Source organism: Grampus griseus (assembly GCF_964374135.1).
Source record: "Grampus griseus genome assembly, chromosome: 20".
Lineage (NCBI taxonomy): Eukaryota > Metazoa > Chordata > Mammalia > Artiodactyla > Delphinidae > Grampus > Grampus griseus.
The window spans coordinates 46,674,127-46,809,186 of NC_139014.1; the positions used below are offsets into that span (position 1 = coordinate 46,674,127).

The 135,060-nt window shown below is 51.4% G+C and overlaps 10 protein-coding genes and 1 pseudogene across 26 annotated transcripts in view; 8 read left to right on the forward strand and 3 right to left on the reverse strand.

Moving 5' to 3' along the window:
- Window positions 1–601: 601 nt before the first annotated feature.
- Window positions 602–4,721, forward strand: CLDN7 (claudin 7). 2 transcript variants are annotated; one of them, XM_082679787.1, is made up of 5 exons: window positions 602–614; window positions 2,571–3,011; window positions 3,896–4,060; window positions 4,183–4,267; window positions 4,352–4,721. In XM_082679787.1, exons 2-5 carry the CDS (start codon window positions 2,789–2,791, stop codon window positions 4,512–4,514), a joined length of 636 nt encoding a protein of 211 aa, XP_082535913.1. In that variant the 5' UTR covers window positions 602–614; window positions 2,571–2,788; the 3' UTR covers window positions 4,515–4,721. The 2 variants fall into 2 exon arrangements, with proteins under 2 accessions (XP_082535913.1, XP_082535912.1); XM_082679786.1 differs by lacking the exon at window positions 602–614 and having other exon boundaries at window positions 2,450–3,011.
- Window positions 4,722–5,000: 279 nt separating this feature from the next.
- On the reverse strand, window positions 5,001–10,305 carry ELP5 (elongator acetyltransferase complex subunit 5). Its single transcript, XM_082679717.1, has 8 exons — window positions 10,172–10,305; window positions 9,959–10,019; window positions 9,792–9,872; window positions 8,001–8,221; window positions 6,707–6,888; window positions 6,257–6,352; window positions 6,011–6,111; window positions 5,001–5,365 (listed from the first exon to the last, which is right to left on the reverse strand). Exons 1-8 carry the CDS (start codon window positions 10,215–10,217, stop codon window positions 5,251–5,253), a joined length of 903 nt encoding a protein of 300 aa, XP_082535843.1. The 5' UTR covers window positions 10,218–10,305; the 3' UTR covers window positions 5,001–5,250.
- A 459-nt stretch (window positions 10,306–10,764) lies between these two features.
- Window positions 10,765–18,225, forward strand: CTDNEP1 (CTD nuclear envelope phosphatase 1). The gene is made up of 8 exons (XM_082679718.1): window positions 10,765–11,569; window positions 14,198–14,264; window positions 14,359–14,477; window positions 14,678–14,749; window positions 15,378–15,494; window positions 15,723–15,834; window positions 16,254–16,338; window positions 16,633–18,225. The coding sequence occupies exons 1-8, from the start codon at window positions 11,468–11,470 to the stop codon at window positions 16,691–16,693; spliced, it is 735 nt and encodes a 244-aa protein (XP_082535844.1). The 5' UTR covers window positions 10,765–11,467; the 3' UTR covers window positions 16,694–18,225.
- Window positions 18,226–18,358: 133 nt separating this feature from the next.
- On the forward strand, window positions 18,359–20,393 carry GABARAP (GABA type A receptor-associated protein). Its single transcript, XM_082679719.1, has 4 exons — window positions 18,359–18,571; window positions 19,118–19,196; window positions 19,334–19,452; window positions 19,898–20,393. Exons 1-4 carry the CDS (start codon window positions 18,482–18,484, stop codon window positions 19,961–19,963), a joined length of 354 nt encoding a protein of 117 aa, XP_082535845.1. The 5' UTR covers window positions 18,359–18,481; the 3' UTR covers window positions 19,964–20,393.
- Window positions 20,394–21,279: 886 nt separating this feature from the next.
- PHF23 (PHD finger protein 23) lies at window positions 21,280–25,687 on the forward strand. Of its 2 annotated transcripts, none has more exons than XM_082678849.1 (5): window positions 21,280–21,523; window positions 23,115–23,146; window positions 23,301–23,393; window positions 23,936–24,773; window positions 24,878–25,687. In XM_082678849.1, exons 1-5 carry the CDS (start codon window positions 21,490–21,492, stop codon window positions 25,090–25,092), a joined length of 1,212 nt encoding a protein of 403 aa, XP_082534975.1. In that variant the 5' UTR covers window positions 21,280–21,489; the 3' UTR covers window positions 25,093–25,687. The 2 variants fall into 2 exon arrangements, with proteins under 2 accessions (XP_082534975.1, XP_082534976.1); XM_082678850.1 differs by lacking the exon at window positions 21,280–21,523 and adding an exon at window positions 22,506–22,551.
- A 756-nt stretch (window positions 25,688–26,443) lies between these two features.
- DVL2 (dishevelled segment polarity protein 2) lies at window positions 26,444–34,207 on the forward strand (the record flags this gene model as incomplete). Of its 3 annotated transcripts, none has more annotated exons than XM_082679835.1 (15): window positions 26,444–26,643; window positions 28,810–28,879; window positions 29,326–29,471; window positions 29,602–29,711; window positions 29,836–29,971; window positions 30,078–30,168; window positions 30,319–30,388; window positions 30,494–30,633; window positions 30,720–30,796; window positions 31,538–31,605; window positions 31,793–31,921; window positions 32,011–32,142; window positions 32,268–32,447; window positions 32,886–33,104; window positions 33,251–34,207. In XM_082679835.1, 15 exons carry the CDS (start codon window positions 26,450–26,452, stop codon window positions 33,697–33,699), a joined length of 2,211 nt encoding a protein of 736 aa, XP_082535961.1. In that variant the 3' UTR covers window positions 33,700–34,207. The 3 variants fall into 3 exon arrangements, with proteins under 3 accessions (XP_082535961.1, XP_082535960.1, XP_082535959.1); XM_082679834.1 differs by having other exon boundaries at window positions 26,450–26,643; window positions 29,602–29,699; XM_082679833.1 differs by having other exon boundaries at window positions 26,450–26,643; window positions 30,078–30,388.
- Window positions 34,208–34,380: 173 nt separating this feature from the next.
- ACADVL (acyl-CoA dehydrogenase very long chain) lies at window positions 34,381–39,706 on the reverse strand. Its single transcript, XM_082679842.1, has 20 exons — window positions 39,557–39,706; window positions 39,407–39,482; window positions 39,069–39,134; window positions 38,912–38,984; window positions 38,743–38,807; window positions 38,503–38,637; window positions 37,966–38,110; window positions 37,573–37,702; window positions 37,358–37,483; window positions 36,826–37,024; window positions 36,450–36,554; window positions 35,929–36,015; window positions 35,781–35,843; window positions 35,582–35,683; window positions 35,406–35,503; window positions 35,251–35,323; window positions 35,083–35,155; window positions 34,924–34,996; window positions 34,750–34,825; window positions 34,381–34,667 (listed from the first exon to the last, which is right to left on the reverse strand). The coding sequence occupies exons 1-20, from the start codon at window positions 39,616–39,618 to the stop codon at window positions 34,527–34,529; spliced, it is 1,968 nt and encodes a 655-aa protein (XP_082535968.1). The 5' UTR covers window positions 39,619–39,706; the 3' UTR covers window positions 34,381–34,526.
- Window positions 39,707–43,193: 3,487 nt separating this feature from the next.
- Window positions 43,194–70,579, forward strand: DLG4 (discs large MAGUK scaffold protein 4). 6 transcript variants are annotated; one of them, XM_082679838.1, is made up of 20 exons: window positions 43,194–43,284; window positions 50,753–50,917; window positions 54,090–54,143; window positions 54,281–54,340; window positions 54,544–54,668; window positions 54,767–54,936; window positions 55,038–55,174; window positions 55,323–55,467; window positions 58,775–59,070; window positions 59,182–59,284; window positions 59,416–59,530; window positions 60,880–61,056; window positions 61,341–61,377; window positions 61,471–61,498; window positions 61,610–61,657; window positions 61,739–61,840; window positions 62,155–62,327; window positions 63,219–63,328; window positions 64,076–64,167; window positions 70,486–70,579. In XM_082679838.1, exons 1-20 carry the CDS (start codon window positions 43,255–43,257, stop codon window positions 70,515–70,517), a joined length of 2,199 nt encoding a protein of 732 aa, XP_082535964.1. In that variant the 5' UTR covers window positions 43,194–43,254; the 3' UTR covers window positions 70,518–70,579. The 6 variants fall into 6 exon arrangements, with proteins under 6 accessions (XP_082535964.1, XP_082535962.1, XP_082535963.1 ...); XM_082679836.1 differs by lacking the exon at window positions 70,486–70,579 and adding an exon at window positions 64,342–65,241; XM_082679837.1 differs by lacking the exon at window positions 70,486–70,579 and adding an exon at window positions 64,342–65,241 and having other exon boundaries at window positions 54,290–54,340.
- A 105-nt stretch (window positions 70,580–70,684) lies between these two features.
- On the reverse strand, window positions 70,685–74,598 carry LOC309838398 (cytochrome c oxidase assembly factor 8-like; annotated as a pseudogene). Its single transcript has 6 exons — window positions 74,581–74,598; window positions 73,899–73,953; window positions 73,051–73,103; window positions 71,322–71,519; window positions 71,100–71,195; window positions 70,685–70,876 (listed from the first exon to the last, which is right to left on the reverse strand). The product of its transcript is annotated as a cytochrome c oxidase assembly factor 8-like (transcript).
- Window positions 74,520–78,142, forward strand: LOC309838323 (asialoglycoprotein receptor 1). Of its 4 annotated transcripts, none has more exons than XM_082679398.1 (9): window positions 74,520–74,733; window positions 74,950–75,074; window positions 76,369–76,485; window positions 76,613–76,708; window positions 76,780–76,851; window positions 77,038–77,124; window positions 77,227–77,378; window positions 77,454–77,560; window positions 77,708–78,136. In XM_082679398.1, exons 2-9 carry the CDS (start codon window positions 75,008–75,010, stop codon window positions 77,868–77,870), a joined length of 861 nt encoding a protein of 286 aa, XP_082535524.1. In that variant the 5' UTR covers window positions 74,520–74,733; window positions 74,950–75,007; the 3' UTR covers window positions 77,871–78,136. The 4 variants fall into 4 exon arrangements, with proteins under 4 accessions (XP_082535524.1, XP_082535523.1, XP_082535522.1 ...); XM_082679397.1 differs by having other exon boundaries at window positions 74,520–74,729; window positions 74,991–75,074; window positions 77,708–78,135; XM_082679396.1 differs by having other exon boundaries at window positions 74,525–74,733; window positions 74,991–75,074; window positions 77,708–78,126.
- Window positions 78,143–124,669: 46,527 nt separating this feature from the next.
- The window catches only part of ASGR2 (asialoglycoprotein receptor 2), a 15,013-nt gene continuing 4,622 nt past the window's right edge, over window positions 124,670–135,060 (forward strand). Inside the window, exons 1-7 of one of the 4 annotated variants that reach the window (XM_082679846.1) lie at window positions 124,670–124,839; window positions 125,045–125,292; window positions 130,077–130,196; window positions 130,396–130,491; window positions 131,162–131,233; window positions 131,388–131,474; window positions 131,569–131,714. In XM_082679846.1, coding sequence (XP_082535972.1) covers window positions 125,169–125,292; window positions 130,077–130,196; window positions 130,396–130,491; window positions 131,162–131,233; window positions 131,388–131,474; window positions 131,569–131,714 — 645 coding nt within the window. In that variant the 5' untranslated portion in view covers window positions 124,670–124,839; window positions 125,045–125,168. The remainder of the gene's footprint in view (window positions 124,840–125,044; window positions 125,293–130,076; window positions 130,197–130,395; window positions 130,492–131,161; window positions 131,234–131,387; window positions 131,475–131,568; window positions 131,715–135,060) is intronic. The other 3 variants (XM_082679845.1, XM_082679848.1, XM_082679847.1) reach the window with 3 other exon arrangements.

The window sequence follows — 135,060 nt, forward strand, 5'->3', positions numbered from 1 at the left end:
TAAGAGCTTTGAAAGTAAAGTACGTGTAGCGGTGAGAGCATTCAGCAGGTGATCTGACTCAGCCTGGGATGGGGTAGTCAGGCCAGGCTTCCCAGGAGAAGTAATATTTGAGCTGAGAGCTGAAGGATGAGTCGGTTAGCAAGGTAGAGGGAGGTTGGGTGGGGTAGATGGAGACGAGCACCCAGGCATAGAGAACAGAGTGCAAAGGCACTGTTGTGGGAAGGCACATAGCACAGTTCAGGAAGTGTGGCTGACGCACAGTCTGGTAAGCCACAGTGTGGCATTTATTTGCCAAATCCAGTGCAGCAATAGGAGCAAAAGTGTGCCATTGGAAGTTTTAAGGATTTTAAACAGGAAGTGACAAGATTTAAGTTTATTTGGGGAAAAAAAAGTCACTTCCGGAGAACAGATTTTAGAAGGACCAGGAGGGAAGCAGGGAGATTGGTTTGGAGGCAGTTGCAGTGTCCAGGCAAGAGGTGATGGTGGCTTGGCCTGAGATGCTCTTAACTTGGAGGGGAGCTGGCTATACTTACGTAATGAGAAACATGGAATTTCTGAGCTGGAAAGCACCTGAAAAAAAAAAAAAAAAAAAGAACCTCACCATTAATCAAAAGGTAGAAAAATTAAAATGAATAATAAAGAGTTCATTAGGGCTTCCCTGGTGGAGCAGTGGTTGAGAGTCCGCCTGCCGAGGCAGGGGACACGGGTTCGTGCCTCGGTCCGGGAAGATCCCACATGCCGCGGAGCGGCTGGGCCCGTGAGCCATGGCCGCTGAGCCTGCGTGTCCGGAGCCTGTGCTCCGCAACGGGAGAGGCCACGGCAGTGAGAGGCCCGCGTACCGCAAAAAAAAAAAAAAAAAAAAAGAGTTCATTAAAGTCTGCATTTTATAGAAAAGCAGGTTAATTAGCTGAGCATGAAGGACGCTTTAATATTTTTATTGAATAAAAGAAGGAAAGACTTACAGAGAAATGTTTGAGAGGGAGGAGCAAAGACGGGAAATGTGAGAGAGTTGAGGTGAAAAAAGGAGAGAGAAAAATTAAATGAGAGAGACAGAGTAAGAAAGGTGTGTGAGCCTGAGCGGTGTCAGGAGGTTGGAGAGGAAGATTGGGAGGAAACTGGACAAGGCGGTGGCAGCGATGTGCACTCAGGAAGATGCAAAGAAAGGCTACTTGGTGATGCTGGGCTCCAAGGGGGCTGGGAATAGGGCACAAAGGTAGACCAAAAGAGTAGGAAGTAAAATAGGAAGCGGAAAAGACAGGAAGGGGAGATGATAACAGATGAGGGAGGAATGAATAAATGGGGGGTGCTTGGAGGAGATGTGTGGAGAAAGGATGGGGCCATACATAGCTCGGGGAGAGTGAGAGAAGAAACCTGAGGGCGAGGTGGCAATCTGAGGGCTGAATCAAAGGCTACATTAGAGCCAGGTGTTCTGGAGGACAGAATGGTGAAAGGGTGGGGCACATAAAGGGTCAGGTCCAGGCTCAGAATGAGGGAGAGAAATGTGTGCAGGGCTGGGGGAGGAGGAAGAAGGAAAGGTGGAGGACAAGTTGGAAAGACTCCAAGGGAGGGGAATGATGGGTGTGGCCAAGACTGTGACCCTGGCTTTACCTTGCTCCCACCCTCTGCTGCCTTCTGGCCTCAGCGGTTTCTTCCTTATGCTACAAGGACCCTTGAGGCGGGATGGGATAGTGAACGCTGGGAGGTGAGGTGCCAACGGCCCCGCCATTAAGTCATGTCAAGCAGGGATCGGAATAGGGGGCCAAGGAGATGGGGGGTGTTGGGGCACCATGCCTGGAAGCTGGGTGTCTGTTGGAGGGCGACAGCGGCGAGGGGTGGGTGGGTGCTAGGAGGTAGGTGGCTTTGGCGGTGGAGACTCCAATAAGGCAGCTGAAATGGGGAGTTCTGCGGGATTGGAGCCAGAGCCCTTGAAGGTGGGATCGGCTAGGAAAAGAGAAAAAGAGCAGAGGGTTGGGGCGAAAGTAGGGCGGGACAAAGAGCGCCCAGAGTAGAACCCGAGAGTCCCTGCGTGGGGGAAAGGTGGAGCCAAGGCAGGTCTGGGGCATCCCCCCCGCTCCGGCTCCGGCGCGCTCTTAGAGCACCTGTCGGGGAGAGGGGAAGGGACATCCTGGTGCCCGAGGGACCTCCGGTCCAGAGGGGCTTACTCGGAGCTTGGGACTCCCGAGAAGACTCCGCCTCCTCCCCTCCGGCGGTCCAAGCCCGGCAAGTGAAGGGGCGTGACCCTGGTGCTCAGGTTTCTTCCTCCTCACCTGGGCCAGGAGGGGTGGGGGCCAGAACTTCCGGCTCAGGTGAGTGTCCCTTCGGTGACGTCAGGTCATCCTCGGCCGCCCCTCCGGTCCCTCCCCGCCTCGCGCTCCCGGTGCCCGCGGGGGCGCGCCCCCGACGACCTACATATACTCAGGTGCGCCGCACCTGTCCGCCCGCACCTGCCCGCTCACCGCTGAGCGGCCTCACATCGCACAGCAGCCTTGGGCCGACAGCCCAGGATACTCTGGGGACTTCCAGCACCCGGGACCGCGCCCACACGGCCCCTCCACCTTTTGTTTGGGAAGGGTCGCCGAGCGCCGAAGGGAACTGCCGGGTCTTCGCGGATTGCTTTTGTCGGCCACCAGTCCTGTTCCCTCTGCTGTGAGATCCTCGCCCCGCCGGAGGGGTAGATTTGTGTTTACTTCGGTGACAAGATTTGCAAGCACTCGGCCAAAAACTTTTTTGCCTCTTTGGGGGACAAAACTTGCCAGCCCGGCGCCTCCCGTCTTTTCTGAGGGAGGAAATGGCCAATTCGGGCCTGCAGCTGCTGGGCTTTTCCATGGCTCTACTGGGCTGGGTGGGCCTGGTGGCGTGCACCGCCATCCCGCAGTGGCAGGTGAGCTCGTACGCCGGCGACAACATCATCACCGCCCAGGCCATGTACAAGGGGCTGTGGATGGACTGCGTCACGCAGAGCACGGGCATGATGAGCTGCAAAATGTACGACTCGGTGCTCGCCCTGCCTGGTAAGGCCGCGGGACCGACGGGGCGGACGCGTCCAGGGCCGAGGTCGCGGGGTGGGCGCGGGCCCCCGCCCCAGGCCACACGGCCCGACGCCCTGAGTTGCCGGCGAGGGCGGGCGGAGAGGAGGAAGCGGAAGCGGTCGGGCTGGGGACGCCGCGGGCCGAGATTCTGGGGCTGCACGTGCGCGCCTCCGGGGCCGGCTGCGCCCCTCTTCGCCTGCGGACCGGCCTAGTCTTCGGGCTTGGCGGCCGGCGGCCCAAGCACCTCCCGGGAAGCCGAGTCCTGGGGCCGGGGCGGGGCCTTCCCCTCCCCCCACCCCGAGGAGGCCACGGCCTCCGCCATCTCCCGCCCTTTTCTCTGACAAAAGGCGGCGCGGGCTGGAGGCCTCGGAGTTGGGTTGGGGCCCGCGGGGTCGGACCGAGGGCCGAGGAGTCGTGCACCCTGTCAGTACTGGGGCGCCGCCTGCGGCTTCTAATCTTATCGGCAGATTAGCCGAAGCCACAAACCGTGGCCTCGATAGTGGGGTCAGAGCTGGGACGAGGGCCGGGATCTGAGGGCGGCGTCGGGGCTCCGACCACCGCTTCCGGGGCTCAGGCCACCACCTCGGTTCCTCTTCGATGTACCCTTTCACCCTTTCCCCTCCCCGGGGCAGTTTCGTCGAAACCCTGGCGCCCCGGGCGGATCCTAGAGCCGAGAGGGCGGGGCGGAGCGGGAAGGCCCGCGGAGTCGGGAGGGGGCGGGATCCAGCCGCTCTGGCCCGGGACTTGGGCGTCGAGGGGGCCCCAGGCCTGCGGCGAGTGGGTGCAGCCGGCGACTCAGAGGCTGGAGCCATCCGAGGGCCGCTGGCATTTCCATCAAGGACAGCATCCTTCCCCCTTTCCTGCAGCGGCCTTGCAGGCCACCCGAGCCCTAATGGTGGTCTCCCTGGTGCTGGGCTTCCTGGCCACGTTTGTGGCCACGATGGGCATGAAGTGTACAAACTGTGGGGGGGACGACAAAGTGAAGAAGGCCCGTACAGCCATGGCCGGAGGCATCATTTTCATCTTGGCAGGTGAGCAACAAGTCCAAGGTGGGCCCAAGGACTCTCTTCTTGCCCATCCTGGAGGGGTAAGGGTGGGCACGGTGTTGGTTTGCAGGGAGCTCACAATATCTCAATCCTCATTCTTTCTCCAGGTCTTGCTGCCTTGATAGCTTGCTCCTGGTATGGCCACCAGATTGTCACAGACTTTTACAACCCGTTGGTCCCCATGAATGTTAAGTAAGTAAGGGAGCCCTGCCTCCTAAGGGGTCTGGGGTCGGAAGAGGCAGGCCAGGGTTTCTGACCCCAATTCTCTCTCCACAGGTATGAGTTTGGTCCTGCCATCTTCATTGGTTGGGCAGGGTCCGCTCTGGTCCTCCTGGGAGGTGCACTGCTCTCTTGCTCCTGTCCTGGGAGTGAGAGCAAAGTTGGGTACCGTGCACCCCGCTCCTACCCTAAGCCCAACTCTGCCAAGGAGTACGTGTAAGCTGGGAATGCCCTTACCCCAGCCTGGCAGCCTAGAGGTGCCCCCAGACATCTGAAAGGACCTGGGGCAGAGAGCTCAACCCGTGGGCAGGGTGCCGAGCAGAAGCCTGCGGTCACTCTAGCCCAGCACACCATGTACAGTTCCCTGGGGTGTTGGGTGGCAGGGAGACAAAAAGGGGGAGGGTGTGCTTTTTGTACAGTAATAAAAATGTTTTGGAAAGTAGACTTTTTTCCCTTGGGGCATCTGCTTTCTTCCAACCCAGATCCTTGCAGAACCTAAAGTGTACCTACTTCAGTTAAAAAAACATTTATTGACCACCAATGGTGTGCAAGGGTGTCCCAGTTCCACCATTTCAGTCATGCAGTCCCCGACACTTTTGACTACTGACTCTAAACAACTCATGTTCTTGGCTTCCCTCATCCCCGCCCAGCCTCCAATCCTATCCACTCGCAACTCTTGCTTAAATAGCAACCAAAGAGCTTTTGTTTTTAATTAAAAAATTAAGATTTTATTAGGCTTGGGGGGGGTGTCACCTTCCCTTATGCCCCCATTCCACTTTCTCTCCTCACTGGAAGCTGCTCCCTGGCTCATGGGTCACAGGGCACGGCCTCCACAGACACAGGGAACAAAGATGGGGCAGAGACAGGCTAAGGCCAATGCAAACAATGGAAGGATGGTTATGGGTCCAAGGTCTCCCTCTTCCTCCAGTTACAGTCTAGTCACATCTCCTGGCCAGTTAAACATCTAGGTCATCATCTGGGTCTTCTTGGTCCAGGTCATCGTAAGCATCTGGCTCATAGAAAATGTGGCTGGTAGCCTGGCCCAGCCCAGGGCACAGTAGCGCCTGCTGTCTGAGAAGACATAAAGGGAGATTGGTGCTGGTGAGGGTGGGTAATGGGTCATGTCTGGATACCCTCTTTCCTTGACAGTGACTCCCTCTTTGGCCTCCATGTTTTCTTGGTCTAAGTCCCTTTGTGTGACCTCGTTTAGTTAGCACGGAAGCACCACCTGGTACAGGGTAGATACTCCTATACCGCTCTCATAATAGCCTAAGTTCTTAGCAGCTTGAGGGCAAGGATCCTGCCGAAGTCTTGCTTCACCTGCCCACACACTGGGCACAGGACAACAGGCATCTACTAAGCCTTTATTAACCTGCCTCTACCATACCCATCTAGCTTCCTATCGTCTTAGCACCACTGCCTGGAGACAGGGCCGCTTCCCCAGGGTCTGGTCTGGCTCAACCCAGCCCAGATTACTCTAGGGATATCTGTGGAGCTGGGACCCAAGGCTCTAACGGAGAGAAAAAAGACATAAAGGACCTTTGCCATTGCTGGGGTTTGGGTGGGTAGAGAACTCCTCCCCAGACATGCCTCTGGAAGTGGACTTCAGCCCCTATAAAGTCTAAGAGGTTAATCAACAACCTGCTGTTGCCCCACCTCTTAGGCCCAGATGCTGGGCTCAGCTCAGGGACCCGGGCACTGAGGCCCCAACCTTACTTTTCTGAGCTGAACTGGAAGGGCAGGGTCAGGCTATCTTTGGCTTCTCTCTCTTTCTTGGACAGGCGAAGGTTAAAAGTCAAATGAGTCGTGGGGTCCATCTGTAGAGACAAAGGATGCTGCCACTCTGCCCCATCACTGAAATCCCCGACCCCACCCCCAATCTCTGCAGTCTTTATCCCCCTCTCTCCTTTTTCCAGACTCCAAACTGCATCCCCTTGTTCCGGCCCTGGCTCTCTTAGATACCGAGGGAACACGAGGATCTGGGTAAGGCTGGGGCTCTAGGGGCGGCCCCCCTTGGAGCTCCAGGCTGAAGTCAGGAAGGATGGAGAACCACTGAGTCTGGGGAGAAGAAAGAAGAGTATTAAGAAGGTTTTTTTCGTCTTACTGAGCAAACCAGAGAACCAGGACCTGCCGCCCCAGCTCCCAGCCACTTATGTAACTGGCTACTTCCAGCTCTTGTTCTCGTTTTTCATCTCCTGGAAGGCAGTGTCTTTCATTGGTTAAGCTCACAGGATCCAAGCTTTCCAGGCTACAGAATGGGGATAATAAAACAATCTACCTCACAGGGCAGCTGTGGAGATACAACGAGGGCAATGCTCAAACCACGAGAGCCTAGGGAAGTGCTCCATCGCATCAGCCGTTTTATTGCTCTTCCTCTCTGACCCCAACCTCCAGTTCTCCTGTGCTTCTGACCTGGTGGGTCGGGCGCTGTTGGGGCCTCCGATAGAGGATGTGGGCTGAGGCCTGGCCCATCGCACCGCTCAGGGTCACCTCGGTCTGAGCAAGGCTGCTCAGCACTCCCAAGGGGCCTGGGCCGTGAAGCTCTTCATGCAGCAGGCCCAGCACATGCACCTGCTCTCCTGGGGAGCTGTCACCTGGAGAGGGACAAGAAAGGTGGTGCACGAAGGGCAGTAGGGAGCATTCAGGGGAGGCCTGGGATCAAATAGTGAAGAGGAAAAAAGGAAGGAGAGGGCCACGTTCCCTCAGAGCTCTGCCAGGATCCTGACTGACCTCGGCCAGTGTCACTGCCCTGCTCTGACCTCTTTCAGCCCTCACCTTTGAAACACTTTCTTATTCCAATGCACATCGAATCAAGGCACTGCTCTGACATCATTCCACAGGAGCGCCTCAAGGCTTTCAGGATGGAATCCACACTTTCAGCATCTGTTCTCCGCTTGTTTTCCAGCCTCATCTCTTACACACTGAACCATCTGCAGTGTCAGGAACTTGCCAAGATCCCAGTCAGTGCCTTAGATCCCCTCTTTCCTTCCCTCCCTTTTAGCAGCATTTACAAAGCGTCACACCGCACTAAATACTTGCATTTTTAGGTTGGACTGTATGAAATTGCTGATATTTGATCATATCTGATCTACAAAAAAAGCAATTCCAAGTGGTTCATCTTCATACTATAAACTCCCTCCTTCCTTGGCTTTTACTGAGGAAACAGAAGCACTGTGAGACCAAGCACCTGCATACCGAGCTGGGTATCTGACTCTAAAGCCCATTCTAGTACCCACTGTACTTTAGGGCTAGTCCCAGTGCCCCCAGCTGGACAAAATGGCCCTTGCTCTTCAAGACATTCCTTCCTTAAGGTACTCTGTGCATGTTCCTTTATCATCATGGTCCTTATCAGACTGTCTAGTAATTGCTGGTTTACTTGTCTATACCTTTACGGAATTTTGAGCTCCTGGAAGGCAAGGACCTGACTACAGTTAGCCTTTATTTTTCCATTATCTAGAACTCTACCTGATACAGTGTATGTATGCGTATGTTTGTTGAATGAATGAATGAGGGAAAAAAAAACTTGGAAAAGAAAAAAAAGAGTAATTAGATAGCATTATGAAGAAACCAAGAACTAGAATAAAGGCTAAAGAGATGGAAGAAAGTCCAGTTGGAGATCCCTTATATGTTTCCTGTTAGGGTGGAAAGGGGCACATCCCTTGGCAGGGGGAATTTATGGTGGGAAGAAATGAAGAACGAGTCTCACCATGGCAGGAGTCCTGATGGCTCAGAGTGTGCAGAGTCTGGCAGAGTGTGGTGCAGGGAAGGTGAAGCAGCAGCCAGCTGAGGGAATCGAGAGCAATAGTGACAGGGCCAGGATCTGTCCTCCTGCACAGGGCCCTCAAGGCTTCCAGGGGACCCCCAGGAAGGGTTTCCCCAGTCTCTGACCAGTTGAGAGGGTCTCTAAAGAGGTCATGGTAAACCAGCCTGCAAAGGGAAACGGAAAGGCATGATCCTACTGCCCTTCCCCCTAATCTCCAAATTCAGCTTCTGATCTTTGTGGCTTGTTTCTCAATTTTCACTAATATCCTAAACATTAGTGAAAAGTTCTTACTGAGAAGTAGAAAACAGTAATTGAGAGCACAGACTTTGGCATCAGGCAGCCCTGAGCTGCAAGCTTGGTTCTACCTGTCCAAGGTCACCTAACTGATATGTTACTTCACCTCTGTTAAGACTCGGTTTCTTCATATATAAAATAGGAATACCAACCTCCTGACAGCACAGTACTAAGTGATGCCTAAAGTGTATCATTCTCGAATGGATAAAGAGAAAAGAGAGGACCTGAGACATGGTTCCTGCCTGTAGGACAGCTTAGAGAAGGTCAAGAATCAAGTCCTGAGGTACTAACTACAGATTACATAGCGATTCAGGAAAACAGACTGGCATGGACTAGAAATCCTGGGAAAGCTTCACAGTGGTAGAACTTGTTCCCAGACATCTCCTTTCTATCTTCTGCTTCTCTTGTGAATGCCATCTTTACAGCATCACCTCTACTATAACAGCTGATACAAAATTAGGGCTCAACAGACAGGTGTAAACTGTTATTATCCACTTAGCTAACCAGACCAGGAAGTAATCTTTCTTAACCACCAACATAGGTGGATTCAGGTACCTCCTGATCTGGCTGCTTTCCTCTACCCCACATCAGTCTGTTAAGCCCTGGAAATTCTACCTGCTAAAGTCCTTTTACATTTGTCCTAAACTCTCCATCCCTACTGCCACTGTCTTTAGCCAGGCCTCTGTCGCCTCCTACCGCTATTCTCTAAGATTCACTGGAACAGGAATCATGTCGGCTTCATTCACTGCTCTAGCCTAGCTCAGCTCCTGGTTCACAACTAGTTCTTAACCGGTACTTATACATCTGAGTGAACCTGCATTACTGCAACAGCCTTCCCACCTGGTATCCCTATCTCCTGGCTGCCCCCTCCTAACCCATTCTCCACACTGTGGTCACTGGACGAGTCTTTCTAACAAGTATGATGTTATCACTCTCCTCCCAAATTTTCCTTTTCGTGCTCTGTTAAGACCTTTTACTACCAGGTACCTCTCTCTGTCTGACCTCAGGAAGCTCTTCCATCTCCCATGAACAGGTATGCCTTCCATACCTCTCTAATTTTGCATAAACTGTTCCTTCTGCCTGTAGGACAAGTCCTGTGTACCCTGCAGTTAGTGCTGATGCATGTTGATCACCAGATTCTGAATAACTCAAAAGGCAGCACACGTTTATTCTTGTTCTCCAGTCCAGCCTCTAGTGCTAACCTGTACTGTCGGCCTTTTATTACTCTGTTCCTCTCATCTTCTATGGTCCCTGCTTTGGATTCTCCAGATACTACTCTTCATCATTCCTCTTACTAATTTCTACCTCTTGAAAAACCCATATCCGTTCGATGAATAAGTAGCTGCTACTACGTATCAGGTTTGCCTCTGTTGCTGGAAGGGGAGTTCCTCAGCAACAGAGGTCCCAAATTCAATTAAATCTCTTCCAATTTGTACTTACCGGCTGTTGATATTGGAGTCAAAACCTTCACGAAACTCTTCTTCGCTCACTTCACAGCCCAGGATGTGGACTTCCTCCCCACTGAGGCAGAGATGAGGGGGAGTGTCAAAGAGTGGGGCCCAGGCTCCCTTCTCGGGTAGGACAGCGAGACACTGCGGGATACTCACCACAGTGCAGATTTCTTGATAAGCGCCTTCAAGAGGCTGCGCCCCTCCCACTCCACGGAGTCTGGGGAGAGCGAGGGACGGAAAAACAGCCTGAGAACACTGAGGTTTTCGCATTCGCGAACCGGTAACGGCCTCCACCCCTGGCCTCTTACCCACGGCCCTTCCTCTCCACTTCCGCCCCTTGGGCCCTGCTCCTGTGTCTGTGACCCTCACCCCGCAGCAGCACCAGGCCACCAAGAGCCAAGAGCGACTCCAGCATCTCCAAAATGCGTCGCGTCCCTCTTCGGACGCCCTCTGATGGCGTCACTACCCATTGCCCCGCCCCTCCACATGGAAGGGGCGGGGCATCCACGATCTCTCCCACTACTAAGACCTGGCGTAACCTGGCGTGAGTGGTGCTGAGGTTCACTATCCCAGGAAGGCTCACGCGGATCGACCCCTCCTGAGCCCTGGTGCACAGATGCAGGGACGACGCCCCTCTCTACACTTTTACCGTGACTAGGGCGGGAAGAGGCGTTGGGGCAGTTGTCTGTGGGAGGGGCAAGTGGCCGCGCAAGCCCGCCCGACTGTCGGAGCCTCTGGCGCAAGTGACGTCACTCCGCCCCGCCCATGCAATTCGAGGCGGGCCTGCTTTGCCCTAGGCCCCGCCCCAGCACCACCCTCCGCGCATGCGCGATACTGGGGCCTTGTTCGGAGCACGCTCCACTTTCCTTATCCCCACCCCCGAAGACAGAGTAGGGGGAACTTCAGCCCCGGTGAAGCGAATACACGTCACCACCGGAAGTAGTGTCAGAGGGGAAGAGGAGGGGGGAAGAAAGAAGGAGGGAGGCCTTTGGGCGGTAAAATGGCGCCTGTCAGAGTGGGAAATCCAGCTGCAGAGGCTGCAACCCCGCTTCCTAGCGGCTGAGGCACCCCCGACCTCGGGGAGGGGGAGGCCGCTCCAGTCCAGCCATCCGCGCCCTTCGGCTCCCCCTCCCCTCCTTCCCGACTCCTTGGCTCAGCCGGTCCGTTCGCCGCCACCGCGGCCCTGCGCCCGCCGCTGCCCCCGCCCGCCCCTTTCCCGCGGGCAGCCCCCTAGCGCGCCTGCGCAGCGGGCCACCCTCCGCTTCCCCCTTCCCCTCCCCCTTCCTTCTCCCTCCCTCCCTTCTCCCTAGCCCCCTCTCCCACAGCCCCCTCCCCCAATTCTCCATCCCCTTCCCTCCTGGTCTCGGAGGACCCCATCGTAGCCCGACCTGTCTCGGCCCGCAACCTCCGCGAATTCGTCGGTGCCACTTCCCGCCCATGTGGGCCCCCGCGGGCTGCCCACGCCTGTCCCCCAGCTCCCCGTTCCGCTGGGCTTTCCCCTCGTCGTGGGTGGCTTTCTGAGCCGCCCGCTCCGTGCCCCTCTCTGCAGCCTCTCCTGCCACTCGGGGCCCCCGTTCCCCCTCCCGGTGGCGGGGGGCTGCCCCCGGGGGGCTGGCGGAGCTGGGCCGCGGGGGCCCCGGGGCCGGCGGTGCCGGGGTCATCGGGATGATGCGGACGCAGTGTCTGCTGGGGCTGCGCACGTTCGTGGCCTTCGCCGCCAAGCTCTGGAGCTTCTTCATTTACCTTTTGCGGAGGCAGATCCGCACGGTGAGCCTGGGTGGGCGCTGGTGGTGGTGGGGACCTCTGTCAGCGGTGCTCGAGGGTTTTTGGAAAGTCTCGGGCCTCTGTTTGGGCCTAGAGACTGAGCCCCGGCGGCAGCTTTTATCGCTAGAGAATTAGAGCACCCGTCGCTGGGCATGGGGTGGGACGGGGAAGAGGAAGACCCTTGTAGTAGAACCGAGATGGTGGAGGGGGGCTAGATGGGAAAAGGATTTGGCAACTCTTGGGGGCTAGGGTAATGGGTGGGGTGCTCTTTAAGAAAGCTGGAGTTGTTGCTAAAGAAGCCGGGGGGCGGGGAACACCTGTTTGATGGCAGCAGGTCTGTTGATGTGGCCTTGTGAAAGACCCTCCTATTATTTGGAACCTCCGTGTGTGTTTGGTCTCATAACAAGGGAGAGACAGGCTCATGTGCCAGGGGTGGGGGTGGGTGGGGGGCGTATGTCACCAACAAGGATGGGAACGTGGGAAAAGCCCTGGGTGTGAAGGAGAAACCCCTGCAGTTCAAATTAAGGGAACTCTTCCAAAAAGGTCCTGAAAACTCATTTCATAGTGTGAGTGTGAATATTTGGGTTTATTAAGACTTTGAGATTAAAAAAGATGCATTTATCATTGGCATCTTTAGTTGTGGAAGGGAGCACATTAAAGTTTGGGTGTCCCTATCAGAAGACGGTGCTTGTCAGTTTAAGGTTTGAATGTGAGGGCACGCTTCTCAGATTGTTTCTCCAGGAGACCCCAGCATTGTGAGGGATACTGTGGGGAGTGTATCTCTGGGTTTCCTCCCCCATAGCTTTTCTCCAAGGTCAAACCTCCTTAGGCTAACATCATTTAATGTGCTCTGTGTTCTCACCATCACGGGGGAGAATCCTCTGAAGGAGTCTGGGGAGGATTCAGTGAGCTGGGGTGCAGAGGGTCTCCAGTCTGTACTCTGGCATACCTCAATAAAACATGAAGGAATAAAACCAGGTAGGGGCTGCCTAGGTCAAGGAACTTCCAGAAGGCCCTGAGTGGTAGTGGTGGTTGACTTACTGATTTGGGGAATGGCCTTGGATTCAGTGTCTCCTTTACTACTCCACTCCTTCCACTTCCTGATTTAGGGTTTAGGGTGAGGATTGTTTCAGGGTGGTTATGGTTGTAGGCAGGGCTGTTTCCCTGAGATAAGGGTTAGGAGCCAAGAAGAATCGGGTCAGAGATACGGAGATGTGTGGGGGACTAGCTCCTGGGATTTTCCTTACGTGTTAGCTGCTGTCCTCTCTTCCTGGCCTTGCTCCGAGCATCTCCCCTTCTTCCCCTAACATAGCAGTTTTCTGTTCTGGGTGCAGGGATGGGCTCCAGCCCATGCAGAGACTGGTTCCTTGCAAAATTGTTCTCCTCTGGGCAGCACTGACCCCACAGCCTTTTGTCTTCCCTTCCTTCCTTTCCAATCTGGTTTCTCCCCCCACCCCCTTTCTGGCAGATGCTTAGAGCATTCCCTACATGCCCCGCATGTGCAACCCGAGATAGCAGGGCAGGACACCCGAGCTGTTGCAGCCCTCATCGCAGCCCCGAGAGAAAAGAAGGGCACATGCCTTGGGATTAGGGGGAGAGAGCCCTTTGGTTTGCACGTGGAGAGCCTGGTTCGTGAGGCTTGGGGCCTAGGGACGGACTGTGCTTAGAAGAAAAGAGCAGAGGAGGGAATTGCCAAGCTTTGCATGGGAGAGATTTGAGTGCTGGAAACAGGAGCCTCTAGAGAAGGCTTGGAGAAGCTGGAAGGCCGAAATGGTGATGTCCTTGTCCCTTCCTCACCTCCCACTCACAGCCCTTACTTCACTCTGGCCTTCTTGATACTCTATCGGTCTGCCTGGTGAGTGGGGCTTTCCAGTGTTCTCTGCCTTGCCCTGGGTACCAGGATAAGGAGGCTGTTCAGAGGGCTGAGGTTCTCTACAACTTGTGACTTGGCTAGTAGAGACAGAAATGGACAGGTGGCTGGTTAAAATAGGCCTGGTGGCCCCCAGCCAGAGGAACTTAGCTGACCTGACAACCCCTGGATTCCCTCATTCTCTGTTCCCCTTAGTGACCCAAGGACCTCCCCTCCTGACTCCTACGCCCTGTCCACTAAGGAATCTGAGGCCCTCAGCTCCCAACAGGAGGTGATGAGAGGTGTCACAGAGAATTCTTGAGGTGGAGGTGGGGAGGGCCACGCATTTCTTTGTTCCATGTAGCAGGATAACATCATGGTTAAGAGGGCACGTTCTTGGATCAGACTGCACAGGTACAATCCTGCCTCCACCATTTCATTGATTTTAATGTAAGTGACCACCCCTGCTATAGTGTTCTAGGAATACAGCCACGATTGAGACAAAATCCTTGCTTTCATTCTAACTGGAGGGGCAAACTGCTACATAAGACAATTCCTAGCTGTGGGGTGTTAGGCAAAGTATTTAACTTCTCCAAGCCTTGGTTTCTTTGTCCTTAAGATGTAGATGATACTGTTATTATTAGGGTTGTTCTGAGGATTAAAGAAACAACCCTAAATTACACTATGCCCAGTGTATGGTAAACGTTCAACACGTGCTTCCTATTACTAGTGGGGAAGATTTCCTTGTCAAGGGTTCTAAACCTCTCTCTTCCTATTCCTAGGTAATTCAGTACCAAACTGTTCGATATGACATCCTTCCCTTATCTCCTGTGTCCCGGAATCGGCTAAGTGAGTATGCTGACTGGGAGGAACCCTAGCTGAGGTAGGGTTCAAGGTCTTGGCTGGAGGTTGGTTGGTGTTACCCCTTCCCGTTGTGGTTCAGGCCAGGTGAAGAGGAAGATCCTGGTGCTGGATCTGGATGAGACACTTATTCACTCCCATCACGATGGGGTCCTGAGGCCTACAGTCCGGCCTGGAACGCCTCCTGACTTCATTCTCAAGGTGTGTGGGGCTGGGAAGTGATGGAATGGTTACGTCTGTTATTCTGCTCAATTCTTTGCCAGTCCCAGAGCATCTCATCCCTGGCTGTGTCCTCTGGCAGCCTGAAGGAGGGAAGCAGGCAGTGGGAGGGTGGGGGGTATCCTTTAGGCCTGTGTTGTGGTGCTCAGGACTTCTCCCAGCCCTGCTGTGTTCCTCTACAGGTGGTAATAGACAAACATCCCGTCCGGTTTTTTGTACATAAGAGGCCCCATGTGGATTTCTTCTTGGAAGTGGTGAGTTTGCAGAAGCTGAAGGCAGCTCTGTGATGAAGCAATGGTTTTAGGGCTCAGGGAATTTAGAGGATTTGGAGGAAGTAAGGGATCAGGAGAAATGGGTAAGGGCAGTTTTGGAGAGGGGAGGTTGTAGGATGCTCAGAATGGCTTTCGATAGTTTGGGTTCATTTGTTTTGCTGATGCAATTCTATTCTTCCACAGCCTTCCCGCTCTTTTTTTTTTTGCGGTACGCGGGCCTCTCACTGCTGCGGCCTCTCTTGTTGCGGAGCACAGGCTCCGGACGCGCAGGCCCAGCGGCCATGGCTCACGGGCCCAGCCGCTCCGCGGCATGTGGGATCCTCCCGGACCGGGGCACGAACCCGCGTCCCCTGCATCAGCAGGCGGACTCTCAACCACTGCGCCACCAGGGAAGCCCCTTCCCACTCTTTTGTTCTTGCATCTGTGAATCTTAAGGGTGTATGGTGCCTAAGACTCTTGAGTTTGAGGACAGTTTCAGAATTTTGTGTCCTCAGAGACATTCAGTGTTGTTGGAAGTCCTGAAGGACTCTGCTAGAGTCTTAGTAAAAGGGATCTATATGTCTGAATGATCATCTCTTCTGACACCTTCTTCTCCTCCAATCTCTTTCAGGTGAGCCAGTGGTACGAGCTGGTGGTGTTCACAGCAAGCATGGAAATTTACGGCTCTGCTGTGGCAGATAAACTGGATAATAGCAGAAGCATTCTCAAGAGGAGATACTACAGACAGGTAAGGGGCTAGCGTCCAGGTCTAAGAGTGAGGCTTGGGAGGCAGGCCATCAGGGAGGGACCTGAGTTTAAGGCAACTGCCCTGGAATGGAACCTTCTGAGGGTGTGGGGGAGGCATACTGTATAATCCCTTTTGTGAGAACTGGCTGCCTGTGGGCATTGTTGGGATTGGGGGAGCAATCACAGAGGGCGAGTCTCCTTTTGATGACCAGCTCACCCTGCCTTCCAGCACTGCACTTTGGAATTGGGCAGCTACATCAAGGACCTCTCTGTGGTCCACAGTGACCTCTCCAGCATTGTGATCCTGGATAACTCCCCAGGGGCTTACAGGAGCCATCCAGGTACAGGGGACGGTGGTGAGTCTGGCAGGACTAGGAAGTGGTTCTGAGTAGGTATTTTGAATGCATGGAGCTGGGATTCCCTGGTTTACAGTAGGTCAGGATGCAAGTTGTTTCTCTTTTAAATGAGATGTTCCCCGCCCCGCCATATCCATTTCTTAAATCAGATTTCTCATATCAAATTGCTTCAGGTACACACAAGGCAGTAAGTTTGACTAGAAGCCTCGCCCTAGTATGAAATACGGTGATTAAAATTTTATTTTATTTTGAAGAATAAATCAAGGAGGTTTTACTTAGGTCATTCAGTTTGCGGGGGGGATATATATTTTAAAGTAATGAAACCCACCCCCAAATAAAAGGAAAAACACCCTATCTCTCTTGAATCCTTTGTTTCTTCTCATGTGCCTTTTCACCCACTCTAGACAATGCCATCCCCATCAAATCCTGGTTCAGTGACCCCAGCGATACCGCCCTTCTCAACCTGCTTCCGATGCTGGATGCCCTCAGGTAAGGGAAGCTAGACACTTAGATTTCTGAGGAGAGAAGCGGGTGGGGGATCCCAAGAAGGAATAAAAGTTTGTCCTGTTTTACTTTACTTATCTCTTTTCCCTTAAGAATATTACTTTTGAACAAGGTCTTTTTAAAACTCATCACTTTTAGCCTTTGGGTTTTGGGCAAACTGAACCTGTCTCATGTGAAAACGGTGATCCTTTCCACCCCACGTCTTCCGTGAGGCTGCCTTACACTAGTGTGAGGATATCAACATAAGGACTCTACCAATGCAAGTTATTGTTGTCCCAGGTTCACCGCTGATGTTCGTTCTGTGCTGAGCCGAAACCTTCACCAACATAGGCTCTGGTGACAGCTGCTCCCCCTCCACCTGAGTTGGGGTGGGGGGGAAAGGGAGGGTGAGCCCTCGGGATGCCGTCTGGTGCCCTGTCCACTGGTGAGGACTGCCTGGGCAGGGTCTGCCCCTCCCACCCCTCTCTGCCCTGGGAGCCCTGCACTCCATATGGAGTCTGGATGGACACAAGGGCCAGATTCTCAAGCAGCCTCACTCTTAACTTCGTGTTCGCACTCCCTGGAAACCCCAGACTGGGATATAAGCGGAGGCCTAGGAGAGCCGCAACAGTGTCTGGTGGAGAGACAGGACTGGCCAGAGTGGGAGACAGACATTCGGTAATCCGGGAGGCTCAAAGAGAAGCCAAGCCAGCTTTGTTGTGATTTGTTTTTTTTAAAAACTCTTGTACAAAACTGATCTAATTCTTCACTCCAAGGGCTGGGTTGTGGGTGGGAAACTGGGATTTTGGGCCACTGGATTTTCCCCAAACTTGTCCCCTCCCTTTCTATTTTCCCTTCTTCCTAGATTCCCTCAGACCTGTAACCAGCTTTCTCTCTTTTTTTTTCTTTTCTCTCTTTTAAACCATGCATTATAACTTTAAAACCAAGGCTGCCCTAGGTCCTTCTCTGGGGTTTTGGGAAATGAAGGGAGGGGTCTGTGTTCACACCCACCCTGTCCCCTAGGCAGAAGGAAAAGAGGGTGCTGTAGACCCGAGGGGTAGGGGGAATGGTGGTGTTAGCTTTCCCTGGTGGGAAGGGACTTAGTGACAGGATGGGCGCCCTTGTCGGGGAGTGAAAGGACAACTGTGTGTCCTGAGGGAACGTGAGCTTCAGTGCGGTAGGACGGAGAAATACGAAAGGAGAGACCTGGGCGCCGGCAAAGCCAGCATTTCGTCTAGAGGGTTGACGTGAACAAGCTAAGCAGACGCTGCCCCTGAGCGGCGTGGGGCGGGAGGAGGGGGGGGTGCTCCACGCCACCGCCGGGCAGGCCGAGCACCGGGGCTCCACCTCCCCAGCGCTTTCCTCCCCGAAGCCTAAGCCGGCTCTACTTCCTCGCACCCGCCACGTGACGCCCCGCCCTTCTCCGAGATCACATGATTCTCGGGTACAGACAGTGCAGTATTCTTCCGCGCTGACGTAGTCCTTACTTTTCGGACCTCCTCTCTAGTCCCTATTGGTCCACTCACCCCTGGAACCTAAGCGTTCCGTGCGTCTCTCCAAACATACGTTTCGTTTTTGCCCTCTATTTCCGGAGACCACTTCCTCCGCTTGGGTACTACTTTGTTTTGGTGTCAACGGCCGCCTTCAACGTACCAACACGTTTCGTGAATAGCTCTCCTTGTAATTATCTGCTCTTTTTCCTGTACGTTATTTCCGAAAAGAACTTTTGGAGAGCCAAGTCTCAAATTACGGTTACCATCTTCCAGCCATTTTCATCATTACCTTCCTGGGAGGAACTCGGAAAATGGGTTTTCAGTTATTTTCGACGATAGCAAAAGCCAACAGTCTTTCCTACGCCGCCTGCGTAGCCTCCAAGTTGATTCCAAAGCTATTGCACTGACGGCGTGGGGGTGGCGGTCAGTAGGTGGTGCTACGCTAGTGGCGTTAGGGCCGTTGCGCTAGCGGCGTAACATAGCAGGCGGGGAGGCTCCTGCTGGTCGGGGGCGGGGTTGGTGAATAGGGAAGTGGCCCAAGTCCCGGGATCGCTCCGCCGAATCCGCCCGCGCGTCGCCGCCGTCGCCACCGCCCCCCATCCCGGCCCCCCCCGGGTTCCCTCAGCCCAGCCCGGTCCAGCCCGGTTCCCGGGAGGATGAAGTTCGTGTATAAAGAGGAGCATCCGTTCGAGAAGCGCCGCTCTGAGGGCGAGAAGATCCGAAAGAAATACCCGGACCGGGTCCCGGTGAGGACAGTAGCCAGGGCCGAGGGCGCGGGGCGCTGGCGCTGACGCCACAGCCCGGGCTTGAGTCCGGGACCCGCAGCGCGGGCCTCAGGCTGCCGGCTGTGGCGGGGTTGGGAACGAGACCGAAACTGCTGTCCCTGGGACCGGAGGTGAAAGGAGTGGGGTAGCGGTAGAGCTGGGGGTGAGAGGATGTAGACGCGAGAGACAGACCTTGAGATTCATGTGGGAAGCTGTGGGGCGTTTGACAGTCTGAGCTTCACATGGGGTTTTTGAAATTGAAGCTGTAGTCGGCCCAGACAGGTCATCCCCTTATGATTAAAATAACGGTTTGTTATGACGCCCTGTTTAGGGATCCTGGATGTTTAGGTGAATTTGAGTCAGTGGGGTCAGAATCCCTACTCAGGGCTGCGCCGCGTGTTCAGAGACAAAGAGAAATGAGTCTGGGGTAGGTGTGGGTGCTGGGAATGTTGTTGTTTGAGTTCTTGACAGGTGGAGCTGTCGGGCTATATACCTAATGTCTCCTAATTTTAACCTTCTCTTTAACAGGTGATAGTAGAAAAGGCTCCCAAAGCTCGGATAGGAGACCTGGACAAAAAGAAATATCTGGTGCCTTCTGATCTTACAGGTGGGAATCTGACCCAATACCGGGTTTGCTTCCTGGGGGTGGGAGCGCAGTCTCTGTGGGAGGAGGCTCCACATAGAACGTGTTCTTTTGAGGGCATTTGTGATCTCTGACTTTATCAGGCCTTGTATCTTTGGCAGTTGGTCAGTTCTACTTCTTGATCCGGAAGCGAATTCATCTCCGAGCTGAGGATGCCTTGTTTTTCTTTGTCAACAATGTCATTCCACCCACCAGTGCCACGATGGGTCAGCTATACCAGGTATGGTGCCTGGGAAGTAGTGGAGGCTTTGGAGAGGAGTTGGAAGCACTTGAGAGGGAAAAAGTTTTAAGTCAGCAATTCTTGGACCAAACTGGCTTACTTAGCTCTCAATTTTATATTTGCTCTTAAAATTTCCACATAGTCCTGGGTTGGGGATTTGGACAGGGCCGTGGGAGTAGAAAGAAGAGAGAATAGTGAGCTGGAGCAACTGTTGTGATGCAGACTCTCCCCAGGCCCCTCCCTGTTCCAAGGCAGCAGAGAACAGTTTGAGGTCTTTTTGCCCAAGACTGTTGGCTAGAATAATACTGTTCAACATCTAGGGCCTGGAGCAAGTGAGAGGGAGAGTCAAAAAGAATGGTTTTGGAAGAATCTGCCCCGGTGGTGGGTGGTTCAAGTAACTAAGGCCCAGTTGCCTGAACACTGTTACTTTCTGCTTTCACCCCAGGAACACCATGAAGAAGACTTCTTTCTATACATTGCCTACAGTGACGAAAGTGTTTATGGTCTGTGAAGCTGCTGTCCCTAAGGTGGGGGGGTCCCATTCTACAAAGAGAGAGGTGGCCCCCCTTCCTTGACCTGCTCCTCCTTGAGGGTCAAACACCACCTCCCTTTTTCAGGACCTGCACTTCCTAATGTTTGAGACTCTCTTCCAGCCCCTTTAAACACAAGAGTTAATGTGGGAGATGGCCTCTAGTACCCACTCTTTCTCCATTCTTCCCCTTTACCACCTTTCCCATTCTGCTTTAGACTTCTTGACTGTCAATCTGTGTCACATCTGGTGATTGTTTTGGTTTCTTTTCCCTTTCTAACTGCCCAAGGGGCTCAGAACCCCAACAATCCCTTCTTTTCACCACCTTCTTTTTTGGGGGTAGATGGAAGGGACTGAAATTGTGGGGGGAAGGTAGGAGGCACATCAATAAAGAGAAAACCACCAAACTGAACTGGATTTTTCTTTGTGTTGCTCCCCTCCCCCTTTTGTTCTCCCTCGTCAGTGGTGGGGAAAGAGGAGGTTGGAGGGATAGTAGTATATTTTGGTTTGTTTTTATGTTGGGCTTTTCCTTGTGCATAAAAAGTGTGCTTTTGTTGTGATGGATGGAATACTGAGTATCATTTCATGAAAGTTCAGTTTTATATACGTGTGTATGGATTGGGTCCTGAGGTTATAAAAAAAAAATTTTTTTTTACTGTGGGTTTCTGTGGAAGTTTGAAAGCACCTGCTTTAGATAAACCATCCAAGTTTGTCATAATCTTTTGGGTGAAGGAGATTTTCGAGTGTGGGAGCTAGTAAAAGGACTCTGTCCTCAGATGCATGTCGCTTAGACAGACTTTGTGCCGGCGCGAGGGATCCAGTGGAGTGTAATCCAGGAGAGGGAGAACACGGGGAGGAGGGAGCCATTATCACCGGGAGAACTTCATCTCCCAGCAGCCTTTTCTCTGTCTGGCCGGAAGTGGGGCGGTCCCCCGTGGGTAGAAAGAAGCCGCAGAATGAGGCAGTATGGTGGCCGAAAGTTCTAATCCCTTCTTTCCCTTCGTCCCCTTCTTTCTTAGCCCCGCCCAGCCTACATTTCCCAGGAGCCTGAGCGCACTCTTCCCCTCTCCCCTCTGCTCCCAATCTCCCCGCCACTCCCCGGGGGAGGCGATCGGTTTAGTGCGCCTGCGCCAATCCGTGGCTTGCTGGGAACTGAAGTTCCGGAGGGTTATGCAGTGTCCTTTTTGCTGCCCCCGGACGGACTATAATCCCCTTGATGCATTGCGCGTTAGCGCCCGCGAAGGGAGGGGGGAGAGAGGAGGAGGGAGGGAGGAGAGAAGGAGGAGGGAGCAGGCGGCCGGCGGCGCGGGGGGAGGGGGCCCGGTCCGGGAGTGCGGGAGGCAGTGGTAGAGGGAGGTGGCGGCAGCGGCTAGCGGACTCGAGTCACAACCGAGTCGAAGCAGACACCTCCGTGGAGCGAGGCAGTAGGAGCACCGAGCACCGGAGGCGGCACCGGGATCCCCGGCTCAGGGGAGGGGGGCGCCGGACCGGGAGGAGGGGAGGGGGCGATGCTGGAAGCCATGGCGGAGCCCAGTCCCGAAGGTGAGCTCTCGACCGGTACAGAGCGCTTAGCCGGCGGGGGGCGGGCGAGGAATCTATTGGCAAACTTGGAGGTCGAGCCCCGGAGCCCAGCGGGGGAGGGCGGGGAAGGGGTCGGGGGCCTGCCCCTGGAGGTGGGAGAGTGACGAGTTGAGAGACGTTGGAGAAAGAGGAGTGGGAGACTGGGCTGGGGGTAGTTGGAGATCAGGCGCTGTGTGTGTGTAGGGCGGGTGGGGTGGGATGGGGGAGCGGGAGCTGGAAACCCACAGCTTCGGGGGTTAGGGGCCGAAAGGGCCTCCGGCAGGTTGGGGCCCTAGAACTGGGAGGTTGGGGGAATTTGGGGGCCGGAGAGTTGTTGGGGAGGAAGGATGTAGAAAAGGATTGAGTGAGGAGCTCGGTAGTTCGCCGAGGTGGGGGAGTTTGTGGCGGTGGTGCCGGAGCTCCCGGTAGTTGCCGCCGGAGCTAGCCCGGTGATTGTTGGAGGGGTGGGCAGATAGTTGTGGGGAGAAGAGAGGGTCTGGGTATTGTTTGCGATAGAGAGACCTATGCGGGGGGTGGTTGTGGGGAGAGGGAGCCGGGAAGCGACGAGAGCTGGCTAGTTTTGGGGGCGGTGGGGCGGGGTGGGGGTTTAAGGCCGGCGAGTTGCGCCGGGGGGAGGGGGGGTTGGTCGGTCGGCGAGGGTTAGAGCCTGGGAGTTGCGGAGGGTGAGGGGGGCAGCGGCGGCAGCAGCGGGGGTTGCTGGGGAGGAAGAGAGTAGCTGGTTGGGGGGGGCTCGAGTTTAGGGGTCCGTAGCCTAGTGACTTGCTGGCGAGTCCGGGGGCAGGGAGGGGGGGCAGCGGCCGGAGAGAGCTCGGAACTGGGCCCGGGGCCCGGCGGGGAGCCCGAGGAGCTCGAGACGGGGAGGGGCCAAAGCCCCGGATGGGGGCGGGGGGACGGCGAAATTGTGGGGAGCGCGGTAAGGGGGGGCAGGTGGGGCCGCGTCCGGGTGAGAGCTCTCAGGTCTGTCCCGGCCGCGAAGTGGCGTTGGATGTGTGAGCCCGTGTGTGTTTGGTGGGGGTGAGGGGCGCGCCGGGCCTCGTGCTCGAGTAGAAGGGGCCGGAGGGCGGGGAGCGGTTCGGCGTGGTCATCCTAGACCCTGGGGGCCGGCGGGCGGCGTGTGCGGTCGCGGAGGGCCCGGGGCGGTAGAGCGCGGCGGGGTGGGAACTCCGGGCACTGGGCGCGTGTGAAGGACAGGGGCAGGCGGCAGCCCGGGCTCGGTCCGGGGAGCGGTATGGCGGGTGGGGCGCCGAGAGAGCCGAGGAACCCGGAGTCTAGAGAAACCGTGAGTTGGGGGTGGGGGGGGGGCGGAGCGCCAAGCCTCCGGTGGGGGGAAGGGGAGCGCTATAGCGAGGCCTGAGAGGGCGCCGCGCCCAGGCTCCGCCCCTCGCGGGGCGGAAGGGGGAGCAGCGGCGGGTCCAGCACCGCTGGGGGCCTGCTCGCCTGGCTGAGGGACCTGGGAGAGGAGGGGGTTCACTTGGGACCTCGGAGGTTGAGAGGTGGGGTCTTACACCGACTCTTTCCTAGTGCCTTGACTCAGCTTTTATTGCTTTCACAGATCCACCTCCGACCCTTAAGCCAGAGACTCAGGTGAGGTTTCTCATTCTTTTGCAGCCCAGTATTACTGCAGGATCTCCTGCTCCTCTCTCCCTCTCCCACTTTTTCCAGATTTCTCACTCCAGGGACTATGCTTTTGGGAATGTCCCTCGTAAACTCTGTGTGCTACATATTTTTTTCCTTTCAGCCACCAGAGAAACGACGGAGAACAATTGAGGATTTCAACAAATTCTGCAGTTTTGTTTTGGCCTATGCTGGTTACATCCCCCCTAGCAAGGAGGTAGGGACAGGAGGACAACTGACTGGAGGGTGGTGTCCTAGGGCTGTAGAGGGGCTCTTGAGATTATGAGACTGTGTTACGTTGTAGGCAAAGCCTAGAAATTATATGTAAGACTAGGAAAATGGAAATTTTGGTGGGAAAACTAGTATCTGGAGTGGGAGTGGGACTAATAGGTGGTTTGAGTGCAGTGAATGGTTTTGGGGTGCTCTAAATGGAAGGTGCTTTTGAATAAAAACTTTAGGAACTGAAAATGGTAACAAATGAGGCTGTTCAGAAAGAGCTAGAGAAAAATGGCTCTGGTCTGGGGGATGCTGTGTTGTGAAGGCAGTGGGCATTGGGGAGATGGTTAGAATTTGAGGTCAGGGGTAACATGGAAGTGTTCAAGAGGAGATGCTGATGGGAATTGGGATGGGGATAAGTTTTCTGAATACAGTAAGATTTAGTGGTTTTGGCCAGATATTTTGGTCTTTTAAGTTGGGTGTGTATAGGGGCTGAGATGACCCTGGGCCCCTTGCTGATCCTGGTCTCTTCTCCCCTTTAAGGAAAATGACTGGCCAGCCTCCGGCTCCAGCTCTCCATTGCGAGGTGAGAGTGCGGCAGACAGCGATGGCTGGGACTCAGCCCCCTCAGATCTCAGAACCATCCAGACCTTTGTTAAGAAAGCAAAGTCATCCAAGAGAAGGGCAGCTCAAGCAGGTCCCACCCAGCCAGGACCCCCAAGGTCCACTTTCCCTCGTCTGCAGGCCCCTGATAGTGCCACCCTGCTTGAGAAGATGAAACTCAAGGACTCTCTCTTTGATCTAGATGGGCCCAAAATGGCATCTCCACTGTCCCCCACATCCCTGACACATGCCTCCCGGCCCCCTGCTGCTCTCACCCCAGTGCCCCTTTCCCAGGGGGATCTCTCCCAGCCTCCTCGAAAGAAGGACCGAAAGAACCGAAAGTTGGGGCCAGGAGGGGGGACAGGCTTTGGGGTGCTTCGGAGGCCTCGGCCAGCCCCTGGGGATGGGGAAAAGAGGTCTCGAATCAAGAAGAGCAAGAAGCGGAAGTTGAAAAAGGCAGAGCGGGGGGATAGACTCCCACCTCCTGGGCCTCCCCGGGCACCCCCCAGCGATACAGACTCTGAAGAGGAGGAGGAAGAAGAGGAAGAAGAGGAGGAGGAAGAGATGGCAGCAGTGGTAGGAGGGGAAGCCCCAGCCCCTGTGCTGCCAACACCTCCTGAGGCTCCTAGGCCCCCTGCCACAGTGCACCCTGAAGGAGTCCCTCCCACTGACAGTGAAAGCAAGGACGTGGGCAGCACTGAAACAAGCCAAGATGGAGATGCCAGCTCCAGTGAAGGCGAGATGCGGGTCATGGATGAGGACATCATGGTAGAATCAGGTGAGAAGTTTGGGGCTGCCCAGGGGTAGCTGGGTTGGTGGGTTTGGGGGTATTGTGGATCTAAGAGCTCCAGCAGAACACCAAACAAACCTTCTTTTCCCCAGGTGATGACTCATGGGATCTGATCACGTGTTACTGCCGAAAGCCCTTTGCAGGCCGGCCCATGATTGAGTGCAGCCTGTGTGGAACGTGGATCCACCTCTCCTGTGCTAAGATTAAGAAGACCAATGTCCCTGATTTCTTTTACTGCCAGAAATGCAAGGAACTGCGGCCAGAGGCCCGGCGGTTAGCGGGGCCTCCGAAATCTGGAGAGCCCTGACATATGCCATCTCTAGGCTGGAACTTCGAATGGCAACATGACTTGGGAACTGAGCCTCAGGGTCATCAGCCTGTCCCCGGGAGCTGGGATGTTGTCCCACTTCAAGGCAGAAATTCCCAAGGGAGGCTGGTTTGGAAATGAGTGATGTTCCTATCCTACCCTTCCTTCCCATCTTGTGGACTTGAACTCGGACCTATTGCAGTTGGGGGTGGGAAGCTGTCTGGGTCCCTAGACACTTAAGCTCTGTCCCTTGGACCTGCCACCGCTCACTTCCTGGGCCAGGGTTGGAATTGGGATGGAGTGGGACGGTTGTCTATAAAACTCTAGTGTAAATATAGCACTCCCCTCCCTCATTTTTTCTTTTATCTCACTCCCCATTTATTCTACACCGGTTGTATTTTTAATTTTGGACTTCACCTTTTGAGTATGGCAGCTCAGAGGTGGAGTACCAACCAGAGCTTGGCCGAGGGAGGAAGGAAAACAGAAAGGTGACGATGTTCTCACTCACCTCTTTTGTTTTTAATAATATTGGCCAGCTGTTTGTACAGACAGCCTTCGTGTTGTAAATAAAGCAGAGTGGGCTCTTTTGTGTTTATAGCCCTCACTGACTGTCCTGCTTGGGAGGGAGGCTTTGGAAAAGCTGGCTGGAGGTGGGGCTGAAACTCACCTCTCTTAAAAGTCCAAGCTGAAAATGGCCTGGCGCTGCGCCTTTTCCACCAACCCTAGGACCTCGATTGGCTTTGCCCCACCTCACCCCCCAGTCAAGGACCTCCCCCCCAATTCCCACCTTCACCTCCCACTTGCACGCTCCAGCGGATCATATAGTTGCTTGAAACTCTCTCCCTCAGGGGGTAAAGCGGGGTGCCCCCTGAGGGCAGAGGCCAGCCGAGCCGGGGTAGTTGGAGGAGGCGGGTGGGGACACACTTGGGGGCGGAGCCGTAGAGGGTTGGGAGACCGTTGCTGAAAGTGGCAATAATGTGACGAGGGCGCTAGGCGGAGCCGAGAGTCACGTGACCAGTGAGGGTCACGTGGTGGGGCGTTACGGGCAGAGCGGGGGTGGGCTAGTTCTAGTCACGTGACATGGGGAGAGGTGGGCGGGGCGCTGGCGAGCCCTCGCGACGTCTGCGGCGGCTGCGGCGCCGGAGCCCGCGGCTTTGGGTCGCGCCCCACGGCCCGTCCCCACCGCCCCCCCCGCACGCCGTCACCCCGCTGAGCCTTGTCTTTTTCCCTTTTGCACCTTTCTTACGCTGGGTCGGTCGCGTTGCTCGCGCGTCGGTTCGTGGGAGTGCGCAGGCGCGGCGGGGGCGATCAGCCCCGCTGGGTGGGCGGCGGAGCCCGGGAGCGCGCGGGCGAGACCATGGCGGGCAGCGGCGCTGGGGGCGGTGGTGTCGGGGAGACGAAGGTGATTTACCACCTGGATGAAGAAGAGACTCCCTACCTGGTGAAGATCCCCGTCCCCGCCGAGCGCATCACCCTCGGCGATTTCAAGAGCGTCTTGCAGCGGCCCGCGGGCGCTAAGTACTTTTTCAAGTCTATGGATCAGGATTTCGGGTGAGCGCGAGGCCTAGACTAGGAACGACGGGGGCTGTGCTTTTGTGGGTTGGGTAATTTTGAGGGTCACTGGTCTGCTTTGGGACATGCTGGGATTTTCTGGGCTATAGTGGAGCACATCTTTACTATGCTCGTGTAGATTGGCTATCCCAGGACGGACAAGGTTATGCTTAGACAGATTGAGGCGTGCGGAGCTGTAGGAGGACAGACTGGGATATACTAAACCAGATTATAGAAGATTAGGCTATACTGGAATAGAGTGGGGCACACTGGTTTATTTTTGGGTGTTCTGGTCTGTGCTGAGGTAGATTGATCTCTCCGCTGGTAACTACATTGTGAGTAGTCCTGTAGCACACAGGCTATGTAGGGATATTGTGGACTCTGCTGATGTAGATTGGGCTATACTGGGCAGGCTTGGGATGTTCTGTCCTATACTAAGGCAGACAGGATAGTTTGGGGACAGTCTAGTCCGTACTAACGCAGAGTGTTCTGTTGGGATGCCATTCTGGTCTCCAGCGGGTTCTATTGATTGATCTTAGTTTCTCTGGGGGCCTAGTTTTTATTGGGACACTCAATACAAGGGCAGACGGGGCTGACGGGGTCTGTACCAATACAGCTGGTACAGTCAGCTGTATTGGGATATTCTAGTCTATATTGGTGTAGACAGCTGCACGTGGTAGAATAGATTGGGCTACCCTGGGGTAATTTGGGACAGTCTGGGCAAGACCGGGACTTTAAATAATGCAGAGTAGGCCCTTTTGTGTTTATAGCCTTTGGGACTGTGCTCTCTTGGTCCTCAGTCTCAGCTCTTGAAGGGAGGCTGGATCAGGCTGGGATAGCCTGGGTTATAGGAAAGCTGAACAGACTGGGCTCTACCTAAAAACACTGTTGGACGTTGGGAAGGTGGTACTGTCTTGGGGGTTACCTTGGATTTCAATGTTCTATTTGTCAGCACTATAATCTGGGGTAGTTTATTCAACTTTTGTGCCTTGATTTCATCTGTGAAATGGAGTTAACCAGAGTAAAATGCTTAGTACAGGTGCATGGTACGTTCTTGGTGTGTGGTCATTGCCCTTATTAGCATTGAGTCTAATTCTTAAACTAGGTTATGATAATACAGGATAGAATCACTTGGAAGGCTGGACTATGCTGAGACTGGATTATGTTGTGAAGAATACAACGTTATGCTGAGACAGATTGGTAGTGACTGGGTTGTGTTGTCACATTGATAATAGGTGGGATTGAGTTGACATATATCCACATTGTTAGAACCATATTAGGCTAAAGGGTTAATCCGACCAGATATCCCAATTTGGGGGTGAGTGTGTGAGAGAGTCTGTTCAGGGCAGAGTGTGTCATAGTTTATACGTTTATTAGTTTAGCCAGCAGGTATTTGTTAATGCTTACGAAGTGTCAGGTACTTTGGTCTGTGGCCGGGGACATGGTGTTGAACAAAACAGGCATTGATGATTTCACTTGGTGATTGAAAAGAAGGTCCGTTGAAGGAACCGATGGGAGAGGTGACCCCCAGGACTGGGCTTTAGGGTCTGTCAGGAGGAGCAGATTGCTTAGTGCAGAGTTTGTGCCAGGTGAGGCACAGGAGAATGGGGATCTGGGCTTCACCTCTGCTTGGGAGCTCAGTCTAGTGAGGAAGTACTATTCTTTGGTCTAATGGGTATTTTTATCTAGGGGAAGACAGACATTTGGACATCTCTCTGAAAGTGAGTTAGAGAAAACTAAGGAAAGCATAAAAGTAGAGATGTAGATGAGGACCAAAGCCTTTGGGGGAAGTTGTGTGAGGAATACGGTGAAAGTTGGAGGGAGGCTGCCTGCAAGCTCCTAAGGTTAGATATTTGGGGCAGCTGGGGCAACCTTACGGGAAGCCTTTGAAATTGGACTGAGAGGTTTGAATCAGACTCTAGGAAATCTCTGGAACAGCGCTGAGCCCCTGAGGATGAGCTGGGGAGAGAAGGAGAAATAAGAAAAGGGAATTGAGTTTGGTGATTTCTTAGGTGTAAGTGTTACAGCGTCAGAGAAGGGGACTCGGACAACGTTGGAGAAAAGCCACATCCTTGAGCTGGATGAAGATTGGGAGAAACTTCGAATGCGAGTGGGAATGGGGGAAGCCAGTCCGGTCTCACTGACCTTTACCTTGTCTCTCGGCAGGGTGGTGAAGGAAGAGATTTCAGATGACAATGCTCGCCTTCCCTGCTTCAACGGAAGGGTGGTATCCTGGGTAAGGGGCCCTGCCGGAGAGTCCCTCTGGCATTGCCAAACTCCTCCAAGCCTCAGCCTGTGCCCGCCCCCTCGCAGTTGCCGGAAGCTCTGGCTCTTTGCCTCCTTACCTGTTTGTTTCTTTGTTTTTGGCCATGCCCTGTGTGGCCTTCCCGACAGGGATTGAACCTGGGCCTGCCGGTGAGAGCGCCGAGTCCTAACCGCTGTACTGCCAGGGAACTCCCATCCTCCTTACCTTTTGGAGAGCCAGCCAGCTGGAGCTCCTCAGCCTTCTCCTTCTGGAGCCTCTAATGCTTGCTGCCGCTTTTTTTGTGCTTTTCTGCGGGCTCTCTCAGGCGCCGTCCCCTTTTCTAGTCTTTCCTCTTACTCTCATCTCATGTGCCTCTCATATTCCTCATTGAGCCGTTTTTTGTTGTTGTTCTTTTCAAATCACTTGCATTCTTCTAGTTAGTGTCATCAGATAACCCCCAACCTGAGATGGCACCCCCAGCCCACGAGCCTCGGACAGACCCGGTGCCTCCACCGCCACCTGTACCCCCTCTGCCACCAGAGAGGACCAGTGGCATTGGAGACTCCAGGCCTCCATCCTTCCAGTGAGTCCTTGGGATTCTTGAGTCCAGGGGAGGGAGGTGAGGAGGGAATCCAAGCCCCTTGGGAGGGGAAGCCGACGATTAGGAGCCTTGTCCCACTGACGCAGGTGGGAAACCCTCTCTGCCCATCTAGCCCTAACGTGTCTAGCAGCCGGGAAAATCTGGAGCCCGAGACAGAAACAGAGTCAGTGGTGTCTCTGAGGCGGGAGCGACCTCGCAGGCGAGACAGCAGTGAGCGCGGCGGTGAGGGGGGCCAGGCCTGGAGGCCGGCTAGACTGGGAGTTGGGGAGGGGTCGGCTCCGACCCAAAGCCCTGACAAGGGTGAGGAGCCCGAGTCCTGGTTCCTGAGGGTCCTGTTCTCCCTCAGCGGGGGGCCACCGGCCCAGCGGCCCCTCGAGGCTGGAGCGCCACCTGGCAGGGTACGAGAGCTCCTCCACCCTCATGACCAGTGAGCTGGAGAGCACCAGCCTGGGGGACTCGGACGAGGAGGACACCATGAGCAGGTGGGGCTCCGTAGGCCTCCCCGGGGTGCCCCCCCACCGCCACCCCGTCCTCTCCTTTGGCCCCGCGACCACCGCCAGGCCAGCTCCCCGCCCGACCTCCCGGCAGGTTCAGCAGCTCCACGGAGCAGAGCAGCGCCTCCCGCCTCCTCAAGCGCCACCGGCGGCGGAGGAAACAGCGGCCACCCCGCCTGGAGAGGGTGAGGGGCTTCTTGTGGGGCAGCTGGACCTCGGGGGAGCTGGGGGCGCGGGCCTTGGTTTCGAGGGTACAAGGCCCAGACAGGGAGAATGCTGGGGCTTGTCCCGGCTTGTTGGAGGCAGTCCGGCTCCTTCCCCTTTACCCACCACAGGCCTCATCCTTCAGCAGCGTCACCGATTCCACCATGTCTCTCAACATCATCACGGTCACGCTCAACATGGGTATGGAGGGCGCCCGGGCCCTGGGGGCTGGGAGGACCTGGTCTCCAGGGTCCCTGGGAGGCATGAGGCTGGGCCTTCCTCTCGTCACATGGCCTCCCTCCACAGAGAAGTACAACTTCCTGGGCATCTCCATCGTGGGTCAGAGCAACGAGCGGGGAGATGGAGGCATCTACATCGGCTCCATCATGAAGGGTGGGGCTGTGGCGGCTGATGGGCGCATTGAGCCCGGGGACATGCTTTTGCAGGTGAGCTGGGGCGGGGCCACCCGCTGACCCAGGCCGGGGCCCTCAGCCCCTCTCCCCCACCTTTGACCCACCGCCCCTCCTGCCAGGTGAACGACATGAACTTTGAGAACATGAGCAACGATGATGCGGTGCGGGTGCTGAGGGACATCGTGCACAAGCCGGGGTGAGCCTTCGAGCTGGTCCCAGGTCCTTGGTTCTCTTTCGTTGCCTTTTCACCTTTCGTTTTATTATTTTAAAAAGTGGTAAAACATAACGCTCATCAGAAAGTACGTAATATGGGACTTCCCTGGCGGTCCAGTGGTTGGGACTCCGCGCTTCCACTGCAGGGAGCGAGGGTTCGGTCCTTGGTCAGGGAACTAAGATCCCACATACCGCACGGCGCTGCCCAAAAAAAATACATAGAGCAAGAACGCGTAACAAGTGAGTCTGGAGTGAGTGGGTGTTTGCGTCGCCACCGCCTAGATCATGACCTAGAAGCTTTCTGACCCGGGGAGAGCCCCTCACAGTGTCCCTTCCCACTCCCTCCCTCCTCACTCCCCCAGAGGTAACCACTCTCCTGATGCTTTGGTCATCGCCACGATGGTTTGCTTGGTCGTTGTTTCACCGGCCATACACGTGTTTTTGAACAACACAGTTTAGTTTTACCTGTTTTCGGACTTGCTCTGAATGGGACCATGCAGCGTGTACTCACTTGAATTACTCAGCAGTGTGTTTTTAAGAGTTACCCGTGTTGGTGAGTCACCCGCATTGTGGAGCCTTCCACCATTACCTTCTCTGGCCCAGCCATGTCTGTGCTCCTTTTTTCTTTTCCTTTTTTTGTCCCTCACCTATTCTCATTCCAGGCTTCCCCACTCCTCAGGCCTCTCCCCTCACCCCAGCCTGACTGGCCTCCTCTTCCTCACAGCCCCATCGTGCTGACTGTAGCCAAGTGCTGGGATCCCTCTCCCCAGGCCTATTTCACTCTCCCCCGAAGTGAGTGATGCTCAGGGACCTGTAGCTGGGAGGACAGGGCGGGTGTGGATACCCTTGGTCTCCAGGCTACAGGGAGTGGGTGGGTGAGGGTCAAGGTGGGGCTGGGACAGGAGTCTGATTCGGGGAGGGACAGGGCTGGCTCTCTGGGACTGGGAAGTGACCATCTTGGTGGCCTTCGCTCTCCCAGATGAGCCCATCCAGCCGATTGACCCTGCTGCCTGGGTCTCACACTCTGCTGCGCTGACTGGCACCTTCCCAGCCTATCCAGGTTCTTCGTCCATGAGCACCATCACATCTGGGTCCTCTCTTCCGGATGGTGAGCCCCCAGGCCCACCTCATCCAGCATCCCTGGAAGACTACCCAGTGTGGTGTGAATCCACCGCTCCTCTGTTTCTCCTTTGTCAGGCTGTGAGGGCCGGGGCCTCTCCATCCATACAGACATGGCATCTGTGACCAAGGCCATGGCAGCTCCAGAGTCTGGACTGGAAGTTCGGGACCGCATGTGGCTCAAGATCACCATCCCTAACGCCTTTCTGGGTACGGCTGGGCTCTGGGCAGGTGGTGTGGGGAGGAGGAGGCCACAGCTGGGAGTGGTCCAGGCAGGGGTGAGGCAGGAGCTGGGGAGGAGAACCTGAGGCCTTTCTTTGCCCTGGGCGATCCAGGCTCGGACGTGGTTGACTGGCTCTACCATCACGTGGAGGGCTTTCCTGAGCGGCGGGAGGCCCGAAAGTATGCCAGCGGGCTGCTCAAGGCGGGCCTCATCCGGCACACTGTGAACAAGATCACCTTCTCTGAGCAGTGCTATTATGTCTTTGGAGACCTCAGTGGCGGCTGTGAGAGTTGTGAGTGCCCCTGTCCCAGCCCAGGGAGAGCGGATCTGGCCGCCTTGTCCTGCCTCTCCAACCCCAGGCCTAAGGGCCACCGTGGACGCTGAGCAGCGTGCGTCCTGCGCTGGGCCTTGCACTGGCTGGTGACACGCGTGGGGGCTGACGTCCCCCGGTGTTCTGCCGGACGAGCTGTGCGTCACGTGCAGGGTTGTGTCTGCTGGTGGGGAGGGCGGCTTTTCCTGAGTCACATAGAAGCACGTGGGACTAGTGGTGGCCCTGGCCGAGTTCCTGCCCTGATGGCTGTGGCCGGTGGGACATTTCCTGTCCGAGACCTTCGTTTTAACCCCCATCATGGATGGTTGTGGGGAAACGGTTCCCAGTTCCTCTTCATTCGATGTCTTGGGGTGCTGGCTTCTTAAAGCAGTGATCCTGGGTCTTTCTCTTGGTTTCCAGACCTAGTCAACCTGTCTCTGAATGACAACGATGGCTCCAGTGGCGCTTCGGACCAGGACACCTTGGCTCCCTTGCCCGGGGCCACGCCCTGGCCCCTGCTGCCCACCTTCTCCTACCAGTACCCAGCCCCGCACCCATACAGTCCCCAGCCCCCACCCTACCACGAGCTCTCGTCCTACACCTACGGCGGAGGCAGTGCCAGCAGCCAGCACAGTGAGGGTAAGTCACCGCCAGATCCCCGTACAGCTGGGGCCTGGACGTGGGCACCAAGGTGAAGCCAGGGAGCAGAGGCTGGAGTGGGGACTGGGGAGGCCAAGAGACCCTGGACTGGGGCTCAGTTGCTCCCATCCCCTCTCCCCCCACAGGGAGCCGGAGCAGTGGGTCGACACGAAGCGATGGGGGGGTGGGGCGCACAGGGAGGCCTGAGGAGCGGGCCCCTGAGTCCAAGTCTGGCAGCGGCAGTGAGTCTGAGCCTTCCAGCCGGGGCGGCAGCCTTCGGCGGGGCGGGGAACCTGGTGGGACTGGTGATGGGGGCCCTCCCCCATCCAGGGGCTCATCAGGAGGTGCTCCCAATCTCCGAGCCCACCCAGGGCTCCATCCCTATGGCCCGCCTCCTGGCATGGCCCTCCCGTATAACCCCATGATGGTGGTCATGATGCCCCCTCCCCCGCCCCCTGTCCCTCCAGCAGTGCAGCCTCCAGGGGCCCCTCCAGTCAGAGACCTGGGCTCCGTGCCCCCAGAGCTGACGGCCAGCCGCCAAAGCTTCCACATGGCCATGGGCAACCCCAGTGAGTTCTTTGTGGATGTTATGTAGAGCGCGTGGTGGGGCCATGTTGGATCTCCAACCTTGGCCTGTCAGTGCTTGGTGCTCCTGTCCTGTGATTGGGTGTCTTGTCAGTCACGTGCTCATTACTCCTCTGGTGCCTGGACTCAGCCTGTCCTGTGGGCTGCTGCCTGCTGTGAGGTTGTTGCCACTGTGACTCTTTCCAGCAGTGCCTGGTTCCTCCCCCTTCCCTCAGGGGTCAACAAGGGACCTTTGGTTATTTTTAGCTTTATTGTTTTTTATAAGCCTTTTTGGGGGGTTAAAATAGACTTTTTTTACATTTTTGGGACTATTTTTTTACTAGACGTTTTCTCTTTTGTATGAAGAATCCTTGTCTCTTGGGCCCCTTCTTCTAACCCCAAAATGTGATCTCCTACTCCATTTGCCCAGTCAGCTCTGTCCTGCACAGGGTGGGAGGGTGGTCAGTCGGTGGTACCCTGGCAAGTGGAAGGGGGTTGGTTCCCCTAGACAGCAGTCAAAGAAAGCTGGGGTATTTGGGGGCTGTGTAGCTGCTTTTGTTACTCTATTTATTTTAGTCACTTGTATAAAACACCAAATAAAGCAATAGGGGCAAACTCCCCGTGCCTCTGGCTCCTTTCTTTGGGAGGGAGGCAGGCAGCAAGGGAAAGGACAGAGGTACGGCAGCAGAGCATGACTTGTTAGAGACTTTATTTGTGAGGCGGTGAGCACTCCCTCTGAGAGTAGGCACCGTCCTGGGCCGAGGCCCCCTTGAAGGCAGAACCAGGATCAGCACAGAAGGGGCCTGGGCTTGGGCTTGGGAGAAGGCATATTCTGGGCCAGGCCCTAGCTGGGAGTATTCAGAAGCCAAGGGGGTTGCTGGTGACCACGCCCCCCCGCTCCACCAAGGCCTTGGAGATGCTTTTGAAGTTACGGAAGAGTTCCTGCTGCTGGGGGTCAGACTGCAGAGCAGCCATGTTCTCCCGGATCCGGGCTGCAGCCTGGGGAGGGGGAAGGAGGGGTCAGGCCTGTGCCTCGAGGGCCCCCCTGCCGCCCCCCGTACTTGGTAGCCCTGGATCTCACCTCAGTACACCAACTGTCACAGAGCATTTTCTCATGCTGGGCTGTGGGGTGGCCCTCACTCAGGGCCCTTGAGGCCCTGGGGGGAAGTAGGAGGAAACCAATCTGGGCTGTGAGCCTGGCCCAGGACCCCCAGTGCCCCCATTGCAGCTCAGGCCTCCCCCACTGCCTCCTCACCTGGACAGAACCACCACCATGGCATAGAGGTCAATGGCACTGTCTGCCAGACGCTGCAGCAGAAACTGTTCATCTGTCAGGTAGATGGGATGCGGTTGGGGGGTGGTTAGTCGGAGGGAAAGGAAAGTGGGGGGCGGGAATGGGGTAGAGCTCACTCACTGACAATCTCCTTCTTGTGTTTTATCAGCTTGGTCTCCACCACTGCAGCAAACTGCTCCAGAGCCTGCACTGCCTAAAGAGATGGGGAAGGTGCCCGGGGCTCAGAGTGGGGCCCAGCCCTGTCAGTCTTCGACGCAGACTGTCCCCCCACCTTGACCACTTACTCACCAGCTCACCGCTCCGACTCAGTTCCTGGTGGATGGTGCCGCTGAGACTCAGGCCACTGCCCAGCCCTGCCCGCCTTAGAGAAAGGGGAAGGGTGACTGGTTAGTTGCCACACCCTGCCCTACCCCGCCCCGCCCCGCCCCGGCCCCTAAGCTTACCGCCTCAGCTGTTTGCTCGCCTCTCCCAGCAGGAGGCCAGCATTCCCAAAAGGATTCTTTAGAGCGTTGCCAAGCCCCGAGAGTTCCTTTCCTTTGTCCTGTGGGGGGAGGAGGGTCCAATAGTCAGGACTCCGCTGTCCTGCCCAGCTCCTCCCCCCATTTCTCCTCCCTCTTACCATACAGCCCTGCAGAGCCACGAACAGCCGGAGAATGTCATTCGTCCCTTCAAAGATCCGGAAGATGCGAAGATCTCGGAGCACACGCTCTACCCCAGGCTCCTGCCACAGGGGAAGACAGATCATACACCCATGCTGGACGTGCCGCCTCCTCCTCCTGGCCCGCTGCAGCCGGCCTCGGCAGAGAAGTGTTCTGTACCTTCATGAAGCCCATGCCCCCCATGATTTGGATGCACTCATCTGTCACCTTCCAGGCTGCCTCCTAGGGACAAAGAAAACACCCAAAATTGGGTTTGGAGCCAAGCTCCCAAACCGGGCTCTCCCTCCCCCCAGGCCTGGGACCTCACCGAGCCAAAGATCTTGCTGATGGCAGCCTCTATCTGGAAGTCTGTGGATCCCTGGTCCATGTTGGCGCTCACCATGTACGCCATGGACTGAGGTTGGGACACGGGAAGGGAAATGGAAAAGGGCTGCATCAGACTCGACCTGATCACCCACATCTACAAGACTGGGTCTGCCCTGGCGCCCTGTGGCCCTCGCCTTCACCTTCCAATGCCGTGTCAGGCATGTCCAAATATTTGGTTCCCTGGTCAGTTCGCAAGGGGCTTGCAGGCATTTGACTTCTTGAAAGGAGTGAAGGAGTAAGGGTGGGGTGGGGTAGACCAAATTTCAGGGACCTCTGGAAGCACCTCGGCAGAACAGCATGCCTCTCTCCATCCTGCGGAAGCTGAGCTGACTATGCCTCCCCGCATCCCCTAGGGCATTGGTGTAAAGCTGGAGACCCACTGCCCCAGGTGCTGCTGGGGGTTGTAGTCTGACCCAACCGGGAAGAAGGCCTCAGGGCTCCGGGGAGGGGGGTGGCCCTCACCTCAGTCACATATTGCAGCATAGCCATCCGGGCCAGCTTCTCCTGGATCATCCCAAAGTTATGAATTTTTTCCCCAAACTGGGTACGATTAGCAGCATGATCCACCTGGAAGAGGGCACGTGTGTCCCGCTGTGGTTCTCTAGTCTCCTCTTTCCGGGAGAGGGGCTGGGCTGCGCTGGGATGGGTGGGCTTTGGCCACGGCCAAGAGTTCAGTCCAGGCTGGGTGGAGACCTAAGCTATCAAGTCTGGAGCTGTTGGCAGGGGAGGGGCCTCTGGTGGAGGGAGGGCTTGCAAGAGACCAGGGACACATGGAAAGGGAGACAGTGTGACTTAGGCTTAGATTCAGGCTAGCTAGGGACTCAGGCAGGGTACTCACCGCCTTAGCAATGATGCCCTTCATGGTGCCTGCCATGGCCGCGGCCATGCCAAACCTTCCGTTGTTGAGAACGTGCATGGCGACCTTGAAGCCGCCCCCCACCTCACCCAGTACATTCTCTGACGGCACCTGTACTCCGTCAAAGTGCACCTCTGCCGTGTTTGAGGCCTTGATGCCCATCTTCTTCTCAGGGGGCCCGCTGTGACAGACAGGGTGGAGAAGTTGCCACTGGGTGTGTGTGGGTGAGCCATTCATTCATTATGAGCCGGCCTGTAGGAGGCGCAGGCAGCAGTCCCTGGCATGCCCAGAGGGCTGAGGAGGCCTGGCTCTATCCCGCTGTCGTGTGATGGGTTCAGTGGTCGCTGAAGCCAAACTTTAGGTCAGTTGCATGCATACTAGGCCTAAAAGGAACATGCCGTCCAAATGCTCTGGCTTTTGCACCCATCCCCAGAGTGACCTGTGACAGCCATCTGCCCTGGAACTCAGTACTGCCCTCTCCCTGGCTCTACCTCTTTCTCCCCAGCCCACTCACTTGGTGACACCTCCAAAGCTCCTCTCCACCACAAAAGCTGTGATCTTCTCCTTCATGGCCCCCGTGGCTGTGTCTTTAACTGGTGTCTTGGCAAAGACCGTGAAGATATCCGCTAGGCCTCCATTACTGTGGAAAAGTGAGAGGCAGTCAGGATGGAGCAGTGGGGCCTGGACGTGGGCAGAGGTGGAGAGGAGGGAAAAGTGGGAGAAGAGTGCCTGATCCAAATCTTGCTTCCACTGAGGGTATAGTATCTTCCACAGGGGCTAGGCACAGCTGAGGTTCGGATAGAGGCTGCATCTGATCCACTTGAGGGCTCAGTTAGACAGAAAGCGGCAATAGTCTCCCCTGTTGGAGAGAGAGCTCCTTTACACTGGGTTCTGATGGGCAGGAAAGGCCCTTTAGTGCCCACCCCCCCTCACAGGTATTCCCCCTTAACGCTTCTGGCGATATTCAGTGTCTTCGTATTTCCCCACCAGCACACTGTGATGTCTACCCAGAATCTCCCCCAGCCAACACACCCAGCTGTGTGGTGATCTAAGTACCACGCAGCCTAATTTGTGCCAGGCCCAGGACACTCCCGATCTCTGGGTCTCCTAGGACTGCCTCACCAGATGCCAGTTTGGGGAGGTATTTTTCTTTCTGGGCCTTTGTGCCGAAGAGCAGGATGCCTTTGAAACCGATGCTCTGATGGGCCCCCAGGACGATGGCCAGGCCGAGGTCATGCATGCCCACGATCTCCACCAAGCGGGCATACTGGAGGGGAAACAGGCATCTGGGGCTGTAACTGGCTACGTGGGGACCTGCCCTTAGCAGGAAAGCGTGGGCAGCAGGGCAGAGCCCGACCTGGGCATCCCTGCAGAGCGAGTGGGTAGAGCAAGTGGGGCCACGGCAGAAGGACACTGGCAGGTCTGTTCCAGGTCTCTGTGGGAGGTTGGTTCCCTACACTACCCTCAGGCAGTCCCCACCTTAGCGATTCATTAGGACTTGGGACCCTGGGTGAGGTCCATGGCCCTTGGGAACTGTAAGTAGTTTGGTGGTAACAGTCAACATCCCACAGGCCCCCAGGGCAGCTCTTGGTAGAGGCCTTAGCTCCAGGGGTGAGGTGTAGACTGGGACACTGGAGGTGACCGAGGGAGCTCCCTCACCTGGGTGTTGCAGAGACCCACACCACCCAGTTCACTGGGCACTTGCAGACCAAAGGCCCCCAGCTCCTTGAGACCCTGCATAGTGGTCTCCTCCACTTGCTCCAGCATGTCATTCTTGGCAGGATCGTTCACCTCCTGGGGAAGGCACAGGATCTTATATCCAGGCTCCTGTTAAGCTCCTTATCCTCTTTCCCACCCCATCAGGGACCAAGCTCTATTCCTCAGGCTGGCATTGCTCACCTCAAAGAATCGGGACACAGGCCCCACCAGCTCTTTAAGAAACTGTGTCTGGTCCTCGTTGAGCACTGCAGGGGTTGGAGTGGCAAGAGGGACGGGCAAGTCAGGCCAGGCGAGGCGGTCAGGGGAAGACGCCCCATCCCTATCCAGCTCCGCCTATCCGTTTCCTTACCAGAGGGGTACGGGAACACCTGATCAGTGGTGAGCTGGCCTTTGAACATCCCCACAGCAAAGGACTTAGATTCCTGCACAGGGAGAAGGGAGTTTCAGGGAGCAGTGTGGGGTGGGTCTGTCCCTGGCTTAGCTCCTCCCGGGCTCGAGCCACATACCGGCTTGGCCCGGTTTTCCCTGGTCGAAGCCTCAGAAGAGAGAGACTCGGACTTCTCCACAGCCGCCTGGGGAAAGGGATGGTTAGTGAGGCCGGGGAAGGGGATTCCAAAGTACCAAGGAAAGCAAAGGGGAAGAGCTGGGTGCCAGGGGAGGGCGCATCCGCCACCTTTCCCCTAGTTTCATCTTCAGGGCACCCTGGTCTGCCCTTTCCCCTACTTTCGGCGCCAGGGCGATCGGCAGGTGACTGGGACCAAGAGGGAGACCCCTGCCGGCGGCGGGGAGGTGGGAGCCGAGGCGGCTTCCCGCTCTCATACCCTCGAAGGTGGCCGTCACTTACCTGGGCGGCCCCACTGGCATAGGGTCGCCAGGCGAGGCCGGGCCGGGGCTGCCCAAGGAGCGCACTGGACCGCGAGCTGTGGGGAGTAGGGGTTCAGTCCTGGCCCGGTGTCCGAGCCCACTGCCCCCTTACCCCCTGTCATACACACACCTCCCGCTCCCCAACCTCAGCAGCTGCCGCCCCATGCTCGGCGCCATCCTCGCCGCCTGCATCACCGAACCGCTCCGACCGCTGCTACCCTGAGCGTTGACTTAGCGCTCTCGCCGGGTTAGCCAAAGTCTGGTCCTCCAGCCTTGCTTCATCCTCCACAATGCACCGGGAGGCGGTGGGCGGGGTTTCCGGCCGCTGGCGCATGCTGGGGGCTGTAGTCCCGGAGCGCCACCGAACCCCTGCATTCTGGTTGACCTAGGGTCATTTCCAAACGTCCCTTGTCTCCCCCAAACTCCTTCATCTCGCCTGTCCGAACTGGAGTGTAGCCCTCAGAAGGGGTGATAAGATAGGCTGAGACGGAAGACTGAGGAACTTAGGCGGCTGCAGCCAGAGGGATGGAGGGTAGACTGAAGGGAGGACTTCCCAGGTGGAATTAGAGGGGAGAGGTGGGAAGACATAAACGTAAGATAGATGCCAGAGGCAGAGGCATGGAAAGAGGACTCTTTGGGGTTCCTCGTGAAATCCGTCTCCACCAACACAAAACAGAGGGAAATAGTGGGGTGCGGTTAGAATGGGCATCATCAGAAAATCTACAAACAACAAATGCTGGAGAGGGTGTGGAGAAAAGGGAACCCTCTTGCACTATTGGTGAGAATGTAAATTGATACAGCCACTATGGAGAACAGTATGAAGTTTCCTTAAAAATCTAAAAATAGAACTACCCTATAACCCAGCAATCCCACTACTGGGCATATACCCTGAGAAAACCATAATTGAAAAAGACACATGCACCCCCATGTTCATTGCAGCACTATTTACAATAGCCAGGTCATGGAAACAACCTAAATGCCCATCAACAGACAAATGGATAAAGAAGATATGGTACATATATACAATGGAATATTACTCAGCCATAAAAAGGAACAAAATTGGGTCACTTGTAGAGACATGGATGGATCTAGAGACTGTTTTACAGAGTGAAGTAAGTCAGAAAGAGAAAAACAAATATCGTAAATTAACACATATATGTGGAATGTAGAAAAATGGTACAGATGAACCGTTTGCAACGCAGAAATAGAGACACAAATGTAGAGAACAAACGTATGGACACCAAGGGGGGAAAGGGGTGGGGGGCGGGGATGTTGGTGGCGGGATGAATTGGGAGATTGGGATTGACATGTATACACTGATGTGTATAAAATAGATAACTAGTAAGAACCTGTTGTATAAAAAAATAAATAAATTTAATTCAATTAAAAAAAATAGTGGGGTGGGTGACTCAAGGTGGGTGTGAATGGCTCAGGCATATTATCCTGAGACGACAGAGTTGTCACTAACTCTGGAAACACCAAAATTTTCACAGTAGGAAGGACCCCGAGGTTTGCTGCCTCCCCCTTAGGGCCTCTGAAACCTTCCTGAACATCTCTCTGCACCCTCTCTTGTTCCTTCCTGAGACCATGTGCTCAGGGCAGACCTCTGGACCTCTGGGCAGATGGATTCTTCCCAGTCCTGAGAGGAACTGTAGGAATTCTCATGTCCCGTCCCCTACACACACACACACACACACACACACACACACACACACACACGCGCGCGCGCGCGCGCGCGCGTCTACTCTGGGTCAAGAAGTCCCAGGTAATTTATGGCCCTCTTTTTGCCATTCTCACTGGGGACAGGCCCCAGGAGGAGAGAGTGACAGCTTCCCCTCCTTTTGAGCTGTGAGAGCAGAGCCCCTTGGGGGTGGCCCTCTTCCCCGGTCCTCAGGAAAATGTTGCGGTCATGCCTGGCTTTGGGGAGAGGGGCCAGCGTGTGAGGGGGAAGGTGGTGATGGCGGTGGTGCCTGGGGACCTGGGAAGAATGGAATGGTGGGCGGCTCAAGCCTGCCAACTTTACCTGACAGCTCAGGCTGGGTGGGGAGAAGACAGCTCAGCTCTGATCCGGTGGATTAGAGAGATTAAAGTGAGAGAAGAGAGAGATGTCTGAGGGACCAGGACCAAGAGGTGAAAAACAGGAGTCCCTGTGAAGGAGAGGCCTGGGGGCTGGTGGGGGGCTGGGACCCAGGGGTCCTTCTCCCTGGACCTTTCCAGAGAGTCTGGGGTGAGAGGGCAAAGGCTGGGGAAGAGGAGGTGAGTGTGTTGGTCCCTCAATCTTGTCCTTGTCCCAATCCCCGCTCACTTGCATTTCACCAGCTCCCAGGTCAGCCCTCTGGCTCCTGGCCCCCCCACTATTGCGATGGGCACCCCCTCTCCTCACGGTGCTGCACAGTGACCTCTTCCAGGCCTTGCTGGGTGAGTCGCCCCAGTTTTCTGGGGGGCGGTGGTGGAAAGGGCTGGCCTGTGCCTGTGAGGGCAATTACTGAACTTGGGGGCTGGTTCGGAGCCTGGAGATCATTTGGTACAAGCAGGAGCCCCGGGCAGGGGTCATCCGTCAGCATCCAGTCCACCAGCCTTGGCTAGAGGAGTTCCTCTGTCCTTACCAGGCAGGTGGAGGAGAGGTGATGGCAGGGGCAGCCAGGGAGGCGGGGGGATGGGGTGGGGGGTGGGGGGAGAGCTAACTCAGCTCTGTTCCTGTGACAGACATCCTGGACTATTACGAGGCTTCCATCTCAGAGAGTCAGGTAAAGGGGTGAGGGTGGGGGCCTGACTTCCCGAGGGAGCAGGCAGGGCTGGAGGGGGACCAAAGTACTGCGAATATGAACCTGAGACTTGGGGGCCCTGGGGACAACATCCTGAGTCAGGGGCAAGGAGAATGCACTCTTTCCCGTCCTGTAGCCCCTTCGCCCTCTTGCTTCCCACTCTTCTTTACCTGCCCCAGTTTCACGCACTAGAGTCTAGGACGCAGTCACTTTCCAGGCTTCCTCCTGTGAATCCTGAGGGAGCACTAGGCCCCCAGGGATTCCCTCCTGCCAGCCCCTCCCTCACTCCCTACCCCCTACCATGGCCTTTCTCCAGTATCTCAACAACCCCGGGTGCTCCCAGCCCATCTGTGTGTGCCTCCTCGTCTGAGAAATGAACTCCCTCCTCACTGCCTCTGCTGTCATCGCTGGTGGCTGGCCGAGACTCCATGTTTGCCTCAGGGCCTCTGGGCTCCTGCTTCCTTCTCCTTTCCCATTATCCGGGTTCCTGCCAGCGCGGAAGCAGTTAACTCTGCCAAGGCACCCCCCCCCCCTTTCTCGCTCCTCGCTCCCTCCCTCCCTCCCTCCCCCTGCTTCCTCTCTCCTCCTCTCTCCCCTTCCCTCCTCGGCTCCACGGCTCCCTCGGCCGCTGCCGCCTCCGACCCCCCCCACCCCACTCCCCCGCCACGGCCCCTAGCCCCTGGCCGTTAGGCAAGACCCCCCCCTACCCCGGGGCTCCCCGAAATCCAGTTCCCCTCCCCCACCTCAGCTCATGCCCCAGCCCCCGAACTCCGGGGCTGCCAGCCCCCGGTGCCCCCGCCCCTCCTGAGAATCGGGGTGTGCTCCCTAAGCCCCCTCCCCTCCATTGGGGACCCCTTTTTAGGGCCCCCTTCCCCTCCCTCCCACGCTCCCCTACCCTTCCCTTCTCCAACCCCCTCTTTCCCCTCTCACCCCTCCCCCCATCCTGGCCCCCCCTGCAAAAGTGGGGTGCGGAGGGGGGAGGGGTGAGAACCCACGGAGGGGAGGAACGAAACTCCGATGAAGTCAGAGCCCCTTACCCGCCGCCGCGGCCAGGCCCCCCAACATGGACTGTCTCTGTATAGTGACAACCAAGGTAAGCATGAGGGGGGACCTATAAACTGGGGGGAGGGTATGAGTTCGTGGGGAGGGGTTAGTCAGGCCTAATCCGCGGCTGGGGGCCCTGGGGTGAGAGCATCAGAAGATGTATCTGCGGGGGTCATAATTTAGTTTGGGGGTTCACATCTGAGAAAATGCTGGGTTTGGCCACAGGTGCCCCCTGGAGTGAGCCCTTTGAGGGAAATGGAAAATTGGGGGTATTCTGTGACTTGGGGGATCTGGTGGATTTTGAGGTTCACCAATGATGTTTGAGGGAGACTTATTTAAGGAGAAGCCTGGCTCACATGGGAGTCCTGCTTGCTGTATGTTAGGAGGTGGACTGCATGGCGGGGGGGACCTCTTCCCTCTTGGAGGACAAGCTGGCTTCCAGGTGCCTTGCCCAATTTCACAGGGCTCCTGGCTTGAGGGTAGAAGGTTACTGGTTGTGAGTACCTGACTGGTCTGGGGGTGTCAGCTGGCAGGGAAGGGGTGGGCCTTCAGGCTATAAAAGAAGCGTCTCATGGCTGATACATTTGGGGGCGCTCTCAATTTGAGGGAACTGTCAATTTAGGGTTCGATCATGTGGAATGGGGATACTTGGGAGTTGTCAGAGAGCTGGGGCCTGACATAGGATCACCTGAGGGAATGGACCAGGTGAGGTTAGGATTTGGGGTATTCCCTTGGGAGGTAGAAGGTTGCAGCAGCTGAGGTTGCCAGCTCCTGAGGAGGAGGATGAGAGGTTTGGGGAGAGGGGATTTGCGGAGGGGCACCAGGTGCGTGGTGCAAAATTTGGGGGTGGCCCAGGAAGGTGCCCAACATCCCCGTTTCCTCCCACACTGAATCTACCCCTGGTTGAGAAGGAGGGAGAAGAGCAGATGGAGGGGAATGTTCCTGTTACCCCTGACACTTGGGATCAAGGTGGGGGAAGACACCTGGATCTAAGGTTACTGGGGTGAGAAGGTGTAGGAGAAAGGCCGGGCTGGCAGCAGTGAAGATCTGTACAAGGGTGTCCCTGTGGTTGGAGCCTGGCAAGTGCAGGAGATCTTGGATGGGGAGCACTAGCAAGCTTCTGGTGGGATGCAGAATACCTAGGTCTTGGCTGTAAGACTCTGGGACTGGAAAGCTGGATGCCTGGTGTGTGGAGGGAGGCTTGGGCGGGTGGCAGGCAGCTGGGGGTTGGGGGGTGGGACAGGAAGTGGGGGCCGGGAGGCGGGGTCTGGGTGAGTCACAGGCTGGGGAGGGGGTTATATTTAGTGGGAACTGCAGATTCTCAGGGGAGGGAGCTGAGGACACACATGTTCTTTGCCACAAACTCATATATGTATATACACATGCATCTACACATGCGTCATGCATGTGTGAGCATGGATGGAGGAGACTGGGGGCTGGGGACCTTTAAGTCCAAGCCCCCACCGCCTCTCCAGGGCTACTTGCTTATCCCCCATTTTGTGGGCTTTGGGCTTTCTCCCATACTGCCTCTTCCTCCCATCCCTGTAGTTTCAGTGGATTTTTGTGCCTCAGTTTCTCTGGCCTGCTCTCCTTTAATGTCTGTCTGATTCTCAGTTCCTCCTGTCTCCTGCCCTTAGCCTGCCTCTTAGCCTTAGGCTCCCTGGCTATGGTCCCTTATGTGCAGGTGTACACAGAAAGCCAGTTGGAATGTGTGGGCTCTGCTTCCAACATGTGAACACACATACACGAGCAAGGGTGAGGGGTTTGTCTGCAGTGGCAGCTATTCTGGGAGGATGGGTTTATTCATTTCCCTTCAAGAATCCTGCTTCTTCGATGGAGCCCAGGGTTGAGCATCCCCGAAGGAAGGAGTCTTGCGCAGAGAGGATCATGCATTTTGTGGTTTTACAGAGGTGTGGAGACCCAGGCTTGCCACGTTCCTTGGCCGGAAAACTTGTCAGTCTCGGGATGGCGGGGACTCGAAGTCCCATAAGGCCTTGAGGCGCAAGATCTGTCGGTGTTGGCGAGTTGCTGCCCGTGGGGCTGTTGGGAGTTGTGGTTCATCTCTATCCAGGGCAGCGGAGGGTTAGCTTAGGAGGAGCCAGCAGGGGGCACATGGCACTTGTCCCCCCCCAAAATGCTGGGTAGGGTAGACGGTGCTCACGCTTTGCGGTCGTTGAGCTTCCCGGCTCCGTCTGAGTCCTCCATCTTTCATTGCCTATATTTAGACTTCTGCCGCAGTAATTTAAGGATCATTTATTGAATACCTACAATGTGCCAGGTCCTGTGCTTTGTGCTAACTGTGCCTTTATAGCTGTCACTTAGTCTTACTCTGTGCCTAGCTCTCTGCGTGTATCTCTTGTCTCTGAGCATCTCTTTCTCCCACTCCGCCCCCGTCCCTCCCCCTTCTCCCCGCGCTGCTGCCGCCGTTGCCATGGTAACCGGCGACGACTGAAGTTGCGTGGCGGACTTGAGGGCCGGGCGAGGGGGGCGGGGGGCGGAGCAGAACAAGTGGGGGAGGGGGGAAAGTGGGGAAAGACCAGGGGTATTTGGCCAGAGTCCCGGAGGCGAAGCGGTTAAACCCTCCGGGTGGTCCTTATTGGGCAAAGCTAAGATGCCGGGGGCGGGGCAGTGTGGCCAACGGCCTCATTCATTGGCCGACTGGGGCGTGGCGGAGGGGCAGTGTGGGCGAGGCCGGGGGAGCGAATGGGCGGGAAGTGGACGGAGGCGCGGTCTCCTGGAGGCAGGTGGGCGGGGTCTGGCTTACTCTACCAAGGGTGGCGGGCAACGAAAGGGGCGGGGCCTTAGGCTGGGTAACCGGCCCGAAATGAGGGCGGGGCTGACCCGGCAGGGGCGTGACGTGGTCCCATGTGCCGAAAGGAGACAGGGTTTGAGGGGCTTGTTGTCTAAGAAACTGCGGGGCGCGGGGGTCTTTGGAAAGGAGAATCCGGGGGTTGGGCGATCTGACGTCTCAGTTTTCCTAAGATGGAGGCCTGTTCGGATTCCATCAGAGCAAAACCTCCTACCTCAGCTCTATGTTCCAGGGAGACGGTTGCTAGGCGACAGCAAAGTCCTGGATTGCTGCGTTGCCAGGCAACGGGGAAACGGAAAATGGAGGGAAAAAGGAAATGGGGGATGGGGGAGGGTCTTAATGGGCCACAGCGCCCACTGGTGGAGAACTAGGGCCTGTGCATTTTCTTTTCTAGAAGGAATTTCGAGTTCAGCCCTTTCCGCACTGGCTCCCGGATCCAAGCGTTCTATCCAGATATGAAACTAGGACCTTGGGGGTCATCTCGGGGGCGCATCTAACAGATTCCAACCAACGGGGAGAGAGGGGGCATGGGTCAGGTTCTAGGGAAGTCCGTCCTCTCTACCATATGTAGGCATTTTAGAAAAGCCAAGAGAAGCAGATTTTAGGGGACTGCTCACTGGGCTTTAAGGGTTGGAAAGGTGGGCGTTCAATGGGAGAATATTTGGAAGAGATGCTTTCAGGTTCAGTTTGGGACAAAATGCAAGACATCTGAGGCAGTCATTTTGGGGTGTTATGGGAGATTTGTGGGTCACTGCAAGTTGCAGGCCAGATCTTATTTTGGTAAAAATTTTTTGAGACTTGGGTGTGGGGGAGATAGATATATTTGGGAGTAATCTTCCAACAAAGTTAAAATTCAGAATCATGGTGGGGGGAATGTTGAGATGTAGGGGAGGGCAGCCAGAAAAGGGAGTAATGTATGCACTTAAGGGGGAAAGAAAAGGAATAGGGAAACATCTCTTAATTTAAAGGTTTGGTAATAAATTGAAGAGGTTTCGATTGAATTTAGAAGGTCAGCTTTAAATTACATTACGTATTCCCTGAAATGGGATTTGGTGGTATTGGGGAACGGTATATTAGAAACTCATGAGTATCTCATTAGGTTCAAGGATTTGGACAGGGGACCCCAAACAAATTTGAGGACTGCTTATTTGGGTGTTTACATTAGAGCAAGGGTAATAGTTGCACTAATTTCAAGGTCTCTGTCAGTGGATTGGGGGAATAGATATAATTTTAATAGGGATGATTTCAAGGGTAGATTAATTTGAGGGCACAACAGGATCTGTGGTCCTTCAACTCTTGGAAAGCGTTGTCTGGCTATCATGTGGGGCTTTCCCGCTGGTTAGAATAGGAGGTGTCTTGGCATCTGTGGGGATGTTGTCTACATTAACAATCTTTGGGGAGGTTGGGGGGAGGGGATTGTGGGAGGCAGTTTAGATCCCTTGGGGGTCCTTCTGAAATGAGGGAGAAGAGCTGCTTCCTTCCCTGCACCCTGAGAGTCCAGTGAGGTTTTGTAATAGTTAGGACCTGGTGATTTTAGGGGTGGGAGATTAGATAGAATAAGGGGTCCCAGAGAACCAGAGCGATAAATTGGTAAATTTTAGGAGTGAGTCTATTTGTAAAGGAATAGGAATATACTGTGGAAGGTGAAGTGCACAGAGAAACAGCTGGAACCAGGGAAGTTGATGGCTAAGAGGGTCTCCCCTCACCCCTTCTCTCCCATCGTGACGCTCTCCCGCACTGCGCAGGCGCCGTTTCACCCCCCACCCCCCCAGGCTGCAGCCTCCAGTTGCCGCGGCAGCCGCAGCCCCCGCCCCTCTGCCCCTCCCCCTCCCCCAACCCTGGGACCCTTGCTCTCCCACCCACCCCTTCCCCTCAGTCCCCCTCCCCTTCTCCATGTCGGCTCGGAACAGATTCGCCTCCATGTGTCTCTGCGTGGTACGTGCCGCGGTACGGGCTCCGGCCCCGCTCCCCTCTTCCCGGACCCCCCAAATCTCAGGGTGCAAGCTTCAAGTGCTGTCGCTCTTCCTTCTGCTTGGTGGGGTCTCTGGGTTGCAGTGTCTCGCGGACAGGCACAGTGGGTCGCCCCTCCTATGATCATCCACTTTCACTCACACCCCTCTATTCTGGGGGTACAAGGCTGGGTTCCAGGTCATTCTTGTAACTGGGGCTCCGGTGAGGAGGGAGCCAAGGGGGAAAGAACAACAGCACCCCCCAGCCTTTTGATTTATCCTATGCCTTAATATATTGGGGGTTCAGACTTGATCCCAATAGCACTGGAGCTGTCGCCCCGCGGCAGCCCTGAGTCCCTGTAGGGTAAAAGAGGGGATCCTCCTTTCTTGCCTGTCCTGCTTTAGTTGTCCTGTCATCTGGGATGAGAGGTGCTGACCCCGACCCCCACCTACCAGTTTGCAGTTTCCGAATGACTCTCTCCCAGCCCCACCTCTCCAGAGGTTTTTCCTTACTACATTTACTTAGAAAATGTCCAGGGACTGAGCACAGGCCCTAACCTCCTCCAGCCACATTCTGGGAACTTTGGTACCCTTTCCTTGTTCCCCGTCTCCCTCACCTTGTCTCCCAATCAGGAGGAGCCTTTTCCTCAGTCCTAGACACCCCTGCTCCCCATGGGGATGAGGCAGGGAGAGGTGTCTGCAGTCTCACTGTGCTACAAATTTACTTTCATCTCCTATCTAGAATAAACAATGAAATGTCCCTTTGCAAACTTCTAGCACCCTGATAGTTCTTCATCGAGATTTGGGAATTTTCTGTGTGAGGTGGGGTAAATAAAGATGGAGGGGCATCGGGCTCAAACCCTTCCCCTGACTCCAAAACTTGAAGCTGCAACCCTTGGCCCTGCCTCATGTATCATGCAGGGAATTGGGGGCCTTGTGAAGCGGAGGCACAGCTGCCTCCTCCCTTTCTTCCTGGCCCCTCCAGTTCTGGGGCTCTGTCCTTCAGATCTCGCACTGTCCAGGCTGAAGACCACCTTTTCAGGGTGTGGAATGACAACCTCTTTCATTTCATCGAATTCTGTTATCCAGGAGGGCCCAGCTTTGAGGAGGGTTATTTAGCTTATACTTCCCCTAGCTTCCCTTCTCCACTTTTGGTGTTCATGATATGGAAACCTGGAGGGAGCTTGGTATTCTCTCTCCGAGACTGTCTCCAAGTCAAGTCTCTCTCCAAGGCCAGAAAACAGAGTGTACCTTGATGAGCCCCATGTTTTCCTTCTTTAAGCCTCTTCAGGTGTATCAAGGTGTGTCCTGGGTTTGAGAATCTCCATGTACCATCTTCTTCTTCCTATTCTCTTACTTCATCCTTAACCACGGCCAAAGTTGGATTACATCCTCAGCCTTGGTTCCTCATCCTCAGAATTTTCAGTCATACTGTAGCATCAGGCATTGACCTTGATAAGTTTCCTCCAGTTTGACCTTGTAACTGTTGGTCTCCAAATGTTGGGGTCCTCTCAGTTTCTCAGATACTTTTTTTGAGAGGGAAATCTTGTCTTCTCTTTTCACCCACGTGTACTGGGGAGTGTATTCTGTCTTCTCCAGTCTCTGAGGGAGCCCTGCATATGGCAGCCTCCCCCTCCGCCATGGAGCCTGGTTTTGGGGAGGATTTGCTTCTATGAGAGCAGAGGCAGATGTGGGAGGACCCAGGCAGGGGCACTGCCCTTCACTATCTCCAGCTGCCCTTTTCCTCTCTCTGGTCCCCAGTTAATCTCATTTACTGATGTCCCTATTAAGGTAGTATGGGAGGCCCTTGAGATGGCACGTGGTTAGTTAGGAAGGGAGTCAGGGGTCAGGTTGGGTCTCTCACTCCAAGAGGCCGGAGGGAGACCAGGAATTCATTCTGAGGCTCTACCCCCTCCCGCAGTCAGCAAACCTGGAAGCTGACACCCATTCCTGCCCCCCTTCTGAGCCCTACTGTCTCTGTTCCTCCCCCTTTCCCCCCCTTCTCCTTCTAGTATATCCGATTAGCTGCCTGGGCTGTAGGCGTTTGTAGAGGCGGGGTAGACTCCTGGGGCCCCTTTGCCGATGACCTGGGAACCGGCGAGGCCAGCTGGCCGGGTTTAGCTGTGTCCTGCCAGGGGGGCTGACGCCAAGTACCGGCTAGTTGAAGGGCTTGACTGTGGTCCCTGCCTGGGGCCTGCAAGGTGCTGGAGAGCCACTCACTCCAGGGGTAGAGGCTGCAGTGGGGCGACTGAGGCAAGGAGGGTGGGGTGGGGTACAGAGTGGGAGAAGCAACTGGAAGGAGGCAGTGGGATTGAGGTAAAGAGGAAATGGGGGGAAGCTGATGAGGAAAGCAAGGACGCTGGGGATGGATGTAGAGAACGGGGGTGCACGTGTCAGAGGGGCTGGAGCTCTGGGAGAGGGGTGAGGAAACGGAAGCCAGAGGAAGGAGTGTGCTGGGTAGAAGGCGGGGGTCCTAGGCTGGGAGTTGAAGGAGTTGGGGGATGGGGCAGGGCTTTGGGAAGAGAGGAGAGGTGCCGAGGCCCTGGCGGGAGAGGGGGATGTGGGGAGGTGGAGAGAGGGGAGCCAATGGGCTGGAGGACAGGGAGGGGGAGGAGCTGGCCAGGCCCCAGGGCCTTCCGCACTGCACTGGCGGGGGGGCGGGGGGGGGCGGGGGGGAGAAGAGGAGGCGCGCCGGGGCGGGCAGCCTGGAGCCCGAGGCGCTGGGCCGGCCCCTGTGACGCCTCCGTCCCCGTCCCCAGAAATACCGCTACCAAGATGAAGACACGCCCCCTCTGGAGCACAGCCCGGCCCACCTCCCCAACCAGGTAAACGCCCCCGAGCTGGTGCACGTGGCGGAGAGGAACTTGTCCCACCTCGAGGCCGTCCAAGGGGTCGTGGGCCACGCCCACTTCTCCCCCCTCAAGGTAGGAGACTCAGGCGGCCCCCTCCCCAGTGCGGCCCTCGGAGCCTCGGAGCTACAACATCCCCCAAGGCCCGGTAGGGCGTGAGCCGTAGGTGGGGGGAGGCCGGGGCTGGGGAGCTGGGCTTGGGCTCCTGGGGCCGGGGGAGGGAGGGGGCATTTGGGGCGTTGGAAACACCTGATTACCAAAGAGGAGAAAGAGAGGCCAGGCAATTGGGAGTGGGTGTAGGGCTTACAGCCAGGAGTGTGTGTGTGTGCGTGTGCGTGTGTGTGTCTGCGTGTCTGTGCGCACGTGTGTTGAGATGTGTGCATCCCCCAGGATGCTCTCGCGCCCCAGCCCTCTTCATTCCTTCACACCCTCCATCTCCATTTCCATTTTCTGCGGCCAGAGCGCTGCCCTCATTTGCTCTTGTCCCTTCGCTGCCTCCTCCCCCCCACTTCCGGCCTCTGGGCCTGGCTCTCCAGCCCTTTCCATCTGTCTGGCCTGAGACTAGTCGCCCGGGCCTTTCTGCCTCCATCCCCTGCCCCGGCCTTTGCACCCCTCCTGTGCGCCACCCCCCTCGCTGCCTTTCCCTCCCTGTTGGCTGGCGGGCTGGTTCTAGATGCTGTCTCTCTCTTCCTCCCACGCACTCTCTTTCTCCCTCTCCCTGATCCCCAGCTCAGGCCCTCTGCGGCCTGATCAGCCTTCTGCCTCGGCAGCCGGCTCCCAACTTCTTCCCCCTCAATCTCCTCTTCCGGGGGCACAGGCTGGGGAGGATGGAGTGTACCAGGCTAGCAGGGAGATTCATGGGAACACTGTGGGGTCAGGGGTGAGATTCTAGGATCTTGTGGGATGCCCTGGAAGGGGGGGTTGTTGACATTTCACCAAGAAGATGGTGAGGAGGTTTCTGAGCCTAGAGATGAGGAGGCAGAGAGGGGGCAGCAGTAGGTTCTGGGGTGAGAAGGATGTGGTAGGAGAGGAATTGGAGAGGGAGAAAAAGACTGTTCTCAGGCAGGTAGCAAAGTGGAGAGGCAACAGAAGGGTAAGAGGTCCTGGGCCAGGAGACAGACAAGGATGAGACTGTGAAATCAGGGCAGCAGGTCGAGCTGATTGAGAGGAAGGAAAGGAAGGCTCTGGAGATGAGGAGATGGTGCAGAGGATTCCTAGAGATGCTTTTTTTCCCCCAAGATGGGGCCATTAAGTCCCTGGGGAAGGAGAAGAGGAGAGAAGGTGGTAGTTAGTACAGAACTAGGGACATTTGGAATCTGAGCCCAGGAAGCAGAGGGAAGTGGAAGGAGAGAGTGCTGGAGGCCATGAGTGTGGGAGGGAGGTCCCATGACAAGGCCTGAGCTGGGGGACAGGAGAAACCTCAATTTTCAGAGGAGAGGGGGAATGGGTTGAGAATGAAGGATTGTGATTTGGTCATAGAATCTTGAGGGTTTGAGGATGAACTAAGGGAGGGTGGTGCTGATCTCTCTGGGGAATCAGAAATTAAGGTGGAGGATAAGAGCAGGAGACTGATAAGGGATGGGCCCGAATGGGAGGATGCGGACAGGGAAGTGGACAGGGAAGCGGATGGAGAATGGAAGATGCGAATTGAAGGGTGGGGCAGAGATGTAGATGGAGGTTATCGGGTGGGGTAGAGAGAGGGACACAGATGAAGGTAGTTGCGGATACAAGATGGGGCCTGGGAAAGGAAATTCTAGGATAAGGATGGGGATGGCGATTGAGGATAGGCTGTGGGATAGAGGATGGACGTGCGGATGAGAGTTGGGCAGTCAGTGGCTATTGGTTGGACAGTTAGCATCTGCTGAGATTTGAAGGGTCGGAGGATGGTGTTAATAGATTTATGGATATGAAATCAACTATAGAGCTTGAAACTGTGTAGTATGGACAAATAGCAGTAGGAGAGAGGAGGGACCCTTTGGAAGGAGAGAGCGAGGAGTCTGGGGAATCCGTGATGAGTGCCTCGCGCTTGGTAGGCTCCAAATAAATACTTGTTTAAGGAGGAGATAGGTTGGGGACCCCGGAAGGAGGCTTTTGGCCGCCTTCCCCCATTGCCATGGAAACGTGGCTTCGGTTGCCCAGGCAATTGGGGAAGCCCCTAGGACCGGCCTAAACCGGGCTCCGCCCTGGAATCTAGAGACCCTGCTGCGTCGAGGCGACTGACGTCAGGGACCTGGGCACACCCCACTTTAACCCTTTCCCGGATGAAGTGGTGGGCGGGCGGAGAATAGATGAGAGGATAGGACCCGGATGTCTTTCACCACTCCCCTTTCCTGATGTTCTTTGCACTGCATAGGGTGAGGGGCGTACGGGAGGGAGGAAAGGAAGTTATTCAGGGTGCGCTGCGCCCTCAATCCTCCTCAGCCTGGACTTATTTCTGCCGGGCTAACGCGGCGGTGGGGGGGAGGGGGCGGGGCCCAGGTCAGGAAAGGCGGGGCTAGAGGATCCCTTCTGCCTTTGGGAATCTGGTTGTCCTTAGGCCACGCCCCATCTCCCCCTCCTGTTGTCCTGGCGACGGGGCCTCCAGGAGGTGGGTCTCCCCAGGCCTTGGCTGGGCTTAGATACCGTTGCTAGGCAACAGGGTCCCTAGAGGAAGGAGTAGATTTAATGGTGGGTGGGCGAGAGGGAGGGTGGGGCCTGCATCTGGGGGAACCCCGGATTCCCGGGGCCCAGGGTTTAGGGCAAATGTGTGTGAAAATGAGGGGCAAATCTGAGGGAGGGTTATGAAGGTATCTGGGTGTATGTGGGCGGATAGGGAGAGGGATGGGGGCAGGAAGGGGGAGCAGGACCCAGTGGACATAAGTCCTGTGGTGTCTGTGTGTAGCGCATAAGGCATGTAACACTCTGTGGTGTTACATCCGGTGAGACGCTTTCCCCCCCCCAAGGCGCCCCTCCAGCCAACCCTTTACCATCTGCTGCTCCCCTATCTGGCTGTCTCTCCCTTCCTCCTTCTCAGACACCTCCTTCCACATGCAGGGGGCCTGGGCTGGGCAGAATTGGGTCCAGCATGTGTATGTGTGTGTGTGTGTATGTAACACGGACTGAGGCTGGGTCCTTCAGGGAGTCAAGGGTAGCAGAGCGGGCTGGGTTAAGACACTGAGAAGGTAGCCAGGCCGGTGGGACTCTTGGTTACCGGCTCCCTCTTGAGCCAAGGTTCAGGCAGCTTTTCGTCTCCTTTTTCCCCTCACAGGCCAATTCTCCCCCTGTGATTGTCAACACAGATACCCTAGAAGCCCCGGGATATGTGAGTTGTTTAGATTTTGTGGCCATTACAGAAGAGAGGAGGGAGACAGGGAGGGCCTGGGTCCCAGCAGCCAGGGTAGGGCCAGGTTCTCAGGTAGGAAGTCTGTCTCACTGCTCTTGTGTTTCTGGCCCGTGCTGGAGTTGCAGGTGAACGGGACAGAGGGGGAAATGGAATACGAGGAGATCACACTGGAAAGGGTGAGCAGGCTCCTCCCTCCAAGGTCCTCCCCCCTCGCTCCCTGTCTGTGCTTCTCTCTGTGCCCGTTTTTTCTCTGTGGCCAGCCTCTTAACCCTGTCCCTTCCTGCTCTGGTCACAACTCCCCGACCCACTCCCCTACCCCCTTGCCCTGTCTAGAGCGGGTGGTGAGGGGAGCTGACCCTCTTCCCCTCCTTCTGCCCAGGGTAACTCAGGTCTGGGCTTCAGCATCGCAGGTGGCACTGATAACCCACACATCGGTGACGACCCATCCATTTTCATCACCAAGATCATTCCTGGTGGGGCTGCTGCCCAGGATGGCCGTCTCAGGTGGGGAGAAGAGACAGGGGTTAGGATGCTGATTCCCTGGAAAGGGAGGGCCAGGGCAGCAGGAAGCTCCTGGCTCAGGCCCACTTTGCTGCCCTCAGGGTCAACGATAGCATCTTGTTTGTAAATGAAGTGGACGTGCGGGAGGTGACCCACTCAGCCGCGGTGGAGGCCCTCAAAGAGGCAGGCTCCATCGTCCGCCTCTACGTCATGCGCCGGAAGCCCCCGGCTGAGAAGCTCATGGAGATCAAGCTCATCAAGGGGCCTAAAGGTAGTAACCTGTTATGTCTCCACCCCCATCCCACTGTCCGCTGCCCCAAGGCCTGCTCCCCAGGTACCTGGGCACCCACCTCTGCCTTCCCCTCCATCTAGGTCTTGGCTTCAGCATTGCTGGAGGTGTAGGGAACCAGCACATCCCCGGAGATAATAGCATCTATGTAACCAAGATTATCGAAGGGGGTGCTGCCCACAAGGATGGGAGGTTGCAGATTGGAGACAAGATCCTGGCGGTGAGGACCCCCATCACTTTTCTAGCCCACACTTAGGTCTTGCCTACTGGTCCTGAGCAGGCCCAGGCTTCCTCATCGGCTCACCCTCAGTGCATCCGTCTTGAGGATGTTTCTGGTTCTGTCTGAGCTCTGCTTCCCTTGACCCTAGGTCAACAGTGTGGGGCTGGAGGACGTCATGCATGAGGATGCCGTGGCAGCCCTGAAGAACACATATGATGTTGTCTACCTAAAGGTGGCCAAGCCCAGCAATGCCTACCTGAGTGACAGCTATGCTCCCCCAGACATCACAACCTGTGAGAGCCCTCCAAACCCCAGAGCTGCCCGTGCCCCATCTCAGTCACCCCATGACATCCCTGGTGACCATTCCTCTTCAGATATTTCCCCTGAACTGGCCACAACCTCTGTCACTTCCTGTGGTTGGAGAATAGATGGAAAATCGGTCACCATCAAAGAACTAGAAAAGATTGTCAATGGTTCCTCCCGCAGAGGGCACAAGGCCCAGATGGTTTTATGGCTAATTTTATCAAATCCTCATGGAGTAGATAATTCTTATGCTCTTTTTGAATATAAGAAAAGATAAAATATCTCACATTTCATTTTATGAGGGCATTTGAAAATGGTCACAAAGATTATATAAAAAGAAGGAAAGTAGGGAGTTCCCTGGTGACCTAATGGTTAGGATTCTGGGCTTTCACTGCCGTGGCCTGGCTTCAATCCCTGGTGGCAGAACTAAGATCCTGCAAGCCGTGCGGTGTGGCAAAAAAAAAAAAAAAAGGAAGAAGAAGGAAAGTATAGGCCAATTTTGCTTCTGAACAGAGATGTAAAAGTATCTAATAACATAGTTGCACAACAAACACAGCAGTGTATTAAGGGAATAACATTGTCACAAAGTAGGGTTTGTTTCAGGGAATTAAAGGTGGTTCATATTATGAAACCTCTCAGTATGATTTATTGTATTAAAAAGTTAAGGGAGAAAAAGGGTAAGTTCATTTCAAACAGATGTGGAAAAGGCATTTGATGAAATCCATCATCCTATTTTTGGAGGGAAACTTAGTATACTAGGAACAGAATTTTCCTTAACGTGATTGAAGAATAGCTATCAAAAACTAACAATGAACACATTCTAATGATAAAATCCTAGCAGTGTGTACATTAAGTTAGGAACTAGGCAAGGATGCCTCTTCCTGCTACTGTTATTCCACATTGCTTTAGAGCGGAGTTTCTCAGTGTTGGGACTGTTGACATTCTTTGTTGTAGGGGGTTGTTCTGTGCCCTGTAGGATGTTTAACAGCAGCCCTGGCCTCTGTCTATCAGATGAAATGGTACCCCTCCCCACCAGTGAGAACAACCAAGAATGTCTTGAGACACTGCCAAATGTCCCCTGGGAGGCGAAATTCCCCTGCGTGAGAATCACTGCTTTAGAGCCTTCAGGCAGTGTAGCAAGAGAAAAAGAATGAATAGATGTTACTTACATTTGAAAGGGGAGAAACAAACTTATCCTTATTTGTAAATTATACTTTTGTCCATCTAGATTAAAATCTAAGTGAATTAACCAAAGAACTTAGAAATAATATGTAGGGTTAAGAAAGTGGCCATAAAATGTAATGGGTAAAAAGATCCCTTTTGCCATAGGAGAAAAGCTCTATAAAATTCGTAGAAAAATAAGCTTGACAAGAAGTGTGTAAGATTTACATGAAAAAAATGATGAAACTTTACTGAAGGACATAAAAGAAGACTGAAGAATTGGAGAGTCACATCGTGCTTCCTGACGCAAAAAACATAATATGCTAAATATCTCAATCTTCTCCAAGTTAATCTCTACATTTTATGCGTCCTCATCAGAATTTTAATGTCCCCCCTACCCCCAACTGGAAAAATACATTTGGGAGAATAGCTAAGAAATTTTTGGAAAAGAATAACGAGATGTGACTGCTCCGTCCAAATCTGAAATCATACTGTAAGACCATATTAAAATCACATGGTCTTGTTTCTAAACACCACAACCTACCAAAAGGAACCTTGGCTCCTTGGAGAAAGGGCCAGTTCCAAATCTTTTTTTTTTTTTTTTTTCAATTCCAAATCTTGAGCAAGAAATGTGCAAGATGAGCTTGTAACATCTTTCATACTAGAAAGCGAGGAAGATATGAAAGGGTCGTGTCAAAGACACAGAAGTTGAAACTGGCCATTCAACCAAAACTCATTAGATATGTTAAAATCTACAGGATTATAATGATACTTCAAAACAATTGCGTACCTTTAGAGGATGCTAGGGAACTCATCCATTCTGAAAACTGGCAAGTAAAGGGAAAGAGTCAAGCATTTATTCTCCCTTTCTGTACAAACTGCACCTTAGAGTAACCAAATGGTTGATATGGGAACGTTCTTTTTTTTTTTTTTGAATCTATTTATTTATTTATTTTGGGGCTGCATTGGGTCTTCGTTGCTGCGCGCGGGCTTTCTCTAGTTGCAACGAGCGGGGGCTACTATTTGCGGTGCGCGGGCTTCTCGGTGTGGTGGCTTCTCTTTGTTGCAGAGCACAGGCTCTAGGCACACGGGCTTCAGTAGTTGTGGCATGCAGGCTCCGTAGTTGTGGCTCGCGGGCTTTAGAGCGCAGGTTCAGTAGTTGTGGCGCACAGGCTTAGCTGCTCCGTGGCATGTGGGATGTTCTCGGACCAGGGCTCGAACCTGTGTCCCCTGCATTGGCAGGCAGATTCTTAACCACTGCGCCACCAGGGAAGCCCAGGAACGTTCTCTTTTACAGACGAATTCTCACTCATAAATGTTCCTCCCTCAAAAAAAAAAAACACAAACAAACATAGAATATCAGCGCTATTTTGCTGTCCCCAGTGAACTGTGAGGACCAGGCAACAATCATCAGTGGCTGCTAAAACTCTTAGGTGAAAGCCTGATGGGGGGCTTTACAATGTATGGATCAGGTTGACAATCCCTGAACCTACAGATTTGTCTTACCTAAGAAAAGGCAACCGGACAGTATTGCATCCTGTCATAATGCAGAAAGCACGCAGCACCACCTATGAAATATTCTTGCCAAAAAGTGAACTTGAGTCTCTTTTTGGATGACCAGTGTACAGGAAATACAGGGCAGAGGCGCAGGTTAACACCCCAGGGACAGGGATGCAAGCAGTGATTTACCTGTTAGAATTTCCCTAGCAGAATGTGGGAAATTCTGCTAGACAATGCCCTAGTTTTTTCAACAAATGAATGGCCAAGGGGTGGGGGGGAAGGGAGAGGAATTTCATAGATGAAGGGATTTGAGAGATGCTACAACCAAACGAAAAACCCCAAAGCCTGGTATTAATATTCTCCTTGGCTCCGTGATCCCTGCCATACCGAGGTCACGTACCCTTAAGATCCACTGTCCCCTAGGAGCACCAACCTCGACGTCACCTGTGAATTCCTGCCCCTGACATTGCTGTGACCTGACGCCCCCTTCACCACCCCAGCCTTGTTTCTCTGGCACAGTAACTTCCCCTTTCCCCGAGTCTGGCTCTGCTGATTCCCTAGGGAGGAGGTGGGGTGGTGGGCGCTGTCTTCTTCCATGTACTTCCATCTCATCCTTTCGCCCACGTCTTCCCCCAGCCTATTCCCAGCACCTGGACAACGAGATCAGTCATAGCAGCTACCTGGGCACTGACTACCCCACAGCCATGACCCCCACCTCCCCTCGGCGCTACTCCCCAGTGGCCAAGGACCTGCTCGGGGAGGAAGACATCCCCCGAGAACCGAGGCGGATCGTGATCCACCGGGGATCCACGGGCCTGGGCTTCAACATCGTGGGTGGCGAGGACGGTGAAGGCATCTTCATCTCCTTCATCCTGGCCGGGGGCCCTGCGGACCTCAGTGGGGAGCTGCGGAAGGGGGACCAGATCCTCTCGGTGAGGGAAGGCCAGCCCTTGCCCGGACCACCCCCTCCCCTGAGGGCAGAGCCCTGTGGGCTGGAGCCTGGCCTGCATCTCCAGTGACTCAGCCTCTCCTGCTCTCTCTAGGTCAATGGTGTTGACCTCCGCAACGCCAGCCACGAGCAGGCTGCCATTGCCCTGAAGAACGCGGGTCAGACAGTCACGATCATCGCTCAGTATAAACCGGAAGGTATCGGGCCTGCAGCGCGCCTTCTCGTGGGCTCAGCTCTCTGTCTCCTCGGCTCCTGGCTTCAGCAGGGGCCGAGGGAGGGTGGCGGTAGGATGGGGCCCGAGCTCAGGAACCTTCTTGTCCTTCCTCAGAGTACAGCCGGTTCGAGGCCAAGATCCACGACCTTCGGGAACAGCTCATGAACAGCAGCCTGGGCTCAGGGACTGCCTCCCTGCGAAGCAATCCCAAAAGGGGTTTCTACATCAGGTCGGACGCTTCCCGGGCTGGGCTCCAAGTCCTCCTGTGCCCCTCGTCCCCCAGCCAGCTTTCCCCCTCAACCCTGCTGCCCCCCCCCCCCCCCCCCCCCCGCCGGCCAACACTCAGCTGGCGACGCTCAGCTGGCATTCCCGCACAGGTTAGCATTGTGAAGTAGTCCCTGTGATCCCTACTGCCACTAGCCCTGGTCACCCTGGCACCTGCCCTGGTACCCCCAGCTGTCCCACAATCTGGTAACTCAAAGGGTAACACCTGGCAGAGCAGGGGGCCTCTCGGCTTTTGGAATATATTGCTGCAGCCTGCCCAGCCCCGTGGGACAACGCAGTCTAGGGGAGGTGGACCACCGCTCTCTCCAGTCTGTCCCCATCTCTCCGGTGGCGTTTTGCTACCTTCTTGGGGCTCCTTCTCCCATTGGCTCCTCTTTCTCGTTCTCCGCAGGCCTAGGCGCTGTGTCTGATGCTTTTTCCCTTCTCTCCCTTTGGGGGCCCGTCCACTCCCATGGCCTCACCTGCCACTCGCTCTGCAGATGTCGCTCAGAGCTGTCAGCTCTGGCCTGACCTCTTCCTCGAGGTCTAGACCTGCAGTTCTGGCCATCTGCTTTCTGGACACGTCCATGGGGATGTCCCACAGGCATTCACACGCAACATGTCCCAAACTGTGAGCTCACCTCTTTCTCCCGTGCGCTCGTGCTGTCTGTCCCACCCAGTCAGTGTTCTCTCTCCCTGAATGGCACCTCCATCCGCCCAGATGCCCGGCTCAGACCGGAGCCTCGTCTGGCCCTTTCCTCCCTGCAGGCTTCAGATGGCTCCCAGGGCTGGTCAGTTCTGACTCCCAGGTGATGCCGGGCAATCCTGGGGTCCCTTCCCATCTTTCTAGCCCCAGTGATCTGCTCAACATCTCTGCTATCTCTGCGGTCATTCCTTCCCTTGTCCTGACCTCAGGGGTTATGACTTACAGGAGTTTCATACTGCTGAGGGTAACCAGAGTTTGCAGAGAGTGATCTTTTTTTCTTTCCCTTACGAGTTCGGGTCCACGTTGCCCCTGTGACTGTGACGTGTGTGCATACTGCAACTGCTTTCTTGGGAGGGTGCCGTTCTAGATCTTACTCTAGAAATTGCACTGAATCCATAGCCTGTCTGATCCCTGACACAGTGTGGACTGAATGACAGTTCATAGTTATGGTGATCATGAGTTTCGGGGTTTCATGATCATGAGTTCTAGGGTTTCTCAGAATCCACGGCACCTGTGCTTGTCTCTAGACCCCGGGGCAGAACCTCCAGGTTGGGTCCTGGGGGACGGAGTCCTCACCAGGCTCTGACCAAAGGCCGCCTGCCCTCCAGGGCCCTGTTTGACTACGACAAGACCAAGGACTGTGGCTTCCTGAGCCAGGCTCTGAGCTTCCGCTTTGGGGATGTGCTGCATGTCATCGACGCCAGTGACGAGGAGTGGTGGCAGGCGCGGCGGGTCCACTCTGACAGCGAGACTGATGACATCGGCTTTATCCCCAGCAAACGGCGGTGAGCCTTTCTGCCCCAGGCACTGACGCTCCCAAGGTCCCCAGGCTGGGCAGCCAGTAGGGAGGACATGGGTCTGCCTACTGACTCCTTGGGAATCCGTCTGCTGGGCCTTCCCAGCAGCACCATGACTCACATGAGCACTTCTGGCAAACGCCTCATTTAGGAGCACGGGGCCCAGGGGCTGCTGAGAGATGGGGTTCTCAGCTGGCCCGGGGTGAGGCCATCGGGCTCCTCATGGGCATTTCCCTACACGCCCCCCCACCATCCCTCCATGTATCCCACAGGGTTGAGCGACGGGAGTGGTCAAGGTTAAAGGCCAAGGTAGGTAGAGGAGGCCGTGAGCTTGGGTGGAAGAGTGGGGGGCTCGTGGGCCTGGACTCTTGACCAATCGCATGGCCTGCTCTTTCTTCCTAGGATTGGGGCTCCAGCTCTGGATCACAGGGTACGTAGGGTCAGTTTGGGAAGACCTGAGGTGAGAGGGGCCCTGAGCCTCGCACAGGGCCCCAGGTCCCCTGCATCAGAGCCCCCTTGCCGACGCCCTGCCTCCCACTAGGTCGAGAAGACTCGGTCCTGAGCTACGAGACGGTGACACAGATGGAAGGTGAGGTCTGGCTGTGCGACCTGGCCCAGCCACCCCTGCTCCCTGCTCTGCTCCCCACCTGACCCCGCACTCTCTCCTCAGTGCACTACGCTCGCCCCATCATCATCCTCGGGCCCACCAAGGACCGTGCCAATGATGATCTCCTCTCCGAGTTCCCCGACAAGTTTGGATCCTGTGTTCCCCGTGAGTGCCGGGGCCTTGGAATGGGTAGGGGGGCCCAAGCGGTCACACAGGCAGAGCCGCTTCCGGGCATTGGGATGCAGCCGGACATACGGGTTCTCAGAGAAGGGTGCTTCTCAGCCACCCTCATGTTCCATGGTGACCTTTCCAGGCCGGGGACTTGGAGGACCCGGGGTTGCTGAGGAAGTCTCCCCAGCTGCCCCCTTCCCTGAAGGACTGGCTGGGCACTCTGCGGGGGGGGGGGGGTCGCTGTAGGCAGGGTTTAAGCTAGAGGGATGGTGGTTAGATCTTTGGGTGGTGGGGTGACTTCCTGGCAGATACGACACGGCCCAAGCGGGAGTATGAGATAGATGGCCGGGATTACCACTTCGTGTCATCCCGGGAGAAAATGGAGAAGGACATCCAGGCGCACAAGTTCATTGAGGCCGGCCAGTACAACAGCCACCTGTATGGAACCAGCGTCCAGTCCGTGCGCGAGGTGGCCGAGCAGGTAGGAGCCGCGGCGCCGTCCTCCTGCCCGCCCCCCGTGGCCTTCCTTTAGCTCTCTAACACGCTCTCTCTCTGTCTCTTCCCTGCTGGGTCTCCACTCCGCTTCTCCACCTCCTGCTCCTCTTGGGCAACTCTGCCCGCCTGCTCTCTGGTGCCCCGCTCTCCCTGCCTCCCTCCCTCCCTTGGTCCCTGACCCCAAACTCTGCTCTGCCATCTGTCCCCTCTCCTCCCCTGCCCTCCTCCTTGCCCCATTTCACCTCTCTTCCTGCGGCCTTGCCCTTGGTGGCTCGGCCTCCCCCCACTCGGTCCCTCCCTTCTGCCGGCTCCCCTTTGGCCCTCTCCCCTCTCCCCTCCCACTCCTCTGCCCCCACCTTCTCCCTGCTGCCCCCACCCTGCCCTCTCCCTCCATGGCTCCTTTCTCCATCTGCCTCTCCTCCCTCCCATCTGTCTCTCCTTGTTCCTTCCATCTGTCTGTCCTCTGTCCGTCCTCCCCTCCCTCCTCTCTCTATCCTACTTCCTCCCCTCCCTCCTCCCTCTATCCTACTTCCTTTCTCCTTTTTCTTTGCTTCTCGCGACCCCCCCCCCCCCGCCTTGCTCTGCCCCATCTTTTGGTTCCTCACACCTCCCTCCTTCCCCCCACTCCCTCCCTCCTGTGCTGACCCCTCCCTTGCCCTCCGTCTGCCCCTCGCCTTTTTCTCTCTGTCTTTCATTCTGTCTATCCATACCTTTCCTGCCTCAACTCTCTCTGTCCGCGTGTCTTTCGACATCCATGTCATTTCCCTTTCGGCCAATCCCCCGTTCCCTACCTTCCCATGAACTGTGTCCTCTCCTGGCACCTGTGTCCTTTCCCGCCACCTGCTGGTCCGCCTCCGCCCCCCCTGCCCGCCCCCAGGGGAAGCACTGCATCCTCGATGTCTCGGCCAATGCCGTGCGGCGGCTGCAGGCGGCCCACCTGCACCCTATCGCCATCTTCATCCGCCCCCGCTCCCTGGAGAATGTGCTGTGAGTATGGTCCCGGGGGGCTTCCCCTCTGCTCGCCCACACCTGTGGCTCTGGGCCTCAGAAGGCCTCTGTGTTGAACTGTTCCCTCAGAACCCTAGACAGCAGCTCCGGCAGCCCTTCAGGGAAATCTGCACCTAGAGCTGGAACCCAGAGGATACTGGGACTCCCAGGCCTCTTTCCTTTTCTCCTGCCCCGGGCTAGGCAGGACTACAACTCCCAGCAACCCTTGGGGGTACACACCTTCTAGGCCGAGCCAGGGCTTCGGGGCTGTCGGGAGTTAGAGTCTTAATCCCTTCACTGGGGCTGCCGGCTGGAAGGCTGAGGCTCTGGAGAGGTCCCTGGAGTGGCCACACCCGGCTGGGGTGGATCATGGGGAGGGGGCCCGTCTGTGGCCCCAGAGGTTATTGGGAATTGTTTTTTTGTTTGTTTGTTTGTTTTTTGCGGTACGCGGGCCTCTCACTGTTGTGGCCTCTCCCGTTGCGGCCGCGCAGGCTCAGTGGCCGTGGCTCACGGGCCTAGCTGCTCCGCGTCATTTGGGATCTTCCCGGACCGGGGCAGGAACCCGTGTCGCCTGCATCGGCAGGCGGACTCTCAACCACTGCGCCACCAGGGAAGCCCAGGAATTGTATTTTTTGCTTCGTGCTCCAGATGAGAAAATACTGGTTGCGACCTCACAGCTCTGGATGGAGGAGATAAAAGGTGGGGCAGGACCCACCCTCAGGTCTGTGTGTCTCTCACTGTCCACAGAGAGATTAATAAGCGGATCACAGAGGAGCAAGCCCGCAAAGCCTTCGACAGAGCCACCAAGCTGGAGCAGGAATTCACAGAGTGCTTCTCAGGTGAGGTGCACACAAGGCACCTTTGGTTCAGATTCAAAGAGGGGGCCCCCACTGGGTGGGTGGTTTAGAGAGAGGTGTCCCCTTTGGGTGGGTGCAGCCCCGCGGCATGTGGATAGGAGAATTAGAAAAAGGTGCCCCTCTGGGCCTGACTCCCTGCTCCCCCCCTACCCCCAGCCATCGTGGAGGGAGACAGCTTTGAGGAGATCTACCACAAGGTGAAGCGCGTCATCGAGGACCTCTCAGGCCCCTACATCTGGGTCCCAGCCCGAGAGAGACTCTGATTCCTGCCCTGGCTTGGCCTGGACTCACCCCGCCTCCATCGCCCAGGCCCTTGGTCTGGACTGAATTGCCCACGCCCTTCGCACCTCCAGCCTCCCTCCCACCCCTTCTTATTTATTTCCTTTCTAACTGGATCCAGCCCATTGGAGGGGGGACACTCCTCTGCATGTATCCCCGCACCCCAGAACTGGACTCCTGAACCCCAGGAACCTGGGGTCTGGGGGGGAGCCCTGGGCTCCTGATCCCGAGCCCTAGCTCCTTAGGACCCCTCGCCCCTGCCCGCCCCCAACGCACACACAGACCCACCAGGGGCCACCTGCCTTCCCCCATCTTCTCCTACACACATTGCGGAAGTCAGGGCCCCCCTCAAGGAGCACCCCGCTGCAGGGATGCAGGGCTACAGGCCACCGCGCTCTCCCGAGGCAGGGTCTGGGGTCATCCCTGCCCCCATCATAACTCCCCCTGTCCCTTGATTTCTCATTTATTTTTTTCCATTTTTTTTCTTCTCAAAGGTGGTTTTTGGGGGGATAAGTAGGGGGACTCCACTGTGAGCCCCCTGCTTTCTACATGCCCCCCACCTTTTTTCTTTGCCGGTTTGCATGAGTGGAAGGTCTAACTGTGGCTTTTTTTTTTTTTTTTCTGGGATTTTTTTTTGGGGGAATGGGGAGGGATGGGTCTAGGGAGCGGGAATGTGGGGGGGGCAGGGTTGGGGGTAGGGTGTCTGGGAACCAGGGGAAGACTGGAAATGCTGCCGCCTTCTGCAATTTATTTATTTTTTCTTTTGAGAGAGTGAAAGGAAGAGACAGATACTTGAAACCTGGTGTGTGGCCTGGTTATTTGGGCCCCGGGTGAGGGGGGAGACCGGGTGGGAGCATAGGGATGGGTCTGGTAAGGTCAGATCCTTCTTCCCCCCCTCTGCACTCCCCACCCCACAGGATAGAGTGGCCTGAAACGGGCCTTGTTGGAACCTGCAAATCAAGGCTTCAGGGTCTATAATGAAGAATGGGCCTGGGGGTGGGGTGGGGCGGGGCTGGAGCTTGGTCCAAGGTCACTGACAGACCCAGAAAGAGGACTTGCAAATGTAGCCCAGCCCTGACCACTCCCCTGGGCTGTCTCAGTCCTGTCGGGCAGCACAATGGTCTCTAAAGAAAATAGTGAGGACACTTCATTCATGTTTGGAGCCGTGGACAGAGCTGGGCTCTGGCAGTGACCTTCAGAGAGGTTTGCTGATAAGAAATGCTGTGTGAATATTCATTGGATTTCTTTATGTCTGCCCCATCTCTATAGGAAATATTTGAAGCAGTTTTGCAAATAATAAGGGTAGGAAAATAGAATGTGATACCAAAGGTAAAAATAGGAGAAACAGATGTATTAGCTATGAGGGTAAATATGATTTCTGAGCTTCCTGGTAGACAGGGCAAAAAGGGAAATGGTCCATTACATACATACATACATACATATACATGTATGTTGTGTATGTTATGAAGGAGAAAAACTTCTGGCTCTTTTAGGGAGTCAGGTTTTCCTGGGCCCTAAATCCTAACTGAAGTTTCTCAGATGCTGCTCTGTAGATACTCGTTCTCAGCTTCCCGTCTGCCACTGTTCATATGCTTGACAGGCTCCCCTCACACCAGCCTCAACTGCAGCATAGATGAGCCATTGCTGACACCAGCTGGGGGATCCCACCTACCTCTTTCTATCTCGCATTCAGGGACCCCAGGGAGGAAGGCTGAGGTGGGGTGGTTAAGTCCTGAACTGTGCAAAAGGGCAATTTTGTAGCCACTCCTGCCAGATTTGAGAGTTGGATGGAAAAGACCAACCCCCAGGGGCAGTGTTGGGGGGCAGCGTTGGGGGGTGCTGCCCTGGCCTGACCAGATCCAAGGCTAGAGGTGGAGATCCCCAGAGGTGTGGCCCTTAAAGCAGGGGTCCTCTCTGGATCACCCTGCTGGTTTTTGAGCAGCACTCAATCCAGCAGAGGCCAGTCCTGGGGGTGGGACTGGGGGGGGGCGGTGGTGTCTGCCTTTCAGGAAACGTCGCAGGTGATTCTGATGTCTTGCTGGATGGAGAAGCACCGCCTTTTCCAATAACCCTTCTTTTAGCTTGATTCTGCGTAGGAGCAAATGGTTTGAGGCTGTGCTCACATTCTCTGCCATTGGCTGAAGGGAGAAAGCTGTGAGCTGAGGAAGCTGTGTGCAGGTAACCCGTCTGCATCTAGGGGGTTAAGGAGAGTTCACTGAGAAGGGGTGAAATCCCCTAGTTGTGCATGCGTTATGTTTTAGGTTACAACACTAATACACATACCTTACAAAACTGCAAATAAATATAGAAATACGCGTGGTTAAAGAAAAGTTCTTTCCCCATCTCATTCCACATACTCCTCAGAGGGAAGCATGTTAGCAGTTTGGGATGTATTCTTCCAAATCTATAAAGAGCTCTTTCCTGTCCCTTTAGGGAGACCACATGTGCTTGAGTGGTAGGCGCGCTGGGTTCCCACACAGACTGGAGTTCAAAGCCTGATCCTCTTTTTTTATTTTTTTTTCCCGCTTTTATTTATTTTTAAATTTATTATTTTTAAAAAGCCTGGCTCCTCTTCACCCCCTCTGTTTTTTTCAACAAATACTAATTTGGATCTTCCTTGGTGCCAGTGTTTGAAATGCTGGGAACACAGTGTCCCTGCCCTCGGGGAACTTGGGGGGCCTACCCAGTGGGGACAGAGAGTAGCAAGTAAAGGAATGCAGGGAGTTTAAGATAATGATGGTGCTATTGAGGAAAGAAAGTGACCACTGGGTGTGTGTCCTTGCTAGTCTAGACAGGGTGGTCAGGGCGGCTTCTTCTTGGAGCGACATTTGAGTTGAGACCTGAACTGTGATGAAGCATGGGGTGGGGGAGTGTGTCAGGTAGAGAGAGGATGCAAGGTAGGAAGAAGTTTGTAATGTTGGTGGACAGAAAGAGGTCACAGTGGAGCAGGGTCAGGGGAGGGAGAGAAGTAGGATATGGGTCAGAGGAGTCAGCAAGGCCTGAGGCCTTCAGGCGGATTTTATAAATACCAGGAAAAGTCCTGCGGGAGGGCTGTAAGAGGGCAGCGGCTGGCTGCCGTGGGTCCTGGTGAAGGAGGTATGGTCGGGGGCAGTAGAGAGCCAGGGAGGAGGTGGTCGTAGGTCAAGATGAGAGGCGTGGTGTCACTGCAACTGGCCAAAGGGCTTAACGCCTCTGACCCTGTTTCCCTGGCTGTTAAATGGGAATAGTAACTACTTTGTTGGATTCTTGTGAGGAATAAAGGGAAAAAACACGTAAAGCCATTGTTACACTGCCTGGCACATGTTAGAATCTGGTAATGGTTATTGCTCTTGGCCTCTTGATCTGTTCTCTGTTACTGGGTAAACTTGAAAGTTAAATAAAACTTGGAAACCTTTGGAGTTTTACAATTTTCTAAAATTTTCACCCTCTAAAAGTAGGAAAGAGGAGAGAGGGTCCTGGGTCACAGGATCCTGGCTGTCCCAGCACAAAAGACAGTGGGGTTGGGGAGGACAGAGCCAGGATGGGGCGTGCCTATAGGAGATGGGGCGTGCCTATGGGAGACGGGGCGCTGCGGCCCCTCCACACAGGCGAGTTCTCGCCCAGCACCAGGGAGGGGATGTTGAAGCCCCTGGGTGGGTTTATCAGTTCACATCTGAAACTTGTGTGCAGTGGCTCCCCCGCTTCCTGCTCAGAGCTCCCTCTTTCTCTGCTGCTGCTTCTGGCGCTGAGCCCTCCAGCCCTAGTGCAGCCCCCTAACCTCCCCTGTCTCATCTCCACCCAAGCCCAAGTCAGCCTCGGCTAGATTTGGGGAACCACTGGTCACCCTCTTTGGAAAGTCAGCACAGAGCCTTCTCTGTGCCCCTCTGCCCATTTGTTGTCACCTCTTCTGCTGGGTCTGCTGGGCACACAACTCTGCAGCCCACAGGGTGCTGAGAGGCACGAGGTGGAATCCCAACCCTCTGGGTCTGGGGCCCACTCCAAACACGAGGTCAAAAGCGCTCTGAGAGAGAAGTGTGAGCAGGTGTGGGCTCAGGACACAGGTCTCCTCCATAGAAGGGGAGGGGGCTGTCTTAACTCAGACAACACCCCAGGGCCCCAGTTCTGCCCCCGGGGAAGTTCCTCACCACCCTCTGGGATTTGGGGAGAGACCTCCTCTGCTATCCTGACCCAGCCTTCCCCCTTTCCCCTCATGCAGAGGCCCTGGAGGTAACTCAGCTCTTGGCTGTGCTGCTAGTGATAATAATAAGAATAAAAATAGGTAGCATGCACAGAGCACTTGGTACGTGCCAGGTACTGTTCTAAGGGCTTTCCACTCATTACCTTATTTAACCTTGACGTAACTCTGAGATGGGCATTAAACCCACTTCCTAGATAAGGTGAACTCAGATCTGGCTGATAGCAGCCTTTAGGTTCTTTCTGCTTCTCTAGTTTTCCACCCCCTTAACATCCTTCTTGGGGACCTCTGGCCGTCGGCATCCTTCCTTCTCAGCGTCCCTCTCCCCACCAGCCCCTTCTCCGTCCCCCAGCTGCCCAGGCCCCGCCTCCACCTGCCAGAAAAGCACTTCCCTCTTCCTGACTCACTCCGATAGGAGGCCCAGACCCCTTTCTCCTTGACCGTCTTTAATCTGGCACTTGGAGTCCCCAGAGCTGGCCCTGAAGGTCACCCCCACTTCCTGGGGTTCTTTCTTCTGCTTCCCCCACAGTGGGGGACTCCGTCCTGGTCTGCTTTCTTTCCACTGTGGCCTCATCACAGGGCAGCACCCAAGACCCTGCCTTCAGTGTAACCAGCAGTCTCTGTGGTCTCCAGGAGCCTTGTGGACCCTGGTCAGGTGCACTGCTGCCCTTGCCCCCATCCCCCCCTTCGCTCTGTGTTCAGCAGCCCCCAGGTCAGCTCCATTCTTCTGCAACGTTCTGCCCCTGTGACCTTCCCTCTCTGGCCTCAAGCCTCACACATTCTTACTGAGACCAACTCAGCAGCCTCCTGACAGAGCCCCCTGCCTCTCAGGGACCCACCTTTGACCCAGCACCCACCCCGAGGCCAGGCCATTGTTCAGCTTACAGCTCTGACCTCACCACTGCCCTGCCTGCAACTCTTCACGGGCCCCTGTAGTCAGTCTTTAACTTGGCTGTTCAGGTGCCAACATCAGTACAGTGTTTTTGGTTGTGTGTCCCCAGTGCACATTCACTCATCTAATAATTCTATACATCTTGTGGCAGCCAGCCTTCAAGATGGACCCTGATTATTCTCACCCCCTGGAATTCACACTCTCGTGTGGTTCCTTTCCACACTGGGGAGCCACTAGGATGCTGTGGAGATGATGGAGTGTTACTTCTGAGGCTAGGTCATGAAAGAAATTGCAGCCTCCACCTCGTGCTCTCCGATCATTAGCTCTGGGGGAAGCCAGCTGCCATGTTGCAAGGACACTCAAGCAGCCCTGTGGAGGGGCCCGTGTGGTGAGGAGCTGAGACCTCCTGCCAACAGCCAGCACTAACTTGCCAGTCTTGTGAGTGAGTCATCTTGGAAGCTGATCCTCCAGTCTCAGTCAGGTCTTCAAATGACTGTAGCATGGCTATACATCCTGACTGCACTCTCATGAGAGACTCTGGGCCAGAACTAACCCGCTAAGCTGCACCCAGATTCCTGACCCTCAGAAACTGAGTGAGATGATAACTATTCTTCGGTTTAAATTGCTCAGTTTTGGAGAGATCATTAGCAATAGATCACTAACACACACTGACCACTGTACAAGTCTATTATGCACATGATAAAACACATCCCCAAGTAGAAATCTAAAGAAAAGGGATAAAAATATATATAAAGTGTTTGGTTTTGTTTTTTGGTTTTGTTTCTTTTTTGCCACGCCACACAGCTTGAGGGACTTTAGCTCCCCACCAGGGATTGAACCCGGGCCCTCAGCAGTGAAAGCCCAGAGTCCTAACCACTGGACCTCCAGGGGATTCCCTAAATAAAGTTCTAATGTTTTCTTGCCACACCCTCTTTTTTTTTTTTTTTCCCCACAGTGCTTGGGTTTTATTTAACATCACTTCCGTGACCAAGAGCCAGCCTGGAATCCACAGTCAGGATGGAGCCGCATGGGCCACAGCGCACCAGGACCCGCGTCCTCCCAGCCTGCCCTGCACTCACAGGTTTTAGAGCCCTTGTAAAATGAGCTCCTATAAGCAGCTGCTTCTCGTGGAAACTCAGACACCGGTGGGTGGTTCAGGGTGGGCGGGTCAGGGTGGGCTCCTCATTGCTGGTCTTCTTTTATTTCAGTCTAAGCTTGTTCCAAATCCTCTCCAGGGCCACTTTTCCCATGAAGAAGGTGATGGCAAAATTACGCTTGTACCAGTCCCTGTTACAATACATGTGCTTCCGAAAATGTTTACTTAAAAATTCCTTGTAAAAGTCAGCCATTTCGGGCTTCCCTGGTGGCGCAGTGGTTGGGAGTCCGCCTGCCGGTGCGGGGGACACGGGTTCGTGTCCCGGTCCAGGAGGATCCCACATACCGCGGAGCGGCTGGGCCCGTGAGTCATGGCCGCTGAGCCCGCGCGTCCGGAGCCTGTGCTCCGCAACGGGAGAGGCCACAGCAGTGAGAGGCCCGCGTACCGCAAAAAAAAAAAAAAAAAAAGTCAGCCATTTCTTCTGCATTCAATGTTGCTTTTTGACCTGATTCAGCTCTCAGTTCCAGGCCTTTGGCTTTTAGTCTTGAGTCAATAAATTCTTCTTTTTCCTAAAAGAAGACAGCTATCAGAACTCCCTTTCTTCGTCTTTTTGTTTTTCCTTGGCTAGGACACAGCTCTCAGTGTTCTGGAGAAGTCTGGATGTGGATTTCCTGAGAAGTGGCCCATCTCAAAGCCTTTAGAAAAGTCAAATTCTGGTTTGCCCAGAACTGTTGGTTCCGTTCTTGTGTTTCTTGTCTTAATTCTCTTAACTTTTGTTCCAATGGTGATTCATTTTCAGGGATGTAAAAGTGAACAGGTTGAAGGTTGGAATATTTATCTGGGGGTCCTATCCAATCATGGCAAGATTTTCTTGGAGGGCAGAATCTTGAGACCTGCTAGTGTTGGAGGGTTTCCTGCAGAGGGGGGATGGCCGTGGCTCACCGTGGGGACAAGGACACTGGCAGCAGAAGTTCTGGGAAGCATTCCTTGCCGCCTCTTGCCACCTTCTTAATGGATGATCTTGTGATACCCCTGGGGCACATGCTCCCCCAGTTTGGAGACCTCTGTGCTTCTGAATGACATTCAAGATGCCTCACCCTGAGACTGAAGGCCCTCCTCAGGGTGGCCCAAGCTACAACTCTGGACATTTCTCCCACTCTTTCCAGGGTCACTTGCTTATTACAGCTGATAAAAATCCTTCCTGTTCTTTCAGGCCAGCGTCACAGACCTCCCCTAGGGAGTCTGGTGGTGGGATTCCCAGGTTTGGAGCCTGGCCTCTCTGAATTGCTCTCTGCACGTGCTCCATATCCCAAGGTGAAGTGTACTCAGAGGGGACAGCGTCGCTTTGCATGAAGAGGCAGAGTTCTAAAAGTGGCCCCCAAGATTCCATACTGTCCTCCCCAGCACCTGCGGACATGCTGAGATATCTCTCTCACAATTGTTATGTTATGGGGAGTGACCCTTACCTATGGCCATACACACTGTACAGGGGGCTGGCTTGTCAACCCGGTGTGTCGTGTTGTTTGTCTGGCTTTCTTCATAGCGTCTCATCACTTCTGACTCCTGTTCTTAAGTTGTCGTGTATGTCATGTACACAGCTGACCTTAGGACAGGAAGATTCTCCAGGTGGGTCTAATCGAATCCCAGGAGCCCCTTTGAAAGCACAGGGGGAGTCAGAGAGATCTGCACCTTGAGGAAGATTCCAGGCACTGTTGCTGACTTTGCAGATGGAGGGGCCATGCGATGAGGAAGGCAGGTGGCCTCGAGGAACAGAGGGTGGCCCCCAGACGACAGCCAGCAAGGAGATGGGGACCTCAATCCTACGGCTGCAAGGAACTGGGTTCTGTCATCAACCTGAAGGAGCTTGGGAGCAGATTCTTCTCCTTTGCCTCCAAAAATGAATACAGTCCTGCCAGCACCTTAATCTCAGCTTTGTCAGACCCTGAGCAGAGAAGCCAGCTTGGACTTCTGCCCTACGGAGCTATGAGCTAATAAATCGGTGTCATTTCAAGCCACTAGGTTTGGGTTGCATTGTTACTCTGCAATAGAAAATGAATACGCGAGGCTGTGTCCCTGAAGACCTTGCATAATTCAAGGTATACATTCTTTTTTGTTTTTTGGCCTCGCTGCGCAGCTTGTGGGTTCCCTGACCAGGGATCGAACCCAGGACCCCTGCTGTGGAAGTGCGGAGTCCTAACCACTGGACCGCCAGGGAAATCCCAAGGTATATATTCTTAAAGGGATAAATGGAAAGAGTTCTCAGGGTGCATATATCTACCGCCATGTGTTGTTTTGTTTTTAGCTACTTTTTAGTTTCTCAGGATTATCTCTGGTATCGTACAGGTGGCTTGTAAGTCAGCCACCCGGTGTATCGTGGTGTTTGTCTGGCTTTCTTCACAGTGCTTTATCACCTCTGACTCTCACCCTAAACTTGTTGGCTTTGGCGTATTTTTCGGCACTGGTCCAAGTACTGCTGCCTAAGCAATGGGATTGGGAATATGGTTATAGGGTAGAACCAGCTTGCAGGAACATCTTATTCCTGTATAAGATGCAAACAGAAGAATGCACAGATCTTAAGTGTACAGCTTTCAGCAGTTTTACAAACTGAACACAGCCTTGCCACTGGCATCCAGTTCAAGAAGTAGAGCATTTCCATCGCCCAGAAGCTCCCTTCCAATCACCACTCCTGTAAGGGTGACCGTTATTCTGACCGAAACATCGTAGGTTTGTTTGCCTGAATAAACCGGATCGTAAGCGATAATATCAGAGAAGGCCAAATTAACAGCCCAACAGTCACCAAAATTACTGGCCACAGTCCCAGTGCATGCAAACAACGTGGGGCTTTTCAAGACACAGATGAAGGAGATGTAGCCAGGGCTTCTTATTTTATGCAAGGGACGTGTTCCTGAATATCTCATGTAATGTAAACTCTCCTAACTCAGGTCTAGTTTTCTCACTGAAATAACTGTAACCTAGGATTCCCGTGACTTCACATTTGGTCCTAAAGTGAGACTTATTAACGTCTTTAACATTGCCCAATTTCTAATTTAGCATAATTCCAATCCAGACACTCCTCTGAACACAACACTCCCTGAACTCTCCCTGGGGCTGTGAGGGACCACTTTTAGCATTTCTGTGACCCCGGGGCCCAGCTATGGTGACGGGACGGGACCCTGGTTCTGGGGGCAGCACACAGGTCCTGGAGTCCGGCTGCCCACATCCCAGCCCTCCCTCTGCTGTTCCTTGCAGTGTGACTCTGGGTAAGGTCTTACCATTCAGGGTCTCGGTTTTCTCATCTGCGAATCGAATAGGGATGTGCTCGGGGGGCTAATGAGAGGAGGTAATGAAGGAAAGGCACACAGGAATTACTGGAGGTTTTTTGGCACCAATCCCGGCTGAGTGGGAAAAGCCTGTCCTCCTGCCTCTCCCCGCACCGCCCCCTACGCAGCTGGGAGGACTTTACTCCCCCCAGAGAGCAAAGCCATTCAGCCGCAGGCTGGGGAGTCCGGCGGCTGAGCCCCAGTGAAGCCGGGCCCAGGCTCAGATGCCAGGGTCACAGGCCTGGATTGGGCAAGAGCAGAGATCGGCCCCTCTGATCCCGGTCAGGGATATTTGGAGACACCACCAATTCTGGGAAATTCAGAGGCAGGAAGTGAAAGGGGGGAGGGGCAGAGGGGAAACGGCAAACTGCGCCCTGGCCCCTCCTGGCCTGGCCCCCTCCCAAACGGTGCCATGAGTGAGGTGACTGCATACAAGGAATGGGGACAGACCGGGGAGACTCCCCACCCCTGGGAAGAAAAGAAGAGGCAACCCATCCCCCGCTCCCAGCCCCACACCCCAGAGTTCCAAATCCAGTTCTACCTCTGTTTACGTCCAAAGTCCCAGGCACTGGAGATGCCAGGTTTGGTGTGTTTGGACACATAGACACGCAGACGCACAGACAGGCAGACGCACAGGGCTCAGGGCCCTCATATGGACCCTGCCCCCTCCTCTCCCACCACCCAGGGCTGTCTGCGCACCCTAATCCTCCAGGCTTCAGCCCGTCTCTTAGCCTGGGATCTGTGCAGCATCGAGGGACCCAGGAGTCAACCTTGAGACCTTCAGCAAGTAAAAGGGGAAGAACGGCTGTGGGGGGTGACTAACTGGGGGGTGGGGTGAGGGAGGGGATGGAGGGGCCCCATGTCAGGAGGGCTGGGGATGGAGTGGGAAAACTGTAGAAGATAGAGTTTGGATGTCAGGCCTGGGAGGGAGTGGGAGCAAGAAGAAAGGGCTCCTGCTGATCGCCTAGAAAGGGACTGGACCACACACCCCAACTCTGTTCAGCCGTAGCCTCAGCCCTAACCCCAGCCCTGACCTGGTCCCAGGTCCAGCCAGCCCTACCATGACAAAGGAGTATCAAGATCTTCAGCATCTGGACAACGAGGAGAATGACCACCAGCACAGAAAAAGTGAGGGGAGGCCTCCCCCCATTTCTGAAAGGCGAGCATTAGGTGGCTCTCGCTCTCTCCACTCAGCTCCTGCTTCTTTCTGTAACCCCGACTCTCCCTGGTCTGCCCCACTCACAGGGACACAGCGTCTGAGCCGCCCCTCTTAGGGGAGGTGCAGGGTGTAGGGCTGGATTTCCCTTCTTGGTGACGGCTGCCCCCAGGCTTCTGCATGACCCTCCTGTCCCTCACCTTGTCACCGACTTCTCAGGACCCTGGGGACGGGGGCGCCCAGGGCCGTGGGACTAACTGGAAGAAGTTAGGCCTCCTTCTTCTTTCCTCTTTCAACACCCTGTGAGCCTTGGCCAACTGTGTGAGTGTGTGTGAGTGCATGGGTGTCAGGGATCAGTTTGGTCAAGGGGAAGATTTCTGGGACGGCTCTGGGGGATCTCTGATTGGGGGAGGATGAGGCTCTCTTACATCAAAAAGCAAGCCCCGGGCTTCCCTGGTGGCGCAGTGGTTGAGAGTCCGCCTGCCGATGCAGGGGACGCGGGTTCGTGCCCCGGTCCGGGAGGATCCCACGTACCGCGGAGCGGCTAGGCCCGTGAGCCATAGCCGCTGAGCCTGCGCGTCCGGAGCCTGTGCTCCGCAACGGGAGAGGCCACAACAGTGAGAGGCCCGCGTACAGAAAACAAACAAACAAACAAAAAAAGCAAGCCCCCTTTCTTTCTCCTGCAAGCAGGGATGTTGCTTCGGCTGAGCCAGGATGAAGTTCTTGGTGGATGGGAGTGGGCAGCGACTTTCGATGGGGGAAGGGACTGCCGGCAAAAATGGAGGGGAAGCCCCCATATTCCAGCTCACTGGGACAGGGCTCCCGGGTGGGAGCAACTTGAGGGACCTGAAGTCTGGCTACTCCGCCTCTTTCCCTGTGCGCAGCCAAAGAGGAGTGGGATTCGAAGGGTGACCAAGAAATCCACTGCTCTTGCCCCACCTGCAAGGCGCCACCCCCACCCCCCCCACCGCCCCCAGTCTCCTCCAGCTCGCAAACTCCGTCCATCCTCCAGGCTGAGTTCTGAGGCTGCAGTGACTCAGCCAGGCCAGCAGGTGTCAGCAAAGGCCCAGGGCCTGGGTAGGGCTCCGGCGGGTCAAAGCTTCGCGCCCCTCCCCACCTCCGGTTGCCTCTGGCTTTTCCGGGCCGCCCACCGCCCAAACTTCTTCATGTATAACGTTCCTCCTAGTCGGCTAGAGGAGGCTCAGACTGCCCTCCTTCTAGGACCCCAGAGCTGCCCCAGGCTCCTGATGCCCTCTCCACTTGCAGGGCCGCCTCCTCCCCACTCACTCTTTCGGCGTCTCTGCTCCGGACCCAGCCTCATCCTGATCTCCATCGGCCTTAGCCTCCTGCTGCTGGTGGTCGTCTGTGTGATCGGATCCCAGAGTGGGTTCCCTGGGGGTGGGCTGGGAAGGGAGCAATGTTGAGGGTGGGTGGGTAGGGGACGTGCTGGCTGCTGTGATGGTTGACACAACCTCCTAATTTTGTCCTATCCACACCCTCTTCTGCCCAGACTCCAAGCTGCAGGAGGAGCTGCGGGCCCTGAGAGAAACGTTCAGCAACCTCACAGTGAGCACGGAGGCCAAGGTCAAGGCCCTGAGCGTCCAGGGTGAGGAGGGCTGGGGCTGGGGGGGCTGGGAACGTAGGGACATTGGGACACTGAGCAAGTCTCTCCTCTAGGAGGAAATGTGGGCAGAAAGATGAAGTCCCTGGAGTCCCAACTGGAGAAACAGCAGCAGGACCTGAGTGAAGGTCAGCGAGGGAGCGTGCGTGCGCGCGCTTCCGCATGCAGGATACAGGGGTCTCTCAGGCCAAACCAAGGGGCCTTACGGCAGGAGCATCTGTGATCCATCTTCACGCCCCAGCACGCAGACGACAGAGCCTTCCCAGTCCCCTCCCCCACTCATTCCCCTCCCCCTCTGCCCTCCGTCTCCCCAGATCACTCCAGCTTGCTGCTCCACGTGAAGCAGTTTGTGTCTGACCTGCGAAGCCTGAGCTGTCAGATGGCCGTCCTCCAGGGCAACGGTGAGGGGGTGGGTGCTGCCCAGCCCCGCTTTCCTGCCCACTTCCCCTCAGCCCCTCACCCTCCCTCTGCCTGCCCCCGCCCCCACCCCCCACCCCGCCCAGGCTCTGAAAGGACCTGCTGCCCGGTGAACTGGGTGGACTTTGAAGGCAAATGCTACTGGTTCTCTCGCTCGGGGAAGCCCTGGCCCGAGGCTGAGAAGTACTGCCAGCTGGAGGACGCCCACCTGGTGGTGGTGGGCTCCTGGGAGGAGCAGGTGAGGGCCAGGCGGGGCACGGCTGGGAGGCTGGCAGGTCTAAGGAGAGATCACCAGCCCCTCCTCTCTCTCCAGAAATTTATCCAGCACCACATGGGCCCTGTGAACACCTGGATGGGCCTCACTGACCAAAACGGGCCCTGGAAATGGGTGGACGGGACAGACTATGAGTCGGGCTTCAAGTGAGTGTGTGCGCCCCACAGCTCTGCCCTCCGCCTGTGCCCCAGCCTGGCCTGCGTCCCAGCCTGGCGGGTCCCAGGGCGCCAGGGGCTGCTCGGCTTGTCTGAAGGTCTGGGCCCCTCGGGCCTGCATCCATCTGGTCTTTTTAGGAACTGGAGACCAGAGCAGCCGGACGACTGGTATGGGCACGGGCTCGGAGGAGGTGAGGACTGTGCCCACTTCACGGACGACGGCCGCTGGAACGATGACGTCTGTCAGAGGCCCTACCGGTGGGTCTGCGAGACACAGCGGGACAGGGACAGCGAAAACTAGCAGCCTCCTCTCCCCCTAATTTATTTCCTCAATGCCTTTACCTGCCATAGGGCTCCTGGTTTGGGGACCCTCCTATCTGGGGGCTTCTGGATTTTCATCTAAGATTTAGAGGGAAGGGTAGTGTCTGAGGAATGTAGACTGATGTTTGGAGGGGCGAAGAGATTGAAACCCATGCCACTTTCTGTGGTTTGCAGGTTATTATTGTCAACTTGTTTTTTAGAGTAAAAAGAAGAGAACTATATGAAATATTCTGAGTTGTCTTGTTGTTGGGGATTAGGAATTGGGATTGGGCTGGTTGGCACTAGATAGCCTTGGGCAGGCAGCGGGTCATCCTGAGAACTGTCTGGGCTTTGGGCCAGGTGGCCTGGATTTGTTATTTACAGGTATGTGAGTTAGGGCAAGTTATTCTGCTCCCTGAGTCTCAGCTGTAAAGCGGCATTCGTTACTGATGTTACTGAACTCAGTTTGGGCTGCTCGTCTCTCAAGGATCCAATCCTGAGAGACAAGTGCTGGGTAAAAGGAAATATAGCTTTACTGAGGAAGCTGGCAGTCCTGGGGAGGAGGTGGACTCATGTGTCAAAGAACCAACTTCCCCTTGCTGATCAGGGCGCACGGGCTTTTAAAGGGGAGTTTCATGGGTACATAGGCAGGGCAGGGGGCTACATGCAGAACAGCACGGTTAGCTCTGATAATCGCCTTGAAATTGGTCATGCGGAGGTCTGATCAGCATCATCTTGATTGTTTCAAGTATAGTTAGTCTTCAGTTCCAGGGTCGGTTTGGTCCCATTTCCTTGAGGCCAGTCCTCGAATCGTACAAGGTGGAGCAGCTTGTGTCATGACTACAGTCTGGTCACTGTGCAGTTAACTTTTTCCATTTGGTGGTGGTTTTAGTATCTGCAAAACAACTCAGGAGTGTGCCTCAGACACTATTGTCTATGTCCTTCAGGGAGGAACTAAAGATTCTGTGCTTCTATTGTCCTAATCATTAACTTCTTAAGCTTGTTTTTTTGTGACTCAGGGGAGGCTTGGGAGAGTACAGCATTTTATTATTATTTTTTTTTATAAACAAGAGACAGGGGACATGGAGGGGCTTTTGTACCTGGGAGGTCCCCGCAGGGTCCTGCTTGGTTTCACTGGGATCATCCTACCTCCAGCCATGCCCCCAGGAACAGAACCACCCCAGTGTGAACAGAAGCAGCACCCACAGTTAGGGAACAAATACAACAAATGCAAAGGTGAACCCACAACCCAGAATCACCAACATGGGAGGAAAACCAATACCATGGAAGAGAAAACCACAGCAAATAGAATCCACAACCCAGATGGGAGTTAACAGGACAAACAGATGAAGACTTTATGGACGCTTATGAGTTTATCAACCAAAATGGACAAATTAACCCACAGATGAGACCTCCACTAATTCTAAAAAGGATCAGTGCTCTGACCACAATGAAATCAAGTTAGAAATAAACACAAAAGTATAGCTAAAAAAGATCTGTCAACATATACATGACTCACCATCTTTCTAGATAACTTGAGTTTAAAAAAAATAAAAATGAAACAGTCAAGTGGTTTAGAAGTGAGCAAGGAGGACACTGCAGACTGAGATTGTGCGACGGTATAAAGCAATTCCCCAGAGGAAACGTATATAGCCTTAAGCACATTTATTAAAAAAAATAGGAAAGGCTGAATGGAAATAAGCTTATTTTTAACTTAAGACACTTGAAAAAAGCAAAACTTAACGCACTAGAAAATAAAAATGTAGATATCATCAGTAAAAACAAAATCTGATTCTTGGAAAAGGTAAATAACAAATATGAAGGAGAATAAAGGAAATACAGGTACATGATTTTAGAAAGGAAAAAGGTTACAGAAGAACAGATATGGAGGGTATAATTACGTAACACTCTCTGATTTGAAACAGCAGAGTACAGACAGTTTCTCCTACCATTGTTGTAATTTTTAGGTTAATCCCTTAGAAACAGAGCTTTTAACTTCCAAATTTATAAAGGGGAAAAAATGAAGAAAAAACAATCTAAAGGGTGGCAGGAAAGGAGAGAAAAACAGAACAGGTAGATAAGAAAAATCAAAATAAAGAGTTATGAATCCAAATATGTTGATGATTATATTAAATACAAAAGACTAAATAATCTGTCATCTATCTATCTATCTACCTCTTTATTTATTTATTTTGGCTGCACTGTGCGGCTTGCGGGAATCTTAGTTCCCTGACCAGGGATTGAACCTCGGGTCACTACAGTGAAAGCACCAAGTCCTAACCACTGGACTGCCAGGGAATTCCCTAAATTATGTTTTTAAAAGACATGAACTTACAGACAGAATGAAAGGTAAAGTCCAACCACATGCCCAAGAGACACATCTAAAGAGAGAGGTTGAAAGCGAAAGTATGAGAAAGATATGTTAGGAAAATTCTAACCAAATAATTGTCTTATTTTTAAAAATTAATTTATTTGGTTGTGCCAGGTCTTAGTTGTGGCATGCATGTGGGATCTAGTTCCTTGACCAGGGATCGAACCCAGGACCCCTACATTGGGAGCGTGGAGTCTTAACCACCGGACCACCAAAGAAGTCCCCAGATAATTTTCTTATAAAGTACACTTTATAACAAAAATTATTATTCGAGATAAAGTGGGTCGTTTCCTAATGATAAAAGGTTTAGTTCAACAGGAAGATACACCAATGTTAACTATATGTGCACAGAATAACATGGCCACAAAATACATGAAATAAAAAATCTGGAAGTACAGAAAGACAAATCTATATTCATAGTAGGAGATTGGAATGCACCTCTGTTGGTAATTGATGTATCAAGCAGACTGAAAAATCACTAAGTATACAGATGTTTTGAATGCCAGGTTGAAGTATAATGATCCAATGGACACATTTAGTATAGTGCACTCACCAGCTACAGAATACTCATTCTTTTCAAGTATACTGGTACATTTTTTAAAAAATTGAGCAAATACTGGGCCATAAGGCAGGTTTTTTTAAAAAATAAATTTATTTATTTTATTTTTATTTTTGGCTGTGTTGGGTCCTCGTTGCTGCACGCGGGCTTTCTCTAGTTGCAGTCAGCGGGGGCTACTCTTCATTGCGGTGCGTGGGCTTCTGATTGCGGTGGCTTCTCTTGTTGTGGAGCGCGGGCTCTAGGCTTGTGGGCTTCAATAGTTGTGGCACGCAGGCTCAGTAGTTGTGGCTCGCAGGCTCTAGAGCACGGGCTCAGTAGTTGTGGCGCATGGGCTTAGTTGCTTCGCGGCATGTGGGATCTTCCTGGACCAGGGCTCGAACCCATGTCCCCTGCCTTGGCAGGCGGATTCTTAACCACTGCGCCACCAGGGAAGCCCCCATAAGGCAAGTTTTAACAAATTTCAAATAGAGTATTTTCGCTATAATGACCAAAAAATGTAAGATTCCTATATAAAAAATTAGCCCAATTAAATGGTGTATTAAGAGAGATAACATGTTCAAGTAACATCTATGCCTTGAGTAAGAACTCAAAGATGCTTTAACAACAGAAAAATCTATTCATAAGATAGACACAGGGAGTACAGAAGACTACATTAATGGAGCACAAAAGAAAAGATTACATGATGCAGAAAAAGCACTTGGCAAAAGCTCCACACCTATTTATGATAAAATCTTTTAGGACCTTGGCTGCTTCTGTATTGTTGCTCTACTGTTCTCAGCATATGAATTCTATCACCTGTTCCAAGATGACTGCCCCACTCCAGCTGTGACACATTCTAGGCAGGAGGAAGGTGAGAAGAGAAAGAGAGAAAAGTATATCTATGAAGGGAAGAGATAAAACAATATGATCGTTCACATGGAAAATCAACATCAATAAACAATTAGACCTAATAAGAGGATTTAGGAGGTGTATCTGTTACCTATCATCACAGTGACATATAAAGAATATACAAGAACAAAATTAAAATCCTTGCCAAATTCATATAGGAATTCAATGTGATAAAAATACAAGTTTCAGCTGGATTTTTAAAAGCAACTCAACAATCTTTAAAAAACGATAAAAGTCAATTTGGGAAAAAAAGGGTAAAAATTGAAAGAAAGGGAAACCAGATTTACCAGGCATTAGAATATATTGCAAAGCCATATTCATAAAGACAGTATGGTAATTTTACAGAACAGACAAATAGACCAATGGTATGGAACAGGGGGCTTGGAGACAGAACTATGCATAAATGGGAACTTAATATATAATAAGGGAGGCATCTCAAGTTGATGGAGGAAAGACATTATTGGGAAAAGTGGCTCTCCATATTAAGAAAAAAAAATTGATACCCAACAACACATGCAAAGGTGGAAGCTGTATAGATTCAAGACTTAATATAAAAGTTAAAATTACAAAAATAATGGGAAAAAAGGAAGGAAAATCTTTTACCTATGAGTACAGAAGGGCTTCAAAAATAAGAACCCCAAAGCACATACCATAACACACACACACACACACAAAATCAGTGAAATTGACAGTGTGCAAATTAAAAATTTCAGCTCAGTGACAATGTATCAGTTAGGCTCCCAGCAAGAAACAGATGGCATATATGAAATGGGTAATTGGAAGGTGTTTTAATAAAGAGATGATTTACAAAATCCTGTAAGCAGGATTAAGGAAGCCGCGAGAAATAGGGCAGGGACCCAGGTATCCCAACAGTGGCGAGCTGGTGGCACCTTCAGGAGCCCAGAGAAAGAGAAAGCTGAATGGAGAGGGCCTCTGGGAGCCGTGACTTTTTCAGTCTGTGACTTGTGGTTGCAGAAGGCAGTTAGCCCACAGCTACCCAGCAGGGAGGGAGCTGGGGAGTCAGTATCTTCATTTCCCTCCTCTTCCTCCCTCTGATCTCCTTCCAGGGCTTGAAGCCAGATGGCAAGGGAACACTTTGATGCAGCCATACAGCTCAGCCTCTGAGGCCACAGAATGACATGGAGAAGGGTAGACAGTGGATGTGGAGGGACAAACAGAAGACATTCAGCACCAAAGGAGCCCAGAGATGAAGAAATAGATAGGAAATCTACTAGGGAAGTAGCCAAGGATATAAACAGCAGTTCACAGAAGAGGAACCCCAGGGGTCCAATGTGCATATGAAGACATGCTTATAATCACTAGTAGGGAGAGAAATGCAACTTAAAACAAACATCAGTGAACCATCCCTTTACACCCATTCAGTTGACAAAAATGAGAGCGGAAAAGTCAAGTGCTGGCAAGGATGTGGGGGAAATGGGAAACTTATATGCACGCTGATGGGAGCATAAATTGGAATAGCCATTCCGCAAGGTATTTCGTGGAATTAAAAGTGCGTGTATACCACAATTCCTGCAGTCCTACTTCTGGGTATACATACCAGAGAAATTCTCTCACTGGGACACTGTGGAGATGTTCACGGCAGTGCTGTTTGGGTAGCAGGAACTAGAGGCGACCTAGGTGCCCGCTGTTAGTATAATGTGGTGCTTGTGCCTGAAGGGCTATGGTCCAGCATTTAGGGACAGCAATTATGGCGCAGCCACTATGGAAAAGAGCATGGAGGGTCCTCAAAAAATTAGAACTAGAGCTACCATATGATCCAGCAATCCCACTTTTGGGTATATAACCAAAGGAAATGAAATCAGTATCTTGAAGAGATACCTGCACCCTCATGTTCCTTGCAACATTATTTATAATAGCCAAGATTGGAAACTTGGAAACACTTGGAAACAATCCAAGTGTCTGTTGATGGATGAATGGATGAAGAAAATTATATATATATATATACACACACACACACACACACACACACACACACACACACACACACACTGGAATATTATTTAGCCCTTAAAGAAGGAAATCCTCATCCTGCCATTTGTGACAACATGGATGAACCATGAGGACATTGTTTATGCTAAGTGAAATAAGCCAGTCCCAGAAAGACAAAACCTGTATGATCTCACTTATATGTGGAATCTAAAAAAGTCAAACTCATAGAACCAGAGAGTAGAATAGTGGTTGCCAGGGGCTGGGGGTGGAGGTGGCAGAAATGCTGAGATGTTGGTCAAGGGATACAAAGTTTCAGTCATAAGATGAATAAGTTCTGGGGATCTAATGTACAGCGTGGTGACTATAGTTAGCAATAACATATTGTATACTTGAAATTTGCTAAGAGAGTAAATCTTAATTGTTCTCACACCAAAAAATTGGTAACCATGTGAGGTGATGGATATGTTAATTTACTTGATCATGGGAACCATTTTACAATGTATATGATTAAATCACCATGTTGTATACCTTAAAAAAATCACATTGTACAATCTAAAAACATACAATTTTTATTTGTCAATCGTACGTCAACAAAGCTGGGAAAAAAAGTTTAAAGCATATTGCACAGAAAAAAACCCCAGTGACTACATGTCCATACAATAATAAGAGACACCTAAAATCAGCATTGAATGAAAAAACTAAAAAATAGAATACTGCCTGGAACTCAAGAACACTGATAAAAATCAATAGCCTAGGGCTTCCCTGGTGGCGCAGTGGTTGAGAGTCCGCCTGCCGATGCAGGGGACACGGGTTCCTGCCCCGGTCTGGGAAGATCCCACATGCCGCGGAGCGGCTGGGCCCGTGAGCCGTGGCCGCTGAGCCTGTGCATCCGGAGCCTGTGCTCCGCAACGGGAGAGGCCACAACAGTGAGAGGCCCACGTACCGCAAAAAAAAAAAAGAAAAAAAAAAAAAAATCAATAGCCTACACACACAGTAGCACTACGTACATTTCAAGGATCCATACATTTTCAAGGACACGTCTACCCCATTCAAGCGGTTGCTTTAAGGAAGGGAGGAGACTAGGACGTGAGCAGGGTGAAAGGGGGCATCACTGAGAGGACCTTGAATAGACTGAAGCTGAGAACTGTGAGTGAGAGAAGCTCACACCTTATCTTTGGTACAGAAGGAAAAACGTTCATGCACATCTCAACCTCCACTCTGCTGGGATTCTTAATGGGGAGAGATGAGAAATAGGACCCAGAAAAGGAGGTGAATCATCGCCTGGACTACTTCTGGAGGTCGATCCAGAGCGAGAAATAAGAATAAAATGATTAGCAAGGAGAAGGTCAATTTAAAAACATTGCAGACATTATGTAGCTCCCATTTTGCTGCCATAGGGACTACACAGCATCACCTGAGAACGACTTTTCTCAGAGAACCTTGAACTTGAATCTAATTAAGCTTCTAGCGCTAACTACTAGTTTACAGGAAATTTAGTGGGGAGGGGAGCACGCACACAGGTGTGCATTCTGTCAAATCCAAAAGGGGGAAGATTTTACAGAGCCAATTTCCAGTTTCTTCAACAAATAAATGACAAGGGGAAAAAAAAGAGGGAGGGGGGATTGTTATAGATTAAAAGAGCCTTAAGAGGCATATCCTGTATGTGCAACATGGGGACGTTGGCTCCTGATTTGAACAGACCAATTGTAAAAAGACATTATGTGAATATCAGGTAATTCTGAATATTACCTGGATAAGGCATTATTGTCAGTTATTTTTGGTATATAGTATGTATTATGGTTAAGTTAAAAACAGAAGATTCTGTATTTTAGAGATGCATGCTGAAATATTTACAGGTGAAATTACATGTCTGGGATGTGCTCTGAAATAATTCAGCAGGGCCAGGGGGACAGGTTGTGATGGGTGGAGAAGAAACAAAACCGGTCATATGTTGATCATTGTTGAAGCGAGTGATGGTACATGGGTGTTCATCATACTATTCTCTCAGCTTTTGTACATATTTTATTCACCTCAGCTGAATTAGAAAATGCAGGTCTGCAGATATGAATTAATGAAAATATGGGCCATAATAGATTTTTTACAAGTGCAATATGGGGGAAAAGATGTTTTGCTTCTCCAGAAAAGATGGGCAGATTTGACTTCACTAAAATTAGAAACAAGCAATAGACTTGGATGAAATATTTGCAACATTTATAACAAGCAATTAATATCCAGAGTATAAAGAACTCCTACAATAACAAGAAAAAGAAGCAACCCAACAGAGAAGCAGGATATTGTAGTAAACATTTGTCATCTGTTTTAGGGAATCCCCCATTATGTGCATACTTGAGGCCATAAGTAGCCCAAGGGGGACAATATTCTCCCTCTCGGCTCCCTGGTGTACCTGGGGTGGGCTTGTACTTTAGACTTTGCCCACTGGACCCTCTCTCCCAGGATGTTTTTTTGTTTTAAATTTAATTAATTTATTTATTTGGTTGCGCCGGCTCTTAGTTGCATCACGTGGGCTCCTTAGTTGTGGCTCGTGAGCTCCTTAGTTGTGGCATATGAAGTCTTAGTTGCGGCATGCATGTGGGATCTAGTTCCCTGACCAGGGATCGAACCCGGGCCCCCTGCACTGGGAGCACGACGTCTTAACCACTGTGCCACCAGGGAAGTCCCGCAGAATGTTGAGCCAGGAATGTATGATGCAAATTTGTGGGGATAGTTGGAAGTGGGAGTTCATGCTTCAGGTCTTTAGGAAATTAAGTAAAAGAATCCAGGCTGCAAAATAATATATACAATATAATCCCATCTATGTAGTATCCTCCCCAATAAAAAGCCCTGCCATTGCTCTATATTTCCTTAAATCACTCCAGTGATTGTCGCTTTTCTCCTGTATTTTCATCCTCTCCCCCTCCATGGATTCTCTCCATGTTCAAAGACTTCCCCATCAAAAATTCCCCACCTGACCTCCTGGTCCCTCTCCAGCCATTGTCTTACCTTCCTCTTTATTGCCTCAAGCTAACCTTGCTTTGGGGAATAAAGAGAGGGGCTGTGGCCTGGATTTGGGGGAGGCAGACCAGGGAGGGTTCCAGGGTTGTGGAGTTACAGGCTTGTCAGAGGTATTAAAGAGACTGGTAAGGCACCAAAGGCTAGAAAACTTAGGAATATTTGGGTTACAGATTGACGTGTGTGTTTGTGTGTGTGTGTATCTGTGTGTAGGTATTTATGTTTGTGTCTGTGTGTCTCTCTGTGTATGTATGTTTGTGTATATGTTTATGTATGTGTATATGTTTGTGTCTGTGTGCATGTGTATGTATGTTTGTGTGTATATGTGTCTCTGCATGTATGTATGTGTGCATGTCTGTTTATGTTTGTCTGTGTGTGTGTGTGTGTGTGTGTGTGTGTGCGCGCGCGCACATGTGCATGCTGGGAAGGAGAGTCAGAGGAGAGGAAACCATGTCCAAGTTAGCCTTTCCTGCCCCTCGTTGTGTCCCCTGAGAGGACTATCCCTCGGGATCACTCTCACCTGAAGAGACACAGGGCAGCCTACTCCCAGCTCTGTTCAATGCTGCGTGAAGGTGCTGTGATGTTTCTTGGCAGCAGGGAAACCAACCAGCTCGAGTGATTCTCCTATAAAACTCCATTGTCTCACATGAGTTAGAATCCCCCAGGAGGCCTGTCTTGGTTTGAGTCTCTTGCAGAAGGGTCTCTCCCTGAGAGAAAGGCTTGAGGGAGGGAGTTTTCTTGGGAACTGGTTCTAGAAAGAAGGAGGGAAGACAGGGGGAGTGGGGCAGGAACCAGAGACCAGTAGGGATGCATCACCGGGGTTGTTGCGTGCTCCAGGAGCTTTGGGCTATGGGACCCCCCAGCATCTCCTGAGCTACCAACCTAAAGGAGGGGTGGCTGGAGCATTGCCCCACAGCTCCTGTTCCCTGTGGGTTCACTCCTCGGCAGGTCTGGGCTGTACTTGGCTGACCAGGCAGCTCCTAGCGGTGCTGGCTCATGCTGGAGGTGGGATGCTGTCAGCAGGAGGACCTGCCCGAGCTCACGTGGCACTACCCCCTCTGCTGTGGCTGAAATAGGAAGCAGTCAGGGGGATGTGATGTAGGGCATCAGAGGTGTCTACCGCAGGCCCTATCCCCAGACTGCAGAAAGAAACAAGAGGATGCTCAATAGCAACCAATACATAAGACCCCTGAGAATGAACTTAGGAAATGTGTAAGATGTGTACGAAAACAGCTGTAAAACTCTAATGGAGATCATAGAAATACTTGAGTGCAGCCAACTTATCCTTGGCTAGGGAGTCTCAACGGGGCAATGGTTTTAATTTCTCCTAGATTAATGTATAAAGGCAAGGTTATTCAAATCAAAATTCCTATGCAATTTTTTTTAGGAATTTGACAACATGAATAAATGTGTGAGAATAACCTGCAGGAGAAAACCCAACAATCAGGGAACTTGTCCTATCAGATATTAAAATAGAAGGTAAGTAATTAAACCACACTTGGCACTGGCATGGGGATGGACAGATGAATCAGTGACACGGAATAGACTCCAGAAACGGATCCGGGGACTTAGTAGGGGCTGTTTTGTTTGTAAGTGACAGAAATCCAGTGGGAACCAGCGTAAGCAAAGAAGGAGTTTATCAGAAGGATTGTGGGGTGTCTCATGGGATCTCGGGGCGGGGGTGCAGCTGGGGCTCATGATTCGAAAGGGGGACTGGAGCTCTATAGAGGACCCAGGAAGTTCTTTCTGTGTATCAGCGGTGCTTTTTTCAGAGCATCTTCCTCATTCTTCTCTCTTATTGCAGGATGGCTTCTCTGCTCTTCAGTTCACATGCTTACAGTACTCCTGGGTTTTATAGCCTACATATTCTCTCTCTCCCTCTCTCCCCCCGCCACCCCGTCTCTTTCTCCCCAAACTCCCAGGGAAGACACTGATTGGCTCTCTTTGGGTCAGCTAACTTTGTGCCAATAAACTGGAGCCAAGGGTAGGGTCATGTCATGGCATCTGCTGTAGTGACCACATGGAAAGGAGGGGGAGGGTTTACAGAAATGTGGTGATTGGGGGATGGAGGCAGGGATGTGCAAGCCAAACAATAGATATCTATTATATCCAAGTGCATATAGGAATTTAATAGATAGCTGTGATGTAATAAGAAATATATATTTGGTATCTGTCCCCAGTTCCTGACACGGAGCTCCTAAATCCCTTGGAATTTCCTTGGTGATAAGAGCATCTTTTTTTCTAATGAGGCTCCTCTTGGTGGAGTCCTTCCTGGATGGCTTCAGGATAGGGGCTGCTCACCAGAAAGACAAAGCCATGATGAAAAACTTGGAACTTTCAGTCCCACCCTCCATCCTCCATGGAGAAGAGAGGGGCTGGAGACTGAGTTGATAACTGATCAATAATAATTGATCATGCCTATGTGGTGAAGCCTTCATAAACCCCCTAAGCTTCAGGGTTTGGAGAGCTTGTAGATTGGGAAACACATTCAAGTATCAGGAGAGTGGGGCCCTCTCAACTCCACAGGGACAGAAGCTCTTGCACTCAGCACCCTCTGGACTTTGCCTTATGAAACCCTTCATCTGCCTGTTCATCTATATCCTTTATCATAGCCTGTATAATAAATCAGCAAATGTGTTTCCCCGAGTTTTGTGAGCCCTCATAGCAGATTATTGAACCTGATGAGGGCTGGTTTACAGCTGGTTGGTCAGAAGAACAGGTGACAACCAGGACTTGTGATGGTATCTGAAGTGGGGACAGTCTTGTAGGACCGAGTGCTTAACCTGTGGGTCTGTGCTAACTCCAGGTAGCTGGTGTCATAATTGAATTGTGGGACACCCCGCTGGCATATGCAGAGTTTGAGAATTGACTGGTGTGTGAAAATCCCCCACATTTGATGTCAGAATTGTTGTGAATAGAGGAAACCAGAGTTTTCCTTTAATAATTAAGGAGACATTTCAAATCGGAAATGAAAAGATGCAAATTCTGGTGGGACACTTATCCAATTCATTGACCTCATCACTTAAAAAATATTGGATGATGGGATAATTCATTTCTTATGTGCCATCTTTCTCAATTCTGAATGCCTGGAATGCTACTTCTCAAAAATGCCAGTTCAAATATTACATTTTATGCTGACGGACCAGGAATAGTAAAATTGGTACGGAAAAGTTATGGTTACCCCATCGTTTTAATAAGAGGTGAAGAAAACTTCAAATTTCAAAGCTTAAAACCCTTTCTATGAAATAAAACTCCAAGAACTTCTTCCCCCCTGAAGTCACGTTTTGCCAAAAATAAACTCTTTTGAAATAGCCATGGAATGCATTCCACCTGTATGGTGGAAAGCTTCCTGTGGATAATATCTTTTTATTTATTTATTTATGGCTGCGTTGGGTCTTCGTTGCTGCGTGCAGTCTTTCTCTAGTTGCAGTGAGCAGGGGATACTCTTCGTTGTGGCGCACGGGCTTCTCATTGCGGTGGCTTCTTTTGTTGCGGAGCACGGGCTCTAGGCACGCGGGCTTCAGTAGCTGTGGCGCACGGGCTTAGTTGCTCCGGGGCAAGTGGGATCTTCCCGGACCAGGGCTCGAACCCGTGTCCCCTGCATTGGCAGGCGGATTCTTAACCACTGTGCCACCAGGGAAGTCCTCCCGTGGATAATATCTTAATGCCCCTAAATGATTCACCGTCTGGAAATCAACTGATTTCCCTAAGGACCTTCCACCAAACACCATACCTTCAGCACATACATTTAGCATAAATTCGCCCATATTCAGATTTTTCAATTATAGTGCTTATGTTGCCATTTTTGTCAGGATAATAATAGCAGGTACCAACAGTTCTGTTTCTGTAATCTAAAACCAACTAAAAAGGAAAGTAGAAACCTAGATGCCAAAATATTTCATACTTAAAGGCAAATGCTTTAAGTTAATTTCCACGCAGCACATAATAACCAGGTCTATGCACTTGCTACTTCTTTTCCAGATCAACAGTTTGGAACAGCATTTGAGGATCCACTCAACCTCCAAGGTGACACATCTTGGAACAATTCTGGTAAGTGTCCAAGGTGTGGGGGAGAAGAAACATTCTTGCTGACCTAGAGATTAGCCAAGTGAGGCATGTGCTGGAGAAGGGTCTCTTCCATGGTCATCAAGTTCATGTTAGGGCCATATTAGTTAGCCTGTACCAACAGATGTCTGTAGAAAGCCATTCGGATTTGCCACGGCAGGGAGGAGGACCCGGGAGAAGAGGAGGAGGAGACAGTGTCTCTCTCTCTCTCTCTTTTTTTGTTGTTGTTGTTGTTTTTTTTTTTTTTGCGGTACACAGGCCTCTCACTCTTGTGGCCTCTCCCGTTGAGGAGCACAGGCTCTGGACGTGCAGGCTCAGCGGCCATGGCTCGCGGGCCCAGGCGCTCTGCGGCATGTGGGATCTTCCCGGACCGGGGCACAAACCTGTGTCCCCTGCATCGGCAGGCGGACTCTCAACTACTGCGCCACCAGGGAAGCCCTCTCTCTCTTTTTTTTATAAGTCCTCTCCCCCACTTCCTACTCAGTGTCTCCTGATGGAGCGTAGAGTCTGCTGGTTGGGAAACACAACTGACACATTTTGATGAACGATGGAAGGGGAAAAAACCCATCCAGGGACAATGGAAGTGGAATCGTCCTCCTAAGGATGCCATACCAAGCCAAAAGCCTCCGAAAAGTACCTGTCACTGGAACATTCTTCCTCACAAATGATGCCATCTTCTTGGTTTTGCTTTTGAGGTCAATAGGTATCTGGTTGCTCTTAGGGATCTTCAGCAATTTCTGGGCTTTCTACTCGATGCCAGTAAACTTTTTTTTTTTTTTTGAAAGTACAAATACTTTATTGCTCACCTTTCACACAAAGCACACCTCCAGCCATTTTCTTTCACAGCTTGACAATATTCACGTGTACAAAAACCCAGCAAGAAGCGTCATGTAGATTTCAGTAACGGTGAGTGTCAAACATCAACGCAGCCAGGCTTTTGTTTTCTGCAGCAATAATAAAGGGCCTCCTGCTCTAAGCAAAAATCTGTCCTCTTACTTGGTAGTGCATTTTTTCCATTACAAGAAAAGTCTCCTGCCCAAAGCAAACTAACTTGTATTTGCTGAGCCAGTGGTATTAACTTGTGCATAAAACAAATTTCAGTTTGCTGTTTCTTCTAGCAGATTTCAAGTAAAAATAAGGTTGAAGGAGGAACTTGTTTTGAATGGATGCCGGTCAGTTTGAATTGCTATCCTTAACTAAATGCCTACATGTACTATAGGTTCACAGCTTAGTTTGCTTTTATAATCTTTATGGATTTTGGCGTGTTCAAGGTTTTCAGAGTTGAGCATATGGTACAGTATTCCATCGAAAGGATAAGGCTACTGAATGTGCTATCTGCAGAAGGACTCATTTGATAGGAACTGACCTCAAAGTTCTATCATGAAGCAAATGTTGCATAACCTCTCAGAATAAAAAGCCAATCAGGACAGAACTGTGCTTGGAAAATAGGCCTTAGAATACTTTAAGGAAAATGCATATAAATGGATTGTTAATATGAGGAAGGTTTCCTAGTTGTAAATCTAAAAAAAATGTAGGAGAATCTTCATTTTTCAAAACTGCGTATTGAAAACATGAAAACTACTTATTCAAGTAAGCTGCCAGTACACTTTGATGCACCCGGTATGGTTTGCAAACTGAAGGAGAAGAGAGAATCTACCTCTCACAGACGTTGCAGCCAACCCAACCTCTTGGAAAATGAACCCCGTGTGCCATCCAGGGATGCCTCCCATCAACAGTGGGGTGGTCACACTAGGCTTTTCTGCACGGGGCCCAGACTCCTCCCCAGACATGACTGCTCTTAAGCAAATCATGCAAGGTCCAATGGTTCAAAACCTTCCTCAGAGTTTCCTTGCCTGGACACAGCCATGTAGGCAAGCTCGTCTCCTGGGGACACTGCAGGGGCTCCTTGTGGCCCCTTCAAATGATCTTTCCCTTGTCATGCTTACTGCCCTTCTCGGCGAGCTTGAAGCAACTATAATTAAAATTATAATCCTTTCGTACCCTGAATTCCCTTGCTCCTCTTTCCCTCTGTCTTTCTCACCAGGCAAAACTCCAACCCCAGTTAAATTCTTTTCCTCTTGCTCTGGTCCTGCACCCAGGCAGGTGGATGTGGCTGTATGAAGCAGTTCCAATAACAACAAAAACACCAGCACAGGGCTTCCCTGGTGGCGCAGTGGTTGAGAGTCCGCCTGCCGATGCAGGGGACACGGGTTCGTGCCCCGGTCCGGGAAGATCCCACATGCCATGGAGCGGCTGGGCCCGTGTACCATGGCGGCTGAGCCTGCGCATCCGGAGCCTGTGCTCCGCAACGGGAGAGGCCACAACAGTGAGAGGCCCGCGTACCGAAAAAACAAAAAACAAAAAAACCCCACCAGCACATGATGACCTGTCTGACTTTAAAATTGTGACCAACTTCAAGTGACTCTTCATAACTGCCCGACATTCCTGCAGGTTCTATACATTGATCTGCTCTCCATTTCTCCAAGATCGTTGTTTTATAATTTTCCCTCTCTTGATCCTTCCTCACTTTCAGTCAATGACCTTGCTTCTTACTTCACTGAGAAAATGTCTGGTCTGATGAGAAGCCCCCCCACCCCGCCCCGCCGACCCATACTCCGTGGTGGAGACCACCTGGATCGGCACTGATCTCATCTCCTCTCACCGATCGTGGGGGAATTCACACCCCAGCCTCCCTTGGAGGTAGGTTGCGTCAGTGTGACTGGCTTCTGTAGTGTGTGTCCAGGCCTGGCCATAATGCGTCCTACTTGGTCCCTCTCATTCTGTCTCTTTACTTCTCAGCTGGCCAGATGGAAGGGATCCTAAGGAGGCCCTAACGGACAGCAGAGCTGAGGATGGCAGGGGCCTGGACCCCTAAGCCGCCCCACTGAGGAAACCTGTCCTCCTGTGTACTGTGATGTGAGTGAGAAACACGCTTTGTGATGCTAAACCACTGAGATGGGCGTTACAGCAGCTAAGGAGACACTCACTTTCCCACCTCCAGGTACCAACTCCCATGCCTGCATCTCCAACCACACACCTCTCCTTCCCTTTTGTTAATGGTGGTGGAGCCTCTCTGCTCCTATCAAAGACCCTGGAGCCCACACCTCCTCACTGATTCCAGGGCTTCCCTCCCCTCTGCACCCATGAGTTTTCTCTCCCTGCTGAACCATTCCCACAAGTTACAAACAAGCTCTCCCCACTCCCGCCTCAGACTCCCGCTCTCTGGAACACGGACCACTTCAGCGAATTCTCAGCTTCTTTGCTTCTCTTTAGAGCGAAACTCTTTGAGTTGCTTTTTCGTTGTCTTCACTTCCTCACCTCCTAGTCTCTTTTTAATAAAAAAATTAATATTAAGAGATATTTCAAACCTACAGAAAAACAGAAGAAAAATAATCCATATACCCAGCATCTAGCTTTCATAGGTCTTAATATTTGGCCGCATGTATTGCTGATATATTTTTAAAGAGATACCTACTCATTTAAAGCCACCAGCATATCTGTTTCCAAGCCCATCCTGTCCCTTTCTCTTTCTAGGTAAACAAACCGCCCTGAAGTTAATGAGTTTTGTTTTTTTTTTGGGGGGGGGGAGTTAATGAGTTTTTGTGTTTTAATTTGTTTACGTAGTATGTGCCCGTTACCAAAGGCTAGCATTATTTTGTGTGTTTCTAGACTTTACATACATAATATCCTACTTATAAATCATTCTACAAGTTGCTTTTATTCACCCAACATTTTGTCTGTGAGATGTATCCATGTCAATGTATGTAGAAATATTTTTATGTCCATATAAAACTGCAAAAGGGTTCCATTTTTTGACTACTACGATCTCCCTCTCTCCCATTTTAATTTTCCTTCTGATGCTCAGTTGGGTTGTTTTCAAGGCTTTGCTATAACAAAATTTTCAGATTTCTATTTCTTCTTGAGTAACTTTTGGAAAGTTATACTTATTCTAGTAATTTGTCCATTCTATTTTTATTTTCAAATGTCCCAATATTGTTTATAGTATTCTATTTCTTTTTAATCTCTGCTATATCTGAAGTTATATTTCCTTCTGAATTGCATTTTTGTCGTGATTGGTGTTCTCAGTCAATTTCAAAGAAACAACCTTTGGCTTTGCTGATAATCTCTGGTGAGTCTCTGTTTCCTATTTAATTAATCTTGGCTCTCAGCTTTCTTTGAGTTATTCTGTTCTTTTCCTAACTTTTCTAAATTTATTTATTTTATTTTATTTTAATTTATTTTTGGCTGCGTTGGGTCTTGCATTGCCGTACGCAGGCTTTCTCTAGTTGCGGCGAGCAGGGGCTACTCTTTGTTGCGGTGGTTTCTCTTGTTGTGGAGCACAGGCTCCAGGTGCGTGGGCTTCAGTAGTTGCCATATGCGGGCTCAGCAGTTGTGGCTCACGGGCTCTAGAGCGCAGGCTCAGTAGTTTTGGCGCGTGGGCTTAGTTGCTCTGCGGCATGTGGGATCTTCCCAGACCGGGGCTCGAACCGTGTCCCCTGCATTGGCAGGTGGATTCTTAACCGCTACGCCACGAGGGAAGCCCCCACTCCTAACTTATAAAGAAGGCTATTTAGTCTATACTTTTCTTATTTATTTATTTTGGCTGCACCGGGTTTTAGTTGCGGCATCCAAAAATATGGTTCCGGAAGGTGAGAGGACCATTCTGGTGTATCCTCAGGGTAGAGCAAGAAGCAGGAACTGGAGGGAGTGAGGCTGGAGCTGTTCCCTGACCAGGGATCGAACCCGGGCCCCCTGCTTTGGGAGCACGGAGTCTTAGCCACTGGACCACCAGGGAAGTCCAGTCTGTGCTTTCTAATAAAAAGATGTGAGAATATAAATTTTCTCCTATGTTCTGCTTTTGCTGCATCCTACAAGTTTTGATGTGTAATATTTGTAATATTGCTCAATTCTAAATATTTAAAATTTGTTGCTGTTTTTTTTTGATTTATAAGACATTCGAAGTGGGTTTTTAAATTTCCAACTGTACAAGAATGTTTAAATTTCTCTACTTGTTAATGGCTTCTTACTCACTGAGGTTTGTTGAGAGATCTATATGATATTCCTTCCTTGAGGCTTGTTGAGACTTGCCTCCATCCTGTTACTCAGCCAATTTAGTATAGATTCCAGGTGTGCTTGAGTAGACTGTGTAATTTTTAATTCTTTGGAGCAGGGTTTTATATGTGTCATTAAATCAAGTTTTAAAATTGGGTTTTTCAGATCTTCCATATCTTTGCTATTTTGGGAGGGGGGCATTGATCGATTAGTAATTGCAAGAAGCATGTTGAAATCTCCCACCATGATGGTGGATTTGTAGTTTCTCTCTGTAGTTCTATCAAGTTTTCCCTTTATGTTTGTTGAGGTTATTTCATTTAAGTTCCTAGAATTCTACAGTTGTTATATCTTTAAAGAATCTTTGAATCTTTTATCATGTTATAGGAAGCCCTCTATCTCTGAAATGCCTTTTCTGTGGGTCCAGGACCACTAGCCAATGCATCCCTCTGAGAGCTTGGATACAGCCTTGGGATCAGCGGTCAAGCCTGGAAACGATGTCCAAGGTGGAACGGGAATGCAGGGCAGAGACAACATGGTGAGGAAAAAGGGAACGTAGCATGGAGGATGGACTTGGTATGCCGCTGGACGGGGTAAAAGGATGTAAGGCTTCCAACGGTTGACCGTTTCTTGCATCCTGGCACGTGTGATGCTGGTTTATGGTGGTGACCTATTTTATGCTCCTCCTGGGGGACAACAGTCACCTTGTGTTATGTGTCAGGCTGGGGCAGCGGGACCTGGAGAAACCAAGCAAACAAGGAAAAGATTACTGGGGAGTGTGGCTACATCCTGTATTAGTCAGAACTCCCTTTTTGGAAGTGGTAGAAACCAAAAGAAGAATTTATTGACTCATAAAACCAAACCTTGTGAAGGACAGGGGTGGAGCTGATCTTTGAGGCTCCTGGAAGGAACCCAAATGCTGTTAGGATGCTCTGTCTTTTTCTGCACGTTGGCATGTTTCTCCCAGATCTGCTTCTCCATGAGGCCATAACCACTGCTGCTAGCCGTTCTAACATCCTCAAATCTCCAAAAGGGACTTCCAATTCAAACACGTCTGCAGAAAAGTCAACTTTAAATGCTTTGCTTGAAAATTACATAAAAGCAATAAAGAGAATGGAAAATTCCATTTTCAGTAAAACGAGAAAATAGACCTATCCACAGACAGCAAAATTCCAGCTGTGAGTAGGCAGAGGTTGTGATTAGAAGAAAGGGAAGGTGGGAACACGGCAAGAGGATGGAGGGGCTGCAGCTGTCTGAAAGTCTGAGCAAAAATATGGTTCCGGAAGGTGAGAGGACCATTCTGGTGTATCCTCGGGGTAGAGCAAGAAGCAGGAACTGGAGGGAGTGAGGTTATTCTGTTCACTGTTTGTTCAGTGAAGCAGAGGAGTTGGGGCTCCACAAAGACTCCCACAGTTGGGCCTTATTTAGAGGAAGCAGCTGAGGAGAGAGCCTTTGGGCTGTGATGCTGGGAAGGACACTGTGCAAATATTGACCTAGGAAAATCCAGCTCATTCAATGACGAGTCCAAGACAGTAACTAGCACAGCACTGAGAAGATATACCAAAGGGAAAAAAATGTGGGAGACAGCCATAAAATTCACAAGTAGAGGAAGAGTACCCACCAGAAAAAATTTTGCCAGGGAGCAGCTGAAAACACCGATTGAACATTTTCCTAGGGATTAAAAAAAATTAATTAAGCAATCATCCTGATGAAGGAAGATACAAAGGCAGAGGTGCAAGAGCTCAGAAAAGAGATTATGGGACAACAGGGGCAGATGGAATGAGAGTTGGCTGAATTTCAAGAAGCAATGGAAGGAAAACATCACAAACATTAGAGAAATGAAAATGAAATTGGGGGAACACACATTTAAATATATGACTTCAAGACAGTTTTTCTGAGATAAAAGAGACTTGACTCTATACAGGGAAAGAAAAAGCTCTATGGCAGGGAAAACTGATCAAGTTATTGAATTTTTAAAAATACAGAATTTTTTGAACAGCCAGGAAAAAAGTCAAGTCACTTAAAAGGGGATAAAAATCAGGCTAGCCTTGGATGTCTGCAGACCCATATCGAATGCCAGAAGAGATGGCACAAGATAGTCAGGGAAAGAAAACATGGGTTAGGATTTTATAAAAAGGTCACTGACGGTTTTCTCTCCTCCACCCCCAACTCCTTTTGGCATCTTTTTTTTTTTTTTTTTTCCAGTACGTGGGCCTCTCACTGTTGTGGCCTCTCCCGTTGCGGAGCACAGGCTCCGGACCCGCAGGCTCAGCGGCCATGGCTCACAGGCCCAGCCGCGCCGCGGCACGTGGGATCTTCCCGGACCGGGGCACGAACCCGTGTCCCCTGCATCGGCAGGCGGACTCCCAACCACTGCGCCACCAGGGAAGCCCTGGCATCTTTTTAGTGTCTCAATAGTTTCTCTTTCTCCGGAATCTGACAGAGTTGGAATCATATACCATGTAGCCTTTTTAGACGGGCTTCTTTCACCTAGTAACGTGCATTTAAATTTCCTGTTTGGCTTGATCGCTCACTTCTGTTTAGCACTGAATAATATTCCATTGCATGGAAGTGCCACGGTTTGCTGATCCATTCACCTATTGAAGGACATTATGGTTGCTTCCAAGTTTTGGCAATTATGAGTAAAGCTACTGTGGGCAGGTTTTTGTGTGGACCTAGGTTTTCTCTTGATTTAGGTAAACACCTGGGTGCGTTGTAAGGTCATGCTTACCTCACCTGGATTGTAAGGTAAGCCTACGTTTAGCTTTGTAAGAAACTGCCAACTTGTCTTCCAAAGTAGCTGTGCTATTTTGCATTCTCGCCAGCAATGATGAGAGTTCCTGTTGCTCCACATTTTTGCCAGCATTTGTTGCCAGTGTTTTGGATTTTAGCCATCTCATAAGTGTGTAGTGGTACCCACTGTTGTTTTAATGTAAAATTCCCTAATGACAAATAATGTTGAGCATCTTTTCAGATACTTCTTTGCCATCCATGTGTCTTCTTTGGTGAGGTGGCTGTTCAAATCTTTTCTCCATTTTTCAATTGGGTTGTTTGTTTTCTTATTGTTAAGGTGTTGTTGTTGTTGTTTTTTGCCACACCGTGTGGCATGTGGAATCTCAGTTCCCCGACCTGCAGTGGAATCACAGAGTCTTAAACACTGGACTGCCAGGGAAGTCCCTTATTGTTGAGTTTTAAGAGTTCTTTGTAAATTTTGGACACAAGTCCTTTATCAGATATATGTTTTGCAAATATTGTTTTTCCCAGACTGTGGCTTGTCTTTTTATTCCCTAAACCATAGACAGTTTTGAACATGTATGATCTCGGGAAATATTGTTCTCACGAGCTCTTTTGTGTGTGTGTGTGGGATTCCAGTTCCTCGACCAGGGATTGAACCCGGGCTCTCAGTAGTGAGAGTGTAGAGTCCTAACCACTGTACCACCAGGGAATTCACATCATGAGCTCTTCTTAAAGAAATTACTAGAGGATGAACTTGAGTCAACCAAGGGATAACTGAGTAAATTTTAGTGAGGGGAAGGTAGTGAATGTTGAATATATTTAGCGTAGAAATAAGACTAAAACAAAAATTCAGTGGTAGAGTTGAGAGAAGGAAGGAGGGAAGATGAAAATACACGTTAATTCATTTGTTGTTCATAAAAAACAAATTTGAAAAGCTTCATCATTTTCTAAAAAAATATTATTCATCAAAAATATCCCAGAAGCGGGGGCTTCTCTGGTGGCACAGTGGTTGAGAGTCCGCCTGCCAATGCAGGGGACACGGGTTCGTGCCCTGGTCTGGGAGGGTCCCACGTGCTGCGCGTGGCCACTGGGCCTGCATGTCCGGAGCCTGTGCTCTGCGGCGGGAGAGGCCGCAGCGGTGAGAGGCCCACGTACCGCAAAAAAAAAAAAAAAAATCCCAGAAGAGAGAAAATATAAACAGACATTTCTAATAAAAGAAGTAGTTTTCAAAGAGCCAATAGCTTCCCCTAAAGGATCAGACTCAGATGGTTTTGCAAAAAAATCTAACATACCTTTAGAGATTATGTGGATACTGTTCCAGGGCACAGAAAAATAGGGAAAGAAATCTCCAAATTATTTTAATTAAGGCAATACATCATTAATTCCAAAGCTTAATAAAAATTACACAATTATTATTTACCTATTTTAGTTATAAATATTGATACAAAAATACTAAATAATATATTAGCAAATGTAATCCAGCAACACATTAAAAGAATTGGGACCCAATATCTATATACAAAATAGATAAACTACAAGGACCTACTGTATAGCACAGGGAACTATATTCATTATTTTGTAGTAACTTATAATGGAAAAGAACCTAAAAAAGAATATATATATAACTGAATCACTTTGCAGTATACCTGAAACTAACATGACATTGTAAATTAGCTATACTTAAATTTAAAAAATTGTTTTAAAAAAAGAATTGGTACCATTATGACAAAATGGACTTTATTTAGGAAATGCAAGGATGGTTCAATATTATCACCCTTCTACCCATGCTTAATTTTCATATAATAATAACAATATCACACTTCTACCCAACATGGGGCAACTCTTTTTCATTCCAGTAAAGACGCCCAAAAAAGGGGAGACAGAAAGTCCTATCATTCCCCTTATCCATCTCTGGGTGATGTTAATGTCTCCTCTAGCTCTGTCACAACCACTCCTGGATATTATGTGACCTGAAAAATAAAATTTAAAGTTAACCACCACCACCACTCTTTATATGATATGGGAGGAGAAAGGAAAAGGGGAAAAAGGAAATCACTGGTTAATGGGTTCAAATCTGTAACAAGCAAGGAAGAAGAAATACATATCTGCTACAGTCCTTCTTTCTGTTATGGGTACAGAGCTGTAGTTCATCTTTATGATGTCATTCTTCCACTACCCATGCCCTGTTCCCTCTGCCCTCAGCATGCACTAAAGTAGGCAGACAGGGTGCCTTTTCCTGGTGGGAAACACAAACCTTCATTCCTGGAGAGTCGCTGGTTTTTCTGCCTTTATTAGGTTGTTGTAGTCTTCCATTAAGTTTTACTATAAGGCATGGGTGGACCAAGGGCTGCCCGTGAATCCTCCGAATTCTAGGTTTTTGTTTTTTTTTCCGGTACGCGGGCCTCTCACTGTCGCACCCTCTCCCGTTGCAGAGCACAGGCTCCGGACGCGCAGGCTCAGCGGCCATGGCTCACGGGCCCAGCCGCTCCGCGGCATGTGGGATCTTCCCAGACCGGGGCACGAACCCGTGTCCCCTGCATCGGCCGGCGGACTCTCAACCACTGCGCCACCAGGGAAGCCCCGAATTCTAGATATACTCCTCCCTGCCACTGTTGTGTAGGAGCAACCCCATTCCTTCTTGATAACCATGATCGATCATTCCAGACAGTATAGTAACCTCTCTGTGGTTCAGTGGCAGGAGGGGCCCAAAATGGTCATGGGGACGATACCATTTCCAGTTCAGTGCAACCAATCATGTTTCCTCATGGAAGCATTTCACCCTTGGGAATTAATGACTCTAAAGTTGGTAGAACAGAAGCTAAATATGAGTTAGTTATTAAATGGAATAGGGAGAAGAACCCTTTGATTTCTGGACCTGTGAATCCAGGCTATGGGAGGAACCATTCCAAGTCTATAGAGCCTCCTGTAGGACAGCACCCCAGTCTCACAGGGTGTTGTCGCCCAGCTGGCACAGTTAGGCAGTGTTGACTAAATCATCCCACCAGAAGTCAGATAAGCTGCTTCTGGGCGACGAGGTACAAGGAAGGACCAGTGAATCCCATGGGCTTGAGCCCAGTGCTGTACTTCCTTTGTTGTAAAATGAGTTGCAGGCTCAGGAGTACGTTGTGTATACCGCAACTGTGAGTAAGGCTTTCTGAAAGTCCAGGCATGAGTGGTGGTGCTGGCAGAAGCACTGCAGGCAGTGAAGGCAAATCTATAGGCTGAATAATGACTAGATATATATGCTGCCACCTCCATGACGTCCAATACCATTAACCAGTAAAGTGCTACTAGGTGGGTGACTGGCTGGTCTCCAACCTCGCCTCCCCCGCCCCCATCATGAGGTCCAGCTTTTGTATTCTTTCATCTGCATGATACCAGGGACACTTTGGTATCATCTCAAGCTCTACCAGTACAGAGCAGATTTCAATCGATTGTTAGAGCTGCTCTCAGCTCCTCTGACTAACTCAGTGAATCCAGAATCTCTCGGAAGTGCATTCCTATCAATAAAATAACTAAGTGTCACACAGACCTGTCTCTTTAATCCTACGGCTCAAAATGGGCAATGGTTAATGTCTCAAGTGCGTTGCCAAGGTCAGCCTAGCCAGATAATGACCATGGTAGCTCCAGCTTGATCAGACCAGGTCCTGCTTCCTAGTCAGACCTGCATTGGCTGTGGGTCACCCCAGGGTGCCTCAAGGTGGTCACAGGCAGACTTCCACAGTGGGAGGAGTAGAGCATGGATACCAAGAGAGACCTGGACGGGTAGGGGAAAGGCAGGCATGCAGCTCTCAGGGAGAGATGTGGACTGCAGAGTTCTCCTGTCTCACTCTGGACATTACAACCAGAGACATTAGGACTGGCTTCCCTGAACCCGAGACCAAATGCCAATGTTACAACAATCAGTGAGAGTGCAACTGCTTTTTTTGTGGGGGGGGGCAATTTCTTTGGGAGGGGCGGTAAAGCCACAGAAAGGACATATATTCAGAGAGGGCAGCCTATACCTGTGTACAAATACAGAAGCGGTCCCCAAATGCAGGCTTTGTCCAAAAAGCATATCTTCAAGTTGGCCATCAGAGCCTAGGTGCATAAACTTTGTATTATACTCTTGTTAAGGGCTGCACTGTGTCCCCGCAATATTCATACGTTGAAGTCCTAACCTCCGGTACCTCACAATGTGACTGTATTGGGAGACAGGGACTTTAAATAGATAATTAAGTTAAAGAGAGGTAATTAGAGTGGGCGCTAATCCATGACTGGGAAGGGGAAATTTGGATACAGACACATATAGTGAAGACACAAGGAGAAGACGGCCGTCTACAAACCAGGGAGAGAGGCCCTGAACAGATCCTTCCCTCACGACCCTCAGAAGGAACCAAACCTGCCCACACCTTGATCTTCGACTTCCAAACTCCAGTACTACAAGAAAATGAATTTCTGTTGTTTAAGCCCTCCAGTCTGCAGTACTTTGTCCCAGCAGCCCTAGCAAATGAAGACAGCTCCCTTCCTACGTGGATGCATGTAAAATTCAGAGCCACCTCTGAAAATCTGTGATGCTACAAAAGAGCCAAATCCACCAATAAAAATCTCTCTCCAGAGCAGTTAGGATTATTAAGAAATTAAACCCTACAAGTGAGGAAGGCATCCAGCAAGATTTGTATTGAATTCCCGTTTTGGAATCCCCAAATTCCTCCTTTGCATGACGTCAGCGTGGGCAAGGAAGGCCGGTGTAAAAGGATAGCACTGCTTTGAACAGAGATACCCGCTGGGAGCGTTGACAATGAGGTTGGCCCCCTGTGTCCTTTTAGGGCCCCCTCTGGCCACCCCTGCAGTTTCTAGGCCACACAGCAGAGGAAATGCCTTCTTTCCTCCAATCTAAACCCCCATCATCCTAGCGACCTGCATTCCATCATGCAGAAGGCAGAGGAGGGGCTTTGCTATCAAACAAGCCTGCCTTGTAGTTTTAGTAGTTTGTTTTGCTGTGGAGACATTCCTGGGGTGAAAGGAGCAAAAGTTCAACAGGAAGCTTTTAAATTTGGTTTGGATTTTGTAGTTCTTCTCTCCCAGCTCCTTGTCCCCCCCCCCCTCCCCGGAGGTTGGCGGCTTTATCGCCTAGGGAGACCATTCTGCCCTCCCACCAGCTCCCACAGCAGGGCTGTGTTTTCTGCTCTTAGGGAGGAAAAGAGAACAACCCACAAACCTAAAATACAAAATTAGTTCTTTCAAGTTCAATCCAACGTATAATAACATTTTTTGATCTAACAACTACAGTTCAACAACAGTCCAACTGTTGTTCTTTGTCTTGGATACTGTTTAGAAACATAATAGATATTCCAACCTCCCTTAACAAGGGACGGTTCTCAAACAATAAGGTTTGTGGTTCAAGGGAGGGGCTCAATCCTTAAAGGAACATGTCATTTAGGTACCCTGACAAATTGTATTTTTATTGCAAACATTTAAGGACCTCCAAAAACAGAGGGTCATGTGCCTACTGGGGAAATAAAAACTTGGGTTTGTTTTAGGAACAAATGAACTCTTTTGTTATCAGCCTTTTCTGGGTTTGGGGATGTGGGGAACCCGTTTAAAAAATAAGTTAACCAGTTAGAAACACTTAAAACATGAATTCCACACTGGAGGTACAACCTACACAAACAGACATTAAAAACAAATCTACCCGTGGTTTCCAATGCAGAAATTTGTTTTTGTTCAGTAATTTAGCTGTGTGTTTAAGAAAAAAAGTCATTTCCTCAAATAAAGCAAGACTTTTGATCTTGCCTCTTTTTTTTTTTACTAAACCTCTCTCTTTTTTAAAAAAAATTAATTTATTTTTGGCTGCGTTTGGGTCTTTGTTGCTGCGCGCAGGCTTTCTCTGGTTGCCGCGAGCAGGGGCTACTCTTCGCTGCAGTGCACGGGCTTCTCATTGCGGTGACTTCTCTTGTTGCGGAGCACGGGCTCTACGCGCGCGGGCTTTAGTAGTTGGGGCACGTGGGCTCTAGAGCGCAGGCTCGGTAGTTGTGGCGCACGGGCTTACTTGCTCCCCGGCATGTGGGATCTTCCCAGACCAGGGCTCAACCCGTGTCTCCTGCGTTGTCAGGCAGACTCTTAACCAATGCACCACCAGGGAAGCCCGATCTTGCCATTTTTGACAACATGGAGGGCATTTTGCTGAGTGAAATAAGACAGAGAAAGACAAATATTGTATGATCTCACTTATATGTGGAATCTTACCAAAAGAAGAAAAAAGAAAAATTCCCCAAACAAAAAACCAAAATCATAAATACAGAGAACAGAATGGTGGTTGCCAGAGGTGGGGTATAAGTGGGGATGAGTGAAATGGGAAGTTCTCTGGCCCCTGTGAAAAGTTCCCACCAAGACCTATGGAGAAGAGCAGTCTTGTCCAAGCCAGGGGACAGGACCTGTGTCCCCACCCGCTGTGGGCAGCTGGGCTCCCGACTTAAACAGCTGAGGAGAGGCTGCAGGGCTTCTAGCAGAGCAATCCTCTCTTGCAAAGTCACTTGCAGACAGAGAATTTGTTAGCAAGTTTTACCTGTCAGCTTGGGAAAACAAAAGAAGCTTATGTTCCTTTAACCAGGCACCGGTGTTTCATCATTAAAAGTTAATTAGAAGAAAAGCTATTGCCTGGATGGATCACAGGCAGCTAGGTGGCCCTGAGCCAGGCCGGAGGCAGGAGGCTGGCCTGGGGGTGTCAGGAGTTGGAGACCAGAGGTATATGTGGTGTGAGGGGGTGGGAACAACCTGGGGGATGAATCCAAGACGGAACCAGGAGGTAGAACTCACCTGCTGTCAACGGCAGACCGAACAGTTTAAGACCCAGAGTGCGGATTACCTTCAGAACCGGCCCAGGAGGAAGACTCACTCGGGCCTGACCGGAGGTCCAGGACTGAGCCTGAGTCTGGAGAGGGCGGGGCTTACTCGGGGGTGGGGGTGACAGAGGGTCCCCGGCGGAGGCCGAGGGCAGTGGGGGAGGGAGTGGGCCGCAGGTCCTTCGGCGGCCTGGCAGATGCCCTTCATCACACTTTCCGGGCGGAGCTGGCGAGAAGGGCATCTCCCGGCCTAGCACAGACTCTGGGAAAGGGCCAGAGAGCCCGACGTGTGCGGAGGCCGCTGGGTCCCGCTGGCCTCCCAGCTCTGGGGCCTCCCCGCCCTCGGCTCCCCGGCGCTCTCAGGCCCATTTGCACGCCGCAAAACCAGCTGGAACTTCCGTGTCAGAAACTTGCTGAACGGGGATGCTAGAAGCATGATCGGTGAAGATATGCTTGCATCTAACCTTGAAGGCAAGAGTTTGAGGGTTCGTTGAGGCCGGTTGTCAAGCAGGCGGGCTGCCGAGACATCGGCAGGGTGATGCTGGCAGAGGCGCTTTGGCAGTGGAGGCGGGGTGGGGGTGGGGGGTTGGTTGGTGGTGATCCTGCCTGGCGGGAGGGGCTGTCTTTCTTCCGGGGGAGCCAAGGGGACGCTCTCTCCTTCTTGGGGGAAGAACCAGATAGGGTGAGAGTGGCATTGCTCTGTGTAGATCCCCCCACCCCCGTTTCCCAAGTTGACTAAGAGAGAGAAGGGAAGCAAAGATCTGATAGAAGAGTGCACTTTCTATCAGTTAAGCACTTTCGTGGAAAGTAAAATTCAAGAGGTCCTCCCCCCTCCCCGCCCCGCCCCAGCTCTTATAAACCTGGGACTTATAAACTTAGTCATCCTGGTTTCTGAACTTGAAACCTGGGCATTACACAGAGAAACTACCACCTTCTGGTGCCACCGTGACACCTTCAGGGTCTTTGCAAGACTTTACCGACTCTAAGAAGTCAGAGTAACCAGTAAGTGTATAGGATTTAAGCTGGAATAAGGTAATAAAAGTTAATAAAAGGGAAATGATCAGAGGAAAAAGTTGCCAAATTGCCCCCAGGAGTTGATTTGTGGAAAACTTTTAGGTATCAGAATGATTCCTTTGCTATTTAATGTTTCGCTTCAGCTATCTGGAGAGAGGCAAGAAGTTAAAATGTTAGGGGGCGGATGAGCGGGAGAGCCTAGGTCCTCGCAGACTGGCGCATCATGCAGGTGTGACCACGCGGTGGCGCTGCCATCCTGGATGTTGGGAAGGTAAGCGAAAAAGGAAAGAAAAACCCAGCTTCTTAAATGGTGAAAGAGTAAACCCCCCAAAACGTGGAATGACTTTGAACGCCTGTTACAGTAATTTAAATAAGTTTTCCAGAAACACGCATAGGTCAGATTTCACAAATTGAACACACATGTGCTACCAGAAACTAGATTTCGAAAGAACATTATCAGTGCCCCAGAGCCCCTGTGTCCCCTTCCAGTCCTGGCTGCCTCTCTGACTTCTAATAGCACAGGTTAGTTATGCTTGTTTTTGTACTTAAGTAAATGGAACCAGTCCCTACGCACTCTTTTGGGTCTGACTTCTTTCACTTATTAATTGTGAGATTCATCGGGATTGTGGCACAGTCTTGGGGCTGTGTAGTGAAATATGGGTGTGCATCTGTTGGGTATACCCCTGAGACTGGCATTCCTGGGTCATGTGTCCAGATTTAGTATATGTTGCCAAACAGATTTCCAAAGCGATCACATCATTTTAAGCTCCCACCAGTGGTGTATGTGAGTTCCAGTTGCTCCACATCCTCATCAACACTTTTCCTACCACAATAATTTAAAAATGTTATTTCGTCAAAAAAGAAAAGTCGTTAGGGCTTCCCTGGTGGCGCAGTGGTTGAGAGTCTGCCTGCCGATGCAGGGGACACGGGTTCGTGCCCCAGTCTGGGAAGATCCCACATGCTGCGGAGCGGCTGGGCCCGTGAGCCATGGCCGCTGAGCCTGCGCGTCCGGAGCCTGTGCTCCGCAACGGGAGAGGCCACAACAGTGAGAGGGCCACGTACCGCAAAAAAAAAAAAAAAAAAAAAGGAACAAAGAGACAGAACAGCTTGTCATGTTCTGGAGGCTCCAAGTAGTTTCCTGCAGCTTCTAAGAGTTCAGCGTGTGGGAGACTGGAGATGAGCATGTGTGAGGGTGGGGACAAGGAGCTTGGACCTTTCTTAACTTGTGCTTCTCAAACTGATGCAAGTCTGTGACGCAAGGGATGCACCCAGGGGTGCATGATAGCAAGAGCATTGGCTCTGGAGTCAGACGGACCTGGGTGTGCCTCCTGGCTCAGCCACTTGTTTGTGACTGACGTTAGGGATGTTATTTAATTTCTCTAAGCCTTAGTTTGCTCATCTGTAAAATGGGGGTCATAGCAGTACCTTTGCCATAGGCTGTCATTGGGCTTAACTGAGATGGTGGATGTAGAGCACGTCGTACAAAGCCTGGCACTTAATAAGCTCTCAATAAATGTCAACCTAGTATTATTAGATTATTACTTGGTAATGTGTCAGGTGCATTTTCCCCCCTGGAGAGTCTATTTTGACTCATTAATATTAAAAAAAATTTGTTTTGAATTCTTTTCTTTTTTTTGGCTCTGCCACGCAGCTTGTGGAATCTTAGTTTCCTGACCAGGGATTGAACCCATGCCATCAGCAGTGAAAAGGCGGAGTCCTAACTACTGGACTGCCAGGGAATTCCCGACTCTGTAATATTTATTTTAAAAATTATTTATTTATTTATTTATTTGGCTGTTCTGGGTCTCAGTTGTGGCATGCAGATCTTTAGTTGTGGCACGTGAACTCTTAGTTGAGGCATGCATGTGGGATCTAGGTCCCTGACCAGGGATCAAACCCATGCCCTCTGTGCTGGGATCACAGAGCCTTAGCCACTGGACCACTAGGGAAGTCCCAGTGATATTTAATTTAAAATTATTTTTATATTAAAAAGTGGTTTGGCAAGTGGATCTCTCAAAGTTTACTCTCCTCTGACATTAGGGGACCGTAGGTGGAAAAGTCTGGAGGCTGAGGTTCCCTTGAGGGCAGCTGAGCCACCATCTTCTCTAGAAAGCCCTCCTTTCTTTTTTCTTTTAATATATATTTATTTTATTTTATTTATTTGGTTGTTCCAGGTTGCTGCAGGCAGGCTCCTTAGTTGTAGCATGTCTGTGGGATCTAGTTCCCTGACCAGGGATCGAACCCAGGTCCCCTGCATTGGGAGCATGGAGTCTTACCCACTGCACCACCAGGGAAGTCCCTTCTGGATTTCTTTCTTGATTCCGAGCTTGTGCTGTCTATGGATCTGTTTCCTTCTCATTTGCGGTCTTCTTGAGGGCAGGCTCCCCGGTTATACCTATACCCCTGGCGTAAGCCCTGAGCTGCACACAGTGGGCGTCTTCTGCCATTACCAGGCCCCTCTGCTTGTATTTGGCCTCATAGGATCTTGTGATCACGTCGAGAAGGCAGAAAGGACTGTGGCTCAAGGAATCTGAGGAAGGTTCCCGAAGGCTGCGTTTCTCAGGTCCTCTTTTACGTTTCACATCTCTAATATCCTCAGCCATGCCAGCCTCCCAGTGCCCTTGTGACACGTGTGTCCACAGAAAGTCCCAGGTGACATGGATTTTGTAAACCAGGAAAGGAGAACGAGGCCTCCATCAATAGGGCCACAGCCGGGCAGATTTGGGTAAATGCGTCGACGGTGACTGAGGGCGGCGTGACTTCCGCAGGGGCTTTTGGGGAGTGATAGAGCCCTGCTTTACAGAAAAAAAAGGAAGAGCACAGAGTTTGCAGCCCTGCTAGCCCTCCAGCACAGGTCCCTCAATGGAGATGGTGGGTTGGGCAGGGATGTCATTATTTGCAGGAAACATCAGTCCAACAACTGGGGACTTTCTGGTTTTGGTGTTCTTAATGGGGTTTCCTGTCCCCACACTCCCTTTCTCAGTCCTCTCCCATGGGAGATCCAAGGACAGGGGCTTCTCACACACAGCCCCCCAGGGATCCTGGCTTGGGAGGAGACACAGACCGGAGGCCAGCATAGCCAGTGGCCAGGGACCAGCCTGGCAGGAGGAGGACAAAGGGGCTCCTGGAATGGGTGTGTGTGTGTGTGACCCTGCCCAGAGTATATATTCGATTTCCCTCTGATATCTACATCTCCGGGTCCAACAAGCAGCTCACACTGACTATGTCCCAAATCAGGCTTTTTTTTATTCCTGTTTCCACTCTACTTGCAAATCCACACCCCCTCTCCCCATCTTCCCGACTCACTTAAATCTGCCCGCTTTCTCAGCCACATCTGAGGGATCATTCGTGAAGCCTTACTATCCCTGCCCGCGCACGGTTGCTCCCCAACCAGTGCTGAGATGATGGTTCTTCCTCCAAGATCTACTTTTAATCTGGCCTCTTCTTGCTGTCGTCACTGCCATCTCCTAGTCTCAACCACCACCATCTCTCTCCTTGGACTTTTGGACCAACCCCGGCCCCCAGCTTCCACCCTTGCCCCTAAAGGTCCATCCTCAAATGGCAGCCTTTGAAAATGGAAATCAGACCAAGTCACTCATCAGTGGCTCCCCATTTCACAGAGGAGGATAAACCAAACTCCTTCCACTTCCCTGAGATCCCCACATGATCTAGCCCCTGATTTGTTCTCCAACTTCTGCTCCTCCAACCCGCCTTCTTTTACACATCAACCTCCTGGCTGTTTCTCAACCACACCCAGCTCTTTGTTGCCCCAGGGCCTTTGCATGCATTGTTTCCTCCAGAGATCCCCCCTGCCATCACTCCTGTTTTCTTCAAGCACTCGCCCACTCCCTGAAATTAGTTTATTTTCCATTTAATGCTTGTCTATTATTTGTCTCCCTTTTAGAGAGGAAGTTTGCAAGGGACAGGAGCCATGTCTGTTTTGTTTGTCACTATTCCCACACTAAATTCAGGTCCACACTAACTTGCAGCCCAGGCCAAGGGTCCACATGGAGGCCCTGGGCCCAGCCCTCCCTTCCCTTCTCACCCCTGGTTCGTCCTCACAGAGGAACCTCACACACAAAGGTGTAGCCAGTGCAGCCTGCCCTGCCACACCGTCTCTGGGTCCACTGAAAACAGAGGCCCCCCGGCCACCCCAGGCTGAGGGCTATGTTCCCAGAGGGGAATTCTGCCCTCAGGAGGACCCCCACCCCACCCCCGGCAAAGAGAGCTGTGAGGCCCTGAATGTGGGCAGGGTGTCCCTGTGTCCTGAAGCTGGTCTAGAAGGTGCAGGCGGGCTTGTCTCCTGACTTGATGGATTCCTTAGTCGGGGAGTGTGGCTTAAGGAGGGTCACAGAGGGGTCTTCTCAAGTGTGGGCTCGATAGCCTAGGGCTAAGGGCAGAGCTGCCTACAGCTCTGTCTGGCAGAGAGAAGGCACTAAGGAAATATTTGTTTTTTTGGCTGTGCTGCACGGCTTGCGGGATCTTAGTTCTCCAACCAGGGATTGAACCCGAGCCCTTGGCAGTGAAAGTCGTGCCGAGTCCTAACCTAACTGGACCGCAGGGAATTCCAGGAAATACTTTTGAATAAAGTAATTGCATGGATGGGAGGGCTGTCCTAGCCCTTTCCTCTGGGGCCTGGGGCTGAGCTGGATTTGGGGAGAGTAACTCTCCTCTGACCCCTCCTTCCTCAATGCATGTGACACACACCTGTGAAAACACATACACTCCCAGAAAAGATTTCTCTGTTCCATGCTGTTATGAGCTGAATTGTGTTTCCCCCAAATTCATACGTTGAAGCCTGAAGCCCCCAGTCCCTTGGAATGTGACAGTATTTGAAGATAGGGTCTTTAAAGAGGTAATTAAGTTGGAAAAAAATGAGGTCACTAGGGCGGGCCCTAATTCAATATGACTGGTGTCCTTATAAGAAGAGGAGATTAGGGGCTTCCCTGGTGGCGTAGTGGTTGAGAGTCCGCCTGCCGATGCAGGGGACATGGGTTCGTGCCCCGGTCCGGGAAGATCCCACATGCTGCAGAGCGGCTGGGCCCGTGAGCCATGGCCACTGAGCCTGCGCGTCCGGAGCCTGTGCTCCGCAACGGGAGAGGCCACAACAGTGAGAGGCCCGTGTACCGCAAAAAAAGAAAAAAGAAAAAAGAAGAGGAGATTAGGACACAGACACACAGAGAGGAAAGGCCATGTGAGGGCACAGCAAGAAGGTGGCCATCTGCAAACTGAGGAGAGAGACTTCAGGAGATACCAAACGTGCTGACACCTTGATCTTGGACTTCTAGCCCCCAGGCTGTGAGAAGGTAAATTTCTGTTGTTTAAGCCTGTCTGTGGTATTGTTATGGCAGGCCTAGCTAATGAATACACACGTTCATCCTCAGGATCTCATCTATCCAGGATCATTGTCCTAGATGGGCTGTGGGTCCCTGGATACACAGTCTTCTCTTGGGGAATCAATTTCCTCTCCTTGGATGGAGGCAGGCAGCCTGGGGCTGGCCTAAGGACCCCGCCAGCTGGGATACTGTAGGATTCTATGATTCACATCTCTTGTCTCTCCCCAGAGGACTCTAACAGGGGTTCCAGACCTCCTCCCAAGTGGATGCTTAACAAATATCTGCTGTGAAATACATGAGCGAACAAGCCAGGGGGCAGAAGGGGAGCCGGTGGTGGAGAGAGAGGCGAAGGCAGATATGGAGGAAGACAGAGACCAGGAGGAGGAGGAACGCAGACGGCAGAGACGGGGGAAATCCTATCTTGATTTGGGGGCACTCAGTTCCTACGGGGCTCCCAGCTCTTCGTGTCTTTGGAGTTGGGCCTGAGATCAGGGCTAGGATAGAGGTTTGGATCAGGCCAGGGGCTGGGCCTGGGGTTGGAATGGGGGTGGGGCCATCTTGACTCTCCTCCTCCAGGCCAAGTCTTTACCCCTTGAGCCTTCCTGTCTGCTCTCCTGGGTTCCTCATTCTTGTGTCTCAGGAGTGCATGCGTACGTGTGTCTAGAAGGCACAGGGATGCGGGTTGCTGGTTCCCCTCTGCACCGCACTTCTTTCACTTCCTGCCCTTGAAGTTCCCCAAATTACTGGTGTCTCCAAATCCCCAACCAGGGACCTATTCTTCTGCTCCCATCCCCCCGCCTGAGTCACAGGCAGCAGCGGCCTCCCTCTGGGGCTCAGAGGCTGCCAGTCTCTCCAATACCTGTCACTACCCCAGAGAGTAAATGCAGATTGAGCACCTGAAGCTGGGGGCAGGGTGCGTGGTCGGGGAGGAGACTTGCCCTGTAGCAACTGAAGGAGGTGAAAAGGGGTAAGTGGATGGATTTTTGTTGAGCATCTCCTGTGAAAGGAACTTTGTGTAAAGGCTCAGTGTTAGATATTTTCCCTGCCATGAACCCATTTAATTCTCCCAAGAACAGCAAGAGGTAGGTATTATTATAATATCCATTTCCATCTGAAGAAGCTGAAGTTCAGAGATCTTAAGTAACTTGTCCAGGGCTCACTTCTGGCTGGTAAGTATCAGAACCAGAACTCAAACGTGTGGTTTTTTTTGACTCCAAAGGCCTTGGTCTTCTCCACACTGCCTTCAGACAAGGGCCACGTTTACATATGTTGGGCCCATGCTTTTTTTCTGGGCATGGTGCCAGAATATTTGGCATGAATATTGAGTGGTAATAAGGTAGCTCCTGAGCTCCAGGAGCTGGAGTCCAGACAGGGAGGGAGATGTGTAAACAGACAGTAAGAAACAAAAGCTATCCATTCACTCACGTGCCATATTAGTATATTGGGAGCAGACCACGGGCAGATACCATTCTAGGCCTGGGGGTTTAGGACTGAATGAGGCCAAGTCCCTCTTCTCATGGTGTCTGTGTTCCAGTATGTGCAGAAATGTGATAATCTATATACCCCCAATGCGTAATATATTAAATGGTGACAAGTGCTATGGAGAAAAAGAGAGCAGGGAAGAGGGAAGGGGAAGGTTGGTGGTGATGCACACAGAGCCTCCTGATGTGGGAAGATGGTGGCCAGAGTGGGATGTCCACCTTCTTGGCTTCTGAGTCTGGTGATGGTGGAGCTCAGTGGATGTTCTGCTCAGTCTATTTGCTTGGCCAGAGGGGAGTCAGAATGGGCTCTACTGTAGATGTTCTTGGCATGGTGGGTGCCTTCTAGACAGCTTGCCTTGGACCCCAGCCCCTTGGCACATGGACCCTAATGTCAAGGTAAGTTTTTGATTTTTCTGGTGGTATTTGTTTACAGAAAGGACTATTTACTGTTATTTGGTTTAAAAAAATGAATAATCAATTTGTGCAAATAGATTTAAAAACTCATTTTCTTTAAGCTTCTTATAAGTTCAGCTTCTAAGTGTGATTATTCTCTTTATAAATTGAGCAAAATCAGAGCCACCAACTTCATTTTCTCATTAATTATTGTAGAATGACGTAAGTTGAAGACACAAAACTCTCTAAAATAATCTGTCCCATTCACAGTGCAGTTAAATGCCTGGAAACATTTTAAACTGAATTTACACATTCAATGTATTTTATTTTACATATTTAAAAATGTCTGACCTGGGAATTCCCTGGCGGTCCAGTGGTTAGGACTCTGCACTTTCAACTGCTGAGGGCCCGCATTCAACCCCTGGTTGGGGAACTAAGATCCCACAAGTTGTGTGGTATGGCCAAAAAAAAAGCCTGACCTAACAAGCAAAAACTAAGCTTGTTTATTATTAATTTATTATAAATTAATATTCATAATGAATCTCAAGGCCTCTTAAACATTCCGTACTGTTTACAGACATCATCAAATTATTTTATACTTTCCAACTGAAACCACAAGTCTAAAATCAAGTACTTGATTTTATATTTGAACTTGATATCCCAAGGCTAACTTCAAATTCTTTAGTATACTATATCTCCTTACACATCTCAATACCCAATATATTAGATTGCTCTTAAATTTAACTCAAAAGTACTAATACCATGTATTTGATTTACTTTGTCATTTATGTATTTAGTTTCAAACCTTCCTGGGTTTAGAATATACTTCCCTAGAGGAAAAGCGCTACCATCCCATGTCACCTGGGGCTGGGGCTTCTCTCTGGTCAGAGTTCTGAGACTGGGATATGGGACCTGGGGCTGCTTGTGATTTGAATGATTCTCCTGGAGCCACAGGGAGAATTTCTAAGCCCTTTTCTAGTTGCTAAGATGGGATTGAACTCTCAACTCACATCCCCTGGGTTCCATTGAATCTATTCCATAACTTTGTTTGGTCAGATTGAATAGATGGAATGATACACAACCACTAAGGTTGCAATGCCTTCCTTCCCTTTACTGCTGGGGTGAATATAGAATTCTTTACCATTTGTTCAAGCTGGGCAAGATCCAACTCTACTGGGCCTCTATGTGATGTCTGATTGACTTGCCATGTGCTGACCCCATAGGGGAACATTCCATTTTAGCCCCCATGGTGGTCCATACTCTGTCCCCTTCTGGCACGTTCCTCTGGCCCAGCCAGATGACTTCTGTGACATTTCCCCCAGGATCACCCATGCTTTGCCTTCACCTTGCGGGGTTACAAGAACTCTTAAAAGTCTAGTCTTCCAAGAGCTGTGGGGTTGCTGAGAGGGGACTTCCCTCACCTTGCTAGGGATGGTTCTTTCAGGCTTAGCTTGAGTAAATTAATTCTCTGGTCCCTGGCCCTCAGAAGCATCATCCCTACTGCCCTATTTGTGAAACTATCGCTAAGCTTCTGAGAGAGCTCTGGAAGCCCATACATCCTGGGAGGCATGCAGGCTTCTTGCCTCCAGGGTGGGGGAATAAGGCACCCCTTACCTGCAGAAACTCCCTTCTCCAAATCTCATCCCCTCTTCCTTCCAGCCCACTCTTTGTATTTGTTTAAAAATCTCATCCTCTTGTTATAAAAAAGAACATCCACTTCTTCTGGTTCACAAAACCCACTTGTTTATGTTTACACTTGACCTTTGTTGAAACTGGCAGCTTGTAATTGTCTCTGTTCGTGTGTGTGTGTGTGCGCGCACGTGCGTGTGTGTGGTGGGATGTAAGTGGCACAAAAAGAAAGTGAACAGATTTCTTTCACCATGTCTTAAGTTATTGTTAGAAGTAAACACTACATCCCTTATCCTGTTCTAATAAAATTTCTGCTATGAAGCAGAAAGAAGGCTTGATATACTATTCAAATTCAGTTATGGAAAAATAAAGTGACATTTTTGGACCTTGAGCTGGGGCTGCTGTAATAAGGCTTGTGGAAATGTTTAGAAGGTTGGATGGGCAGGATGTGTAATTCACCAGTGTGACAGGAGAGAGAAGGGTCAAGGCTGGTTCTGGGGCTTTCCATGGAGAGCCTATGGTGAAGCAGGTTGGCTGCTGGTGGTAGGGGATACATAAGTCCTGAAAGTATTTGAAGGATTTACAATAAAAATACAGAGTAGAGAGATGACAAAATATATCTGAAAATAAAGACTATGGATCGGGGAAACTGAAAATAAAAGTAGAAAGTCAAGATAAAGAGAAAAAGATAAACAGAAGTAATACAGGCTACCAGGACTACTACTTTGTACAGTAGTTAATGTTTAGTCTCTGGTTTCACTCTGAGACTCCTGGAAACTAAAGTGAAAAGGGAGACACGGTTACATAGTATTTATTATCAGAGAGAAAGAAATATACTGGCTTTTTTTTGAGGCACTGATAAGATATGGAGTACAAGTGCTGAAGCACAGCAAGTTCCTAGTATTTGTTAACTGAATACACAAGCAAATTAATAAATGAATGGGGTTGCATTTGCTTCAGACACTAGGGATCAATTTCTAGATGAATCCATCGGAGCAATAGATGAAGGCTTTATACAGCTTGAGGAAGTGTTTTCTCTTATTTCTTAGGTTATTTCTTCTCCATTGTTTTCTACTCTTTTTCTACAGTTCTTAAATGTATTTTGGATATAGTGGTTCTACCTTACTGCCTCATAATTTTACTTATACTATACTTTATAGTTGTTATCATGTACATTTTTTCACATTAGCATCTCTGAAATTGGGATATGTTATAGTTGATGACATCTCACAATTGCTTACATCCAGGTGATAGTTGTGACATAAATGTCATTACCTGTGCATGTCCAAATGTGGTTGTTGTTCCCGAAGGCTTGATCAGTCATTGCAGTGCCTCTGTGTTTCAGACAGCTAACCATTTAAGCATCATTTGTGGAAAGAATATGAGTTCTGAATCTTGTCTGAGAACCTTCCATTGACATATTCTGGAACAATAAAGAAAGCTTGTAGAGTGGAGATCAGCTGTTTGGAAGAAAATCCTGGAGATAACAATGGAGCACTCTTTTTTTTTTTTTTTTTTGCGGTACGTGGTCCTCTCACTGTTGTGGCCTCTCCCGTTGTGGAGCACAGGCTCCGGACGCACAGGCTCAGCGGCCATGGCTCACGGGCCTAGCCGCTCCGCGGCATGCGGGATATTCCCGGACCGGGGCACGAACCCGTGTCCCCTGCATCGGCAGGCAGACTCGCAACCACTGCGCCACCAGGGAAGCCCTGGAGCACTCTTTTAAGAAAACCTGCATCAGTAACACTCTTGATGGCACAGAGGACGACATTGTGTGGGAAAACACGGGCACTGACAATTCTGAGTCAAAAACGATTCAAAAGAATCGTATTCTGAAAATGAAGACGTTTAAGGAATGTTTAAACTGTTTTACTTTACTTATATTTAGGTATGCACAGGAGTGATATAGGATAAAATACATGTCCAAATAAGTCTAAAAAAGCTCGTGTAGTGAGTATACCATAGAAATTCTAAGTGATAAGAAATTATGTGGTGGGAACTCCCTGGTGGTCCAGTGGTTAGGACTCTGATTTCACTGCTGAGGGCCTGGGTCCAATCCCTGGTCAGGGAATTAAGATCCCACAAGCCTCATGGCATGACCAAAAAAAAAAAAAAAAAAATTATGTGGCACATAAATAATGAAGTATCTTACAATTGATGGCATCTTATATCTGATGAGATATAGCAATTTAAATCTCTTTTCGTTTCTCCATTTTTCTCCCCTTTTTTGTTGTGGTAACATATAGATAACAGTAAATTTACTATTCTAGTCATTTTTGTGTAGAGTTTAATGTCGTTAAGTACATATTGTGGTGCAATCATCACTACCATCCATCTCCAGAACTTTTTCATCTTGAGAACCTGAAACTTTGTACCCAGTAAATAATAACTCCCCATACGCACCTCCCCCAACCCCTGGCAACTACTATTCTACTTTCTTTCTCTATGAATTTGCCCACTGTAAATCATACAGTATTAGTCTTTTTGTGGCTGTCTTATTTCACTTAGCATAATGTCCTCCAGGTTCATCCATGTTGGATTATGTGTGAGAATTTCCTTCTTTTTTTCTTTTAATTAATTTATTTTTATTTTGTCTTAATTTATTTTTGGCTGCATTGGGTCTTTGTTGCTGCGCGAAGGCTTTCTCTAGTTGCGGCGAGCGGGAGCTACTCTTCGTTGTGGTGTTCTGTCTTCTCATTGCGGTGGCTTCTCTTGTTGTGGAGCACGGGCTCTAGGAGCTCAGGCTTCAGTAGTTGTGGCACGCAAGCTCAGTAGTTGTGGTGCACGGGCTTAGCTACTCCACGGCATGTGGGATCTTCCTGGACCAGGGCCTGAACCCGTGTCCCCTGCATTGGCAGGTAGATTCTTAACCACTGCACCACCGGGGAAGTCCCTCCACTGAGCTTTAGATTCATCTGTGTCCAACTGCCCTCTAGATAGCTCCATCTGAATGGGCCACCAGATGGGACATAAACCCATGTCCCCAGTGAAAGTCAGCCTCCTTGCCCCTGCTGCCGTACCAGATCTCCCCATGTGCTCCTCGACTGATGAGTGGCACCACTAGTCACATGCTTGTCTCAGCCAGAAGCCTGGCTCTCATATGCTCCCCACCTCCACTGGTTAAAATTCTAGGTGATTCCTAGAATTCTAGCTAACATCCTTTAAGATACAGGAAGTAGAGGCCTGGGTCCACAATGTATTAAGACACTGTGTTCTCCAAATGGTTTCCTACCAGGGCACAAGTCATGTCAAGGCCCAGGGCCAACCTTTTCATAAAGCAAAAGGACAATTACTTGTCAGGTTTCCTCCCACTCATTCTATTGCACCCTCCCCCACCCCTGCAATGTGCCCACTGGACAAAGTAGAGGAGGGGATTTATAAATGTTAGACCATTTATTTTCTATGAGAGATGAGAATTAGCTCTCTTATGCCACTGCTATCTTCCAAATATAGTAATAGTGGCATCTTTAGTTTAAAAATAAAGTGTTCAAAAAAATAAAAAGAAAGCACTCACATTATATGTCTATGTAAATATTATGTCCTCTAGGACCTATTACTCTACTATTATAACATTTTCTTTCTTGTACAGTTTCTTTTGCTTTTACTGGAGATATAATAATTATTCATCTTGCAATGTTTTCCTTATAATAATTTTCTATTTCTTAAAATTAAAACTCCATAAAATCGAATTCACTTTTCTCAGGAGGACTTCTTTATAGTCTTCTTAGCCACTGTCTTGAGTGTTAATTCAAATTATTTGCTAAGTATCAGTCTAGCAGAGTCCTAGCTCTTAGTTTTTCCATCATGCCCATGAGAAAAGAGGAAAGGGCCACTGAGCCACTATTTCTGATTTGAAATAAGAATTATATCCTTGCTTAGAAATTCCCAGTACAACAAGTGACCAAGAAAGACAACCAGTCAGAACCACAGGCATTTTTGGGAAATTATTTTCACCAGTGATGGCAACAATTTCTTTGAAAGTTTTGGGAATCCTAAGCCTTCCAAAGAGAGAGTTAATGTTGCAGAGAATAGAATACATCCACAAGAATTATGAAAGTCCACCTTGGTCTCCATAGTTCACAGGGTAACAAGATGGGTAGGCTTGTGATCATCCTCACTGTACAGCCTATCAAATGAGAGGACTTCCCTGGTGGCGCAGTGGTTAAGAATCCGCCTGCCAATGCAGGGGACATGGGTTTGGAGCCCTGGTCTGGGAAGATCCCATATGCCGCGGAGCAACTAAGCCCACGCCACAACTACTGAGCCTGCACTCTAGAGCCGGTGAGCCACAACTACTGAGCCCGCATGCTGCAACTATTGAAGCCCGTGCGCCTAGAGACTGTGCTCCGCAACAAGAGAAGCCACTGCAATGAGAAGCCCGTGCACCACAACGAAGAGTAGCTCTGGCTTGCCACATCTAGAGAAAGCTGGCGGGCAGCAACGAAGACTCAATGCATTCAAAAAAAAAGAAAAAAAAAAAGAAAAGAAAAATGAGTCTCCATCTCTTCCTTGTATCTCTTAAGTTTATTATTTATTATAAAAATGACTTGCATTTTTAAGGCCAGCCTCTCGAATTTCATTAGTTAGCATTATACGAAAAAAAGCCAACCTGTAGGCAGAAATACAGAAAGAGTTGAATAAGATTTTATTTAATAATAACAAAAAGTCCCATATTGAGATATTCTTTTACGTGTCTTCTTTTTGGATTATTTCCTCACTTTCTATGGTACTTCCAAACATAGTAGAAATAGGAAATAAATATTCTGAGCCATGGCACATCTGAAAGCTCTTTATTCTACTTTCTCATGCCAGGATCATTTTCACCTACAATTCCAGGTTGAAAAAAATTTCCCTTGGAAGTGTGAAGGCATCATCCTGTCTCCCAATGTTGAATGTAACAGCTGAAAGGCGGAATCCATTCTAATTCTTTATTATTATTGTTATATAATAAATATACAATAATAGCTTTATTGTTGATAAGCAGTGAAGGTGGATTTGGCTCAGAACCTTAAATCAAAAGGACTTGTTGGGCTTCCCTGGTGGCGCAGTGGTTGAGAGCCCGCCTGCCGATGCGGGGGACACGGGTTCGTGCCCCAGCCTGGGAAGATCCCACATGCCGCGGAGCGGCTGGGTCCGTGAGCCATGGCCGCTGAGCCTGCGCATCCAGAGCCTGTGCTCCGCAACGGGAGAGGCCACAACAGTGAGAGGCCTGCATACCGCCAAAAAAAAAAAAAAGGACTTGTTAATATTTCATCCAGGAATTAGGCAGACATATTTACCTAGTCACAGGCAGAGCTGGGCAAAGCAGGCTTTCTCTGCAGGGGCAGGCTCAAGTGTCCTGGCAGAAAGTAGATCACAAACTGAGCAGGGAGACACCAAAGAGAGCCCCATGGGGCTGAGCCAGGCGTTCTCAGTACGTCAGGCTTCCTCCCCTGGGGAGAGTGAGTGAGGGCAGGGACGTGTGGAGGGAGGCCCAGAGAGTTTCCCTACTGGGAAATGTACGTGGAAACATGATGCCAGGGGAAAAAAAGACCCCAACTTAGCTGTTTTCTCATTAAAAATTAAAATAAACTTTGTCTTTTTGTTCTTTTTTTTTTTTTTTTTGAAAGATTTCCTAATTTTTATCTTCCAAAACTTCTGTTAATTTTTTTGGCTTTAACAATAATATTTTTTATTTTCAAAAGACCTTTCTTGTTTTCTGAAAGAGTATCAAGAATATACAAGAAATTCTGCAAATCAGCAAAGTGAATTCAGGAAACCCAATAGAAAAATGGATAAAGGATGTAAAAAAGCAGTCTGTGCAAGGGGAAATCCGAAAGACTAGAAAATGGATGAAGAAATGTTCAGACCCACTATTAACCCTAAATGCAACCCAGAACAGTGAGATGGCATCAGGCTGGGAGCTACTGAGAAGCTGGATAATATCAAGTGTTGAGAAGGATGAGTCAAAAAAGGGAGTCCTCATGTCCTGGTGGTGGGAGTGTCAATGGGCACAACAATTCTAGAAAATGTAGAGCCTGCCAGGACTCAGTGAAATTAAGCAAGAGAATCCTTTGTGACCTCCCACTTTCACTCCTGGGTATATTTCACAGGGAAATTCTCACCTAGGTCCACATGGGAACTTGATGAAGCATTAATAGCAGAGATAAAACAGTAAGACCATTTCTAGGTGATTAATATTATCACAGGAGAGGCAAGGATGGAGGATGCAGTGAGGGGACTGAGTAGAGAAGCATAAGGCAATCGAGGAAAGAAAAGGAAGAAAAACTGTACTGAAAAAGAGTATTGCAGATAGGATCTCATTGATGCAAAAAAAAATAATAATGTGTGCGTGTGTGCATGAAATTAAGTGTGAGAATATTCTGTGACCTGGCAATTTCATTCTTGGTTATAGTCCCTAGAGACAGTCTCACCTAGGTCCACGTGGGGACATGATGTGTTCATTGTGGTAGTTGGGTGTTGGTGACAATCTAGGGTTCATCATTAGGGGACTGGGTAAATATACTATGATGGATACACTCCATTGAATATTGTGCAGCGGTTCATAGCAACAAACCAGATGTACAAATGCCAACATGGTTAGATCTTAAACATTTATTCTTGGGTGAAAAAGATCAGGAACAAATGAGATGTATAAAAGTTCCATTTATCTACTTTAAAAAACAGGCACACAAACTATACCACATATTTGATAAGGATACATATTTAAGAATATATATTATTTCAGTTATCTATTGATACATAACAGACCAACCCAAAGCTTCAGTGGCTTAAAACAAACAACTATAGTTGACCCTTGAACAAGACGGGTTTGGACTGCGTGGTTCCACTTATATGCAGATTTTTTTCACTAAAAATGTGTTACACCATCTGCAGATGCTGAACCGGGGATACAGAGGGTGAAGTTATACTTGAATTTTCAACTGCAGGGGAGGGTTGGTGCCCCTAACCCCTGCATCATTCAAGGGTCAATTGTATATTTATTGTTTCTCAGGATTCTCTGGGTCAGAAATCTGAGCAGGCCTAGGCCACATGGACCATGTGGCATTGGCTAGGGTTACACACTTGGATGCATTCAGCTGTTGGCTGGGCTGGGCTGGAAGCTCCCAGAAGGCTTTGTTCACATGTGGAGGGCCTTGGTGCGCCTTCATGTTCTCTCTCTCTCCATATTGTGTCTTACCCCCCGGGTCTCTCCACTAGGTCTCTCTCTCCAGCAGGATAGCTGGACTTCCTTACAGCCTGGTGGCTGGCTTCCAAGAGTGAAAAATGAAGCTTCCAGGTCTCTTGAAGGCTGGGTCCAGAACTGACAGATTGTCAATTCGAGCACTTTCTATTGGTCGAGGCAAGTCACACGGGCAGGCCACATTCAAGGAGAGGGGAAATGGACTCGACCTCTGGATGGGTGGTGTGACCTGCATGGACAGTGAGGGGAGAACTTGACGGCCGCCATCTTTGGTGACTGTAACAAGTTGCAAACGCATGATTTTGGCTGCCTCTGAAGAGTCGAGGAATTGGTGTGGGAAAACAGGATGCAGGAGGAAAAGCAATAAAATAAGAGAAAGGTCTTGCTCAGACTTCCGAGGAGGACTGGGTGTCATGAATTCGGGAATACCACTAACCTAACTTCCTGCACCTGAGGTACAGAAACGAAACAAACAAACAAAAAATCTAAATCAACCAAATAAAACAGGATTCCATAACCAAAATCAGAAAACCAACAAAAAGTAATGAGACAATATGGAAACCTCAGAAACAGCCCAAGCATATGTCAATTTTTGGTAGATTGAAATGCTGACTTTCAAATAGGGAGAAAGAGAAGGATGCAGAGAAACGTCTTCTCTGTCCTCTCTCGCCAGTGCCAGGGTGGGGGGGTTGTACCCTGAAACTTGGAATCAGTTCAGTAAACATACGTGGCCGGTGAGAATGCCCCCATCCCTGGATGGCAGTTGGTAAACCTTGATACTCAGTAGAATAAGCCATTTGTTAAGCTTGTGCCTGCATCTTGGAACTAAAACCACATCCCTGCCAAGACTGAGACTTCATGGTCGTGTTTTTCAAACTTTGAGTTGTGACCCCAACTTGGGAAACTCAATTTAGTTGGTCATGAATTTGAATGCAAGTAGTAAGGTAAGCATTGTTTTATGAAACGTTCATCTTAATATCTACAAATTCATTCATTCATTCATTCATTCAGTAAATACTCATTGAGAACCTACTATGTGCCAGGCACTGGGGATTCAGGAGAAAGCAAAACATACAAATATGCGTGTGTGTGGGTGCCTGCGTGTGTGCTCTGGATCACACTGTAAAACGTATCTCTTACTGCGAGTTACAGTCAAAAAGCAAAGCAGCCACCACTGCTTCTGTGGCTTCGCAGGAATGCCAGGCTATTGGAGTGTGTGGCTACTTCCTGTGTGTAAGAAAGTTACCCCAAGAAAAGCACAGGCCTCTGTCCCAAACCCTTTTCAGCACAAGGGGAAACACAGGCAGCTTTATAAAAAGAACTCTGCCCGTAGCCTGCAGCTAAGTTTGGTGAGGGTCAGAAGATCAGGGAAGAAAAACGCGTTTTCTTTCCCAAGCTATTGTTCGCGCGAGAGTAGACGGCGAGGTCGTGCGAGAGTAGATGGCAAGTTCGAGCGAGAGTAGACGGCAAGTTCGCGCGAGAGTAGACGGCGAGTTAATCACGCTTCTCAGTTCGTGGAGGCACGTCTTCCTCACAGGACTGTGAAGACCCCCTCGGATGGTATGCCTTTTTTCTTCTTTATCCGGTTTTGCCTCCCAATTTCCCTACCCACCTCCACCCGGGTCAAGTCACTTAATCTCCCCAAGGCTTTATTTCCTCCTCCGTGAAGTGGGAACAGCAGAAGACCCACCTTCTGGAGTGAGAGTTACCTGAGAAAAGGTCTGTGGATCATTCAGCCCCATGGCTGGGTGTGAGGACCGAGGTTTGTGTTGCCAGGGCCACAGAAGGGGCTTATTTATGAGGTTGAACCCCTCCTGCCCACTGCCTTCTGAAGGGATGCTCTTCCCTCCTTCCCTCGAACCTTGGGTCCCTGAGGGGCTTTACTCCCCTCCTGGAGAGTGAGGCCATCTGGCCCAGAGCCGGGGAGCCTGGTGGCTGATGCAGCAGGACGCGGCGGGGTGCGCCTAGGCTCAGATGCCGGATTGGGCAAGAGCACAGAAGCGACCCGTCTGATCCTGGTCAGGGATATCTGCCCAACAACTCTGGGAAATTCAGAGGCGGGAAGTGAAAGGGGGAGGGGCAGAGGGGGCAGAGCCAACTGCACCCCGGCCCCTGCTGGCCTGGCCCCCTCCCAAATGTGCCATGAGGAGTGAGGTGACTTGCTTGTGGGGGAAAAGCGGACCAAAGAGACCCCTTCTCTGTGAGGGACAGAGACAGTCCTGCCCCCCGCCCCCATCACGCTTTGCCTGAGTTCCAACCACTTCTGTTTACCGTCCAAAGTCCCAGGGGCAGGAGATGCCAGGTTAGAAGCACTTGGACACTCAGACACACAGGTTCAGGGCCCTCGCCTGGACAGGCCCCCTCCCCTTCCCTCCTTTTCTCTGTGAGCACCACCTGCTCCACTTCTGGCTCAAGCCCCTCCTTCACCCTGGGGCCTGGGCTGCCTGGGAGACTGGAGAGTCAGCCCTCCAAACCTGTAGCAGGTAACCGAGGTCGGGAGGCAGGCGGGCCCGGGGTGTCTGGGATTAAAGACACCCTGGTTCAGAGAGAGTGGGGGGCTGATGGGAAGATGTGGGGTGATTTGGAACGTATGGAGGGGAGGCTTCCGGCCATGTCAAGGCCCAAGCATCTCCTGAGGAAGGATGGGACCCAGCTGTATTTCAGCCCCACACTTCCCGCCAACCTCAGATCCAACCCAAACAGTTGCCTCGACCTACTATCAGCCTCCGCCTGAATTAGCATCTTAGCACAGCATCAAGCCCGAGCTCAGCCCCAGCCCCAGCCCGGGTCCAGCCACAGCCCAGGATCCAGCATGGCGAGGGACTTTCAGGACATCCAGCATCTGGGCTCTGAGGAGAACGACCACCAGTTTTGCAGAGGTGAGGGCCCAGGCACTCGCGGGCGCAGTCCCAGGAGAGAAGATCCATTCTGGAAAGGCAAGTGTCTGGTGTCTGAGGCTTCGCTCCACCTTGGTCTAGCTCCTGGTCGCCCTCTGTCCCTCCGAGGTCTCTGTCACATTCACTCTGTGACCAGGGACTGTCCCCTGACCTCACCCCCTTCTCCACCCCCAGGACCCCAAGAAAGGACACCCTCTTCCTTCCAACCTAGGTAGCGTGTGCCGTGTGTGTGTCTGTGTGTGTGTGGGGGTGGGTAGGTGTGAGTTGGAGGGAAAGAGCACAGAGATTCTGGAAGATTCCCACTTACCCCAAGCCCCCTGCCTGGATCCTTCTCTAGCAAATCTTGACCGAAGGCTCCAAGTGTCTGAGAGAAGGTTTTCAGGTGAGAAGGATCTGAGCAATTCTAGGCTGAAGGGCTGGAGCTGGGGTGGGGGAGGGGTGTCAGGTGTTCGTGCTGGTGATGGAGTGAAGCTCTGTGGAGACCAGGAGGGGTTGGGACTCGAAGCTCAGGGAGGAGGATTGGTTAGCCTGGGCTGGGAGGAGGGACCTCTCAGTCCTGAGGCTGGCAGACCAAGGGAGGGCAGGTGCTCTCGCAGGTGAGGGTGGGAGCTGGGCAGGGCAGGAACATCAGGAAGGACAGGTATTCCCACCACACTTCTCCTTTCCTGGGGTAGCGGGCTGGCAGACCTTTCCACCAGGCAGTAGGCTGCATGGGGAGAGGCCATATCTGTCTACTCCCCTCTGCACCGCCGGGGCCCACGTGCTGCCTGGTATGTAGTGAACACTCAAAAATGATTTTGGATATTGTTGAATCTTCTGAAGACAAGAGGATTCAGTGTTTAAACAGGAGGCTTGGAGAGAGTCTAGAGGTTTTGGATTTCGTGGGAGAGGGGGCTCACCCAAAAAAGACCTGGTGGACAGCATTGCAGGGTGAGACCGAGCAGGTGCAACCATCAGTACTTTTCTCTCCAGCAGCCTCTGCTGCCTTCATGTGGGCTGTGATAAATGGAATATTTATAAATGGAATATTTCCTGCCATATCAATAAACAAAGGATGTCACAGTCATCAACATTGCAACCCTCCAATGGGAGCTGGTGAGCCCTGAGGGAACTCGGGGCTGAAAAGAATACCTGCCATCTAGCAGCCATCAGACTGCAACCACTCCCTGCGGTGAGCCCTGAGGAAACTCAGGATGTGAAAATACATGATACTGGTCCCAGATGGCTGAGGTGCATATCAAAGGAATGATTTCAGTGAGCCCAGACCCTTGCATCTTCCCATACATAGAAAAGCTCTTAACTTGAGATATCTGGTTTTCTTTAATTAACAGTAATCTTTTGATGTTCCCAACTACCAGCCCTTTGTTGCAAAACCCCTATATATCCTGGCTCCTCCCCTCACCTCCTCGGGGCAGTTTCTCAGAGTTGTCTGTCTCCCGGGCTGCAGTCCTCATTTTGCCCCAAATAAAACTGAACTCGAACATTTTTTTTAAGTCAACAGCTGACATCTGCCACCTGCTTACCAGGGACCACATTCCATTCTTCCCCAGCCTTTTATATGCCTATAGTTTTCAGAAGATTTAGAAATATATTGGCCATTATTTCCTCCAAAAATTTTTCTGCATCCCCATCTCCCCTTTCCATGAAGACTCCAATTACACATATATTAGTGATCCCACAGCTCACTGGTGGTCTTTCTAGTTTGGAAGGAGGGGTGGGAATCTTTTTTCTCTTGGTGTTTCTTTTTATATAGTTATTATTGCTATGTTTCTAAGTTCACTGATCTTTCCTTATGCATGTCTAATCTTCCATTAATTGTATCCAGTGTATTTTTCATTCCAGACATTGTAGTTTTCATGTCTAGAAGTTCAACTTGGGACTTTTAAATATCTTCTTTGATAGCCAACTTAATTTTTGAATACTTTACAATAACTTTTTTTTTTTTTAATTATTATTTATTTTTGCTGTGTTGGGTCTTCGTTTCTGTGCGCGGGCTTTCTCTAGTTTTGGCAAGCTGGGGCCACTCTTCATCGCAGTGCGTGGGCCTCTCACTATCGCGGCCTCTCTTGTTGCGGAGCACAGGCTCCAGACGTGCAGGCTCAGTAGTTGTGGCACACGGGCCTAGTTGCTCCGCGGCATGTGGGATCCTCCCAGACCAGGGCTCGAACCTGTGTCCCCTGCATTAGCAGGCAGATTCTCAACCACTGCGCCACCAGGGAAGCCCCTACAATAACTTTTAATGTCGTTGTCTGTTAATTCTAACATCTGTGTCAGTTCTGGATCAGTTTTGGTAGATTTATTAACCTCCTCATTATGAGTTGTGTTTTCTGGCTTCTTTGTATGCCTGGTAATCTTTGATTGGATGCCAGACATTGTGAATTTTACCTCCTTGTGTGCTGGATATATTTGTATTCCTCTAAATGTTCATGAGCTTTGTTCTGGGATGTGGTTAAGTAACTTGGAGTCAATTTGATCCTTTTGGGTTTGCTTTTATAATTTGTTAGGTGGGTTGGGAACTTCTTGGGTACTCTACCCAGTGCCCTGTGGGTTATGAGATTTCCAGTCTGGCTTGTGGGAATAGGCACTATTCTTGGCCCTATTCCTGCCAGGCACTGTTCCCTAAAGCTTTTGGATTGTTTTTCTCCTGGCCTTGGGTAGTTTTCCTTACACGCATGTGTTGATCAGTACTCAGCTGCTTGCTTGAGGGAAACCTTCCCCAGATCTCTGGGATTCTCTCTGCAGCTCTCTTCTCTGATCCTCTGTCCTGTGAATTCTGACCCCTTTGGTCTCCACAGACTTCCAGCTCCATCTGGGCTCTGATTGGATTTCCCCTCCCAGCCCTGTGGCCTGAAAACTTTCTCCCAGCAGGAGGCTGGGGCAATCAGAGGGCTCACCTTGTTTGTTTCCTGTCTCCACAGGGATCATTGCCCTTTGTTTCCTGAATCCCAGTGTCTCGAAAAATATTGTGTCTTACAGCTGTCTGTCTTTTGTTGTGGTTGTTTCTGGGAGGAGGGTAAATCTAGCCCCTCTGGGTCCATGTTTAGACCCGTTTTTTTTTACTTTCAAACTTGCCTGTGCAGCACTTTCTATGTTTAATTTCATTCTCAGAATAATCCATTCAGGTAGCTACTGTTCTTACCCCAATTTTTAAAAATCGCAGTAAGAACACCTAATATGAGATGTACGCACTTGACACATTTTTAAGTGCCCAGCAGCCCATTGTGAGCTCGGGCACCATGTTGTACGGCAGGTCTCTGGAACTTATTCAACTTGCATGACAAATTTTATACCCCTTGAACAGCAATTCCTCATTTCCCCAGCCCCTGGCAACCACCATTGTACCCTCAATTCCTGAGTTTGACTCTTTTAGATTCCTCATTTAAGTGGACATGAGAAAACGGAGGTGCCCAGAGGTACAATGACTTGTCTGTGACCTCAGAGCCAGTTGGTGGCACAGCTGATCAGCCGTGGAGGGTCTGGTTTCAGGGTAGAGGTGCAGAGATAAATGCTGAGCTGACCCAGAGTCAGGGGTTTATAGGTCATAGGTCAGGTTGGGAAGCAGGACAGGGGCCCGCTGAGTGGATGGTGCTGGAGAGAGCAGTCAGGGCTCAGCCATGGGGTCCCCTCTGGGTGGAGAAGACTGTGATCTGGGAGAGCTTCTCTCCCAGGGGATTGAGGAAGACTTGTTGGGGGTGAGAGGAAAAGGGGAGGATATGCTGAGAGGGGGGAGTGGGCAGTGGGGTGTCAGAGACATGCCTGTCTGGGTCAAGAGGAAGGCTGGGTGTGGCTGACGTGGAAGAAGGTGACAGTCCTTGGTGTGAGGGGTCAAGAGTTCTGGGTGGTTGAGGGGGTGCCTGGCTGTGGAGAGAGGGGGCTCAGGGTCCAAGGCAGGGAAGAGGAAGTGTTCTGTTTGCAGGAGGAAGACACAAAAGCAGGAGCCCACGGCTGGGAGGACAGCCCCTGCCAAGCCTGCAGAGTTGGCAGGAGGGGAGAGGCCAGCTCTGCGTGTGTGAAGATGTGGGTGCACGAGTGTGAGAGCATGTGAGTGTGTGAGAATGTGTGTGTGTTACATGTGCTGCAGTATGTGCGAGAGTGTGTGAGAGGACGGGCATCTTAGTGCGTGTGTGAGAATGTGCTAAGGAGAGTGTGTGCCCTCATGAGTGAAATGAAAAATGCGTGTGTGATTGTGTGTGTTTGGGGGGGGTCAGGGCTCAGCTTGGTCACGGGGGATGGAGAGGTTTCTGTGAGATGATTGAGCGCTAAGGGGAGAAGGTTTATGGTGGAACAGAGGTTTCTGGGGGGCAAGGGCGGAGGGAAGAGGGCAAGGAGGCCCTGAGTGGTGGGAGATGGGAGGATGGACTTGGGGGGCGGCCCCTGGGGAGTGGTCCATGGTGGAATGACCCTGACTTAAGGATCCCAGTGGAATCGGGGGCAGTTGTCCCAGTTTTGGATTTGTCTGAGGGGCCCAGACAAATTTTAAGACAGGGTCTAGCCTCTAGGACCCCCAGGTCCAGGATCAAGGCTGTGCACACAGATGATGTGAATATCACGTGCATGTGCATCATATGCACCTCTGTGTGTGTGCATGTTTGCATGAGTTCCTGTGGGTGCGAGTGTACAAATGTGTGTGTATGTGCACGCTGCATGAACGCTGGGGTAAAGCCCATTGACTCCCCCAATAGCACCCCCATCTACCTTCCTCTCGCCTCCTCCCACCCCAAGGCTGTACGTCCTCAGGCTCTGTTCCCCTGATGCTCAATGACACTGGCTTTCCAGCTCCCCTGCCTCCGATGCCCCTCGTCCTGACACCCCTTCTCTTGCAGGGACGCCTCCTCCCCAGCCCTTTGTCCTGCAGCGTCTCTGCTCCCAGCTCCGCCTCAGTCTGCTTGTCCTGGGCTTCAACATCCTGCTGCTGGTGGCCGTCTGTGTGATGGGGTCCCAAAGTAAGGGTCACAGGGGTGGGGCAGCAGTGGGGGAGGCGATACAGGCAGTGCTGGGGGCAATGAGAGCCACGATAGGGGAAGAGATGGGGGCAGTGCTGGGGCAAATATGGGGGCAGTGCTGGGGTGGGGAAGGGGACAGTCAGATGGATAGTGATATGGAACACAGCGCAGCCCACTTCATCCTGTTCTGTCTGACAAGGAGCACAGCTGCAAGTGGAGCTGCAGACTCTAAAGGAAACTTTCAGCAACTTCTCCTCGAGCACCTTGATGGAGATCCTGGCTCTAAGCTCCCATGGTGAGTGGGAGTGCCCCTAGGGGAGGGACTGGGATGGGCTGGATGGTCAAGGAGGTGGTTTTTCAGCATGGGTTTGCTGGACTCCGTGCTGGGTGCCCAGTGCTGGATCTGCAATAGGGGAGTGTTTGCGGGGTGCTGGGGGCAGGGTGTGCACAGATGCGGGCAGATAACCCAACTGGAGAAGCTGGGCAAGGCTTCTAAGGATGCTGATTCCTGAGCCGAGGGTCCCTGAAGGATGAGTAGGTGTTAAGAGTGGAGGATGGAGGTTAGAGCCAGGTAGAGAGCAGAGTCTGTGATGACCGGGGCATGAGGAAGACCATTGCACATTCTGGGACTCTAAACGCGTCCAGTGTGGCAGGAGGTGTGGGCCAGAGAGGTGGGTAGGGGCCGGGCCATGCAGGCAAGCCATGCTAACTCGTGAGACTTTATTTTGAGAAAGTGGGAATCCATCGGAAGGATTTAGCAGTGGACAGGCCTGCGCAGTTTACGCTTCAGAAAATCACTGCGCAGCATTGGGAAGAGTGGGCGGAGTCGGGGAGACCAGTGGGCGGGCACGCAACTTCCCACGTCAAGGTAAAGGTGGCCCAGACTGGTGCTCCAGTGGTGTGAGGATAGAGGGATGTTGGAGATGCGGAACGGAGGGAAACAGTTTAGCTTTCCTCTTTTTCAGGAGGCAGCGCCGGTGACAAGGTGACATCTCTGGAAGCCAAGCTGGAAAAACAGCAGCAAGACCTGAAAGCAGGTCAGAGACTCCCTTGAGTGTGTGTGTGTGTGTGCGTGTGTGTGTGTGTGTGTGTGTGTGTGTGTGTGTTGTGTTTCCCCAGCCAAATGCTGGAGTCCTGGTAGGTGGACACACAGTGCACTGCCCACACCATTGTCATCATTTTGGCTCCTAGATCATGCCACTTTGCTGCTTCATCTGAAGCACTTCCCGATGGATATGCGCACGCTGGCTTGTCAGCTGGCGTTCCTCCAGAGCAACGGTAGGGACGGGGCGGGGTGTGTGGGGGTCTCCAGTCCCTCCTGCCTGTCCCGTCCAGCTGGATCTCATCTCCCTCTGCCCCCCAATGCCTTCAGGCACAGAGTGCTGCCCCGTGAACTGGGTGGACTATGAAGGCAGCTGCTACTGGTTCTCTCGCTCAGGGAAGCCCTGGCCTGAGGCTGAGAAGTACTGCCAGCTGGAGGACGCCCACCTGGTGGTCATCAACTCCAGAGAGGAACAGGTGAAACCGTACCTTTCCCAAAAGCAGGAGGAAACCTTGGGAATGCAAACTCTGGGAGGCTGGGTCAGGCTTGTTTTGTTATTTTTTCTAACCTGAGGAAGAATCCAGAAGCAGAAGTCTGGCCCAGATCTGGGAGATCCATGATGGAATCTAAGCCATTGATTCTAAGAGGTGGGAGATTACAGCCCGGAGCTGGGGCAAAGGACAGGAGCCAGGTGACCGGGTGATGAGGAGCACGTCAGGAGACAGAATATGTGTCAGGATGAACTAAAGGGCCGGGACTTGGGTGGAGAACACAGTGGAGCCACTGAGAGTCCCTGCTTGCTGTGTGCTGGCCTTGGCATGTGATGGTCCCTTGGGTGAACGGAACAGAGTGGGCGGGATTCCCAGAGACTCACCGCTGTGGGTTACTGGGTTCCTCCAAAGCACCCCAGGTCTCCCTTCCTGATGCTATCACCAGACCACAACCCCAAATGGCAAGTTCACAGGGAAGAACCAACCCATTAGAACATGGGGCATTTTTGGGAAAAGTAAATGGTAATATTTACTGAGTCCTTACTATGGGCCAGGCACTTTTATATATCTACTTTAATCCTCACAACCCTATGGGGTAGGCATTCTTGTTATCCCCACTTTGAGGGGCATAGAAATGAGGGAACTAAAGAGCAGAGAGGTTAAGTAACTTGCCACACATTCTGCATGGTAGAATGATTCCAAACATATCTTGCTTTACCAATCAGGTTGAAATTGCCAACATTCTATCAGTATTGGCCTATAAAATATCAATTTCATGTGGGTCAACCTAAGATTTCAGCAGTCTGTGATTTGGTCCACAAAATTTCATGCCAGCCACAACTTCATGGTGGATGGGTTTGTACCTTCATCGTTAAAAAAAAAAAAATTATTTATTTATTTGGTTGGTTGCACCAGGTCTTAGTTGTGGCTCTCGGGCTCCTTAGTTGCAGCAGGCGGGCTTCTAGTTGCGGCATGCATGTGGGATCCCTGACCAGGGATCAAACCCGGGCTCCCGGCATTGGGAGCGCAGAGTCCTATCCACTGTGCCACCAAGGAAGTTCCCACCTTCATCATTTTGAAGTGAATGTCAGTGTCCTGTTTAATGCTTTTTGCCTTGAATTCATCTTCATGTGATATGAATAGACTGGTCCTTGATTTCGCTTGCATTTGCTTCATGTATCTTTGCCCATCCTTTTATTTCCAACCTTTCTGAGTCTCATAGATGAGTCATTCTCAGCCTTTGCAGTATATTATAATCTCTTGAGGAATTTAAAACATATTGACACCTGGTCTTACACTCAAAGATTCTGATTTAGTTAATTTTGGATTCATCCTGGGCACTGAGATTTTTTAAGGTCTCCCCCCGACCCCACCCATGTGATGCTACTCTACTGTTCAGCTAAGCTTAAGGTATTTCTCCTACAGGTTGTGTATAGTTGTTTTTGGTTTTTAAAAACTGAGTATGTTAGAGACTTTTTGCCTTTAAGAGGTGAGTGTTATCTCATTTACATTTCTTCTTCTTTTTCTTTTTTTTTTTTTTTTTTTGCGGTAAGTGGGCCTCTCACTGTTGTGGCCTCTCCCGTTGCAGAGCACAGGCTCCGGACATGGAGGCTCAACGGCCGTGGCTCACAGGCCTAGCCGCTCCACAGCATGTGGGATCTTCCCGGACCGGGGCACGAACCCGTGTCCCCTGCATCGGCAGGCGGACTCCCAACCACTGCGCCACTAGGGAAGCCCTATTTTTCTTTTTTTAAAAAATTTATTTTATTTATTTATTTTTAGCTGTGTTGGCTCTTCGTTGCTGCGTGCAGGCTTTCTTTAGTTGTGGTGAGCGGCGGCTACTCTTCGTTGCAGTGAGCAGGCTTCTCATTGCAGTGGCTTCTCTTGCTGTGGAGCATGGTCTCTAGGTGTGTGGGCTTCAGTAGTTGTGGCACGCGGGCTCAGTAGTTGTGGCTCGTGGGCTTTGAGCTCAGGCTCAATACTTGTGGTGCACGGGCTTAGTTGCTCTGCGGCATGTGGGATCTTCCTGGACCAGGGCTCGAACCCATGTCCCCTGCATTGGCAGGCGGATTCTTAACCACTGCGCCACCAGGGAAGCGCGAAGCCCCTCTTTTCTTTTTTTAACTGAAGTATGATTCACAATATTGGGTTAGTTTGAGATGTATAGCAAAGTGATTCAGCTATATATTTTTTTCAGTTTATTTTCCATTTTAGGTTATTATAAGATATTGAATATAGTTCCCTGTGCTATACAGTAAATCCTTATTGCTTATCTATTTTATGGATAGTAGTGTGTATCTGTTAACCCCATACTCCTAATTTATCCCTCCCTGCCTCTCTTTCCCCTTTGGTAACTATAGGTTTGTTTTCTATGTCTTCTGTTTGTGAGTCTATTTCTGTTTTGTATATAGATTCCTTTGTATTATTTTTTATATTCACACATAAGTGATATATAATATTTGTCTTTGTCTGACTTAGTATGATAATCTCTAGGTCCATCCATGTTGCTGCAAATGGCATATTTCATTTTTTTTATGGCTGAGTAATATATATATATATATACGTACATACATACATACACCACATCTTCTTAAGCCAGTCATTTGTCAGTGGACACTTAGGTCGCTTCCATGTCTTGGCTATTGTAAATAGTGCTGCTATGAACGTTGGGGTGCAGGTATCTTTTCGAATTAGAACTTTTGTCTTTTCCAGATATATACCCACGGGATATACCCACAGGTGGGATTGCTTGATCATATGGTAGCTCTATTTTTAGTTTCTTAAGGAACCTCCATAGTGTTTTCCGTAGTGGCTGCACCAACTTACATTCCCACCAACAGGGTACGAGGGTTCCCTTTTCTCCACACCTTCTCTAGCACTTATTGTTTGTAGACTTTTTGATGATGGCCATTCTGACCAGTGTGAAGTAATACCACATTGCGGTTTTGTTTTGCATTCCTCTAATAATTAGCCATACTGAGCATCTTTTCATGTGCCTGTTGGCCATCTGTATGTCTTCTTTGGAGAAATGTCTATTTAGGTCTTCTGCCCATTTTTTTTATTGAGTTGTTTGCTTTTTCAATATTGAGCTGTATGAGCTGTTTTTATATTGGGGACATTAACCCCTTGTCAGCTGCATCATTTGCTAATATTTTCTCCCTTTCCATAGACTGTCTTTTTTGTTAAGGGTTTCTTTTGCTGTGCAAAAGCTTTTGTTTGATTAGATCCCATTTATTTTTGCTTTTATTTCTTTTGCCTTGAGAGGCTGATCTAAGAAAATATTGCTATAATTTATGTCCAAGAATATTTTGTCTATGTTCTCTTCTAGGAG

What these genes read in the sequence shown, in the direction of transcription:
- GABARAP (XM_082679719.1), top strand. Translation starts at nt 18,482, where the DNA reads ATGAAGTTCGTGTATAAAGAGGAGCATCCGTTCGAGAAGCGCCGCTCT. An exon ending in GGTGCCTTCTGATCTTACAG is followed by an intron (nt 19,197 to 19,333) that starts GTGGGAATCTGA and finishes TATCTTTGGCAG; the next exon opens with TTGGTCAGTTCTACTTCTTG. An exon ending in CGATGGGTCAGCTATACCAG is followed by an intron (nt 19,453 to 19,897) that starts GTATGGTGCCTG and finishes CTTTCACCCCAG; the next exon opens with GAACACCATGAAGAAGACTT.
- CTDNEP1 (XM_082679718.1), top strand. Translation starts at nt 11,468, where the DNA reads ATGATGCGGACGCAGTGTCTGCTGGGGCTGCGCACGTTCGTGGCCTTC. An exon ending in CTCCTGACTTCATTCTCAAG is followed by an intron (nt 14,478 to 14,677) that starts GTGTGTGGGGCT and finishes GTTCCTCTACAG; the next exon opens with GTGGTAATAGACAAACATCC. An exon ending in AGAGGAGATACTACAGACAG is followed by an intron (nt 15,495 to 15,722) that starts GTAAGGGGCTAG and finishes CCTGCCTTCCAG; the next exon opens with CACTGCACTTTGGAATTGGG.
- PHF23 (XM_082678849.1), top strand. Translation starts at nt 21,490, where the DNA reads ATGCTGGAAGCCATGGCGGAGCCCAGTCCCGAAG. An exon ending in CCCTTAAGCCAGAGACTCAG is followed by an intron (nt 23,147 to 23,300) that starts GTGAGGTTTCTC and finishes TTTTCCTTTCAG; the next exon opens with CCACCAGAGAAACGACGGAG. An exon ending in ACATCCCCCCTAGCAAGGAG is followed by an intron (nt 23,394 to 23,935) that starts GTAGGGACAGGA and finishes CTCCCCTTTAAG; the next exon opens with GAAAATGACTGGCCAGCCTC.
- LOC309838323 (XM_082679395.1), top strand. Translation starts at nt 76,269, where the DNA reads ATGTATAACGTTCCTCCTAGTCGGCTAGAGGAGGCTCAGACTGCCCTC. An exon ending in CAAGGCCCTGAGCGTCCAGG is followed by an intron (nt 76,709 to 76,779) that starts GTGAGGAGGGCT and finishes TCTCTCCTCTAG; the next exon opens with GAGGAAATGTGGGCAGAAAG. An exon ending in GCAGCAGGACCTGAGTGAAG is followed by an intron (nt 76,852 to 77,037) that starts GTCAGCGAGGGA and finishes CCGTCTCCCCAG; the next exon opens with ATCACTCCAGCTTGCTGCTC.
- ELP5 (XM_082679717.1), bottom strand. Translation starts at nt 10,217, where the DNA reads ATGCTGGAGTCGCTCTTGGCTCTTGGTGGCCTGGTGCTGCTGCGGG. An exon ending in ATCAAGAAATCTGCACTGTG is followed by an intron (nt 9,873 to 9,958) that starts GTGAGTATCCCG and finishes TCTCTGCCTCAG; the next exon opens with TGGGGAGGAAGTCCACATCC. An exon ending in TTCCAGTTCAGCTCAGAAAA is followed by an intron (nt 5,366 to 6,010) that starts GTAAGGTTGGGG and finishes ATGTCTTCTCAG; the next exon opens with ACAGCAGGCGCTACTGTGCC.
- DLG4 (XM_082679836.1), top strand. Translation starts at nt 43,255, where the DNA reads ATGGACTGTCTCTGTATAGTGACAACCAAG. An exon ending in TTGGAGACAAGATCCTGGCG is followed by an intron (nt 55,175 to 55,322) that starts GTGAGGACCCCC and finishes CCTTGACCCTAG; the next exon opens with GTCAACAGTGTGGGGCTGGA. An exon ending in CGCTCAGTATAAACCGGAAG is followed by an intron (nt 59,285 to 59,415) that starts GTATCGGGCCTG and finishes GTCCTTCCTCAG; the next exon opens with AGTACAGCCGGTTCGAGGCC.
- CLDN7 (XM_082679787.1), top strand. Translation starts at nt 2,789, where the DNA reads ATGGCCAATTCGGGCCTGCAGCTGCTGGGCTTTTCCATGGCTCTACTG. An exon ending in CTCGGTGCTCGCCCTGCCTG is followed by an intron (nt 3,012 to 3,895) that starts GTAAGGCCGCGG and finishes CCTTTCCTGCAG; the next exon opens with CGGCCTTGCAGGCCACCCGA. An exon ending in CATCATTTTCATCTTGGCAG is followed by an intron (nt 4,061 to 4,182) that starts GTGAGCAACAAG and finishes TTCTTTCTCCAG; the next exon opens with GTCTTGCTGCCTTGATAGCT.
- ACADVL (XM_082679842.1), bottom strand. Translation starts at nt 39,618, where the DNA reads ATGCAGGCGGCGAGGATGGCGCCGAGCATGGGGCGGCAGCTGCTGAGG. An exon ending in AGCTTTGGAGGTGTCACCAA is followed by an intron (nt 37,025 to 37,357) that starts GTGAGTGGGCTG and finishes TGTCTGTCACAG; the next exon opens with CGGGCCCCCTGAGAAGAAGA. An exon ending in GTGACAGTTGGTGTACTGAG is followed by an intron (nt 34,668 to 34,749) that starts GTGAGATCCAGG and finishes CCCCCTCCCCAG; the next exon opens with GCTGCAGCCCGGATCCGGGA.